A 144,179-nucleotide genomic window follows, 5' to 3' on the forward strand; every position below is an offset into this window, starting at 1 on the left:
CAGCACTACAAACAAGTCTCGCTTGCCATCGGTCAAAAGGGCCATGCTGAAAAAAGTGTAAAACCCAGAAATGCAGGACAGGCCATGGAGACATGGGAGCCTTGCTACGCTGATGGGCGGGATGTAAATTGCCAACAGCCACTCTGGAGAAGTGTACGGTGTGTCCTGAAACATGTAATAAACACAGCTTAGAGAGCATAGGGCACTTCCACTCATGGGCGTATACATTGGGAAAACTGAAAATCCACAAGACACAGGCACCCCAAAGTGTAGGGCTGCTCTGTTTACAAGAACCTCCACTTCGGTACACCTTAAATAGCTCAGGATAGAGAAAAATGGATAAAGAAGTTGTGGTACTTATGCACAATGGAATATCACTCAGCCATGAAATCAATGTCATAAGGCTAGTAGCAGCAAGCATGATGAGTGGATTTAGGTACGATGACTCTAAGTGAAATAAGTCACACAGAAAAAGACACTTATCCTAAGATATCACTTAGAGAGGGAATGTCAAAATCGCTACCCTTGAACTGAATTACAAGACAGAACAGAGTCACACGTTTAGAAAACACACTATGGCTGCTTAACGGGAAAGGTCAGGTGGGGTGATGCATAAAACAAGGGTTTGAAATTAGCTCAGATTCCGTTCTATAAGCCAAATATGTAATGGACAAGACGTACACCCTGCTCAGTGAAACGGACTCAACACCCCCTATTCAGCGCACAAGAATATATTTGACTAGTAAGAATCTTAAAACCTACGTATTGATATCTCTCTGGAAGTGAATCAAGAGGGTGTAAAGCGGCATAAACACAGCAGTGAAAAGCAGCTAAATCCCAGTATAAACATAAATTACTTAAAAAAAAAACCCGTAAAACAAAGACAGTGAAAGAGAGAGAAATTCTTACAAAATCCGTTCAGGGGCTCTGATGCCACCTGGATTGACCATATATAGACCCACAGCTGGATGAGACATAAGGCTGGACACTCTTGGGGCTGAGAGGATTGGTGAGGTTGGGTGAGCAAACGCAGAGCCTTTAAAGTCATACTGCGTGGTACCCATCCCATGGGTCCCAAATCTCCAGGTTCAAGGGCATCTTCCCACATCGAAAACATGCCTGGGAAACCCAGAAGATGCTACACCGTGTGATAGGGAAAGGTTTCTGAAACGCACCTCATTTCTCCTCTCCTTGTGCTCGGGTTCGCCATTCCAGCCGCTTTACTAACAATCTCCCTACGTGGAGAATCAGCACCGTTAACCTCCTCTTTCGTACCGGTTGCAATTTGTCCTGAGGATGAACGGGAAGAGGGGGAACCAATGAGAGACTAGCTCTAGGTGTTGGGACAGGCACAAGTCACTCTATTTTTCCATCAGGAAGAAGAAAGAACCACAGGCTCAACCTGCCCCCCCGGAACTAGAATAGGGCCTGAAGCAATCCTGCGCTTTTGCGGCCAGCTCCCAAAAAAGCGAGTTGACAAATGGAGCTCAGGGGCACTGCAATTCACAAACCTGCAGAGTTATAAATGATAACTCTCGTCCACAAATATATTGAGGGAAGGCAACGAAGAGGATTTGAAAGCAAGGCAGAATTGCAGGAAACAGATTTCAGGAGGTAGGTGCGACTCGCCTTTAAAGCACATGAAAAGCGGCAAAACGTCGACAATGATGCCCTTGGCCAAAAAGGGCGTATGCGTTTTTTCCTGAATATATTCAGGAAAAAACGCATACGCCCTTTTTGGCCAACCAAGCAAGCCGGAAAGGCAAATCAGCACTACAAACAAGTCTCGCTTGCCATCGGTCAAAAGGGCCATGCTGAAAAAAGTGTAAAACCCAGAAATGCAGGACAGGCCATGGAGACATGGGAGCCTTGCTACGCTGATGGGCGGGATGTAAATTGCCAACAGCCACTCTGGAGAAGTGTACGGTGTGTCCTGAAACATGTAATAAACACAGCTTAGAGAGCATAGGGCACTTCCACTCATGGGCGTATACATTGGGAAAACTGAAAATCCACAAGACACAGGCACCCCAAAGTGTAGGGCTGCTCTGTTTACAAGAACCTCCACTTCGGTACACCTTAAATAGCTCAGGATAGAGAAAAATGGATAAAGAAGTTGTGGTACTTATGCACAATGGAATATCACTCAGCCATGAAATCAATGTCATAAGGCTAGTAGCAGCAAGCATGATGAGTGGATTTAGGTACGATGACTCTAAGTGAAATAAGTCACACAGAAAAAGACACTTTTCCTAAGATATCACTTATAGAGGGAATGTCAAAATCGCTACCCTTGAACTGAATTACAAGACAGAACAGAGTCACACGTTTAGAAAACACACTATGGCTGCTTAACGGGAAAGGTCAGGTGGGGTGATGCATAAAACAAGGGTTTGAAATTAGCTCAGATTCCGTTCCATAAGCCAAATATGTAATGGACAAGACGTACACCCTGCTCAGTGAAATGGACTCAACACCCCCTATTCACCACACAAGAATATATCTGACTGGTAAGAATCTTAAAACCTATGTATTGATATCTCTCTGGAAGTGAATCAAGAGGGTGTAAAGCGGCATAAACACAGCAGTGAAAAGCAGCTAAATCCCATTATAAAAATAAATTACTTAAAAAAAACCCATAAAACACCGACAGTGAAAGAGAGAGAAATTCTTACAAAATCCATTCAGGGGCTCTGATGCAACCTGGATTGACCATATCTAGACCCACAGCTGGATGAGACATAAGGCTGGACACTCTTGGAGCTGAGAGGATTGGTGAGGTTGGGTGAGCAAACGCAGACCCTTTAAAGTCATACTGCGTGGTACCCATCCCATGGGTCCCAAATCTCCAGGTTCAAGGGCATCTTCCTACATCGAAAACATGCCTGGGAAACCCAGAAGATGGTACACCGTGTGGTCGGGAAAGGTTTCTAAAACGCACCTCATTTCTCCTCTCCTTGTGCTCGGGTTCGCCATTCCAGCCGCTTTACTAACAATCTCCCTACGTGGAGAATCAGCACCGTTAACCTCCTGTTTCGTACAGGTTGCAATTTCTCCTGAGGATGAACGGGAAGAGGGGGAACCAATGAGAGACTAGCTCTAGGTGTTGGGACAGGCACAAGTCACTCTATTTTTCCATCAGGAAGAAGAAAGAACCACAGGCTCAACCTGCCCCCCCGGAACTAGAATAGGGCCTGAAGCAATCCTGCGCTTTTGCGGCCTGCTCCCAAAAAAGCGAGTTGACAAATGGAGCTCAGGGGCACTGCAATTCACAGACCTGCAGAGTTATAAATGATAACTCTCATCCACAAATATATTGAGGGAAGGCAACGAAGAGGATTTGAAAGCAAGGCAGAATTGCAGGAAACAGATTTCAGGAGGTAGGTGCGACTCGCCTTTAAAGCACATGAAAAGCGGCAAAACGTCGACAATGATGCCCTTGGCCAAAAAGGGCGTATGCGTTTTTTCCTGAATATATTCAGGAAAAAACGCATACGCCCTTTTTGGCCAACCAAGCAAGCCGGAAAGGCAAATCAGCACTACAAACAAGTCTCGCTTGCCATCGGTCAAAAGGGCCATGCTGAAAAAAGTGTAAAACCCAGAAATGCAGGACAGGCCATGGAGACATGGGAGCCTTGCTACGCTGATGGGCGGGATGTAAATTGCCAACAGCCACTCTGGAGAAGTGTACGGTGTGTCCTGAAACATGTAATAAACACAGCTTAGAGAGCATAGGGCACTTCCACTCATGGGCGTATACATTGGGAAAACTGAAAATCCACAAGACACAGGCACCCCAAAGTGTAGGGCTGCTCTGTTTACAAGAACCTCCACTTCGGTACACCTTAAATAGCTCAGGATAGAGAAAAATGGATAAAGAAGTTGTGGTACTTATGCACAATGGAATATCACTCAGCCATGAAATCAATGTCATAAGGCTAGTAGCAGCAAGCATGATGAGTGGATTTAGGTACGATGACTCTAAGTGAAATAAGTCACACAGAAAAAGACACTTATCCTAAGATATCACTTAGAGAGGGAATGTCAAAATCGCTACCCTTGAACTGAATTACAAGACAGAACAGAGTCACACGTTTAGAAAACACACTATGGCTGCTTAACGGGAAAGGTCAGGTGGGGTGATGCATAAAACAAGGGTTTGAAATTAGCTCAGATTCCGTTCTATAAGCCAAATATGTAATGGACAAGACGTACACCCTGCTCAGTGAAATGGACTCAACACCCCCTATTCAGCGCACAAGAATATATTTGACTAGTAAGAATCTTAAAACCTACGTATTGATATCTCTCTGGAAGTGAATCAAGAGGGTGTAAAGCGGCATAAACACAGCAGTGAAAAGCAGCTAAATCCCAGTATAAACATAAATTACTTAAAAAAAAAACCCGTAAAACAAAGACAGTGAAAGAGAGAGAAATTCTTACAAAATCCGTTCAGGGGCTCTGATGCCACCTGGATTGACCATATATAGACCCACAGCTGGATGAGACATAAGGCTGGACACTCTTGGGGCTGAGAGGATTGGTGAGGTTGGGTGAGCAAACGCAGAGCCTTTAAAGTCATACTGCGTGGTACCCATCCCATGGGTCCCAAATCTCCAGGTTCAAGGGCATCTTCCCACATCGAAAACATGCCTGGGAAACCCAGAAGATGCTACACCGTGTGATAGGGAAAGGTTTCTGAAACGCACCTCATTTCTCCTCTCCTTGTGCTCGGGTTCGCCATTCCAGCCGCTTTACTAACAATCTCCCTACGTGGAGAATCAGCACCGTTAACCTCCTCTTTCGTACAGGTTGCAATTTGTCCTGAGGATGAACGGGAAGAGGGGGAACCAATGAGAGACTAGCTCTAGGTGTTGGGACAGGCACAGGTCACTCTATTTTTCCATCAGGAAGAAGAATGAACCACAGGCTCAGCCTGCCCCCCCGGAACCAGAATAGGGCCTGAAGCAATCCTGCGCTTTTGCGGCCAGCTCCCAAAAAAGCGAGTTGACAAATGGAGCTCAGGGGCACTGCAATTCACAAACCTGCAGAGTTATAAATGATAACTCTCGTCCACAAATATATTGAGGGAAGGCAACGAAGAGGATTTGAAAGCAAGGCAGAATTGCAGGAAACAGATTTCAGGAGGTAGGTGCGACTCGCCTTTAAAGCACATGAAAAGCGGCAAAACGTCGACAATGATGCCCTTGGCCAAAAAGGGCGTACGCGTTTTTTCCTGAATATATTCAGGAAAAAACGCGTACGCCCTTTTTGGCCAACCAAGCAAGCCGGAAAGGCAAATCAGCACTACAAACAAGTCTCGCTTGCCATCGGTCAAAAGGGCCATGCTGAAAAAAGTGTAAAACCCAGAAATGCAGGACAGGCCATGGAGACATGGGAGCCTTGCTACGCTGATGGGCGGGATGTAAATTGCCAACAGCCACTCTGGAGAAGTGTACGGTGTGTCCTGAAACATGTAATAAACACAGCTTAGAGAGCATAGGGCACTTCCACTCATGGGCGTATACATTGGGAAAACTGAAAATCCACAAGACACAGGCACCCCAAAGTGTAGGGCTGCTCTGTTTACAAGAACCTCCACTTCGGTACACCTTAAATAGCTCAGGATAGAGAAAAATGGATAAAGAAGTTGTGGTACTTATGCACAATGGAATATCACTCAGCCATGAAATCAATGTCATAAGGCTAGTAGCAGCAAGCATGATGAGTGGATTTAGGTACGATGACTCTAAGTGAAATAAGTCACACAGAAAAAGACACTTTTCCTAAGATATCACTTATAGAGGGAATGTCAAAATCGCTACCCTTGAACTGAATTACAAGACAGAACAGAGTCACACGTTTAGAAAACACACTATGGCTGCTTAACGGGAAAGGTCAGGTGGGGTGATGCATAAAACAAGGGTTTGAAATTAGCTCAGATTCCGTTCCATAAGCCAAATATGTAATGGACAAGACGTACACCCTGCTCAGTGAAATGGACTCAACACCCCCTATTCACCGCACAAGAATATATCTGACTGGTAAGAATCTTAAAACCTATGTATTGATATCTCTCTGGAAGTGAATCAAGAGGGTGTAAAGCGGCATAAACACAGCAGTGAAAAGCAGCTAAATCCCATTATAAAAATAAATTACTTAAAAAAAACCCATAAAACACCGACAGTGAAAGAGAGAGAAATTCTTACAAAATCCATTCAGGGGCTCTGATGCAACCTGGATTGACCATATCTAGACCCACAGCTGGATGAGACATAAGGGTGGACACTCTTGGAGCTGAGAGGATTGGTGAGGTTGGGTGAGCAAACGCAGACCCTTTAAAGTCATACTGCGTGGTACCCATCCCATGGGTCCCAAATCTCCAGGTTCAAGGGCATCTTCCCACATCGAAAACATGCCTGGGAAACCCAGAAGATGGTACACCGTGTGGTCGGGAAAGGTTTCTAAAACGCACCTCATTTCTCCTCTCCTTGTGCTCGGGTTCGCCATTCCAGCCGCTTTACTAACAATCTCCCTACGTGGAGAATCAGCACCGTTAACCTCCTGTTTCGTACCGGTTGCAATTTGTCCTGAGGATGAACGGGAAGAGGGGGAACCAATGAGAGACTAGCTCTAGGTGTTGGGACAGGCACAAGTCACTCTATTTTTCCATCAGGAAGAAGAAAGAACCACAGGCTCAACCTGCCCCCCCGGAACTAGAATAGGGCCTGAAGCAATCCTACGCTTTTGCGGCCAGCTCCCAAAAAAGCGAGTTGACAAATGGAGCTCAGGGGCACTGCAATTCACAAACCTGCAGAGTTATAAATGATAACTCTCGTCCACAAATATATTGAGGCAAGGCAACGAAGAGGATTTGAAAGCAAGGCAGAATTGCAGGAAACAGATTTCAGGAGGTAGGTGCGACTCGCCTTTAAAGCACATGAAAAGCGGCAAAACGTCGACAATGATGCCCTTGGCCAAAAAGGGCGTATGCGTTTTTTCCTGAATATATTCAGGAAAAAACGCATACGCCCTTTTTGGCCAACCAAGCAAGCCGGAAAGGCAAATCAGCACTACAAACAAGTCTCGCTTGCCATCGGTCAAAAGGGCCATGCTGAAAAAAGTGTAAAACCCAGAAATGCAGGACAGGCCATGGAGACATGGGAGCCTTGCTACGCTGATGGGCGGGATGTAAATTGCCAACAGCCACTCTGGAGAAGTGTACGGTGTGTCCTGAAACATGTAATAAACACAGCTTAGAGAGCATAGGGCACTTCCACTCATGGGCGTATACATTGGGAAAACTGAAAATCCACAAGACACAGGCACCCCAAAGTGTAGGGCTGCTCTGTTTACAAGAACCTCCACTTCGGTACACCTTAAATAGCTCAGGATAGAGAAAAATGGCTAAAGAAGTTGTGGTACTTATGCACAATGGAATATCACTCAGCCATGAAATCAATGTCATAAGGCTAGTAGCAGCAAGCATGATGAGTGGATTTAGGTACGATGACTCTAAGTGAAATAAGTCACACAGAAAAAGACACTTTTCCTAAGATATCACTTATAGAGGGAATGTCAAAATCGCTACCCTTGAACTGAATTACAAGACAGAACAGAGTCACACGTTTAGAAAACACACTATGGCTGCTTAACGGGAAAGGTCAGGTGGGGTGATGCATAAAACAAGGGTTTGAAATTAGCTCAGATTCCGTTCCATAAGCCAAATATGTAATGGACAAGACGTACACCCTGCTCAGTGAAATGGACTCAACACCCCCTATTCACCGCACAAGAATATATCTGACTGGTAAGAATCTTAAAACCTATGTATTGATATCTCTCTGGAAGTGAATCAAGAGGGTGTAAAGCGGCATAAACACAGCAGTGAAAAGCAGCTAAATCCCATTATAAAAATAAATTACTTAAAAAAAACCCATAAAACACCGACAGTGAAAGAGAGAGAAATTCTTACAAAATCCATTCAGGGGCTCTGATGCAACCTGGATTGACCATATCTAGACCCACAGCTGGATGAGACATAAGGGTGGACACTCTTGGAGCTGAGAGGATTGGTGAGGTTGGGTGAGCAAACGCAGACCCTTTAAAGTCATACTGCGTGGTACCCATCCCATGGGTCCCAAATCTCCAGGTTCAAGGGCATCTTCCTACATCGAAAACATGCCTGGGAAACCCAGAAGATGGTACACCGTGTGGTCGGGAAAGGTTTCTAAAACGCACCTCATTTCTCCTCTCCTTGTGCTCGGGTTCGCCATTCCAGCCGCTTTACTAACAATCTCCCTACGTGGAGAATCAGCACCGTTAACCTCCTCTTTCGTACAGGTTGCAATTTGTCCTGAGGATGAACGGGAAGAGGGGGAACCAATGAGAGACTAGCTCTAGGTGTTGGGACAGGCACAGGTCACTCTATTTTTCCATCAGGAAGAAGAATGAACCACAGGCTCAGCCTGCCCCCCCGGAACCAGAATAGGGCCTGAAGCAATCCTGCGCTTTTGCGGCCAGCTCCCAAAAAAGCGAGTTGACAAATGGAGCTCAGGGGCACTGCAATTCACAAACCTGCAGAGTTATAAATGATAACTCTCGTCCACAAATATATTGAGGGAAGGCAACGAAGAGGATTTGAAAGCAAGGCAGAATTGCAGGAAACAGATTTCAGGAGGTAGGTGCGACTCGCCTTTAAAGCACATGAAAAGCGGCAAAACGTCGACAATGATGCCCTTGGCCAAAAAGGGCGTACGCGTTTTTTCCTGAATATATTCAGGAAAAAACGCGTACGCCCTTTTTGGCCAACCAAGCAAGCCGGAAAGGCAAATCAGCACTACAAACAAGTCTCGCTTGCCATCGGTCAAAAGGGCCATGCTGAAAAAAGTGTAAAACCCAGAAATGCAGGACAGGCCATGGAGACATGGGAGCCTTGCTACGCTGATGGGCGGGATGTAAATTGCCAACAGCCACTCTGGAGAAGTGTACGGTGTGTCCTGAAACATGTAATAAACACAGCTTAGAGAGCATAGGGCACTTCCACTCATGGGCGTATACATTGGGAAAACTGAAAATCCACAAGACACAGGCACCCCAAAGTGTAGGGCTGCTCTGTTTACAAGAACCTCCACTTCGGTACACCTTAAATAGCTCAGGATAGAGAAAAATGGATAAAGAAGTTGTGGTACTTATGCACAATGGAATATCACTCAGCCATGAAATCAATGTCATAAGGCTAGTAGCAGCAAGCATGATGAGTGGATTTAGGTACGATGACTCTAAGTGAAATAAGTCACACAGAAAAAGACACTTTTCCTAAGATATCACTTATAGAGGGAATGTCAAAATCGCTACCCTTGAACTGAATTACAAGACAGAACAGAGTCACACGTTTAGAAAACACACTATGGCTGCTTAACGGGAAAGGTCAGGTGGGGTGATGCATAAAACAAGGGTTTGAAATTAGCTCAGATTCCGTTCCATAAGCCAAATATGTAATGGACAAGACGTACACCCTGCTCAGTGAAATGGACTCAACACCCCCTATTCACCGCACAAGAATATATCTGACTGGTAAGAATCTTAAAACCTATGTATTGATATCTCTCTGGAAGTGAATCAAGAGGGTGTAAAGCGGCATAAACACAGCAGTGAAAAGCAGCTAAATCCCATTATAAAAATAAATTACTTAAAAAAAACCCATAAAACACCGACAGTGAAAGAGAGAGAAATTCTTACAAAATCCATTCAGGGGCTCTGATGCAACCTGGATTGACCATATCTAGACCCACAGCTGGATGAGACATAAGGGTGGACACTCTTGGAGCTGAGAGGATTGGTGAGGTTGGGTGAGCAAACGCAGACCCTTTAAAGTCATACTGCGTGGTACCCATCCCATGGGTCCCAAATCTCCAGGTTCAAGGGCATCTTCCCACATCGAAAACATGCCTGGGAAACCCAGAAGATGGTACACCGTGTGGTCGGGAAAGGTTTCTAAAACGCACCTCATTTCTCCTCTCCTTGTGCTCGGGTTCGCCATTCCAGCCGCTTTACTAACAATCTCCCTACGTGGAGAATCAGCACCGTTAACCTCCTGTTTCGTACCGGTTGCAATTTGTCCTGAGGATGAACGGGAAGAGGGGGAACCAATGAGAGACTAGCTCTAGGTGTTGGGACAGGCACAAGTCACTCTATTTTTCCATCAGGAAGAAGAAAGAACCACAGGCTCAACCTGCCCCCCCGGAACTAGAATAGGGCCTGAAGCAATCCTGCGCTTTTGCGGCCAGCTCCCAAAAAAGCGAGTTGACAAATGGAGCTCAGGGGCACTGCAATTCACAAACCTGCAGAGTTATAAATGATAACTCTCGTCCACAAATATATTGAGGGAAGGCAACGAAGAGGATTTGAAAGCAAGGTAGAATTGCAGGAAACAGATTTCAGGAGGTAGGTGCGACTCGCCTTTAAAGCACATGAAAAGCGGCAAAACGTCGACAATGATGCCCTTGGCCAAAAAGGGCGTATGCGTTTTTTCCTGAATATATTCAGGAAAAAACGCATACGCCCTTTTTGGCCAACCAAGCAAGCCGGAAAGGCAAATCAGCACTACAAACAAGTCTCGCTTGCCATCGGTCAAAAGGGCCATGCTGAAAAAAGTGTAAAACCCAGAAATGCAGGACAGGCCATGGAGACATGGGAGCCTTGCTACGCTGATGGGCGGGATGTAAATTGCCAACAGCCACTCTGGAGAAGTGTACGGTGTGTCCTGAAACATGTAATAAACACAGCTTAGAGAGCATAGGGCACTTCCACTCATGGGCGTATACATTGGGAAAACTGAAAATCCACAAGACACAGGCACCCCAAAGTGTAGGGCTGCTCTGTTTACAAGAACCTCCACTTCGGTACACCTTAAATAGCTCAGGATAGAGAAAAATGGATAAAGAAGTTGTGGTACTTATGCACAATGGAATATCACTCAGCCATGAAATCAATGTCATAAGGCTAGTAGCAGCAAGCATGATGAGTGGATTTAGGTACGATGACTCTAAGTGAAATAAGTCACACAGAAAAAGACAATTTTCCTAAGATATCACTTATAGAGGGAATGTCAAAATCGCTACCCTTGAACTGAATTACAAGACAGAACAGAGTCACACGTTTAGAAAACACACTATGGCTGCTTAACGGGAAAGGTCAGGTGGGGTGATGCATAAAACAAGGGTTTGAAATTAGCTCAGATTCCGTTCCATAAGCCAAATATGTAATGGACAAGACGTACACCCTGCTCAGTGAAATGGACTCAACACCCCCTATTCACCGCACAAGAATATATCTGACTGGTAAGAATCTTAAAACCTATGTATTGATATCTCTCTGGAAGTGAATCAAGAGGGTGTAAAGCGGCATAAACACAGCAGTGAAAAGCAGCTAAATCCCATTATAAAAATAAATTACTTAAAAAAAACCCATAAAACACCGACAGTGAAAGAGAGAGAAATTCTTACAAAATCCATTCAGGGGCTCTGATGCAACCTGGATTGACCATATCTAGACCCACAGCTGGATGAGACATAAGGGTGGACACTCTTGGAGCTGAGAGGATTGGTGAGGTTGGGTGAGCAAACGCAGACCCTTTAAAGTCATACTGCGTGGTACCCATCCCATGGGTCCCAAATCTCCAGGTTCAAGGGCATCTTCCTACATCGAAAACATGCCTGGGAAACCCAGAAGATGGTACACCGTGTGGTCGGGAAAGGTTTCTAAAACGCACCTCATTTCTCCTCTCCTTGTGCTCGGGTTCGCCATTCCAGCCGCTTTACTAACAATCTCCCTACGTGGAGAATCAGCACCGTTAACCTCCTGTTTCGTACAGGTTGCAATTTCTCCTGAGGATGAACGGGAAGAGGGGGAACCAATGAGAGACTAGCTCTAGGTGTTGGGACAGGCACAAGTCACTCTATTTTTCCATCAGGAAGAAGAAAGAACCACAGGCTCAACCTGCCCCCCCGGAACTAGAATAGGGCCTGAAGCAATCCTGCGCTTTTGCGGCCTGCTCCCAAAAAAGCGAGTTGACAAATGGAGCTCAGGGGCACTGCAATTCACAAACCTGCAGAGTTATAAATGATAACTCTCGTCCACAAATATATTGAGGGAAGGCAACGAAGAGGATTTGAAAGCAAGGCAGAATTGCAGGAAACAGATTTCAGGAGGTAGGTGCGACTCGCCTTTAAAGCACATGAAAAGCGGCAAAACGTCGACAATGATGCCCTTGGCCAAAAAGGGCGTATGCGTTTTTTCCTGAATATATTCAGGAAAAAACGCATACGCCCTTTTTGGCCAACCAAGCAAGCCGGAAAGGCAAATCAGCACTACAAACAAGTCTCGCTTGCCATCGGTCAAAAGGGCCATGCTGAAAAAAGTGTAAAACCCAGAAATGCAGGACAGGCCATGGAGACATGGGAGCCTTGCTACGCTGATGGGCGGGATGTAAATTGCCAACAGCCACTCTGGAGAAGTGTACGGTGTGTCCTGAAACATGTAATAAACACAGCTTAGAGAGCATAGGGCACTTCCACTCATGGGCGTATACATTGGGAAAACTGAAAATCCACAAGACACAGGCACCCCAAAGTGTAGGGCTGCTCTGTTTACAAGAACCTCCACTTCGGTACACCTTAAATAGCTCAGGATAGAGAAAAATGGATAAAGAAGTTGTGGTACTTATGCACAATGGAATATCACTCAGCCATGAAATCAATGTCATAAGGCTAGTAGCAGCAAGCATGATGAGTGGATTTAGGTACGATGACTCTAAGTGAAATAAGTCACACAGAAAAAGACACTTATCCTAAGATATCACTTAGAGAGGGAATGTCAAAATCGCTACCCTTGAACTGAATTACAAGACAGAACAGAGTCACACGTTTAGAAAACACACTATGGCTGCTTAACGGGAAAGGTCAGGTGGGGTGATGCATAAAACAAGGGTTTGAAATTAGCTCAGATTCCGTTCTATAAGCCAAATATGTAATGGACAAGACGTACACCCTGCTCAGTGAAATGGACTCAACACCCCCTATTCAGCGCACAAGAATATATTTGACTAGTAAGAATCTTAAAACCTACGTATTGATATCTCTCTGGAAGTGAATCAAGAGGGTGTAAAGCGGCATAAACACAGCAGTGAAAAGCAGCTAAATCCCAGTATAAACATAAATTACTTAAAAAAAAAACCCGTAAAACAAAGACAGTGAAAGAGAGAGAAATTCTTACAAAATCCGTTCAGGGGCTCTGATGCCACCTGGATTGACCATATATAGACCCACAGCTGGATGAGACATAAGGCTGGACACTCTTGGGGCTGAGAGGATTGGTGAGGTTGGGTGAGCAAACGCAGAGCCTTTAAAGTCATACTGCGTGGTACCCATCCCATGGGTCCCAAATCTCCAGGTTCAAGGGCATCTTCCCACATCGAAAACATGCCTGGGAAACCCAGAAGATGCTACACCGTGTGATAGGGAAAGGTTTCTGAAACGCACCTCATTTCTCCTCTCCTTGTGCTCGGGTTCGCCATTCCAGTCGCTTTACTAACAATCTCCCTACGTGGAGAATCAGCACCGTTAACCTCCTCTTTCGTACAGGTTGCAATTTGTCCTGAGGATGAACGGGAAGAGGGGGAACCAATGAGAGACTAGCTCTAGGTGTTGGGACAGGCACAGGTCACTCTATTTTTCCATCAGGAAGAAGAATGAACCACAGGCTCAGCCTGCCCCCCCGGAACCAGAATAGGGCCTGAAGCAATCCTGCGCTTTTGCGGCCAGCTCCCAAAAAAGCGAGTTGACAAATGGAGCTCAGGGGCACTGCAATTCACAAACCTGCAGAGTTATAAATGATAACTCTCGTCCACAAATATATTGAGGGAAGGCAACGAAGAGGATTTGAAAGCAAGGCAGAATTGCAGGAAACAGATTTCAGGAGGTAGGTGCGACTCGCCTTTAAAGCACATGAAAAGCGGCAAAACGTCGACAATGATGCCCTTGGCCAAAAAGGGCGTACGCGTTTTTTCCTGAATATATTCAGGAAAAAACGCGTACGCCCTTTTTGGCCAACCAAGCAAGCCGGAAAGGCAAATCAGCACTACAAACAAGTCTCGCTTGCCATCGGTCAAAAGGGCCATGCTGAAAAAAGTGTAAAACCCAGAAATGCAGGACAGGCCATGGAGACATGGGAGCCTTGCTACGCTGATGGGCGGGATGTAAATTGCCAACAGCCACTCTGGAGAAGTGTACGGTGTGTCCTGAAACATGTAATAAACACAGCTTAGAGAGCATAGGGCACTTCCACTCATGGGCGTATACATTGGGAAAACTGAAAATCCACAAGACACAGGCACCCCAAAGTGTAGGGCTGCTCTGTTTACAAGAACCTCCACTTCGGTACACCTTAAATAGCTCAGGATAGAGAAAAATGGATAAAGAAGTTGTGGTACTTATGCACAATGGAATATCACTCAGCCATGAAATCAATGTCATAAGGCTAGTAGCAGCAAGCATGATGAGTGGATTTAGGTACGATGACTCTAAGTGAAATAAGTCACACAGAAAAAGACACTTTTCCTAAGATATCACTTATAGAGGGAATGTCAAAATCGCTACCCTTGAACTGAATTACAAGACAGAACAGAGTCACACGTTTAGAAAACACACTATGGCTGCTTAACGGGAAAGGTCAGGTGGGGTGATGCATAAAACAAGGGTTTGAAATTAGCTCAGATTCCGTTCCATAAGCCAAATATGTAATGGACAAGACGTACACCCTGCTCAGTGAAATGGACTCAACACCCCCTATTCACCGCACAAGAATATATCTGACTGGTAAGAATCTTAAAACCTATGTATTGATATCTCTCTGGAAGTGAATCAAGAGGGTGTAAAGCGGCATAAACACAGCAGTGAAAAGCAGCTAAATCCCATTATAAAAATAAATTACTTAAAAAAAACCCATAAAACACCGACAGTGAAAGAGAGAGAAATTCTTACAAAATCCATTCAGGGGCTCTGATGCAACCTGGATTGACCATATCTAGACCCACAGCTGGATGAGACATAAGGGTGGACACTCTTGGAGCTGAGAGGATTGGTGAGGTTGGGTGAGCAAACGCAGACCCTTTAAAGTCATACTGCGTGGTACCCATCCCATGGGTCCCAAATCTCCAGGTTCAAGGGCATCTTCCCACATCGAAAACATGCCTGGGAAACCCAGAAGATGGTACACCGTGTGGTCGGGAAAGGTTTCTAAAACGCACCTCATTTCTCCTCTCCTTGTGCTCGGGTTCGCCATTCCAGCCGCTTTACTAACAATCTCCCTACGTGGAGAATCAGCACCGTTAACCTCCTGTTTCGTACCGGTTGCAATTTGTCCTGAGGATGAACGGGAAGAGGGGGAACCAATGAGAGACTAGCTCTAGGTGTTGGGACAGGCACAAGTCACTCTATTTTTCCATCAGGAAGAAGAAAGAACCACAGGCTCAACCTGCCCCCCCGGAACTAGAATAGGGCCTGAAGCAATCCTGCGCTTTTGCGGCCAGCTCCCAAAAAAGCGAGTTGACAAATGGAGCTCAGGGGCACTGCAATTCACAAACCTGCAGAGTTATAAATGATAACTCTCGTCCACAAATATATTGAGGGAAGGCAACGAAGAGGATTTGAAAGCAAGGCAGAATTGCAGGAAACAGATTTCAGGAGGTAGGTGCGACTCGCCTTTAAAGCACATGAAAAGCGGCAAAACGTCGACAATGATGCCCTTGGCCAAAAAGGGCGTATGCGTTTTTTCCTGAATATATTCAGGAAAAAACGCATACGCCCTTTTTGGCCAACCAAGCAAGCCGGAAAGGCAAATCAGCACTACAAACAAGTCTCGCTTGCCATCGGTCAAAAGGGCCATGCTGAAAAAAGTGTAAAACCCAGAAATGCAGGACAGGCCATGGAGACATGGGAGCCTTGCTACGCTGATGGGCGGGATGTAAATTGCCAACAGCCACTCTGGAGAAGTGTACGGTGTGTCCTGAAACATGTAATAAACACAGCTTAGAGAGCATAGGGCACTTCCACTCATGGGCGTATACATTGGGAAAACTGAAAATCCACAAGACACAGGCACCCCAAAGTGTAGGGCTGCTCTGTTTACAAGAACCTCCACTTCGGTACACCTTAAATAGCTCAGGATAGAGAAAAATGGATAAAGAAGTTGTGGTACTTATGCACAATGGAATATCACTCAGCCATGAAATCAATGTCATAAGGCTAGTAGCAACAAGCATGATGAGTGGATTTAGGTACGATGACTCTAAGTGAAATAAGTCACACAGAAAAAGACACTTATCCTAAGATATCACTTATAGAGGGAATGTCAAAATCGCTACCCTTGAACTGAATTACAAGACAGAACAGAGTCACACGTTTAGAAAACACACTATGGCTGCTTAACGGGAAAGGTCAGGTGGGGTGATGCATAAAACAAGGGTTTGAAATTAGCTCAGATTCCGTTCCATAAGCCAAATATGTAATGGACAAGACGTACACCCTGCTCAGTGAAATGGACTCAACACCCCCTATTCACCGCACAAGAATATATCTGACTGGTAAGAATCTTAAAACCTATGTAGTGATATCTCTCTGGAAGTGAATCAAGAGGGTGTAAAGCGGCATAAACACAGCAGTGAAAAGCAGCTAAATCCCATTATAAAAATAAATTACTTAAAAAAAACCCATAAAACACCGACAGTGAAAGAGAGAGAAATTCTTACAAAATCCATTCAGGGGCTCTGATGCAACCTGGATTGACCATATCTAGACCCACAGCTGGATGAGACATAAGGGTGGACACTCTTGGAGCTGAGAGGATTGGTGAGGTTGGGTGAGCAAACGCAGACCCTTTAAAGTCATACTGCGTGGTACCCATCCCATGGGTCCCAAATCTCCAGGTTCAAGGGCATCTTCCTACATCGAAAACATGCCTGGGAAACCCAGAAGATGGTACACCGTGTGGTCGGGAAAGGTTTCTAAAACGCACCTCATTTCTCCTCTCCTTGTGCTCGGGTTCGCCATTCCAGCCGCTTTACTAACAATCTCCCTACGTGGAGAATCAGCACCGTTAACCTCCTGTTTCGTACAGGTTGCAATTTGTCCTGAGGATGAACGGGAAGAGGGGGAACCAATGAGAGACTAGCTCTAGGTGTTGGGACAGGCACAAGTCACTCTATTTTTCCATCAGGAAGAAGAAAGAACCACAGGCTCAACCTGCCCCCCCGGAACTAGAATAGGGCCTGAAGCAATCCTGCGCTTTTGCGGCCAGCTCCCAAAAAAGCGAGTTGACAAATGGAGCTCAGGGGCACTGCAATTCACAAACCTGCAGAGTTATAAATGATAACTCTCGTCCACAAATATATTGAGGGAAGGCAACGAAGAGGATTTGAAAGCAAGGCAGAATTGCAGGAAACAGATTTCAGGAGGTAGGTGCGACTCGCCTTTAAAGCACATGAAAAGCGGCAAAACGTCGACAATGATGCCCTTGGCCAAAAAGGGCGTATGCGTTTTTTCCTGAATATATTCAGGAAAAAACGCATACGCCCTTTTTGGCCAACCAAGCAAGCCGGAAAGGCAAATCAGCACTACAAACAAGTCTCGCTTGCCATCGGTCAAAAGGGCCATGCTGAAAAAAGTGTAAAACCCAGAAATGCAGGACAGGCCATGGAGACATGGGAGCCTTGCTACGCTGATGGGCGGGATGTAAATTGCCAACAGCCACTCTGGAGAAGTGTACGGTGTGTCCTGAAACATGTAATAAACACAGCTTAGAGAGCATAGGGCACTTCCACTCATGGGCGTATACATTGGGAAAACTGAAAATCCACAAGACACAGGCACCCCAAAGTGTAGGGCTGCTCTGTTTACAAGAACCTCCACTTCGGTACACCTTAAATAGCTCAGGATAGAGAAAAATGGATAAAGAAGTTGTGGTACTTATGCACAATGGAATATCACTCAGCCATGAAATCAATGTCATAAGGCTAGTAGCAGCAAGCATGATGAGTGGATTTAGGTACGATGACTCTAAGTGAAATAAGTCACACAGAAAAAGACACTTTTCCTAAGATATCACTTATAGAGGGAATGTCAAAATCGCTACCCTTGAACTGAATTACAAGACAGAACAGAGTCACACGTTTAGAAAACACACTATGGCTGCTTAACGGGAAAGGTCAGGTGGGGTGATGCATAAAACAAGGGTTTGAAATTAGCTCAGATTCCGTTCCATAAGCCAAATATGTAATGGACAAGACGTACACCCTGCTCAGTGAAATGGACTCAACACCCCCTATTCACCGCACAAGAATATATCTGACTGGTAAGAATCTTAAAACCTATGTATTGATATCTCTCTGGAAGTGAATCAAGAGGGTGTAAAGCGGCATAAACACAGCAGTGAAAAGCAGCTAAATCCCATTATAAAAATAAATTACTTAAAAAAAACCCATAAAACACCGACAGTGAAAGAGAGAGAAATTCTTACAAAATCCATTCAGGGGCTCTGATGCAACCTGGATTGACCATATCTAGACCCACAGCTGGATGAGACATAAGGGTGGACACTCTTGGAGCTGAGAGGATTGGTGAGGTTGGGTGAGCAAACGCAGACCCTTTAAAGTCATACTGCGTGGTACCCATCCCATGGGTCCCAAATCTCCAGGTTCAAGGGCATCTTCCTACATCGAAAACATGCCTGGGAAACCCAGAAGATGGTACACCGTGTGGTCGGGAAAGGTTTCTAAAACGCACCTCATTTCTCCTCTCCTTGTGCTCGGGTTCGCCATTCCAGCCGCTTTACTAACAATCTCCCTACGTGGAGAATCAGCACCGTTAACCTCCTGTTTCGTACAGGTTGCAATTTCTCCTGAGGATGAACGGGAAGAGGGGGAACCAATGAGAGACTAGCTCTAGGTGTTGGGACAGGCACAAGTCACTCTATTTTTCCATCAGGAAGAAGAAAGAACCACAGGCTCAACCTTCCCCCCCGGAACTAGAATAGGGCCTGAAGCAATCCTGAGCTTTTGCGGCCTGCTCCCAAAAAAGCGAGTTGACAAATGGAGCTCAGGGGCACTGCAATTCACAAACCTGCAGAGTTATAAATGATAACTCTCGTCCACAAATATATTGAGGGAAGGCAACGAAGAGGATTTGAAAGCAAGGCAGAATTGCAGGAAACAGATTTCAGGAGGTAGGTGCGACTCGCCTTTAAAGCACATGAAAAGCGGCAAAACGTCGACAATGATGCCCTTGGCCAAAAAGGGCGTATGCGTTTTTTCCTGAATATATTCAGGAAAAAACGCATACGCCCTTTTTGGCCAACCAAGCAAGCCGGAAAGGCAAATCAGCACTACAAACAAGTCTCGCTTGCCATCGGTCAAAAGGGCCATGCTGAAAAAAGTGTAAAACCCAGAAATGCAGGACAGGCCATGGAGACATGGGAGCCTTGCTACGCTGATGGGCGGGATGTAAATTGCCAACAGCCACTCTGGAGAAGTGTACGGTGTGTCCTGAAACATGTAATAAACACAGCTTAGAGAGCATAGGGCACTTCCACTCATGGGCGTATACATTGGGAAAACTGAAAATCCACAAGACACAGGCACCCCAAAGTGTAGGGCTGCTCTGTTTACAAGAACCTCCACTTCGGTACACCTTAAATAGCTCAGGATAGAGAAAAATGGATAAAGAAGTTGTGGTACTTATGCACAATGGAATATCACTCAGCCATGAAATCAATGTCATAAGGCTAGTAGCAGCAAGCATGATGAGTGGATTTAGGTACGATGACTCTAAGTGAAATAAGTCACACAGAAAAAGACACTTATCCTAAGATATCACTTAGAGAGGGAATGTCAAAATCGCTACCCTTGAACTGAATTACAAGACAGAACAGAGTCACACGTTTAGAAAACACACTATGGCTGCTTAACGGGAAAGGTCAGGTGGGGTGATGCATAAAACAAGGGTTTGAAATTAGCTCAGATTCCGTTCTATAAGCCAAATATGTAATGGACAAGACGTACACCCTGCTCAGTGAAATGGACTCAACACCCCCTATTCAGCGCACAAGAATATATTTGACTAGTAAGAATCTTAAAACCTACGTATTGATATCTCTCTGGAAGTGAATCAAGAGGGTGTAAAGCGGCATAAACACAGCAGTGAAAAGCAGCTAAATCCCAGTATAAACATAAATTACTTAAAAAAAAAACCCGTAAAACAAAGACAGTGAAAGAGAGAGAAATTCTTACAAAATCCGTTCAGGGGCTCTGATGCCACCTGGATTGACCATATCTAGACCCACAGCTGGATGAGACATAAGGCTGGACACTCTTGGGGCTGAGAGGATTGGTGAGGTTGGGTGAGCAAACGCAGAGCCTTTAAAGTCATACTGCGTGGTACCCATCCCATGGGTCCCAAATCTCCAGGTTCAAGGGCATCTTCCCACATCGAAAACATGCCGGGGAAACCCAGAAGATGCTACACCGTGTGATAGGGAAAGGTTTCTGAAACGCACCTCATTTCTCCTCTCCTTGTGCTCGGGTTCGCCATTCCAGTCGCTTTACTAACAATCTCCCTACGTGGAGAATCAGCACCGTTAACCTCCTCTTTCGTACAGGTTGCAATTTGTCCTGAGGATGAACGGGAAGAGGGGGAACCAATGAGAGACTAGCTCTAGGTGTTGGGACAGGCACAGGTCACTCTATTTTTCCATCAGGAAGAAGAATGAACCACAGGCTCAGCCTGCCCCCCCGGAACCAGAATAGGGCCTGAAGCAATCCTGCGCTTTTGCGGCCAGCTCCCAAAAAAGCGAGTTGACAAATGGAGCTCAGGGGCACTGCAATTCACAAACCTGCAGAGTTATAAATGATAACTCTCGTCCACAAATATATTGAGGGAAGGCAACGAAGAGGATTTGAAAGCAAGGCAGAATTGCAGGAAACAGATTTCAGGAGGTAGGTGCGACTCGCCTTTAAAGCACATGAAAAGCGGCAAAACGTCGACAATGATGCCCTTGGCCAAAAAGGGCGTACGCGTTTTTTCCTGAATATATTCAGGAAAAAACGCGTACGCCCTTTTTGGCCAACCAAGCAAGCCGGAAAGGCAAATCAGCACTACAAACAAGTCTCGCTTGCCATCGGTCAAAAGGGCCATGCTGAAAAAAGTGTAAAACCCAGAAATGCAGGACAGGCCATGGAGACATGGGAGCCTTGCTACGCTGATGGGCGGGATGTAAATTGCCAACAGCCACTCTGGAGAAGTGTACGGTGTGTCCTGAAACATGTAATAAACACAGCTTAGAGAGCATAGGGCACTTCCACTCATGGGCGTATACATTGGGAAAACTGAAAATCCACAAGACACAGGCACCCCAAAGTGTAGGGCTGCTCTGTTTACAAGAACCTCCACTTCGGTACACCTTAAATAGCTCAGGATAGAGAAAAATGGATAAAGAAGTTGTGGTACTTATGCACAATGGAATATCACTCAGCCATGAAATCAATGTCATAAGGCTAGTAGCAGCAAGCATGATGAGTGGATTTAGGTACGATGACTCTAAGTGAAATAAGTCACACAGAAAAAGACACTTTTCCTAAGATATCACTTATAGAGGGAATGTCAAAATCGCTACCCTTGAACTGAATTACAAGACAGAACAGAGTCACACGTTTAGAAAACACACTATGGCTGCTTAACGGGAAAGGTCAGGTGGGGTGATGCATAAAACAAGGGTTTGAAATTAGCTCAGATTCCGTTCCATAAGCCAAATATGTAATGGACAAGACGTACACCCTGCTCAGTGAAATGGACTCAACACCCCCTATTCACCGCACAAGAATATATCTGACTGGTAAGAATCTTAAAACCTATGTATTGATATCTCTCTGGAAGTGAATCAAGAGGGTGTAAAGCGGCATAAACACAGCAGTGAAAAGCAGCTAAATCCCATTATAAAAATAAATTACTTAAAAAAAACCCATAAAACACCGACAGTGAAAGAGAGAGAAATTCTTACAAAATCCATTCACGGGCTCTGATGCAACCTGGATTGACCATATCTAGACCCACAGCTGGATGAGACATAAGGGTGGACACTCTTGGAGCTGAGAGGATTGGTGAGGTTGGGTGAGCAAACGCAGACCCTTTAAAGTCATACTGCGTGGTACCCATCCCATGGGTCCCAAATCTCCAGGTTCAAGGGCATCTTCCCACATCGAAAACATGCCTGGGAAACCCAGAAGATGGTACACCGTGTGGTCGGGAAAGGTTTCTAAAACGCACCTCATTTCTCCTCTCCTTGTGCTCGGGTTCGCCATTCCAGCCGCTTTACTAACAATCTCCCTACGTGGAGAATCAGCACCGTTAACCTCCTGTTTCGTACCGGTTGCAATTTGTCCTGAGGATGAACGGGAAGAGGGGGAACCAATGAGAGACTAGCTCTAGGTGTTGGGACAGGCACAAGTCACTCTATTTTTCCATCAGGAAGAAGAAAGAACCACAGGCTCAACCTGCCCCCCCGGAACTAGACTAGGGCCTGAAGCAATCCTGCGCTTTTGCGGCCAGCTCCCAAAAAAGCGAGTTGACAAATGGAGCTCAGGGGCACTGCAATTCACAAACCTGCAGAGTTATAAATGATAACTCTCGTCCACAAATATATTGAGGGAAGGCAACGAAGAGGATTTGAAAGCAAGGCAGAATTGCAGGAAACAGATTTCAGGAGGTAGGTGCGACTCGCCTTTAAAGCACATGAAAAGCGGCAAAACGTCGACAATGATGCCCTTGGCCAAAAAGGGCGTATGCGTTTTTTCCTGAATATATTCAGGAAAAAACGCATACGCCCTTTTTGGCCAACCAAGCAAGCCGGAAAGGCAAATCAGCACTACAAACAAGTCTCGCTTGCCATCGGTCAAAAGGGCCATGCTGAAAAAAGTGTAAAACCCAGAAATGCAGGACAGGCCATGGAGACATGGGAGCCTTGCTACGCTGATGGGCGGGATGTAAATTGCCAACAGCCACTCTGGAGAAGTGTACGGTGTGTCCTGAAACATGTAATAAACACAGCTTAGAGAGCATAGGGCACTTCCACTCATGGGCGTATACATTGGGAAAACTGAAAATCCACAAGACACAGGCACCCCAAAGTGTAGGGCTGCTCTGTTTACAAGAACCTCCACTTCGGTACACCTTAAATAGCTCAGGATAGAGAAAAATGGATAAAGAAGTTGTGGTACTTATGCACAATGGAATATCACTCAGCCATGAAATCAATGTCATAAGGCTAGTAGCAGCAAGCATGATGAGTGGATTTAGGTACGATGACTCTAAGTGAAATAAGTCACACAGAAAAAGACACTTATCCTAAGATATCACTTATAGAGGGAATGTCAAAATCGCTACCCTTGAACTGAATTACAAGACAGAACAGAGTCACACGTTTAGAAAACACACTATGGCTGCTTAACGGGAAAGGTCAGGTGGGGTGATGCATAAAACAAGGGTTTGAAATTAGCTCAGATTCCGTTCCATAAGCCAAATATGTAATGGACAAGACGTACACCCTGCTCAGTGAAATGGACTCAACACCCCCTATTCACCGCACAAGAATATATCTGACTGGTAAGAATCTTAAAACCTATGTATTGATATCTCTCTGGAAGTGAATCAAGAGGGTGTAAAGCGGCATAAACACAGCAGTGAAAAGCAGCTAAATCCCATTATAAAAATAAATTACTTAAAAAAAACCCATAAAACACCGACAGTGAAAGAGAGAGAAATTCTTACAAAATCCATTCAGGGGCTCTGATGCAACCTGGATTGACCATATCTAGACCCACAGCTGGATGAGACATAAGGGTGGACACTCTTGGAGCTGAGAGGATTGGTGAGGTTGGGTGAGCAAACGCAGACCCTTTAAAGTCATACTGCGTGGTACCCATCCCATGGGTCCCAAATCTCCAGGTTCAAGGGCATCTTCCTACATCGAAAACATGCCTGGGAAACCCAGAAGATGGTACACCGTGTGGTCGGGAAAGGTTTCTAAAACGCACCTCATTTCTCCTCTCCTTGTGCTCGGGTTCGCCATTCCAGCCGCTTTACTAACAATCTCCCTACGTGGAGAATCAGCACCGTTAACCTCCTGTTTCGTACAGGTTGCAATTTGTCCTGAGGATGAACGGGAAGAGGGGGAACCAATGAGAGACTAGCTCTAGGTGTTGGGACAGGCACAGGTCACTCTATTTTTCCATCAGGAAGAAGAATGAACCACAGGCTCAGCCTGCCCCCCCGGAACCAGAATAGGGCCTGAAGCAATCCTGCGCTTTTGCGGCCAGCTCCCAAAAAAGCGAGTTGACAAATGGAGCTCAGGGGCACTGCAATTCACAAACCTGCAGAGTTATAAATGATAACTCTCGTCCACAAATATATTGAGGGAAGGCAACGAAGAGGATTTGAAAGCAAGGCAGAATTGCAGGAAACAGATTTCAGGAGGTAGGTGCGACTCGCCTTTAAAGCACATGAAAAGCGGCAAAACGTCGACAATGATGCCCTTGGCCAAAAAGGGCGTACGCGTTTTTTCCTGAATATATTCAGGAAAAAACGCGTACGCCCTTTTTGGCCAACCAAGCAAGCCGGAAAGGCAAATCAGCACTACAAACAAGTCTCGCTTGCCATCGGTCAAAAGGGCCATGCTGAAAAAAGTGTAAAACCCAGAAATGCAGGACAGGCCATGGAGACATGGGAGCCTTGCTACGCTGATGGGCGGGATGTAAATTGCCAACAGCCACTCTGGAGAAGTGTACGGTGTGTCCTGAAACATGTAATAAACACAGCTTAGAGAGCATAGGGCACTTCCACTCATGGGCGTATACATTGGGAAAACTGAAAATCCACAAGACACAGGCACCCCAAAGTGTAGGGCTGCTCTGTTTACAAGAACCTCCACTTCGGTACACCTTAAATAGCTCAGGATAGAGAAAAATGGATAAAGAAGTTGTGGTACTTATGCACAATGGAATATCACTCAGCCATGAAATCAATGTCATAAGGCTAGTAGCAGCAAGCATGATGAGTGGATTTAGGTACGATGACTCTAAGTGAAATAAGTCACACAGAAAAAGACACTTTTCCTAAGATATCACTTATAGAGGGAATGTCAAAATCGCTACCCTTGAACTGAATTACAAGACAGAACAGAGTCACACGTTTAGAAAACACACTATGGCTGCTTAACGGGAAAGGTCAGGTGGGGTGATGCATAAAACAAGGGTTTGAAATTAGCTCAGATTCCGTTCCATAAGCCAAATATGTAATGGACAAGACGTACACCCTGCTCAGTGAAATGGACTCAACACCCCCTATTCACCGCACAAGAATATATCTGACTGGTAAGAATCTTAAAACCTATGTATTGATATCTCTCTGGAAGTGAATCAAGAGGGTGTAAAGCGGCATAAACACAGCAGTGAAAAGCAGCTAAATCCCATTATAAAAATAAATTACTTAAAAAAAACCCATAAAACACCGACAGTGAAAGAGAGAGAAATTCTTACAAAATCCATTCAGGGGCTCTGATGCAACCTGGATTGACCATATCTAGACCCACAGCTGGATGAGACATAAGGGTGGACACTCTTGGAGCTGAGAGGATTGGTGAGGTTGGGTGAGCAAACGCAGACCCTTTAAATTCATACTGCGTGGTACCCATCCCATGGGTCCCAAATCTCCAGGTTCAAGGGCATCTTCCCACATCGAAAACATGCCTGGGAAACCCAGAAGATGGTACACCGTGTGGTCGGGAAAGGTTTCTAAAACGCACCTCATTTCTCCTCTCCTTGTGCTCGGGTTCGCCATTCCAGCCGCTTTACTAACAATCTCCCTACGTGGAGAATCAGCACCGTTAACCTCCTGTTTCGTACCGGTTGCAATTTGTCCTGAGGATGAACGGGAAGAGGGGGAACCAATGAGAGACTAGCTCTAGGTGTTGGGACAGGCACAAGTCACTCTATTTTTCCATCAGGAAGAAGAAAGAACCACAGGCTCAACCTGCCCCCCCGGAACTAGAATAGGGCCTGAAGCAATCCTGCGCTTTTGCGGCCAGCTCCCAAAAAAGCGAGTTGACAAATGGAGCTCAGGGGCACTGCAATTCACAAACCTGCAGAGTTATAAATGATAACTCTCGTCCACAAATATATTGAGGGAAGGCAACGAAGAGGATTTGAAAGCAAGGCAGAATTGCAGGAAACAGATTTCAGGAGGTAGGTGCGACTCGCCTTTAAAGCACATGAAAAGCGGCAAAACGTCGACAATGATGCCCTTGGCCAAAAAGGGCGTATGCGTTTTTTCCTGAATATATTCAGGAAAAAACGCATACGCCCTTTTTGGCCAACCAAGCAAGCCGGAAAGGCAAATCAGCACTACAAACAAGTCTCGCTTGCCATCGGTCAAAAGGGCCATGCTGAAAAAAGTGTACAACCCAGAAATGCAGGACAGGCCATGGAGACATGGGAGCCTTGCTACGCTGATGGGCGGGATGTAAATTGCCAACAGCCACTCTGGAGAAGTGTACGGTGTGTCCTGAAACATGTAATAAACACAGCTTAGAGAGCATAGGGCACTTCCACTCATGGGCGTATACATTGGGAAAACTGAAAATCCACAAGACACAGGCACCCCAAAGTGTAGGGCTGCTCTGTTTACAAGAACCTCCACTTCGGTACACCTTAAATAGCTCAGGATAGAGAAAAATGGATAAAGAAGTTGTGGTACTTATGCACAATGGAATATCACTCAGCCATGAAATCAATGTCATAAGGCTAGTAGCAGCAAGCATGATGAGTGGATTTAGGTACGATGACTCTAAGTGAAATAAGTCACACAGAAAAAGACACTTTTCCTAAGATATCACTTATAGAGGGAATGTCAAAATCGCTACCCTTGAACTGAATTACAAGACAGAACAGAGTCACACGTTTAGAAAACACACTATGGCTGCTTAACGGGAAAGGTCAGGTGGGGTGATGCATAAAACAAGGGTTTGAAATTAGCTCAGATTCCGTTCCATAAGCCAAATATGTAATGGACAAGACGTACACCCTGCTCAGTGAAATGGACTCAACACCCCCTATTCACCGCACAAGAATATATCTGACTGGTAAGAATCTTAAAACCTATGTATTGATATCTCTCTGGAAGTGAATCAAGAGGGTGTAAAGCGGCATAAACACAGCAGTGAAAAGCAGCTAAATCCCATTATAAAAATAAATTACTTAAAAAAAACCCATAAAACACCGACAGTGAAAGAGAGAGAAATTCTTACAAAATCCATTCAGGGGCTCTGATGCAACCTGGATTGACCATATCTAGACCCACAGCTGGATGAGACATAAGGGTGGACACTCTTGGAGCTGAGAGGATTGGTGAGGTTGGGTGAGCAAACGCAGACCCTTTAAAGTCATACTGCGTGGTACCCATCCCATGGGTCCCAAATCTCCAGGTTCAAGGGCATCTTCCTACATCGAAAACATGCCTGGGAAACCCAGAAGATGGTACACCGTGTGGTCGGGAAAGGTTTCTAAAACGCACCTCATTTCTCCTCTCCTTGTGCTCGGGTTCGCCATTCCAGCCGCTTTACTAACAATCTCCCTACGTGGAGAATCAGCACCGTTAACCTCCTGTTTCGTACAGGTTGCAATTTGTCCTGAGGATGAACGGGAAGAGGGGGAACCAATGAGAGACTAGCTCTAGGTGTTGGGACAGGCACAGGTCACTCTATTTTTCCATCAGGAAGAAGAATGAACCACAGGCTCAGCCTGCCCCCCCGGAACCAGAATAGGGCCTGAAGCAATCCTGCGCTTTTGCGGCCAGCTCCCAAAAAAGCGAGTTGACAAATGGAGCTCAGGGGCACTGCAATTCACAAACCTGCAGAGTTATAAATGATAACTCTCGTCCACAAATATATTGAGGGAAGGCAACGAAGAGGATTTGAAAGCAAGGCAGAATTGCAGGAAACAGATTTCAGGAGGTAGGTGCGACTCGCCTTTAAAGCACATGAAAAGCGGCAAAACGTCGACAATGATGCCCTTGGCCAAAAAGGGCGTACGCGTTTTTTCCTGAATATATTCAGGAAAAAACGCGTACGCCCTTTTTGGCCAACCAAGCAAGCCGGAAAGGCAAATCAGCACTACAAACAAGTCTCGCTTGCCATCGGTCAAAAGGGCCATGCTGAAAAAAGTGTAAAACCCAGAAATGCAGGACAGGCCATGGAGACATGGGAGCCTTGCTACGCTGATGGGCGGGATGTAAATTGCCAACAGCCACTCTGGAGAAGTGTACGGTGTGTCCTGAAACATGTAATAAACACAGCTTAGAGAGCATAGGGCACTTCCACTCATGGGCGTATACATTGGGAAAACTGAAAATCCACAAGACACAGGCACCCCAAAGTGTAGGGCTGCTCTGTTTACAAGAACCTCCACTTCGGTACACCTTAAATAGCTCAGGATAGAGAAAAATGGATAAAGAAGTTGTGGTACTTATGCACAATGGAATATCACTCAGCCATGAAATCAATGTCATAAGGCTAGTAGCAGCAAGCATGATGAGTGGATTTAGGTACGATGACTCTAAGTGAAATAAGTCACACAGAAAAAGACACTTTTCCTAAGATATCACTTATAGAGGGAATGTCAAAATCGCTACCCTTGAACTGAATTACAAGACAGAACAGAGTCACACGTTTAGAAAACACACTATGGCTGCTTAACGGGAAAGGTCAGGTGGGGTGATGCATAAAACAAGGGTTTGAAATTAGCTCAGATTCCGTTCCATAAGCCAAATATGTAATGGACAAGACGTACACCCTGCTCAGTGAAATGGACTCAACACCCCCTATTCACCGCACAAGAATATATCTGACTGGTAAGAATCTTAAAACCTATGTATTGATATCTCTCCGGAAGTGAATCAAGAGGGTGTAAAGCGGCATAAACACAGCAGTGAAAAGCAGCTAAATCCCATTATAAAAATAAATTACTTAAAAAAAACCCATAAAACACCGACAGTGAAAGAGAGAGAAATTCTTACAAAATCCATTCAGGGGCTCTGATGCAACCTGGATTGACCATATCTAGACCCACAGCTGGATGAGACATAAGGGTGGACACTCTTGGAGCTGAGAGGATTGGTGAGGTTGGGTGAGCAAACGCAGACCCTTTAAATTCATACTGCGTGGTACCCATCCCATGGGTCCCAAATCTCCAGGTTCAAGGGCATCTTCCCACATCGAAAACATGCCTGGGAAACCCAGAAGATGGTACACCGTGTGGTCGGGAAAGGTTTCTAAAACGCACCTCATTTCTCCTCTCCTTGTGCTCGGGTTCGCCATTCCAGCCGCTTTACTAACAATCTCCCTACGTGGAGAATCAGCACCGTTAACCTCCTGTTTCGTACCGGTTGCAATTTGTCCTGAGGATGAACGGGAAGAGGGGGAACCAATGAGAGACTAGCTCTAGGTGTTGGGACAGGCACAAGTCACTCTATTTTTCCATCAGGAAGAAGAAAGAACCACAGGCTCAACCTGCCCCCCCGGAACTAGAATAGGGCCTGAAGCAATCCTGCGCTTTTGCGGCCATCTCCCAAAAAAGCGAGTTGACAAATGGAGCTCAGGGGCACTGCAATTCACAAACCTGCAGAGTTATAAATGATAACTCTCGTCCACAAATATATTGAGGGAAGGCAACGAAGAGGATTTGAAAGCAAGGCAGAATTGCAGGAAACAGATTTCAGGAGGTAGGTGCGACTCGCCTTTAAAGCACATGAAAAGCGGCAAAACGTCGACAATGATGCCCTTGGCCAAAAAGGGCGTATGCGTTTTTTCCTGAATATATTCAGGAAAAAACGCATACGCCCTTTTTGGCCAACCAAGCAAGCCGGAAAGGCAAATCAGCACTACAAACAAGTCTCGCTTGCCATCGGTCAAAAGGGCCATGCTGAAAAAAGTGTAAAACCCAGAAATGCAGGACAGGCCATGGAGACATGGGAGCCTTGCTACGCTGATGGGCGGGATGTAAATTGCCAACAGCCACTCTGCAGAAGTGTACGGTGTGTCCTGAAACATGTAATAAACACAGCTTAGAGAGCATAGGGCACTTCCACTCATGGGCGTATACATTGGGAAAACTGAAAATCCACAAGACACAGGCACCCCAAAGTGTAGGGCTGCTCTGTTTACAAGAACCTCCACTTCGGTACACCTTAAATAGCTCAGGATAGAGAAAAATGGATAAAGAAGTTGTGGTACTTATGCACAATGGAATATCACTCAGCCATGAAATCAATGTCATAAGGCTAGTAGCAGCAAGCATGATGAGTGGATTTAGGTACGATGACTCTAAGTGAAATAAGTCACACAGAAAAAGACACTTTTCCTAAGATATCACTTATAGAGGGAATGTCAAAATCGCTACCCTTGAACTGAATTACAAGACAGAACAGAGTCACACGTTTAGAAAACACACTATGGCTGCTTAACGGGAAAGGTCAGGTGGGGTGATGCATAAAACAAGGGTTTGAAATTAGCTCAGATTCCGTTCCATAAGCCAAATATGTAATGGACAAGACGTACACCCTGCTCAGTGAAATGGACTCAACACCCCCTATTCACCGCACAAGAATATATCTGACTGGTAAGAATCTTAAAACCTATGTATTGATATCTCTCCGGAAGTGAATCAAGAGGGTGTAAAGCGGCATAAACACAGCAGTGAAAAGCAGCTAAATCCCATTATAAAAATAAATTACTTAAAAAAAACCCATAAAACACCGACAGTGAAAGAGAGAGAAATTCTTACAAAATCCATTCAGGGGCTCTGATGCAACCTGGATTGACCATATCTAGACCCACAGCTGGATGAGACATAAGGGTGGACACTCTTGGAGCTGAGAGGATTGGTGAGGTTGGGTGAGCAAACGCAGACCCTTTAAATTCATACTGCGTGGTACCCATCCCATGGGTCCCAAATCTCCAGGTTCAAGGGCATCTTCCCACATCGAAAACATGCCTGGGAAACCCAGAAGATGGTACACCGTGTGGTCGGGAAAGGTTTCTAAAACGCACCTCATTTCTCCTCTCCTTGTGCTCGGGTTCGCCATTCCAGCCGCTTTACTAACAATCTCCCTACGTGGAGAATCAGCACCGTTAACCTCCTGTTTCGTACCGGTTGCAATTTGTCCTGAGGATGAACGGGAAGAGGGGGAACCAATGAGAGACTAGCTCTAGGTGTTGGGACAGGCACAAGTCACTCTATTTTTCCATCAGGAAGAAGAAAGAACCACAGGCTCAACCTGCCCCCCCGGAACTAGAATAGGGCCTGAAGCAATCCTGCGCTTTTGCGGCCATCTCCCAAAAAAGCGAGTTGACAAATGGAGCTCAGGGGCACTGCAATTCACAAACCTGCAGAGTTATAAATGATAACTCTCGTCCACAAATATATTGAGGGAAGGCAACGAAGAGGATTTGAAAGCAAGGCAGAATTGCAGGAAACAGATTTCAGGAGGTAGGTGCGACTCGCCTTTAAAGCACATGAAAAGCGGCAAAACGTCGACAATGATGCCCTTGGCCAAAAAGGGCGTATGCGTTTTTTCCTGAATATATTCAGGAAAAAACGCATACGCCCTTTTTGGCCAACCAAGCAAGCCGGAAAGGCAAATCAGCACTACAAACAAGTCTCGCTTGCCATCGGTCAAAAGGGCCATGCTGAAAAAAGTGTACAACCCAGAAATGCAGGACAGGCCATGGAGACATGGGAGCCTTGCTACGCTGATGGGCGGGATGTAAATTGCCAACAGCCACTCTGGAGAAGTGTACGGTGTGTCCTGAAACATGTAATAAACACAGCTTAGAGAGCATAGGGCACTTCCACTCATGGGCGTATACATTGGGAAAACTGAAAATCCACAAGACACAGGCACCCCAAAGTGTAGGGCTGCTCTGTTTACAAGAACCTCCACTTCGGTACACCTTAAATAGCTCAGGATAGAGAAAAATGGATAAAGAAGTTGTGGTACTTATGCACAATGGAATATCACTCAGCCATGAAATCAATGTCATAAGGCTAGTAGCAGCAAGCATGATGAGTGGATTTAGGTACGATGACTCTAAGTGAAATAAGTCACACAGAAAAAGACACTTTTCCTAAGATATCACTTATAGAGGGAATGTCAAAATCGCTACCCTTGAACTGAATTACAAGACAGAACAGAGTCACACGTTTAGAAAACACACTATGGCTGCTTAACGGGAAAGGTCAGGTGGGGTGATGCATAAAACAAGGGTTTGAAATTAGCTCAGATTCCGTTCCATAAGCCAAATATGTAATGGACAAGACGTACACCCTGCTCAGTGAAATGGACTCAACACCCCCTATTCACCGCACAAGAATATATCTGACTGGTAAGAATCTTAAAACCTATGTATTGATATCTCTCTGGAAGTGAATCAAGAGGGTGTAAAGCGGCATAAACACAGCAGTGAAAAGCAGCTAAATCCCATTATAAAAATAAATTACTTAAAAAAAACCCATAAAACACCGACAGTGAAAGAGAGAGAAATTCTTACAAAATCCATTCAGGGGCTCTGATGCAACCTGGATTGACCATATCTAGACCCACAGCTGGATGAGACATAAGGGTGGACACTCTTGGAGCTGAGAGGATTGGTGAGGTTGGGTGAGCAAACGCAGACCCTTTAAAGTCATACTGCGTGGTACCCATCCCATGGGTCCCAAATCTCCAGGTTCAAGGGCATCTTCCTACATCGAAAACATGCCTGGGAAACCCAGAAGATGGTACACCGTGTGGTCGGGAAAGGTTTCTAAAACGCACCTCATTTCTCCTCTCCTTGTGCTCGGGTTCGCCATTCCAGCCGCTTTACTAACAATCTCCCTACGTGGAGAATCAGCACCGTTAACCTCCTGTTTCGTACAGGTTGCAATTTGTCCTGAGGATGAACGGGAAGAGGGGGAACCAATGAGAGACTAGCTCTAGGTGTTGGGACAGGCACAAGTCACTCTATTTTTCCATCAGGAAGAAGAAAGAACCACAGGCTCAACCTGCCCCCCCGGAACTAGAATAGGGCCTGAAGCAATCCTGCGCTTTTGCGGCCTGCTCCCAAAAAAGCGAGTTGACAAATGGAGCTCAGGGGCACTGCAATTCACAAACCTGCAGAGTTATAAATGATAACTCTCGTCCACAAATATATTGAGGGAAGGCAACGAAGAGGATTTGAAAGCAAGGCAGAATTGCAGGAAACAGATTTCAGGAGGTAGGTGCGACTCGCCTTTAAAGCACATGAAAAGCGGCAAAACGTCGACAATGATGCCCTTGGCCAAAAAGGGCGTATGCGTTTTTTCCTGAATATATTCAGGAAAAAACGCATACGCCCTTTTTGGCCAACCAAGCAAGCCGGAAAGGCAAATCAGCACTACAAACAAGTCTCGCTTGCCATCGGTCAAAAGGGCCATGCTGAAAAAAGTGTAAAACCCAGAAATGCAGGACAGGCCATGGAGACATGGGAGCCTTGCTACGCTGATGGGCGGGATGTAAATTGCCAACAGCCACTCTGCAGAAGTGTACGGTGTGTCCTGAAACATGTAATAAACACAGCTTAGAGAGCATAGGGCACTTCCACTCATGGGCGTATACATTGGGAAAACTGAAAATCCACAAGACACAGGCACCCCAAAGTGTAGGGCTGCTCTGTTTACAAGAACCTCCACTTCGGTACACCTTAAATAGCTCAGGATAGAGAAAAATGGATAAAGAAGTTGTGGTACTTATGCACAATGGAATATCACTCAGCCATGAAATCAATGTCATAAGGCTAGTAGCAGCAAGCATGATGAGTGGATTTAGGTACGATGACTCTAAGTGAAATAAGTCACACAGAAAAAGACACTTATCCTAAGATATCACTTAGAGAGGGAATGTCAAAATCGCTACCCTTGAACTGAATTACAAGACAGAACAGAGTCACACGTTTAGAAAACACACTGTGGCTGCTTAACGGGAAAGGTCAGGTGGGGTGATGCATAAAACAAGGGTTTGAAATTAGCTCAGATTCCGTTCTATAAGCCAAATATGTAATGGACAAGACGTACACCCTGCTCAGTGAAATGGACTCAACACCCCCTATTCAGCGCACAAGAATATATTTGACTAGTAAGAATCTTAAAACCTACGTATTGATATCTCTCTGGAAGTGAATCAAGAGGGTGTAAAGCGGCATAAACACAGCAGTGAAAAGCAGCTAAATCCCAGTATAAACATAAATTACTTAAAAAAAAAACCCGTAAAACAAAGACAGTGAAAGAGAGAGAAATTCTTACAAAATCCGTTCAGGGGCTCTGATGCCACCTGGATTGACCATATATAGACCCACAGCTGGATGAGACATAAGGCTGGACACTCTTGGGGCTGAGAGGATTGGTGAGGTTGGGTGAGCAAACGCAGAGCCTTTAAAGTCATACTGCGTGGTACCCATCCCATGGGTCCCAAATCTCCAGGTTCAAGGGCATCTTCCCACATCGAAAACATGCCTGGGAAACCCAGAAGATGCTACACCGTGTGATAGGGAAAGGTTTCTGAAACGCACCTCATTTCTCCTCTCCTTGTGCTCGGGTTCGCCATTCCAGCCGCTTTACTAACAATCTCCCTACGTGGAGAATCAGCACCGTTAACCTCCTCTTTCGTACAGGTTGCAATTTGTCCTGAGGATGAACGGGAAGAGGGGGAACCAATGAGAGACTAGCTCTAGGTGTTGGGACAGGCACAGGTCACTCTATTTTTCCATCAGGAAGAAGAATGAACCACAGGCTCAGCCTGCCCCCCCGGAACCAGAATAGGGCCTGAAGCAATCCTGCGCTTTTGCGGCCAGCTCCCAAAAAAGCGAGTTGACAAATGGAGCTCAGGGGCACTGCAATTCACAAACCTGCAGAGTTATAAATGATAACTCTCGTCCACAAATATATTGAGGGAAGGCAACGAAGAGGATTTGAAAGCAAGGCAGAATTGCAGGAAACAGATTTCAGGAGGTAGGTGCGACTCGCCTTTAAAGCACATGAAAAGCGGCAAAACGTCGACAATGATGCCCTTGGCCAAAAAGGGCGTACGCGTTTTTTCCTGAATATATTCAGGAAAAAACGCGTACGCCCTTTTTGGCCAACCAAGCAAGCCGGAAAGGCAAATCAGCACTACAAACAAGTCTCGCTTGCCATCGGTCAAAATGGCCATGCTGAAAAAAGTGTAAAACCCAGAAATGCAGGACAGGCCATGGAGACATGGGAGCCTTGCTACGCTGATGGGCGGGATGTAAATTGCCAACAGCCACTCTGGAGAAGTGTACGGTGTGTCCTGAAACATGTAATAAACACAGCTTAGAGAGCATAGGGCACTTCCACTCATGGGCGTATACATTGGGAAAACTGAAAATCCACAAGACACAGGCACCCCAAAGTGTAGGGCTGCTCTGTTTACAAGAACCTCCACTTCGGTACACCTTAAATAGCTCAGGATAGAGAAAAATGGATAAAGAAGTTGTGGTACTTATGCACAATGGAATATCACTCAGCCATGAAATCAATGTCATAAGGCTAGTAGCAGCAAGCATGATGAGTGGATTTAGGTACGATGACTCTAAGTGAAATAAGTCACACAGAAAAAGACACTTTTCCTAAGATATCACTTATAGAGGGAATGTCAAAATCGCTACCCTTGAACTGAATTACAAGACAGAACAGAGTCACACGTTTAGAAAACACACTATGGCTGCTTAACGGGAAAGGTCAGGTGGGGTGATGCATAAAACAAGGGTTTGAAATTAGCTCAGATTCCGTTCCATAAGCCAAATATGTAATGGACAAGACGTACACCCTGCTCAGTGAAATGGACTCAACACCCCCTATTCACCGCACAAGAATATATCTGACTAGTAAGAATCTTAAAACCTATGTATTGATATCTCTCTGGAAGTGAATCAAGAGGGTGTAAAGCGGCATAAACACAGCAGTGAAAAGCAGCTAAATCCCATTATAAAAATAAATTACTTAAAAAAAACCCATAAAACAACGACAGTGAAAGAGAGAGAAATTCTTACAAAATCCATTCAGGGGCTCTGATGCAACCTGGATTGACCATATCTAGACCCACAGCTGGATGAGACATAAGGCTGGACACTCTTGGAGCTGAGAGGATTGGTGAGGTTGGGTGAGCAAACGCAGACCCTTTAAAGTCACACTGCGTGGTACCCATCCCATGGGTCCCAAATCTCCAGGTTCAAGGGCATCTTCCTACATCGAAAACATGCCTGGGAAACCCAGAAGATGGTCCACCGTGTGGTCGGGAAAGGTTTCTAAAACGCACCTCATTTCTCCTCTCCTTGTGCTCGGGTTCGCCATTCCAGCCGCTTTACTAACAATCTCCCTACGTGGAGAATCAGCACCGTTAACCTCCTCTTTCGTACAGGTTGCAATTTGTCCTGAGGATGAACGGGAAGAGGGGGATCCAATGAGAGACTAGCTCTAGGTGTTGGGACAGGCACAGGTCACTCTATTTTTCCATCAGGAAGAAGAATGAACCACAGGCTCAGCCTGCCCCCCCGGAACCAGAATAGGGCCTGAAGCAATCCTGCGCTTTTGCGGCCAGCTCCCAAAAAAGCGAGTTGACAAATGGAGCTCAGGGGCACTGCAATTCACAAACCTGCAGAGTTATAAATGATAACTCTCGTCCACAAATATATTGAGGGAAGGCAACGAAGAGGATTTGAAAGCAAGGCAGAATTGCAGGAAACAGATTTCAGGAGGTAGGTGCGACTCGCCTTTAAAGCACATGAAAAGCGGCAAAACGTCGACGATGATACCCTTGGCCAAAAAGGGCGTATGCGTTTTTTCCTGAATATATTCAGGAAAAAACGCATACGCCCTTTTTGGCCAACCAAGCAAGCCGGAAAGGCAAATCAGCACTACAAACAAGTCTCGCTTGCCATCGGTCAAAAGGGCCATGCTGAAAAAAGTGTAAAACCCGGAAATGCAGGACAGGCCATGGAGACATGGGAGCCTTGCTACGCTGATGGGCGGGATGTAAATTGCCAACAGCCACTCTGCAGAAGTGTACGGTGTGTCCTGAAACATGTAATAAACACAGCTTAGAGAGCATAGGGCACTTCCACTCATGGGCGTATACATTGGGAAAACTGAAAATCCACAAGACACAGGCACCCCAAAGTGTAGGGCTGCTCTGTTTACAAGAACCTCCACTTCGGTACACCTTAAATAGCTCAGGATAGAGAAAAATGGATAAAGAAGTTGTGGTACTTATGCACAATGGAATATCACTCAGCCATGAAATCAATGTCATAAGGCTAGTAGCAGCAAGCATGATGAGTGGATTTAGGTACGATGACTCTAAGTGAAATAAGTCACACAGAAAAAGACACTTTTCCTAAGATATCACTTATAGAGGGAATGTCAAAATCGCTACCCTTGAACTGAATTACAAGACAGAACACAGTCACACGTTTAGAAAACACACTATGGCTGCTTAACGGGAAAGGTCAGGTGGGGTGATGCATAAAACAAGGGTTTGAAATTAGCTCAGATTCCGTTCCATAAGCCAAATATGTAATGGACAAGACGTACACCCTGCTCAGTGAAATGGACTCAACACCCCCTATTCACCGCACATGAATATATCTGACTGGTAAGAATCTTAAAACCTATGTATTGATATCTCTCTGGAAGTGAATCAAGAGGGTGTAAAGCAGCATAAACACAGCAGTGAAAAGCAGCTAAACCCCATTATAAAAATAAATTACTTAAAAAAAAACCCATAAAACAACGACAGTGAAAGAGAGAGAAATTCTTACAAAATCCATTCAGGGGCTCTGATGCAACCTGGATTGACCATATCTAGACCCACAGCTGGATGAGACATAAGGCTGGACACTCTTGGAGCTGAGAGGATTGGTGAGGTTGGGTGAGCAAACGCAGACCCTTTAAAGTCACACTGCGTGGTACCCATCCCATGGGTCCCAAATCTCCAGGTTCAAGGGCATCTTCCTACATCGAAAACATGCCTGGGAAACCCAGAAGATGGTACACCGTGTGGTCGGGAAAGGTTTCTAAAACGCACCTCATTTCTCCTCTCCTTGTGCTCGGGTTCGCCATTCCAGCCGCTTTACTAACAATCTCCCTACGTGGAGAATCAGCACCGTTAACCTCCTCTTTCGTACAGGTTGCAATTTGTCCTGAGGATGAACGGGAAGAGGGGGAACCAATGAGAGACTAGCTCTAGGTGTTGGGACAGGCACAGGTCACTCTATTTTTCCATCAGGAAGAAGAATGAACCACAGGCTCAGCCTGCCCCCCCGGAACCAGAATAGGGCCTGAAGCAATCCTGCGCTTTTGCGGCCAGCTCCCAAAAAAGCGAGTTGACAAATGGAGCTCAGGGGCACTGCAATTCACAAACCTGCAGAGTTATAAATGATAACTCTCGTCCACAAATATATTGAGGGAAGGCAACGAAGAGGATTTGAAAGCAAGGCAGAATTGCAGGAAACAGATTTCAGGAGGTAGGTGCGACTCGCCTTTAAAGCACATGAAAAGCGGCAAAACGTCGACGATGATGCCCTTGGCCAAAAAGGGCGTATGCGTTTTTTCCTGAATATATTCAGGAAAAAACGCATACGCCCTTTTTGGCCAACCAAGCAAGCCGGAAAGGCAAATCAGCACTACAAACAAGTCTCGCTTGCCATCGGTCAAAAGGGCCATGCTGAAAAAAGTGTAAAACCCGGAAATGCAGGACAGGCCATGGAGACATGGGAGCCTTGCTACGCTGATGGGCGGGATGTAAATTGCCAACAGCCACTCTGCAGAAGTGTACGGTGTGTCCTGAAACATGTAATAAACACAGCTTAGAGAGCATAGGGCACTTCCACTCATGGGCGTATACATTGGGAAAACTGAAAATCCACAAGACACGGGCACCCCAAAGTGTAGGGCTGCTCTGTTTACAAGAACCTCCACTTCGGTACACCTTAAATAGCTCAGGATAGAGAAAAATGGCTAAAGAAGTTGTGGTACTTATGCACAATGGAATATCACTCAGCCATGAAATCAATGTCATAAGGCTAGTAGCAGCAAGCATGATGAGTGGATTTAGGTACGATGACTCTAAGTGAAATAAGTCACACAGAAAAAGACACTTTTCCTAAGATATCACTTATAGAGGGAATGTCAAAATCGCTACCCTTGAACTGAATTACAAGACAGAACAGAGTCACACGTTTAGAAAACACACTATGGCTGCTTAACGGGAAAGGTCAGGTGGGGTGATGCATAAAACAAGGGTTTGAAATTAGCTCAGATTCCGTTCCATAAGCCAAATATGTAATGGACAAGACGTACACCCTGCTCAGTGAAATGGACTCAACACCCCCTATTCACCGCACATGAATATATCTGACTGGTAAGAATCTTAAAACCTATGTATTGATATCTCTCTGGAAGTGAATCAAGAGGGTGTAAAGCAGCATAAACACAGCAGTGAAAAGCAGCTAAACCCCATTATAAAAATAAATTACTTAAAAAAAAACCCATAAAACAACGACAGTGAAAGAGAGAGAAATTCTTACAAAATCCATTCAGGGGCTCTGATGCAACCTGGATTGACCATATCTAGACCCACAGCTGGATGAGACATAAGGCTGGACACTCTTGGAGCTGAGAGGATTGGTGAGGTTGGGTGAGCAAACGCAGACCCTTTAAAGTCACACTGCGTGGTACCCATCCCATGGGTCCCAAATCTCCAGGTTCAAGGGCATCTTCCTACATCGAAAACATGCCTGGGAAACCCAGAAGATGGTACACCGTGTGGTCGGGAAAGGTTTCTAAAACGCACCTCATTTCTCCTCTCCTTGTGCTCGGGTTCGCCATTCCAGCCGCTTTACTAACAATCTCCCTACGTGGAGAATCAGCACCGTTAACCTCCTCTTTCGTACAGGTTGCAATTTGTCCTGAGGATGAACGGGAAGAGGGGGAACCAATGAGAGACTAGCTCTAGGTGTTGGGACAGGCACAGGTCACTCTATTTTTCCATCAGGAAGAAGAATGAACCACAGGCTCAGCCTGCCCCCCCGGAACCAGAATAGGGCCTGAAGCAATCCTGCGCTTTTGCGGCCAGCTCCCAAAAAAGCGAGTTGACAAATGGAGCTCAGGGGCACTGCAATTCACAAACCTGCAGAGTTATAAATGATAACTCTCGTCCACAAATATATTGAGGGAAGGCAACGAAGAGGATTTGAAAGCAAGGCAGAATTGCAGGAAACAGATTTCAGGAGGTAGGTGCGACTCGCCTTTAAAGCACATGAAAAGCGGCAAAACGTCGACGATGATGCCCTTGGCCAAAAAGGGCGTATGCGTTTTTTCCTGAATATATTCAGGAAAAAACGCATACGCCCTTTTTGGCCAACCAAGCAAGCCGGAAAGGCAAATCAGCACTACAAACAAGTCTCGCTTGCCATCGGTCAAAAGGGCCATGCTGAAAAAAGTGTAAAACCCGGAAATGCAGGACAGGCCATGGAGACATGGGAGCCTTGCTACGCTGATGGGCGGGATGTAAATTGCCAACAGCCACTCTGCAGAAGTGTACGGTGTGTCCTGAAACATGTAATAAACACAGCTTAGAGAGCATAGGGCACTTCCACTCATGGGCGTATACATTGGGAAAACTGAAAATCCACAAGACACAGGCACCCCAAAGTGTAGGGCTGCTCTGTTTACAAGAACCTCCACTTCGGTACACCTTAAATAGCTCAGGATAGAGAAAAATGGCTAAAGAAGTTGTGGTACTTATGCACAATGGAATATCACTCAGCCATGAAATCAATGTCATAAGGCTAGTAGCAGCAAGCATGATGAGTGGATTTAGGTACGATGACTCTAAGTGAAATAAGTCACACAGAAAAAGACACTTTTCCTAAGATATCACTTATAGAGGGAATGTCAAAATCGCTACCCTTGAACTGAATTACAAGACAGAACACAGTCACACGTTTAGAAAACACACTATGGCTGCTTAACGGGAAAGGTCAGGTGGGGTGATGCATAAAACAAGGGTTTGAAATTAGCTCAGATTCCGTTCCATAAGCCAAATATGTAATGGACAAGACGTACACCCTGCTCAGTGAAATGGACTCAACACCCCCTATTCACCGCACAAGAATATATCTGACTGGTAAGAATCTTAAAACCTATGTATTGATATCTCTCTGGAAGTGAATCAAGAGGGTGTAAAGCGGCATAAACACAGCAGTGAAAAGCAGCTAAACCCCATTATAAAAATAAATTACTTAAAAAAAACCCATAAAACAACGACAGTGAAAGAGAGAGAAATTCTTACAAAATCCATTCAGGGGCTCTGATGCAACCTGGATTGACCATATCTAGACCCACAGCTGGATGAGACATAAGGCTGGACACTCTTGGAGCTGAGAGGATTGGTGAGGTTGGGTGAGCAAACGCAGACCCTTTAAACTCACACTGCGTGGTACCCATCCCATGGGTCCCAAATCTCCAGGTTCAAGGGCATCTTCCTACATCGAAAACATGCCTGGGAAACCCAGAAGATGGTACACCGTGTGGTCGGGAAAGGTTTCTAAAACGCACCTCATTTCTCCTCTCCTTGTGCTCGGGTTCGCCATTCCAGCCGCTTTACTAACAATCTCCCTACGTGGAGAATCAGCACCGTTAACCTCCTCTTTCGTACAGGTTGCAATTTGTCCTGAGGATGAACGGGAAGAGGGGGAACCAATGAGAGACTAGCTCTAGGTGTTGGGACAGGCACAGGTCACTCTATTTTTCCATCAGGAAGAAGAATGAACCACAGGCTCAGCCTGCCCCCCCGGAACCAGAATAGGGCCTGAAGCAATCCTGCGCTTTTGCGGCCAGCTCCCAAAAAAGCGAGTTGACAAATGGAGCTCAGGGGTACTGCAATTCACAAACCTGCAGAGTTATAAATGATAACTCTCGTCCACAAATATATTGAGGGAAGGCAACGAAGAGGATTTGAAAGCAAGGCAGAATTGCAGGAAACAGATTTCAGGAGGTAGGTGCGACTCGCCTTTAAAGCACATGAAAAGCGGCAAAACGTCGACAATGATGCCCTTGGCCAAAAAGGGCGTATGCGTTTTTTCCTGAATATATTCAGGAAAAAACGCATACGCCCTTTTTGGCCAACCAAGCAAGCCGGAAAGGCAAATCAGCACTACAAACAAGTCTCGCTTGCCATCGGTCAAAAGGGCCATGCTGAAAAAAGTGTAAAACCCGGAAATGCAGGACAGGCCATGGAGACATGGGAGCCTTGCTACGCTGATGGGCGGGATGTAAATTGCCAACAGCCACTCTGCAGAAGTGTACGGTGTGTCCTGAAACATGTAATAAACACAGCTTAGAGAGCATAGGGCACTTCCACTCATGGGCGTATACATTGGGAAAACTGAAAATCCACAAGACACAGGCACCCCAAAGTGTAGGGCTGCTCTGTTTACAAGAACCTCCACTTCGGTACACCTTAAATAGCTCAGGATAGAGAAAAATGGCTAAAGAAGTTGTGGTACTTATGCACAATGGAATATCACTCAGCCATGAAATCAATGTCATAAGGCTAGTAGCAGCAAGCATGATGAGTGGATTTAGGTACGATGACTCTAAGTGAAATAAGTCACACAGAAAAAGACACTTTTCCTAAGATATCACTTATAGAGGGAATGTCAAAATCGCTACCCTTGAACTGAATTACAAGACAGAACAGAGTCACACGTTTAGAAGACACACTATGGCTGCTTAACGGGAAAGGTCAGGTGGGGTGATGCATAAAACAAGGGTTTGAAATTAGCTCAGATTCCGTTCCATAAGCCAAATATGTAATGGACAAGACGTACACCCTGCTCAGTGAAATGGACTCAACACCCCCTATTCACCGCACAAGAATATATCTGACTGGTAAGAATCTTAAAACCTATGTATTGATATCTCTCTGGAAGTGAATCAAGAGGGTGTAAAGCGGCATAAACACAGCAGTGAAAAGCAGCTAAACCCCATTATAAAAATAAATTACTTAAAAAAAACCCATAAAACAACGACAGTGAAAGAGAGAGAAATTCTTACAAAATCCATTCAGGGGCTCTGATGCAACCTGGATTGACCATATCTAGACCCACAGCTGGATGAGACATAAGGCTGGACACTCTTGGAGCTGAGAGGATTGGTGAGGTTGGGTGAGCAAACGCAGACCCTTTAAACTCACACTGCGTGGTACCCATCCCATGGGTCCCAAATCTCCAGGTTCAAGGGCATCTTCCTACATCGAAAACATGCCTGGGAAACCCAGAAGATGGTACACCGTGTGGTCGGGAAAGGTTTCTAAAACGCACCTCATTTCTCCTCTCCTTGTGCTCGGGTTCGCCATTCCAGCCGCTTTACTAACAATCTCCCTACGTGGAGAATCAGCACCGTTAACCTCCTCTTTCGTACAGGTTGCAATTTGTCCTGAGGATGAACGGGAAGAGGGGGAACCAATGAGAGACTAGCTCTAGGTGTTGGGACAGGCACAGGTCACTCTATTTTTCCATCAGGAAGAAGAATGAACCACAGGCTCAGCCTGCCCCCCCGGAACCAGAATAGGGCCTGAAGCAATCCTGCGCTTTTGCGGCCAGCTCCCAAAAAAGCGAGTTGACAAATGGAGCTCAGGGGCACTGCAATTCACAAACCTGCAGAGTTATAAATGATAACTCTCGTCCACAAATATATTGAGGGAAGGCAACGAAGAGGATTTGAAAGCAAGGCAGAATTGCAGGAAACAGATTTCAGGAGGTAGGTGCGACTCGCCTTTAAAGCACATGAAAAGCGGCAAAACGTCGACGATGATGCCCTTGGCCAAAAAGGGCGTATGCGTTTTTTCCTGAATATATTCAGGAAAAAACGCATACGCCCTTTTTGGCCAACCAAGCAAGCCGGAAAGGCAAATCAGCACTACAAACAAGTCTCGCTTGCCATCGGTCAAAAGGGCCATGCTGAAAAAAGTGTAAAACCCGGAAATGCAGGACAGGCCATGGAGACATGGGAGCCTTGCTACGCTGATGGGCGGGATGTAAATTGCCAACAGCCACTCTGCAGAAGTGTACGGTGTGTCCTGAAACATGTAATAAACACAGCTTAGAGAGCATAGGGCACTTCCACTCATGGGCGTATACATTGGGAAAACTGAAAATCCACAAGACACAGGCACCCCAAAGTGTAGGGCTGCTCTGTTTACAAGAACCTCCACTTCGGTACACCTTAAATAGCTCAGGATAGAGAAAAATGGCTAAAGAAGTTGTGGTACTTATGCACAATGGAATATCACTCAGCCATGAAATCAATGTCATAAGGCTAGTAGCAGCAAGCATGATGAGTGGATTTAGGTACGATGACTCTAAGTGAAATAAGTCACACAGAAAAAGACACTTTTCCTAAGATATCACTTATAGAGGGAATGTCAAAATCGCTACCCTTGAACTGAATTACAAGACAGAACACAGTCACACGTTTAGAAAACACACTATGGCTGCTTAACGGGAAAGGTCTGGTGGGGTGATGCATAAAACAAGGGTTTGAAATTAGCTCAGATTCCGTTCCATAAGCCAAATATGTAATGGACAAGACGTACACCCTGCTCAGTGAAATGGACTCAACACCCCCTATTCACCGCACAAGAATATATCTGACTGGTAAGAATCTTAAAACCTATGTATTGATATCTCTCTGGAAGTGAATCAAGAGGGTGTAAAGCGGCATAAACACAGCAGTGAAAAGCAGCTAAACCCCATTATAAAAATAAATTACTTAAAAAAAACCCATAAAACACCGACAGTGAAAGAGAGAGAAATTCTTACAAAATCCATTCAGGGGCTCTGATGCAACCTGGATTGACCATATCTAGACCCACAGCTGGATGAGACATAAGGCTGGACACTCTTGGAGCTGAGAGGATTGGTGAGGTTGGGTGAGCAAACGCAGACCCTTTAAAGTCACACTGCGTGGTACCCATCCCATGGGTCCCAAATCTCCAGGTTCAAGGGCATCTTCCTACATCGAAAACATGCCTGGGAAACCCAGAAGATGGTACACCGTGTGGTCGGGAAAGGTTTCTAAAACGCACCTCATTTCTCCTCTCCTTGTGCTCGGGTTCGCCATTCCAGCCGCTTTACTAACAATCTCCCTACGTGGAGAATCAGCACCGTTAACCTCCTCTTTCGTACAGGTTGCAATTTGTCCTGAGGATGAACGGGAAGAGGGGGAACCAATGAGAGACTAGCTCTAGGTGTTGGGACAGGCACAGGTCACTCTATTTTTCCATCAGGAAGAAGAATGAACCACAGGCTCAGCCTGCCCCCCCGGAACCAGAATAGGGCCTGAAGCAATCCTGCGCTTTTGCGGCCAGCTCCCAAAAAAGCGAGTTGACAAATGGAGCTCAGGGGCACTGCAATTCACAAACCTGCAGAGTTATAAATGATAACTCTCGTCCACAAATATATTGAGGGAAGGCAACGAAGAGGATTTGAAAGCAAGGCAGAATTGCAGGAAACAGATTTCAGGAGGTAGGTGCGACTCGCCTTTAAAGCACATGAAAAGCGGCAAAACGTCGACAATGATGCCCTTGGCCAAAAAGGGCGTATGCGTTTTTTCCTGAATATATTCAGGAAAAAACGCATACGCCCTTTTTGGCCAACCAAGCAAGCCGGAAAGGCAAATCAGCACTACAAACAAGTCTCGCTTGCCATCGGTCAAAAGGGCCATGCTGAAAAAAGTGTAAAACCCGGAAATGCAGGACAGGCCATGGAGACATGGGAGCCTTGCTACGCTGATGGGCGGGATGTAAATTGCCAACAGCCACTCTGCAGAAGTGTACGGTGTGTCCTGAAACATGTAATAAACACAGCTTAGAGAGCATAGGGCACTTCCACTCATGGGCGTATACATTGGGAAAACTGAAAATCCACAAGACACAGGCACCCCAAAGTGTAGGGCTGCTCTGTTTACAAGAACCTCCACTTCGGTACACCTTAAATAGCTCAGGATAGAGAAAAATGGCTAAAGAAGTTGTGGTACTTATGCACAATGGAATATCACTCAGCCATGAAATCAATGTCATAAGGCTAGTAGCAGCAAGCATGATGAGTGGATTTAGGTACGATGACTCTAAGTGAAATAAGTCACACAGAAAAAGACACTTTTCCTAAGATATCACTTATAGAGGGAATGTCAAAATCGCTACCCTTGAACTGAATTACAAGACAGAACAGAGTCACACGTTTAGAAAACACACTATGGCTGCTTAACGGGAAAGGTCAGGTGGGGTGATGCATAAAACAAGGGTTTGAAATTAGCTCAGATTCCGTTCCATAAGCCAAATATGTAATGGACAAGACGTACACCCTGCTCAGTGAAATGGACTCAACACCCCCTATTCACCGCACATGAATATATCTGACTGGTAAGAATCTTAAAACCTATGTATTGATATCTCTCTGGAAGTGAATCAAGAGGGTGTAAAGCGGCATAAACACAGCAGTGAAAAGCAGCTAAACCCCATTATAAAAATAAATTACTTAAAAAAAACCCATAAAACAACGACAGTGAAAGAGAGAGAAATTCTTACAAAATCCATTCAGGGGCTCTGATGCAACCTGGATTGACCATATCTAGACCCACAGCTGGATGAGACATAAGGCTGGACACTCTTGGAGCTGAGAGGATTGGTGAGGTTGGGTGAGCAAACGCAGACCCTTTAAACTCACACTGCGTGGTACCCATCCCATGGGTCCCAAATCTCCAGGTTCAAGGGCATCTTCCTACATCGAAAACATGCCTGGGAAACCCAGAAGATGGTACACCGTGTGGTCGGGAAAGGTTTCTAAAACGCACCTCATTTCTCCTCTCCTTGTGCTCGGGTTCGCCATTCCAGCCGCTTTACTAACAATCTCCCTACGTGGAGAATCAGCACCGTTAACCTCCTCTTTCGTACAGGTTGCAATTTGTCCTGAGGATGAACGGGAAGAGGGGGAACCAATGAGAGACTAGCTCTAGGTGTTGGGACAGGCACAGGTCACTCTATTTTTCCATCAGGAAGAAGAATGAACCACAGGCTCAGCCTGCCCCCCCGGAACCAGAATAGGGCCTGAAGCAATCCTGCGCTTTTGCGGCCAGCTCCCAAAAAAGCGAGTTGACAAATGGAGCTCAGGGGCACTGCAATTCACAAACCTGCAGAGTTATAAATGATAACTCTCGTCCACAAATATATTGAGGGAAGGCAACGAAGAGGATTTGAAAGCAAGGCAGAATTGCAGGAAACAGATTTCAGGAGGTAGGTGCGACTCGCCTTTAAAGCACATGAAAAGCGGCAAAACGTCGACGATGATGCCCTTGGCCAAAAAGGGCGTATGCGTTTTTTCCTGAATATATTCAGGAAAAAACGCATACGCCCTTTTTGGCCAACCAAGCAAGCCGGAAAGGCAAATCAGCACTACAAACAAGTCTCGCTTGCCATCGGTCAAAAGGGCCATGCTGAAAAAAGTGTAAAACCCGGAAATGCAGGACAGGCCATGGAGACATGGGAGCCTTGCTACGCTGATGGGCGGGATGTAAATTGCCAACAGCCACTCTGCAGAAGTGTACGGTGTGTCCTGAAACATGTAATAAACACAGCTTAGAGAGCATAGGGCACTTCCACTCATGGGCGTATACATTGGGAAAACTGAAAATCCACAAGACACAGGCACCCCAAAGTGTAGGGCTGCTCTGTTTACAAGAACCTCCACTTCGGTACACCTTAAATAGCTCAGGATAGAGAAAAATGGCTAAAGAAGTTGTGGTACTTATGCACAATGGAATATCACTCAGCCATGAAATCAATGTCATAAGGCTAGTAGCAGCAAGCATGATGAGTGGATTTAGGTACGATGACTCTAAGTGAAATAAGTCACACAGAAAAAGACACTTTTCCTAAGATATCACTTATAGAGGGAATGTCAAAATCGCTACCCTTGAACTGAATTACAAGACAGAACAGAGTCACACGTTTAGAAGACACACTATGGCTGCTTAACGGGAAAGGTCAGGTGGGGTGATGCATAAAACAAGGGTTTGAAATTAGCTCAGATTCCGTTCCATAAGCCAAATATGTAATGGACAAGACGTACACCCTGCTCAGTGAAATGGACTCAACACCCCCTATTCACCGCACAAGAATATATCTGACTGGTAAGAATCTTAAAACCTATGTATTGATATCTCTCTGGAAGTGAATCAAGAGGGTGTAAAGCGGCATAAACACAGCAGTGAAAAGCAGCTAAACCCCATTATAAAAATAAATTACTTAAAAAAAACCCATAAAACAACGACAGTGAAAGAGAGAGAAATTCTTACAAAATCCATTCAGGGGCTCTGATGCAACCTGGATTGACCATATCTAGACCCACAGCTGGATGAGACATAAGGCTGGACACTCTTGGAGCTGAGAGGATTGGTGAGGTTGGGTGAGCAAACGCAGACCCTTTAAACTCACACTGCGTGGTACCCATCCCATGGGTCCCAAATCTCCAGGTTCAAGGGCATCTTCCTACATCGAAAACATGCCTGGGAAACCCAGAAGATGGTACACCGTGTGGTCGGGAAAGGTTTCTAAAACGCACCTCATTTCTCCTCTCCTTGTGCTCGGGTTCGCCATTCCAGCCGCTTTACTAACAATCTCCCTACGTGGAGAATCAGCACCGTTAACCTCCTCTTTCGTACAGGTTGCAATTTGTCCTGAGGATGAACGGGAAGAGGGGGAACCAATGAGAGACTAGCTCTAGGTGTTGGGACAGGCACAGGTCACTCTATTTTTCCATCAGGAAGAAGAATGAACCACAGGCTCAGCCTGCCCCCCCGGAACCAGAATAGGGCCTGAAGCAATCCTGCGCTTTTGCGGCCAGCTCCCAAAAAAGCGAGTTGACAAATGGAGCTCAGGGGCACTGCAATTCACAAACCTGCAGAGTTATAAATGATAACTCTCGTCCACAAATATATTGAGGGAAGGCAACGAAGAGGATTTGAAAGCAAGGCAGAATTGCAGGAAACAGATTTCAGGAGGTAGGTGCGACTCGCCTTTAAAGCACATGAAAAGCGGCAAAACGTCGACGATGATGCCCTTGGCCAAAAAGGGCGTATGCGTTTTTTCCTGAATATATTCAGGAAAAAACGCATACGCCCTTTTTGGCCAACCAAGCAAGCCGGAAAGGCAAATCAGCACTACAAACAAGTCTCGCTTGCCATCGGTCAAAAGGGCCATGCTGAAAAAAGTGTAAAACCCGGAAATGCAGGACAGGCCATGGAGACATGGGAGCCTTGCTACGCTGATGGGCGGGATGTAAATTGCCAACAGCCACTCTGCAGAAGTGTACGGTGTGTCCTGAAACATGTAATAAACACAGCTTAGAGAGCATAGGGCACTTCCACTCATGGGCGTATACATTGGGAAAACTGAAAATCCACAAGACACAGGCACCCCAAAGTGTAGGGCTGCTCTGTTTACAAGAACCTCCACTTCGGTACACCTTAAATAGCTCAGGATAGAGAAAAATGGCTAAAGAAGTTGTGGTACTTATGCACAATGGAATATCACTCAGCCATGAAATCAATGTCATAAGGCTAGTAGCAGCAAGCATGATGAGTGGATTTAGGTACGATGACTCTAAGTGAAATAAGTCACACAGAAAAAGACACTTTTCCTAAGATATCACTTATAGAGGGAATGTCAAAATCGCTACCCTTGAACTGAATTACAAGACAGAACACAGTCACACGTTTAGAAAACACACTATGGCTGCTTAACGGGAAAGGTCTGGTGGGGTGATGCATAAAACAAGGGTTTGAAATTAGCTCAGATTCCGTTCCATAAGCCAAATATGTAATGGACAAGACGTACACCCTGCTCAGTGAAATGGACTCAACACCCCCTATTCACCGCACAAGAATATATCTGACTGGTAAGAATCTTAAAACCTATGTATTGATATCTCTCTGGAAGTGAATCAAGAGGGTGTAAAGCGGCATAAACACAGCAGTGAAAAGCAGCTAAACCCCATTATAAAAATAAATTACTTAAAAAAAACCCATAAAACACCGACAGTGAAAGAGAGAGAAATTCTTACAAAATCCATTCAGGGGCTCTGATGCAACCTGGATTGACCATATCTAGACCCACAGCTGGATGAGACATAAGGCTGGACACTCTTGGAGCTGAGAGGATTGGTGAGGTTGGGTGAGCAAACGCAGACCCTTTAAAGTCACACTGCGTGGTACCCATCCCATGGGTCCCAAATCTCCAGGTTCAAGGGCATCTTCCTACATCGAAAACATGCCTGGGAAACCCAGAAGATGGTACACCGTGTGGTCGGGAAAGGTTTCTAAAACGCACCTCATTTCTCCTCTCCTTGTGCTCGGGTTCGCCATTCCAGCCGCTTTACTAACAATCTCCCTACGTGGAGAATCAGCACCGTTAACCTCCTCTTTCGTACAGGTTGCAATTTGTCCTGAGGATGAACGGGAAGAGGGGGAACCAATGAGAGACTAGCTCTAGGTGTTGGGACAGGCACAGGTCACTCTATTTTTCCATCAGGAAGAAGAATGAACCACAGGCTCAGCCTGCCCCCCCGGAACCAGAATAGGGCCTGAAGCAATCCTGCGCTTTTGCGGCCAGCTCCCAAAAAAGCGAGTTGACAAATGGAGCTCAGGGGCACTGCAATTCACAAACCTGCAGAGTTATAAATGATAACTCTCGTCCACAAATATATTGAGGGAAGGCAACGAAGAGGATTTGAAAGCAAGGCAGAATTGCAGGAAACAGATTTCAGGAGGTAGGTGCGACTCGCCTTTAAAGCACATGAAAAGCGGCAAAACGTCGACAATGATGCCCTTGGCCAAAAAGGGCGTATGCGTTTTTTCCTGAATATATTCAGGAAAAAACGCATACGCCCTTTTTGGCCAACCAAGCAAGCCGGAAAGGCAAATCAGCACTACAAACAAGTCTCGCTTGCCATCGGTCAAAAGGGCCATGCTGAAAAAAGTGTAAAACCCGGAAATGCAGGACAGGCCATGGAGACATGGGAGCCTTGCTACGCTGATGGGCGGGATGTAAATTGCCAACAGCCACTCTGCAGAAGTGTACGGTGTGTCCTGAAACATGTAATAAACACAGCTTAGAGAGCATAGGGCACTTCCACTCATGGGCGTATACATTGGGAAAACTGAAAATCCACAAGACACAGGCACCCCAAAGTGTAGGGCTGCTCTGTTTACAAGAACCTCCACTTCGGTACACCTTAAATAGCTCAGGATAGAGAAAAATGGCTAAAGAAGTTGTGGTACTTATGCACAATGGAATATCACTCAGCCATGAAATCAATGTCATAAGGCTAGTAGCAGCAAGCATGATGAGTGGATTTAGGTACGATGACTCTAAGTGAAATAAGTCACACAGAAAAAGACACTTTTCCTAAGATATCACTTATAGAGGGAATGTCAAAATCGCTACCCTTGAACTGAATTACAAGACAGAACAGAGTCACACGTTTAGAAAACACACTATGGCTGCTTAACGGGAAAGGTCAGGTGGGGTGATGCATAAAACAAGGGTTTGAAATTAGCTCAGATTCCGTTCCATAAGCCAAATATGTAATGGACAAGACGTACACCCTGCTCAGTGAAATGGACTCAACACCCCCTATTCACCGCACATGAATATATCTGACTGGTAAGAATCTTAAAACCTATGTATTGATATCTCTCTGGAAGTGAATCAAGAGGGTGTAAAGCGGCATAAACACAGCAGTGAAAAGCAGCTAAACCCCATTATAAAAATAAATTACTTAAAAAAAACCCATAAAACAACGACAGTGAAAGAGAGAGAAATTCTTACAAAATCCATTCAGGGGCTCTGATGCAACCTGGATTGACCATATCTAGACCCACAGCTGGATGAGACATAAGGCTGGACACTCTTGGAGCTGAGAGGATTGGTGAGGTTGGGTGAGCAAACGCAGACCCTTTAAAGTCACACTGCGTGGTACCCATCCCATGGGTCCCAAATCTCCAGGTTCAAGGGCATCTTCCTACATCGAAAACATGCCTGGGAAACCCAGAAGATGGTACACCGTGTGGTCGGGAAAGGTTTCTAAAACGCACCTCATTTCTCCTCTCCTTGTGCTCGGGTTCGCCATTCCAGCCGCTTTACTAACAATCTCCCTACGTGGAGAATCAGCACCGTTAACCTCCTCTTTCGTACAGGTTGCAATTTGTCCTGAGGATGAACGGGAAGAGGGGGAACCAATGAGAGACTAGCTCTAGGTGTTGGGACAGGCACAGGTCACTCTATTTTTCCATCAGGAAGAAGAATGAACCACAGGCTCAGCCTGCCCCCCCGGAACCAGAATAGGGCCTGAAGCAATCCTGCGCTTTTGCGGCCAGCTCCCAAAAAAGCGAGTTGACAAATGGAGCTCAGGGGCACTGCAATTCACAAACCTGCAGAGTTATAAATGATAACTCTCGTCCACAAATATATTGAGGGAAGGCAACGAAGAGGATTTGAAAGCAAGACAGAATTGCAGGAAACAGATTTCAGGAGGTAGGTGCGACTCGCCTTTAAAGCACATGAAAAGCGGCAAAACGTCGACGATGATGCCCTTGGCCAAAAAGGGCGTATGCGTTTTTTCCTGAATATATTCAGGAAAAAACGCATACGCCCTTTTTGGCCAACCAAGCAAGCCGGAAAGGCAAATCAGCACTACAAACAAGTCTCGCTTGCCATCGGTCAAAAGGGCCATGCTGAAAAAAGTGTAAAACCCGGAAATGCAGGACAGGCCATGGAGACATGGGAGCCTTGCTACGCTGATGGGCGGGATGTAAATTGCCAACAGCCACTCCGCAGAAGTGTACGGTGTGTCCTGAAACATGTAATAAACACAGCTTAGAGAGCATAGGGCACTTCCACTCATGGGCGTATACATTGGGAAAACTGAAAATCCACAAGACACAGGCACCCCAAAGTGTAGGGCTGCTCTGTTTACAAGAACCTCCACTTCGGTACACCTTAAATAGCTCAGGATAGAGAAAAATGGATAAAGAAGTTGTGGTACTTATGCACAATGGAATATCACTCAGCCATGAAATCAATGTCATAAGGCTAGTAGCAGCAAGCATGATGAGTGGATTTAGGTACGATGACTCTAAGTGAAATAAGTCACACAGAAAAAGACACTTTTCCTAAGATATCACTTATAGAGGGAATGTCAAAATCGCTACCCTTGAACTGAATTACAAGACAGAACAGAGTCACACGTTTAGAAAACACACTATGGCTGCTTAACGGGAAAGGTCAGGTGGGGTGATGCATAAAACAAGGGTTTGAAATTAGCTCAGATTCCGTTCCATAAGCCAAATATGTAATGGACAAGACGTACACCCTGCTCAGTGAAATGGACTCAACACCCCCTATTCACCGCACAAGAATATATCTGACTGGTAAGAATCTTAAAACCTATGTATTGATATCTCTCTGGAAGTGAATCAAGAGGGTGTAAAGCGGCATAAACACAGCAGTGAAAAGCAGCTAAACCCCATTATAAAAATAAATTACTTTAAAAAAACCCATAAAACACCGACAGTGAAAGAGAGAGAAATTCTTACAAAATCCATTCAGGGGCTCTGATGCAACCTGGATTGACCATATCTAGACCCACAGCTGGATGAGACATAAGGCTGGACACTCTTGGAGCTGAGAGGATTGGTGAGGTTGGGTGAGCAAACGCAGACCCTTTAAAGTCACACTGCGTGGTACCCATCCCATGGGTCCCAAATCTCCAGGTTCAAGGGCATCTTCCTACATCGAAAACATGCCTGGGAAACCCAGAAGATGGTACACCGTGTGGTCGGGAAAGGTTTCTAAAACGCACCTCATTTCTCCTCTCCTTGTGCTCGGGTTCGCCATTCCAGCCGCTTTACTAACAATCTCCCTACGTGGAGAATCAGCACCGTTAACCTCCTCTTTCGTACAGGTTGCAATTTGTCCTGAGGATGAACGGGAAGAGGGGGATCCAATGAGAGACTAGCTCTAGGTGTTGGGACAGGCACAGGTCACTCTATTTTTCCATCAGGAAGAAGAATGAACCACAGGCTCAGCCTGCCCCCCCCGGAACCAGAATAGGGCCTGAAGCAATCCTGCGCTTTTGCGGCCAGCTCCCAAAAAAGCGAGTTGACAAATGGAGCTCAGGGGCACTGCAATTCACAAACCTGCAGAGTTATAAATGATAACTCTCGTCCACAAATATATTGAGGGAAGGCAACGAAGAGGATTTGAAAGCAAGGCAGAATTGCAGGAAACAGATTTCAGGAGGTAGGTGCGACTCGCCTTTAAAGCACATGAAAAGCGGCAAAACGTCGACAATGATGCCCTTGGCCAAAAAGGGCGTATGCGTTTTTTCCTGAATATATTCAGGAAAAAACGCATACGCCCTTTTTGGCCAACCAAGCAAGCCGGAAAGGCAAATCAGCACTACAAACAAGTCTCGCTTGCCATCGGTCAAAAGGGCCATGCTGAAAAAAGTGTAAAACCCGGAAATGCAGGACAGGCCATGGAGACATGGGAGCCTTGCTACGCTGATGGGCGGGATGTAAATTGCCAACAGCCACTCTGCAGAAGTGTACGGTGTGTCCTGAAACATGTAATAAACACAGCTTAGAGAGCATAGGGCACTTCCACTCTTGGGCGTATACACTGGGAAAACTGAAAATCCACAAGACACAGGCACCCCAAAGTGTAGGGCTGCTCTGTTTACAAGAACCTCCACTTCGGTACACCTTAAATAGCTCAGGATAGAGAAAAATGGATAAAGAAGTTGTGGTACTTATGCACAATGGAATATCACTCAGCCATGAAATCAATGTCATAAGGCTAGTAGCAGCAAGCATGATGAGTGGATTTAGGTACGATGACTCTAAGTGAAATAAGTCACACAGAAAAAGACACTTTTCCTAAGATATCACTTATAGAGGGAATGTCAAAATCGCTACCCTTGAACTGAATTACAAGAGAGAACACAGTCACACGTTTAGAAAACACACTATGGCTGCTTAACGGGAAAGGTCAGGTGGGGTGATGCATAAAACAAGGGTTTGAAATTAGCTCAGATTCCGTTCCATAAGCCAAATATGTAATGGACAAGACGTACACCCTGCTCAGTGAAATGGACTCAACACCCCCTATTCACCGCACAAGAATATATCTGACTGGTAAGAATCTTAAAACCTATGTATTGATATCTCTCTGGAAGTGAATCAAGAGGGTGTAAAGCGGCATAAACACAGCAGTGAAAAGCAGCTAAACCCCATTATAAAAATAAATTACTTTAAAAAAACCCATAAAACACCGACAGTGAAAGAGAGAGAAATTCTTACAAAATCCATTCAGGGGCTCTGATGCAACCTGGATTGACCATATCTAGACCCACAGCTGGATGAGACATAAGGCTGGACACTCTTGGAGCTGAGAGGATTGGTGAGGTTGGGTGAGCAAACGCAGACCCTTTAAAGTCACACTGCGTGGTACCCATCCCATGGGTCCCAAATCTCCAGGTTCAAGGGCATCTTCCTACATCGAAAACATGCCTGGGAAACCCAGAAGATGGTACACCGTGTGGTCGGGAAAGGTTTCTAAAACGCACCTCATTTCTCCTCTCCTTGTGCTCGGGTTCGCCATTCCAGCCGCTTTACTAACAATCTCCCTACGTGGAGAATCAGCACCGTTAACCTCCTCTTTCGTACAGGTTGCAATTTGTCCTGAGGATGAACGGGAAGAGGGGGAACCAATGAGAGACTAGCTCTAGGTGTTGGGACAGGCACAGGTCACTCTATTTTTCCATCAGGAAGAAGAATGAACCACAGGCTCAGCCTGCCCCCCCGGAACCAGAATAGGGCCTGAAGCAATCCTGCGCTTTTGCGGCCAGCTCCCAAAAAAGCGAGTTGACAAATGGAGCTCAGGGGCACTGCAATTCACAAACCTGCAGAGTTATAAATGATAACTCTCGTCCACAAATATATTGAGGGAAGGCAACGAAGAGGATTTGAAAGCAAGGCAGAATTGCAGGAAACAGATTTCAGGAGGTAGGTGCGACTCGCCTTTAAAGCACATGAAAAGCGGCAAAACGTCGACGATGATGCCCTTGGCCAAAAAGGGCGTATGCGTTTTTTCCTGAATATATTCAGGAAAAAACGCATACGCCCTTTTTGGCCAACCAAGCAAGCCGGAAAGGCAAATCAGCACTACAAACAAGTCTCGCTTGCCATCGGTCAAAAGGGCCATGCTGAAAAAAGTGTAAAACCCGGAAATGCAGGACAGGCCATGGAGACATGGGAGCCTTGCTACGCTGATGGGCGGGATGTAAATTGCCAACAGCCACTCTGGAGAAGTGTACGGTGTGTCCTGAAACATGTAATAAACACAGCTTAGAGAGCATAGGGCACTTCCACTCATGGGCGTATACATTGGGAAAACTGAAAATCCACAAGACACAGGCACCCCAAAGTGTAGGGCTGCTCTGTTTACAAGAACCTCCACTTCGGTACACCTTAAATAGCTCAGGATAGAGAAAAATGGCTAAAGAAGTTGTGGTACTTATGCACAATGGAATATCACTCAGCCATGAAATCAATGTCATAAGGCTAGTAGCAGCAAGCATGATGAGTGGATTTAGGTACGATGACTCTAAGTGAAATAAGTCACACAGAAAAAGACACTTTTCCTAAGATATCACTTATAGAGGGAATGTCAAAATCGCTACCCTTGAACTGAATTACAAGACAGAACACAGTCACACGTTTAGAAAACACACTATGGCTGCTTAACGGGAAAGGTCAGGTGGGGTGATGCATAAAACAAGGGTTTGAAATTAGCTCAGATTCCGTTCCATAAGCCAAATATGTAATGGACAAGACGTACACCCTGCTCAGTGAAATGGACTCAACACCCCCTATTCACCGCACAAGAATATATCTGACTGGTAAGAATCTTAAAACCTATGTATTGATATCTCTCTGGAAGTGAATCAAGAGGGTGTAAAGCGGCATAAACACAGCAGTGAAAAGCAGCTAAACCCCATTATAAAAATAAATTACTTAAAAAAAACCCATAAAACACCGACAGTGAAAGAGAGAGAAATTCTTACAAAATCCATTCAGGGGCTCTGATGCAACCTGGATTGACCATATCTAGACCCACAGCTGGATGAGACATAAGGCTGGACACTCTTGGAGCTGAGAGGATTGGTGAGGTTGGGTGAGCAAACGCAGACCCTTTAAAGTCACACTGCGTGGTACCCATCCCATGGGTCCCAAATCTCCAGGTTCAAGGGCATCTTCCTACATCGAAAACATGCCTGGGAAACCCAGAAGATGGTACACCGTGTGGTCGGGAAAGGTTTCTAAAACGCACCTCACTTCTCCTCTCCTTGTGCTCGGGTTCGCCATTCCAGCCGCTTTACTAACAATCTCCCTACGTGGAGAATCAGCACCGTTAACCTCCTCTTTCGTACAGGTTGCAATTTGTCCTGAGGATGAACGGGAAGAGGGGGAACCAATGAGAGACTAGCTCTAGGTGTTGGGACAGGCACAGGTCACTCTATTTTTCCATCAGGAAGAAGAATGAACCACAGGCTCAGCCTGCCCCCCCGGAACCAGAATAGGGCCTGAAGCAATCCTGCGCTTTTGCGGCCAGCTCCCAAAAAAGCGAGTTGACAAATGGAGCTCAGGGGCACTGCAATTCACAAACCTGCAGAGTTATAAATGATAACTCTCGTCCACAAATATATTGAGGGAAGGCAACGAAGAGGATTTGAAAGCAAGGCAGAATTGCAGGAAACAGATTTCAGGAGGTAGGTGCGACTCGCCTTTAAAGCACATGAAAAGCGGTAAAACGTCGACAATGATGCCCTTGGCCAAAAAGGGCGTATGCGTTTTTTCCTGAATATATTCAGGAAAAAACGCATACGCCCTTTTTGGCCAACCAAGCAAGCCGGAAAGGCAAATCAGCACTACAAACAAGTCTCGCTTGCCATCGGTCAAAAGGGCCATGCTGAAAAAAGTGTAAAACCCGGAAATGCAGGACAGGCCATGGAGACATGGGAGCCTTGCTACGCTGATGGGCGGGATGTAAATTGCCAACAGCCACTCTGCAGAAGTGTACGGTGTGTCCTGAAACATGTAATAAACACAGCTTAGAGAGCATAGGGCACTTCCACTCATGGGCGTATACATTGGGAAAACTGAAAATCCACAAGACACAGGCACCCCAAAGTGTAGGGCTGCTCTGTTTACAAGAACCTCCACTTCGGTACACCTTAAATAGCTCAGGATAGAGAAAAATGGCTAAAGAAGTTGTGGTACTTATGCACAATGGAATATCACTCAGCCATGAAATCAATGTCATAAGGCTAGTAGCAGCAAGCATGATGAGTGGATTTAGGTACGATGACTCTAAGTGAAATAAGTCACACAGAAAAAGACACTTTTCCTAAGATATCACTTATAGAGGGAATGTCAAAATCGCTACCCTTGAACTGAATTACAAGACAGAACAGAGTCACACGTTTAGAAAACACACTATGGCTGCTTAACGGGAAAGGTCAGGTGGGGTGATGCATAAAACAAGGGTTTGAAATTAGCTCAGATTCCGTTCCATAAGCCAAATATGTAATGGACAAGACGTACACCCTGCTCAGTGAAATGGACTCAACACCCCCTATTCACCGCACAAGAATATATCTGACTGGTAAGAATCTTAAAACCTATGTATTGATATCTCTCTGGAAGTGAATCAAGAGGGTGTAAAGCGGCATAAACACAGCAGTGAAAAGCAGCTAAACCCCATTATAAAAATAAATTACTTAAAAAAAACCCATAAAACAACGACAGTGAAAGAGAGAGAAATTCTTACAAAATCCATTCAGGGGCTCTGATGCAACCTGGATTGACCATATCTAGACCCACAGCTGGATGAGACATAAGGCTGGACACTCTTGGAGCTGAGAGGATTGGTGAGGTTGGGTGAGCAAACGCAGACCCTTTAAAGTCACACTGCGTGGTACCCATCCCATGGGTCCCAAATCTCCAGGTTCAAGGGCATCTTCCTACATCGAAAACATGCCTGGGAAACCCAGAAGATGGTACACCGTGTGGTCGGGAAAGGTTTCTAAAACGCACCTCATTTCTCCTCTCCTTGTGCTCGGGTTCGCCATTCCAGCCGCTTTACTAACAATCTCCCTACGTGGAGAATCAGCACCGTTAACCTCCTCTTTCGTACAGGTTGCAATTTGTCCTGAGGATGAACGGGAAGAGGGGGAACCAATGAGAGACTAGCTCTAGGTGTTGGGACAGGCACAGGTCACTCTATTTTTCCATCAGGAAGAAGAATGAACCACAGGCTCAGCCTGCCCCCCCGGAACCAGAATAGGGCCTGAAGCAATCCTGCGCTTTTGTGGCCAGCTCCCAAAAAAGCGAGTTGACAAATGGAGCTCAGGGGCACTGCAATTCAAAAACCTGCAGAGTTATAAATGATAACTCTCGTCCACAAATATATTGAGGGAAGGCAACGAAGAGGATTTGAAAGCAAGGTAGAATTGCAGGAAACAGATTTCAGGAGGTAGGTGCGACTCGCCTTTAAAGCACATGAAAAGCGGCAAAACGTCGACGATGATGCCCTTGGCCAAAAAGGGCGTATGCGTTTTTTCCTGAATATATTCAGGAAAAAACGCATACGCCCTTTTTGGCCAACCAAGCAAGCCGGAAAGGCAAATCAGCACTACAAACAAGTCTCGCTTGCCATCGGTCAAAAGGGCCATGCTGAAAAAAGTGTAAAACCCGGAAATGCAGGACAGGCCATGGAGACATGGGAGCCTTGCTACGCTGATGGGCGGGATGTAAATTGCCAACAGCCACTCTGCAGAAGTGTACGGTGTGTCCTGAAACATGTAATAAACACAGCTTAGAGAGCATAGGGCACTTCCACTCATGGGCGTATACATTGGGAAAACTGAAAATCCACAAGACACAGGCACCCCAAAGTGTAGGGCTGCTCTGTTTACAAGAACCTCCACTTCGGTACACCTTAAATAGCTCAGGATAGAGAAAAATGGCTAAAGAAGTTGTGGTACTTATGCACAATGGAATATCACTCAGCCATGAAATCAATGTCATAAGGCTAGTAGCAGCAAGCATGATGAGTGGATTTAGGTACGATGACTCTAAGTGAAATAAGTCACACAGAAAAAGACACTTTTCCTAAGATATCACTTATAGAGGGAATGTCAAAATCGCTACCCTTGAACTGAATTACAAGACAGAACAGAGTCACACGTTTAGAAAACACACTATGGCTGCTTAACGGGAAAGGTCAGGTGGGGTGATGCATAAAACAAGGGTTTGAAATTAGCTCAGATTCCGTTCCATAAGCCAAATATGTAATGGACAAGACGTACACCCTGCTCAGTGAAATGGACTCAACACCCCCTATTCACCGCACAAGAATATATCTGACTGGTAAGAATCTTAAAACCTATGTATTGATATCTCTCTGGAAGTGAATCAAGAGGGTGTAAAGCGGCATAAACACAGCAGTGAAAAGCAGCTAAACCCCATTATAAAAATAAATTACTTAAAAAAAACCCATAAAACAACGACAGTGAAAGAGAGAGAAATTCTTACAAAATCCATTCAGGGGCTCTGATGCAACCTGGATTGACCATATCTAGACCCACAGCTGGATGAGACATAAGGCTGGACACTCTTGGAGCTGAGAGGATTGGTGAGGTTGGGTGAGCAAACGCAGACCCTTTAAAGTCACACTGCGTGGTACCCATCCCATGGGTCCCAAATCTCCAGGTTCAAGGGCATCTTCCTACATCGAAAACATGCCTGGGAAACCCAGAAGATGGTACACCGTGTGGTCGGGAAAGGTTTCTAAAACGCACCTCATTTCTCCTCTCCTTGTGCTCGGGTTCGCCATTCCAGCCGCTTTACTAACAATCTCCCTACGTGGAGAATCAGCACCGTTAACCTCCTCTTTCGTACAGGTTGCAATTTGTCCTGAGGATGAACGGGAAGAGGGGGAACCAATGAGAGACTAGCTCTAGGTGTTGGGACAGGCACAGGTCACTCTATTTTTCCATCAGGAAGAAGAATGAACCACAGGCTCAGCCTGCCCCCCCGGAACCAGAATAGGGCCTGAAGCAATCCTGCGCTTTTGCGGCCAGCTCCCAAAAAAGCGAGTTGACAAATGGAGCTCAGGGGCACTGCAATTCACAAACCTGCAGAGTTATAAATGATAACTCTCGTCCACAAATATATTGAGGGAAGGCAACGAAGAGGATTTGAAAGCAAGGCAGAATTGCAGGAAACAGATTTCAGGAGGTAGGTGCGACTCGCCTTTAAAGCACATGAAAAGCGGCAAAACGTCGACGATGATGCCCTTGGCCAAAAAGGGCGTATGCGTTTTTTCCTGAATATATTCAGGAAAAAACGCATACGCCCTTTTTGGCCAACCAAGCAAGCCGGAAAGGCAAATCAGCACTACAAACAAGTCTCGCTTGCCATCGGTCAAAAGGGCCATGCTGAAAAAAGTGTAAAACCCGGAAATGCAGGACAGGCCATGGAGACATGGGAGCCTTGCTACGCTGATGGGCGGGATGTAAATTGCCAACAGCCACTCTGCAGAAGTGTACGGTGTGTCCTGAAACATGTAATAAACACAGCTTAGAGAGCATAGGGCACTTCCACTCATGGGCGTATACACTGGGAAAACTGAAAATCCACAAGACACAGGCACCCCAAAGTGTAGGGCTGCTCTGTTTACAAGAACCTCCACTTCGGTACACCTTAAATAGCTCAGGATAGAGAAAAATGGCTAAAGAAGTTGTGGTACTTATGCACAATGGAATATCACTCAGCCATGAAATCAATGTCATAAGGCTAGTAGCAGCAAGCATGATGAGTGGATTTAGGTACGATGACTCTAAGTGAAATAAGTCACACAGAAAAAGACACTTTTCCTAAGATATCACTTATAGAGGGAATGTCAAAATCGCTACCCTTGAACTGAATTACAAGACAGAACAGAGTCACACGTTTAGAAAACACACTATGGCTGCTTAACGGGAAAGGTCAGGTGGGGTGATGCATAAAACAAGGGTTTGAAATTAGCTCAGATTCCGTTCCATAAGCCAAATATGTAATGGACAAGACGTACACCCTGCTCAGTGAAATGGACTCAACACCCCCTATTCACCGCACAAGAATATATCTGACTGGTAAGAATCTTAAAACCTATGTATTGATATCTCTCTGGAAGTGAATCAAGAGGGTGTAAAGCGGCATAAACACAGCAGTGAAAAGCAGCTAAACCCCATTATAAAAATAAATTACTTTAAAAAAACCCATAAAACACCGACAGTGAAAGAGAGAGAAATTCTTACAAAATCCATTCAGGGGCTCTGATGCAACCTGGATTGACCATATCTAGACCCACAGCTGGATGAGACATAAGGCTGGACACTCTTGGAGCTGAGAGGATTGGTGAGGTTGGGTGAGCAAACGCAGACCCTTTAAAGTCACACTGCGTGGTACCCATCCCATGGGTCCCAAATCTCCAGGTTCAAGGGCATCTTCCTACATCGAAAACATGCCTGGGAAACCCAGAAGATGGTACACCGTGTGGTCGGGAAAGGTTTCTAAAACGCACCTCATTTCTCCTCTCCTTGTGCTCGGGTTCGCCATTCCAGCCGCTTTACTAACAATCTCCCTACGTGGAGAATCAGCACCGTTAACCTCCTCTTTCGTACAGGTTGCAATTTGTCCTGAGGATGAACGGGAAGAGGGGGATCCAATGAGAGACTAGCTCTAGGTGTTGGGACAGGCACAGGTCACTCTATTTTTCCATCAGGAAGAAGAATGAACCACAGGCTCAGCCTGCCCCCCCCCGGAACCAGAATAGGGCCTGAAGCAATCCTGCGCTTTTGCGGCCAGCTCCCAAAAAAGCGAGTTGACAAATGGAGCTCAGGGGCACTGCAATTCACAAACCTGCAGAGTTATAAATGATAACTCTCGTCCACAAATATATTGAGGGAAGGCAACGAAGAGGATTTGAAAGCAAGGCAGAATTGCAGGAAACAGATTTCAGGAGGTAGGTGCGACTCGCCTTTAAAGCACATGAAAAGCGGCAAAACGTCGACAATGATGCCCTTGGCCAAAAAGGGCGTATGCGTTTTTTCCTGAATATATTCAGGAAAAAACGCATACGCCCTTTTTGGCCAACCAAGCAAGCCGGAAAGGCAAATCAGCACTACAAACAAGTCTCGCTTGCCATCGGTCAAAAGGGCCATGCTGAAAAAAGTGTAAAACCCGGAAATGCAGGACAGGCCATGGAGACATGGGAGCCTTGCTACGCTGATGGGCGGGATGTAAATTGCCAACAGCCACTCTGCAGAAGTGTACGGTGTGTCCTGAAACATGTAATAAACACAGCTTAGAGAGCATAGGGCACTTCCACTCATGGGCGTATACATTGGGAAAACTGAAAATCCACAAGACACAGGCACCCCAAAGTGTAGGGCTGCTCTGTTTACAAGAACCTCCACTTCGGTACACCTTAAATAGCTCAGGATAGAGAAAAATGGCTAAAGAAGTTGTGGTACTTATGCACAATGGAATATCACTCAGCCATGAAATCAATGTCATAAGGCTAGTAGCAGCAAGCATGATGAGTGGATTTAGGTACGATGACTCTAAGTGAAATAAGTCACACAGAAAAAGACACTTTTCCTAAGATATCACTTATAGAGGGAATGTCAAAATCGCTACCCTTGAACTGAATTACAAGAGAGAACACAGTCACACGTTTAGAAAACACACTATGGCTGCTTAACGGGAAAGGTCAGGTGGGGTGATGCATAAAACAAGGGTTTGAAATTAGCTCAGATTCCGTTCCATAAGCCAAATATGTAATGGACAAGACGTACACCCTGCTCAGTGAAATGGACTCAACACCCCCTATTCACCGCACAAGAATATATCTGACTGGTAAGAATCTTAAAACCTATGTATTGATATCTCTCTGGAAGTGAATCAAGAGGGTGTAAAGCGGCATAAACACAGCAGTGAAAAGCAGCTAAACACCATTATAAAAATAAATTACTTTAAAAAAAACCCATAAAACAACGACAGTGAAAGAGAGAGAAATTCTTACAAAATCCATTCAGGGGCTCTGATGCAACCTGGATTGACCATATCTAGACCCACAGCTGGATGAGACATAAGGCTGGACACTCTTGGAGCTGAGAGGATTGGTGAGGTTGGGTGAGCAAACGCAGACCCTTTAAAGTCACACTGCGTGGTACCCATCCCATGGGTCCCAAATCTCCAGGTTCAAGGGCATCTTCCTACATCGAAAACATGCCTGGGAAACCCAGAAGATGGTACACCGTGTGGTCGGGAAAGGTTTCTAAAACGCACCTCATTTCTCCTCTCCTTGTGCTCGGGTTCGCCATTCCAGCCGCTTTACTAACAATCTCCCTACGTGGAGAATCAGCACCGTTAACCTCCTCTTTCGTACAGGTTGCAATTTGTCCTGAGGATGAACGGGAAGAGGGGGAACCAATGAGAGACTAGCTCTAGGTGTTGGGACAGGCACAGGTCACTCTATTTTTCCATCAGGAAGAAGAATGAACCACAGGCTCAGCCTGCCCCCCCGGAACCAGAATAGGGCCTGAAGCAATCCTGCGCTTTTGCGGCCAGCTCCCAAAAAAGCGAGTTGACAAATGGAGCTCAGGGGCACTGCAATTCACAAACCTGCAGAGTTATAAATGATAACTCTCGTCCACAAATATATTGAGGGAAGGCAACGAAGAGGATTTGAAAGCAAGGCAGAATTGCAGGAAACAGATTTCAGGAGGTAGGTGCGACTCGCCTTTAAAGCACATGAAAAGCGGTAAAACGTCGACAATGATGCCCTTGGCCAAAAAGGGCGTATGCGTTTTTTCCTGAATATATTCAGGAAAAAACGCATACGCCCTTTTTGGCCAACCAAGCAAGCCGGAAAGGCAAATCAGCACTACAAACAAGTCTCGCTTGCCATCGGTCAAAAGGGCCATGCTGAAAAAAGTGTAAAACCCGGAAATGCAGGACAGGCCATGGAGACATGGGAGCCTTGCTACGCTGATGGGCGGGATGTAAATTGCCAACAGCCACTCTGCAGAAGTGTACGGTGTGTCCTGAAACATGTAATAAACACAGCTTAGAGAGCATAGGGCACTTCCACTCATGGGCGTATACATTGGGAAAACTGAAAATCCACAAGACACAGGCACCCCAAAGTGTAGGGCTGCTCTGTTTACAAGAACCTCCACTTCGGTACACCTTAAATAGCTCAGGATAGAGAAAAATGGCTAAAGAAGTTGTGGTACTTATGCACAATGGAATATCACTCAGCCATGAAATCAATGTCATAAGGCTAGTAGCAGCAAGCATGATGAGTGGATTTAGGTACGATGACTCTAAGTGAAATAAGTCACACAGAAAAAGACACTTTTCCTAAGATATCACTTATAGAGGGAATGTCAAAATCGCTACCCTTGAACTGAATTACAAGACAGAACAGAGTCACACGTTTAGAAAACACACTATGGCTGCTTAACGGGAAAGGTCAGGTGGGGTGATGCATAAAACAAGGGTTTGAAATTAGCTCAGATTCCGTTCCATAAGCCAAATATGTAATGGACAAGACGTACACCCTGCTCAGTGAAATGGACTCAACACCCCCTATTCACCGCACAAGAATATATCTGACTGGTAAGAATCTTAAAACCTATGTATTGATATCTCTCTGGAAGTGAATCAAGAGGGTGTAAAGCGGCATAAACACAGCAGTGAAAAGCAGCTAAACCCCATTATAAAAATAAATTACTTAAAAAAAACCCATAAAACAACGACAGTGAAAGAGAGAGAAATTCTTACAAAATCCATTCAGGGGCTCTGATGCAACCTGGATTGACCATATCTAGACCCACAGCTGGATGAGACATAAGGCTGGACACTCTTGGAGCTGAGAGGATTGGTGAGGTTGGGTGAGCAAACGCAGACCCTTTAAAGTCACACTGCGTGGTACCCATCCCATGGGTCCCAAATCTCCAGGTTCAAGGGCATCTTCCTACATCGAAAACATGCCTGGGAAACCCAGAAGATGGTACACCGTGTGGTCGGGAAAGGTTTCTAAAACGCACCTCATTTCTCCTCTCCTTGTGCTCGGGTTCGCCATTCCAGCCGCTTTACTAACAATCTCCCTACGTGGAGAATCAGCACCGTTAACCTCCTCTTTCGTACAGGTTGCAATTTGTCCTGAGGATGAACGGGAAGAGGGGGAACCAATGAGAGACTAGCTCTAGGTGTTGGGACAGGCACAGGTCACTCTATTTTTCCATCAGGAAGAAGAATGAACCACAGGCTCAGCCTGCCCCCCCGGAACCAGAATAGGGCCTGAAGCAATCCTGCGCTTTTGTGGCCAGCTCCCAAAAAAGCGAGTTGACAAATGGAGCTCAGGGGCACTGCAATTCAAAAACCTGCAGAGTTATAAATGATAACTCTCGTCCACAAATATATTGAGGGAAGGCAACGAAGAGGATTTGAAAGCAAGGCAGAATTGCAGGAAACAGATTTCAGGAGGTAGGTGCGACTCGCCTTTAAAGCACATGAAAAGCGGCAAAACGTCGACGATGATGCCCTTGGCCAAAAAGGGCGTATGCGTTTTTTCCTGAATATATTCAGGAAAAAACGCATACGCCCTTTTTGGCCAACCAAGCAAGCCGGAAAGGCAAATCAGCACTACAAACAAGTCTCGCTTGCCATCGGTCAAAAGGGCCATGCTGAAAAAAGTGTAAAACCCGGAAATGCAGGACAGGCCATGGAGACATGGGAGCCTTGCTACGCTGATGGGCGGGATGTAAATTGCCAACAGCCACTCTGCAGAAGTGTACGGTGTGTCCTGAAACATGTAATAAACACAGCTTAGAGAGCATAGGGCACTTCCACTCATGGGCGTATACATTGGGAAAACTGAAAATCCACAAGACACAGGCACCCCAAAGTGTAGGGCTGCTCTGTTTACAAGAACCTCCACTTCGGTACACCTTAAATAGCTCAGGATAGAGAAAAATGGCTAAAGAAGTTGTGGTACTTATGCACAATGGAATATCACTCAGCCATGAAATCAATGTCATAAGGCTAGTAGCAGCAAGCATGATGAGTGGATTTAGGTACGATGACTCTAAGTGAAATAAGTCACACAGAAAAAGACACTTTTCCTAAGATATCACTTATAGAGGGAATGTCAAAATCGCTACCCTTGAACTGAATTACAAGACAGAACAGAGTCACACGTTTAGAAAACACACTATGGCTGCTTAACGGGAAAGGTCAGGTGGGGTGATGCATAAAACAAGGGTTTGAAATTAGCTCAGATTCCGTTCCATAAGCCAAATATGTAATGGACAAGACGTACACCCTGCTCAGTGAAATGGACTCAACACCCCCTATTCACCGCACAAGAATATATCTGACTGGTAAGAATCTTAAAACCTATGTATTGATATCTCTCTGGAAGTGAATCAAGAGGGTGTAAAGCGGCATAAACACAGCAGTGAAAAGCAGCTAAACCCCATTATAAAAATAAATTACTTAAAAAAAACCCATAAAACAACGACAGTGAAAGAGAGAGAAATTCTTACAAAATCCATTCAGGGGCTCTGATGCAACCTGGATTGACCATATCTAGACCCACAGCTGGATGAGACATAAGGCTGGACACTCTTGGAGCTGAGAGGATTGGTGAGGTTGGGTGAGCAAACGCAGACCCTTTAAAGTCACACTGCGTGGTACCCATCCCATGGGTCCCAAATCTCCAGGTTCAAGGGCATCTTCCTACATCGAAAACATGCCTGGGAAACCCAGAAGATGGTACACCGTGTGGTCGGGAAAGGTTTCTAAAACGCACCTCATTTCTCCTCTCCTTGTGCTCGGGTTCGCCATTCCAGCCGCTTTACTAACAATCTCCCTACGTGGAGAATCAGCACCGTTAACCTCCTCTTTCGTACAGGTTGCAATTTGTCCTGAGGATGAACGGGAAGAGGGGGAACCAATGAGAGACTAGCTCTAGGTGTTGGGACAGGCACAGGTCACTCTATTTTTCCATCAGGAAGAAGAATGAACCACAGGCTCAGCCTGCCCCCCCGGAACCAGAATAGGGCCTGAAGCAATCCTGCGCTTTTGCGGCCAGCTCCCAAAAAAGCGAGTTGACAAATGGAGCTCAGGGGCACTGCAATTCACAAACCTGCAGAGTTATAAATGATAACTCTCGTCCACAAATATATTGAGGGAAGGCAACGAAGAGGATTTGAAAGCAAGGCAGAATTGCAGGAAACAGATTTCAGGAGGTAGGTGCGACTCGCCTTTAAAGCACATGAAAAGCGGCAAAACGTCGACGATGATGCCCTTGGCCAAAAAGGGCGTATGCGTTTTTTCCTGAATATATTCAGGAAAAAACGCATACGCCCTTTTTGGCCAACCAAGCAAGCCGGAAAGGCAAATCAGCACTACAAACAAGTCTCGCTTGCCATCGGTCAAAAGGGCCATGCTGAAAAAAGTGTAAAACCCGGAAATGCAGGACAGGCCATGGAGACATGGGAGCCTTGCTACGCTGATGGGCGGGATGTAAATTGCCAACAGCCACTCTGCAGAAGTGTACGGTGTGTCCTGAAACATGTAATAAACACAGCTTAGAGAGCATAGGGCACTTCCACTCATGGGCGTATACACTGGGAAAACTGAAAATCCACAAGACACAGGCACCCCAAAGTGTAGGGCTGCTCTGTTTACAAGAACCTCCACTTCGGTACACCTTAAATAGCTCAGGATAGAGAAAAATGGCTAAAGAAGTTGTGGTACTTATGCACAATGGAATATCACTCAGCCATGAAATCAATGTCATAAGGCTAGTAGCAGCAAGCATGATGAGTGGATTTAGGTACGATGACTCTAAGTGAAATAAGTCACACAGAAAAAGACACTTTTCCTAAGATATCACTTATAGAGGGAATGTCAAAATCGCTACCCTTGAACTGAATTACAAGACAGAACAGAGTCACACGTTTAGAAAACACACTATGGCTGCTTAACGGGAAAGGTCAGGTGGGGTGATGCATAAAACAAGGGTTTGAAATTAGCTCAGATTCCGTTCCATAAGCCAAATATGTAATGGACAAGACGTACACCCTGCTCAGTGAAATGGACTCAACACCCCCTATTCACCGCACAAGAATATATCTGACTGGTAAGAATCTTAAAACCTATGTATTGATATCTCTCTGGAAGTGAATCAAGAGGGTGTAAAGCGGCATAAACACAGCAGTGAAAAGCAGCTAAACCCCATTATAAAAATAAATTACTTTAAAAAAACCCATAAAACACCGACAGTGAAAGAGAGAGAAATTCTTACAAAATCCATTCAGGGGCTCTGATGCAACCTGGATTGACCATATCTAGACCCACAGCTGGATGAGACATAAGGCTGGACACTCTTGGAGCTGAGAGGATTGGTGAGGTTGGGTGAGCAAACGCAGACCCTTTAAAGTCACACTGCGTGGTACCCATCCCATGGGTCCCAAATCTCCAGGTTCAAGGGCATCTTCCTACATCGAAAACATGCCTGGGAAACCCAGAAGATGGTACACCGTGTGGTCGGGAAAGGTTTCTAAAACGCACCTCATTTCTCCTCTCCTTGTGCTCGGGTTCGCCATTCCAGCCGCTTTACTAACAATCTCCCTACGTGGAGAATCAGCACCGTTAACCTCCTCTTTCGTACAGGTTGCAATTTGTCCTGAGGATGAACGGGAAGAGGGGGATCCAATGAGAGACTAGCTCTAGGTGTTGGGACAGGCACAGGTCACTCTATTTTTCCATCAGGAAGAAGAATGAACCACAGGCTCAGCCTGCCCCCCCCCGGAACCAGAATAGGGCCTGAAGCAATCCTGCGCTTTTGCGGCCAGCTCCCAAAAAAGCGAGTTGACAAATGGAGCTCAGGGGCACTGCAATTCACAAACCTGCAGAGTTATAAATGATAACTCTCGTCCACAAATATATTGAGGGAAGGCAACGAAGAGGATTTGAAAGCAAGGCAGAATTGCAGGAAACAGATTTCAGGAGGTAGGTGCGACTCGCCTTTAAAGCACATGAAAAGCGGCAAAACGTCGACAATGATGCCCTTGGCCAAAAAGGGCGTATGCGTTTTTTCCTGAATATATTCAGGAAAAAACGCATACGCCCTTTTTGGCCAACCAAGCAAGCCGGAAAGGCAAATCAGCACTACAAACAAGTCTCGCTTGCCATCGGTCAAAAGGGCCATGCTGAAAAAAGTGTAAAACCCGGAAATGCAGGACAGGCCATGGAGACATGGGAGCCTTGCTACGCTGATGGGCGGGATGTAAATTGCCAACAGCCACTCTGCAGAAGTGTACGGTGTGTCCTGAAACATGTAATAAACACAGCTTAGAGAGCATAGGGCACTTCCACTCATGGGCGTATACATTGGGAAAACTGAAAATCCACAAGACACAGGCACCCCAAAGTGTAGGGCTGCTCTGTTTACAAGAACCTCCACTTCGGTACACCTTAAATAGCTCAGGATAGAGAAAAATGGCTAAAGAAGTTGTGGTACTTATGCACAATGGAATATCACTCAGCCATGAAATCAATGTCATAAGGCTAGTAGCAGCAAGCATGATGAGTGGATTTAGGTACGATGACTCTAAGTGAAATAAGTCACACAGAAAAAGACACTTTTCCTAAGATATCACTTATAGAGGGAATGTCAAAATCGCTACCCTTGAACTGAATTACAAGAGAGAACACAGTCACACGTTTAGAAAACACACTATGGCTGCTTAACGGGAAAGGTCAGGTGGGGTGATGCATAAAACAAGGGTTTGAAATTAGCTCAGATTCCGTTCCATAAGCCAAATATGTAATGGACAAGACGTACACCCTGCTCAGTGAAATGGACTCAACACCCCCTATTCACCGCACAAGAATATATCTGACTGGTAAGAATCTTAAAACCTATGTATTGATATCTCTCTGGAAGTGAATCAAGAGGGTGTAAAGCGGCATAAACACAGCAGTGAAAAGCAGCTAAACACCATTATAAAAATAAATTACTTTAAAAAAAACCCATAAAACACCGACAGTGAAAGAGAGAGAAATTCTTACAAAATCCATTCAGGGGCTCTGATGCAACCTGGATTGACCATATCTAGACCCACAGCTGGATGAGACATAAGGCTGGACACTCTTGGAGCTGAGAGGATTGGTGAGGTTGGGTGAGCAAACGCAGACCCTTTAAAGTCACACTGCGTGGTACCCATCCCATGGGTCCCAAATCTCCAGGTTCAAGGGCATCTTCCTACATCGAAAACATGCCTGGGAAACCCAGAAGATGGTACACCGTGTGGTCGGGAAAGGTTTCTAAAACGCACCTCATTTCTCCTCTCCTTGTGCTCGGGTTCGCCATTCCAGCCGCTTTACTAACAATCTCCCTACGTGGAGAATCAGCACCGTTAACCTCCTCTTTCGTACAGGTTGCAATTTGTCCTGAGGATGAACGGGAAGAGGGGGAACCAATGAGAGACTAGCTCTAGGTGTTGGGACAGGCACAGGTCACTCTATTTTTCCATCAGGAAGAAGAATGAACCACAGGCTCAGCCTGCCCCCCCGGAACCAGAATAGGGCCTGAAGCAATCCTGCGCTTTTGCGGCCAGCTCCCAAAAAAGCGAGTTGACAAATGGAGCTCAGGGGCACTGCAATTCACAAACCTGCAGAGTTATAAATGATAACTCTCGTCCACAAATATATTGAGGGAAGGCAACGAAGAGGATTTGAAAGCAAGGCAGAATTGCAGGAAACAGATTTCAGGAGGTAGGTGCGACTCGCCTTTAAAGCACATGAAAAGCGGCAAAACGTCGACGATGATGCCCTTGGCCAAAAAGGGCGTATGCGTTTTTTCCTGAATATATTCAGGAAAAAACGCATACGCCCTTTTTGGCCAACCAAGCAAGCCGGAAAGGCAAATCAGCACTACAAACAAGTCTCGCTTGCCATCGGTCAAAAGGGCCATGCTGAAAAAAGTGTAAAACCCGGAAATGCAGGACAGGCCATGGAGACATGGGAGCCTTGCTACGCTGATGGGCGGGATGTAAATTGCCAACAGCCACTCTGGAGAAGTGTACGGTGTGTCCTGAAACATGTAATAAACACAGCTTAGAGAGCATAGGGCACTTCCACTCATGGGCGTATACATTGGGAAAACTGAAAATCCACAAGACACAGGCACCCCAAAGTGTAGGGCTGCTCTGTTTACAAGAACCTCCACTTCGGTACACCTTAAATAGCTCAGGATAGAGAAAAATGGCTAAAGAAGTTGTGGTACTTATGCACAATGGAATATCACTCAGCCATGAAATCAATGTCATAAGGCTAGTAGCAGCAAGCATGATGAGTGGATTTAGGTACGATGACTCTAAGTGAAATAAGTCACACAGAAAAAGACACTTTTCCTAAGATATCACTTATAGAGGGAATGTCAAAATCGCTACCCTTGAACTGAATTACAAGACAGAACAGAGTCACACGTTTAGAAAACACACTATGGCTGCTTAACGGGAAAGGTCAGGTGGGGTGATGCATAAAACAAGGGTTTGAAATTAGCTCAGATTCCGTTCCATAAGCCAAATATGTAATGGACAAGACGTACACCCTGCTCAGTGAAATGGACTCAACACCCCCTATTCACCGCACAAGAATATATCTGACTGGTAAGAATCTTAAAACCTATGTATTGATATCTCTCTGGAAGTGAATCAAGAGGGTGTAAAGCGGCATAAACACAGCAGTGAAAAGCAGCTAAACCCCATTATAAAAATAAATTACTTAAAAAAAACCCATAAAACAACGACAGTGAAAGAGAGAGAAATTCTTACAAAATCCATTCAGGGGCTCTGATGCAACCTGGATTGACCATATCTAGACCCACAGCTGGATGAGACATAAGGCTGGACACTCTTGGAGCTGAGAGGATTGGTGAGGTTGGGTGAGCAAACGCAGACCCTTTAAAGTCACACTGCGTGGTACCCATCCCATGGGTCCCAAATCTCCAGGTTCAAGGGCATCTTCCTACATCGAAAACATGCCTGGGAAACCCAGAAGATGGTACACCGTGTGGTCGGGAAAGGTTTCTAAAACGCACCTCATTTCTCCTCTCCTTGTGCTCGGGTTCGCCATTCCAGCCGCTTTACTAACAATCTCCCTACGTGGAGAATCAGCACCGTTAACCTCCTCTTTCGTACAGGTTGCAATTTGTCCTGAGGATGAACGGGAAGAGGGGGAACCAATGAGAGACTAGCTCTAGGTGTTGGGACAGGCACAGGTCACTCTATTTTTCCATCAGGAAGAAGAATGAACCACAGGCTCAGCCTGCCCCCCCGGAACCAGAATAGGGCCTGAAGCAATCCTGCGCTTTTGCGGCCAGCTCCCAAAAAAGCGAGTTGACAAATGGAGCTCAGGGGCACTGCAATTCACAAACCTGCAGAGTTATAAATGATAACTCTCGTCCACAAATATATTGAGGGAAGGCAACGAAGAGGATTTGAAAGCAAGGCAGAATTGCAGGAAACAGATTTCAGGAGGTAGGTGCGACTCGCCTTTAAAGCACATGAAAAGCGGCAAAACGTCGACAATGATGCCCTTGGCCAAAAAGGGCGTATGCGTTTTTTCCTGAATATATTCAGGAAAAAACGCATACGCCCTTTTTGGCCAACCAAGCAAGCCGGAAAGGCAAATCAGCACTACAAACAAGTCTCGCTTGCCATCGGTCAAAAGGGCCATGCTGAAAAAAGTGTAAAACCCGGAAATGCAGGACAGGCCATGGAGACATGGGAGCCTTGCTACGCTGATGGGCGGGATGTAAATTGCCAACAGCCACTCTGCAGAAGTGTACGGTGTGTCCTGAAACATGTAATAAACACAGCTTAGAGAGCATAGGGCACTTCCACTCATGGGCGTATACATTGGGAAAACTGAAAATCCACAAGACACAGGCACCCCAAAGTGTAGGGCTGCTCTGTTTACAAGAACCTCCACTTCGGTACACCTTAAATAGCTCAGGATAGAGAAAAATGGCTAAAGAAGTTGTGGTACTTATGCACAATGGAATATCACTCAGCCATGAAATCAATGTCATAAGGCTAGTAGCAGCAAGCATGATGAGTGGATTTAGGTACGATGACTCTAAGTGAAATAAGTCACACAGAAAAAGACACTTTTCCTAAGATATCACTTATAGAGGGAATGTCAAAATCGCTACCCTTGAACTGAATTACAAGAGAGAACACAGTCACACGTTTAGAAAACACACTATGGCTGCTTAACGGGAAAGGTCAGGTGGGGTGATGCATAAAACAAGGGTTTGAAATTAGCTCAGATTCCGTTCCATAAGCCAAATATGTAATGGACAAGACGTACACCCTGCTCAGTGAAATGGACTCAACACCCCCTATTCACCGCACAAGAATATATCTGACTGGTAAGAATCTTAAAACCTATGTATTGATATCTCTCTGGAAGTGAATCAAGAGGGTGTAAAGCGGCATAAACACAGCAGTGAAAAGCAGCTAAACCCCATTATAAAAATAAATTACTTTAAAAAAACCCATAAAACAACGACAGTGAAAGAGAGAGAAATTCTTACAAAATCCATTCAGGGGCTCTGATGCAACCTGGATTGACCATATCTAGACCCACAGCTGGATGAGACATAAGGCTGGACACTCTTGGAGCTGAGAGGATTGGTGAGGTTGGGTGAGCAAACGCAGACCCTTTAAAGTCACACTGCGTGGTACCCATCCCATGGGTCCCAAATCTCCAGGTTCAAGGGCATCTTCCTACATCGAAAACATGCCTGGGAAACCCAGAAGATGGTACACCGTGTGGTCGGGAAAGGTTTCTAAAACGCACCTCATTTCTCCTCTCCTTGTGCTCGGGTTCGCCATTCCAGCCGCTTTACTAACAATCTCCCTACGTGGAGAATCAGCACCGTTAACCTCCTCTTTCGTACAGGTTGCAATTTGTCCTGAGGATGAACGGGAAGAGGGGGATCCAATGAGAGACTAGCTCTAGGTGTTGGGACAGGCACAGGTCACTCTATTTTTCCATCAGGAAGAAGAATGAACCACAGGCTCAGCCTGCCCCCCCCCGGAACCAGAATAGGGCCTGAAGCAATCCTGCGCTTTTGCGGCCAGCTCCCAAAAAAGCGAGTTGACAAATGGAGCTCAGGGGCACTGCAATTCACAAACCTGCAGAGTTATAAATGATAACTCTCGTCCACAAATATATTGAGGGAAGGCAACGAAGAGGATTTGAAAGCAAGGCAGAATTGCAGGAAACAGATTTCAGGAGGTAGGTGCGACTCGCCTTTAAAGCACATGAAAAGCGGCAAAACGTCGACGATGATGCCCTTGGCCAAAAAGGGCGTATGCGTTTTTTCCTGAATATATTCAGGAAAAAACGCATACGCCCTTTTTGGCCAACCAAGCAAGCCGGAAAGGCAAATCAGCACTACAAACAAGTCTCGCTTGCCATCGGTCAAAAGGGCCATGCTGAAAAAAGTGTAAAACCCGGAAATGCAGGACAGGCCATGGAGACATGGGAGCCTTGCTACGCTGATGGGCGGGATGTAAATTGCCAACAGCCACTCTGGAGAAGTGTACGGTGTGTCCTGAAACATGTAATAAACACAGCTTAGAGAGCATAGGGCACTTCCACTCATGGGCGTATACACTGGGAAAACTGAAAATCCACAAGACACAGGCACCCCAAAGTGTAGGGCTGCTCTGTTTACAAGAACCTCCACTTCGGTACACCTTAAATAGCTCAGGATAGAGAAAAATGGCTAAAGAAGTTGTGGTACTTATGCACAATGGAATATCACTCAGCCATGAAATCAATGTCATAAGGCTAGTAGCAGCAAGCATGATGAGTGGATTTAGGTACGATGACTCTAAGTGAAATAAGTCACACAGAAAAAGACACTTTTCCTAAGATATCACTTATAGAGGGAATGTCAAAATCGCTACCCTTGAACTGAATTACAAGACAGAACAGAGTCACACGTTTAGAAAACACACTATGGCTGCTTAACGGGAAAGGTCAGGTGGGGTGATGCATAAAACAAGGGTTTGAAATTAGCTCAGATTCCGTTCCATAAGCCAAATATGTAATGGACAAGACGTACACCCTGCTCAGTGAAATGGACTCAACACCCCCTATTCACCGCACAAGAATATATCTGACTGGTAAGAATCTTAAAACCTATGTATTGATATCTCTCTGGAAGTGAATCAAGAGGGTGTAAAGCGGCATAAACACAGCAGTGAAAAGCAGCTAAACCCCATTATAAAAATAAATTACTTAAAAAAAACCCATAAAACAACGACAGTGAAAGAGAGAGAAATTCTTACAAAATCCATTCAGGGGCTCTGATGCAACCTGGATTGACCATATCTAGACCCACAGCTGGATGAGACATAAGGCTGGACACTCTTGGAGCTGAGAGGATTGGTGAGGTTGGGTGAGCAAACGCAGACCCTTTAAAGTCACACTGCGTGGTACCCATCCCATGGGTCCCAAATCTCCAGGTTCAAGGGCATCTTCCTACATCGAAAACATGCCTGGGAAACCCAGAAGATGGTACACCGTGTGGTCGGGAAAGGTTTCTAAAACGCACCTCATTTCTCCTCTCCTTGTGCTCGGGTTCGCCATTCCAGCCGCTTTACTAACAATCTCCCTACGTGGAGAATCAGCACCGTTAACCTCCTCTTTCGTACAGGTTGCAATTTGTCCTGAGGATGAACGGGAAGAGGGGGAACCAATGAGAGACTAGCTCTAGGTGTTGGGACAGGCACAGGTCACTCTATTTTTCCATCAGGAAGAAGAATGAACCCCAGGCTCAGCCTGCCCCCCCGGAACCAGAATAGGGCCTGAAGCAATCCTGCGCTTTTGCGGCCAGCTCCCAAAAAAGCGAGTTGACAAATGGAGCTCAGGGGCACTGCAATTCACAAACCTGCAGAGTTATAAATGATAACTCTCGTCCACAAATATATTGAGGGAAGGCAACGAAGAGGATTTGAAAGCAAGGCAGAATTGCAGGAAACAGATTTCAGGAGGTAGGTGCGACTCGCCTTTAAAGCACATGAAAAGCGGCAAAACGTCGACGATGATGCCCTTGGCCAAAAAGGGCGTATGCGTTTTTTCCTGAATATATTCAGGAAAAAACGCATACGCCCTTTTTGGCCAACCAAGCAAGCCGGAAAGGCAAATCAGCACTACAAACAAGTCTCGCTTGCCATCGGTCAAAAGGGCCATGCTGAAAAAAGTGTAAAACCCGGAAATGCAGGACAGGCCATGGAGACATGGGAGCCTTGCTACGCTGATGGGCGGGATGTAAATTGCCAACAGCCACTCTGGAGAAGTGTACGGTGTGTCCTGAAACATGTAATAAACACAGCTTAGAGAGCATAGGGCACTTCCACTCATGGGCGTATACATTGGGAAAACTGAAAATCCACAAGACACAGGCACCCCAAAGTGTAGGGCTGCTCTGTTTACAAGAACCTCCACTTCGGTACACCTTAAATAGCTCAGGATAGAGAAAAATGGCTAAAGAAGTTGTGGTACTTATGCACAATGGAATATCACTCAGCCATGAAATCAATGTCATAAGGCTAGTAGCAGCAAGCATGATGAGTGGATTTAGGTACGATGACTCTAAGTGAAATAAGTCACACAGAAAAAGACACTTTTCCTAAGATATCACTTATAGAGGGAATGTCAAAATCGCTACCCTTGAACTGAATTACAAGACAGAACAGAGTCACACGTTTAGAAAACACACTATGGCTGCTTAACGGGAAAGGTCAGGTGGGGTGATGCATAAAACAAGGGTTTGAAATTAGCTCAGATTCCGTTCCATAAGCCAAATATGTAATGGACAAGACGTACACCCTGCTCAGTGAAATGGACTCAACACCCCCTATTCACCGCACAAGAATATATCTGACTGGTAAGAATCTTAAAACCTATGTATTGATATCTCTCTGGAAGTGAATCAAGAGGGTGTAAAGCGGCATAAACACAGCAGTGAAAAGCAGCTAAACCCCATTATAAAAATAAATTACTTAAAAAAAACCCATAAAACAACGACAGTGAAAGAGAGAGAAATTCTTACAAAATCCATTCAGGGGCTCTGATGCAACCTGGATTGACCATATCTAGACCCACAGCTGGATGAGACATAAGGCTGGACACTCTTGGAGCTGAGAGGATTGGTGAGGTTGGGTGAGCAAACGCAGACCCTTTAAAGTCACACTGCGTGGTACCCATCCCATGGGTCCCAAATCTCCAGGTTCAAGGGCATCTTCCTACATCGAAAACATGCCTGGGAAACCCAGAAGATGGTACACCGTGTGGTCGGGAAAGGTTTCTAAAACGCACCTCATTTCTCCTCTCCTTGTGCTCGGGTTCGCCATTCCAGCCGCTTTACTAACAATCTCCCTACGTGGAGAATCAGCACCGTTAACCTCCTCTTTCGTACAGGTTGCAATTTGTCCTGAGGATGAACGGGAAGAGGGGGAACCAATGAGAGACTAGCTCTAGGTGTTGGGACAGGCACAGGTCACTCTATTTTTCCATCAGGAAGAAGAATGAACCACAGGCTCAGCCTGCCCCCCCGGAACCAGAATAGGGCCTGAAGCAATCCTGCGCTTTTGCGGCCAGCTCCCAAAAAAGCGAGTTGACAAATGGAGCTCAGGGGCACTGCAATTCACAAACCTGCAGAGTTATAAATGATAACTCTCGTCCACAAATATATTGAGGGAAGGCAACGAAGAGGATTTGAAAGCAAGGCAGAATTGCAGGAAACAGATTTCAGGAGGTAGGTGCGACTCGCCTTTAAAGCACATGAAAAGCGGCAAAACGTCGACAATGATGCCCTTGGCCAAAAAGGGCGTATGCGTTTTTTCCTGAATATATTCAGGAAAAAACGCATACGCCCTTTTTGGCCAACCAAGCAAGCCGGAAAGGCAAATCAGCACTACAAACAAGTCTCGCTTGCCATCGGTCAAAAGGGCCATGCTGAAAAAAGTGTAAAACCCGGAAATGCAGGACAGGCCATGGAGACATGGGAGCCTTGCTACGCTGATGGGCGGGATGTAAATTGCCAACAGCCACTCTGGAGAAGTGTACGGTGTGTCCTGAAACATGTAATAAACACAGCTTAGAGAGCATAGGGCACTTCCACTCATGGGCGTATACATTGGGAAAACTGAAAATCCACAAGACACAGGCACCCCAAAGTGTAGGGCTGCTCTGTTTACAAGAACCTCCACTTCGGTACACCTTAAATAGCTCAGGATAGAGAAAAATGGCTAAAGAAGTTGTGGTACTTATGCACAATGGAATATCACTCAGCCATGAAATCAATGTCATAAGGCTAGTAGCAGCAAGCATGATGAGTGGATTTAGGTACGATGACTCTAAGTGAAATAAGTCACACAGAAAAAGACACTTTTCCTAAGATATCACTTATAGAGGGAATGTCAAAATCGCTACCCTTGAACTGAATTACAAGACAGAACAGAGTCACACGTTTAGAAAACACACTATGGCTGCTTAACGGGAAAGGTCAGGTGGGGTGATGCATAAAACAAGGGTTTGAAATTAGCTCAGATTCCGTTCCATAAGCCAAATATGTAATGGACAAGACGTACACGCTGCTCAGTGAAATGGACTCAACACCCCCTATTCACCGCACAAGAATATATCTGACTGGTAAGAATCTTAAAACCTATGTATTGATATCTCTCTGGAAGTGAATCAAGAGGGTGTAAAGCGGCATAAACACAGCAGTGAAAAGCAGCTAAACCCCATTATAAAAATAAATTACTTTAAAAAAACCCATAAAACAACGACAGTGAAAGAGAGAGAAATTCTTACAAAATCCATTCAGGGGCTCTGATGCAACCTGGATTGACCATATCTAGACCCACAGCTGGATGAGACATAAGGCTGGACACTCTTGGAGCTGAGAGGATTGGTGAGGTTGGGTGAGCAAACGCAGACCCTTTAAAGTGACACTGCGTGGTACCCATCCCATGGGTCCCAAATCTCCAGGTTCAAGGGCATCTTCCTACATCGAAAACATGCCTGGGAAACCCAGAAGATGGTACACCGTGTGGTCGGGAAAGGTTTCTAAAACGCACCTCATTTCTCCTCTCCTTGTGCTCGGGTTCGCCATTCCAGCCGCTTTACTAACAATCTCCCTACGTGGAGAATCAGCACCGTTAACCTCCTCTTTCGTACAGGTTGCAATTTGTCCTGAGGATGAACGGGAAGAGGGGGATCCAATGAGAGACTAGCTCTAGGTGTTGGGACAGGCACAGGTCACTCTATTTTTCCATCAGGAAGAAGAATGAACCACAGGCTCAGCCTGCCCCCCCGGAACCAGAATAGGGCCTGAAGCAATCCTGCGCTTTTGCGGCCAGCTCCCAAAAAAGCGAGTTGACAAATGGAGCTCAGGGGCACTGCAATTCACAAACCTGCAGAGTTATAAATGATAACTCTCGTCCACAAATATATTGAGGGAAGGCAACGAAGAGGATTTGAAAGCAAGGCAGAATTGCAGGAAACAGATTTCAGGAGGTAGGTGCGACTCGCCTTTAAAGCACATGAAAAGCGGCAAAACGTCGACAATGATGCCCTTGGCCAAAAAGGGCGTATGCGTTTTTTCCTGAATATATTCAGGAAAAAACGCATACGCCCTTTTTGGCCAACCAAGCAAGCCGGAAAGGCAAATCAGCACTACAAACAAGTCTCGCTTGCCATCGGTCAAAAGGGCCATGCTGAAAAAAGTGTAAAACCCGGAAATGCAGGACAGGCCATGGAGACATGGGAGCCTTGCTACGCTGATGGGCGGGATGTAAATTGCCAACAGCCACTCTGCAGAAGTGTACGGTGTGTCCTGAAACATGTAATAAACACAGCTTAGAGAGCATAGGGCACTTCCACTCATGGGCGTATACATTGGGAAAACTGAAAATCCACAAGACACAGGCACCCCAAAGTGTAGGGCTGCTCTGTTTACAAGAACCTCCACTTCGGTACACCTTAAATAGCTCAGGATAGAGAAAAATGGCTAAAGAAGTTGTGGTACTTATGCACAATGGAATATCACTCAGCCATGAAATCAATGTCATAAGGCTAGTAGCAGCAAGCATGATGAGTGGATTTAGGTACGATGACTCTAAGTGAAATAAGTCACACAGAAAAAGACACTTTTCCTAAGATATCACTTATAGAGGGAATGTCAAAATCGCTACCCTTGAACTGAATTACAAGACAGAACAGAGTCACACGTTTAGAAAACACACTATGGCTGCTTAACGGGAAAGGTCAGGTGGGGTGATGCATAAAACAAGGGTTTGAAATTAGCTCAGATTCCGTTCCATAAGCCAAATATGTAATGGACAAGACGTACACCCTGCTCAGTGAAATGGACTCAACACCCCCTATTCACCGCACAAGAATATATCTGACTGGTAAGAATCTTAAAACCTATGTATTGATATCTCTCTGGAAGTGAATCAAGAGGGTGTAAAGCGGCATAAACACAGCAGTGAAAAGCAGCTAAACCCCATTATAAAAATAAATTACTTAAAAAAAACCCATAAAACAACGACAGTGAAAGAGAGAGAAATTCTTACAAAATCCATTCAGGGGCTCTGATGCAACCTGGATTGACCATATCTAGACCCACAGCTGGATGAGACATAAGGCTGGACACTCTTGGAGCTGAGAGGATTGGTGAGGTTGGGTGAGCAAACGCAGACCCTTTAAAGTCACACTGCGTGGTACCCATCCCATGGGTCCCAAATCTCCAGGTTCAAGGGCATCTTCCTACATCGAAAACATGCCTGGGAAACCCAGAAGATGGTACACCGTGTGGTCGGGAAAGGTTTCTAAAACGCACCTCATTTCTCCTCTCCTTGTGCTCGGGTTCGCCATTCCAGCCGCTTTACTAACAATCTCCCTACGTGGAGAATCAGCACCGTTAACCTCCTCTTTCGTACAGGTTGCAATTTGTCCTGAGGATGAACGGGAAGAGGGGGAACCAATGAGAGACTAGCTCTAGGTGTTGGGACAGGCACAGGTCACTCTATTTTTCCATCAGGAAGAAGAATGAACCACAGGCTCAGCCTGCCCCCCCGGAACCAGAATAGGGCCTGAAGCAATCCTGCGCTTTTGCGGCCAGCTCCCAAAAAAGCGAGTTGACAAATGGAGCTCAGGGGCACTGCAATTCACAAACCTGCAGAGTTATAAATGATAACTCTCGTCCACAAATATATTGAGGGAAGGCAACGAAGAGGATTTGAAAGCAAGGCAGAATTGCAGGAAACAGATTTCAGGAGGTAGGTGCGAATCGCCTTTAAAGCACATGAAAAGCGGCAAAACGTCGACAATGATGCCCTTGGCCAAAAAGGGCGTATGCGTTTTTTCCTGAATATATTCAGGAAAAAACGCATACGCCCTTTTTGGCCAACCAAGCAAGCCGAAAAGGCAAATCAGCACTACAAACAAGTCTCGCTTGCCATCGGTCAAAAGGGCCATGCTGAAAAAAGTGTAAAACCCGGAAATGCAGGACAGGCCATGGAGACATGGGAGCCTTGCTACGCTGATGGGCGGGATGTAAATTGCCAACAGCCACTCTGCAGAAGTGTACGGTGTGTCCTGAAACATGTAATAAACACAGCTTAGAGAGCATAGGGCACTTCCACTCATGGGCGTATACATTGGGAAAACTGAAAATCCACAAGACACAGGCACCCCAAAGTGTAGGGCTGCTCTGTTTACAAGAACCTCCACTTCGGTACACCTTAAATAGCTCAGGATAGAGAAAAATGGCTAAAGAAGTTGTGGTACTTATGCACAATGGAATATCACTCAGCCATGAAATCAATGTCATAAGGCTAGTAGCAGCAAGCATGATGAGTGGATTTAGGTACGATGACTCTAAGTGAAATAAGTCACACAGAAAAAGACACTTTTCCTAAGATATCACTTATAGAGGGAATGTCAAAATCGCTACCCTTGAACTGAATTACAAGACAGAACAGAGTCACACGTTTAGAAAACACACTATGGCTGCTTAACGGGAAAGGTCAGGTGGGGTGATGCATAAAACAAGGGTTTGAAATTAGCTCAGATTCCGTTCCATAAGCCAAATATGTAATGGACAAGACGTACACCCTGCTCAGTGAAATGGACTCAACACCCCCTATTCACCGCACAAGAATATATCTGACTGGTAAGAATCTTAAAACCTATGTATTGATATCTCTCTGGAAGTGAATCAAGAGGGTGTAAAGCAGCATAAACACAGCAGTGAAAAGCAGCTAAACCCCATTATAAAAATAAATTACTTAAAAAAAACCCATAAAACAACGACAGTGAAAGAGAGAGAAATTCTTACAAAATCCATTCAGGGGCTCTGATGCAACCTGGATTGACCATATCTAGACCCACAGCTGGATGAGACATAAGGCTGGACACTCTTGGAGCTGAGAGGATTGGTGAGGTTGGGTGAGCAAACGCAGACCCTTTAAAGTCACACTGCGTGGTACCCATCCCATGGGTCCCAAATCTCCAGGTTCAAGGGCATCTTCCTACATCGAAAACATGCCTGGGAAACCCAGAAGATGGTACACCGTGTGGTCGGGAAAGGTTTCTAAAACGCACCTCATTTCTCCTCTCCTTGTGCTCGGGTTCGCCATTCCAGCCGCTTTACTAACAATCTCCCTACGTGGAGAATCAGCACCGTTAACCTCCTCTTTCGTACAGGTTGCAATTTGTCCTGAGGATGAACGGGAAGAGGGGGAACCAATGAGAGACTAGCTCTAGGTGTTGGGACAGGCACAGGTCACTCTATTTTTCCATCAGGAAGAAGAATGAACCACAGGCTCAGCCTGCCCCCCCGGAACCAGAATAGGGCCTGAAGCAATCCTGCGCTTTTGCGGCCAGCTCCCAAAAAAGCGAGTTGACAAATGGAGCTCAGGGGCACTGCAATTCACAAACCTGCAGAGTTATAAATGATAACTCTCGTCCACAAATATATTGAGGGAAGGCAACGAAGAGGATTTGAAAGCAAGGCAGAATTGCAGGAAACAGATTTCAGGAGGTAGGTGCGACTCGCCTTTAAAGCACATGAAAAGCGGCAAAACGTCGACAATGATGCCCTTGGCCAAAAAGGGCGTATGCGTTTTTTCCTGAATATATTCAGGAAAAAACGCATACGCCCTTTTTGGCCAACCAAGCAAGCCGGAAAGGCAAATCAGCACTACAAACAAGTCTCGCTTGCCATCGGTCAAAAGGGCCATGCTGAAAAAAGTGTAAAACCCGGAAATGCAGGACAGGCCATGGAGACATGGGAGCCTTGCTACGCTGATGGGCGGGATGTAAATTGCCAACAGCCACTCTGCAGAAGTGTACGGTGTGTCCTGAAACATGTAATAAACACAGCTTAGAGAGCATAGGGCACTTCCACTCATGGGCGTATACATTGGGAAAACTGAAAATCCACAAGACACAGGCACCCCAAAGTGTAGGGCTGCTCTGTTTACAAGAACCTCCACTTCGGTACACCTTAAATAGCTCAGGATAGAGAAAAATGGCTAAAGAAGTTGTGGTACTTATGCACAATGGAATATCACTCAGCCATGAAATCAATGTCATAAGGCTAGTAGCAGCAAGCATGATGAGTGGATTTAGGTACGATGACTCTAAGTGAAATAAGTCACACAGAAAAAGACACTTTTCCTAAGATATCACTTATAGAGGGAATGTCAAAATCGCTACCCTTGAACTGAATTACAAGACAGAACAGAGTCACACGTTTAGAAAACACACTATGGCTGCTTAACGGGAAAGGTCAGGTGGGGTGATGCATAAAACAAGGGTTTGAAATTAGCTCAGATTCCGTTCCATAAGCCAAATATGTAATGGACAAGACGTACACCCTGCTCAGTGAAATGGACTCAACACCCCCTATTCACCGCACAAGAATATATCTGACTGGTAAGAATCTTAAAACCTATGTATTGATATCTCTCTGGAAGTGAATCAAGAGGGTGTAAAGCGGCATAAACACAGCAGTGAAAAGCAGCTAAACCCCATTATAAAAATAAATTACTTAAAAAAAACCCATAAAACACCGACAGTGAAAGAGAGAGAAATTCTTACAAAATCCATTCAGGGGCTCTGATGCAACCTGGATTGACCATATCTAGACCCACAGCTGGATGAGACATAAGGCTGGACACTCTTGGAGCTGAGAGGATTGGTGAGGTTGGGTGAGCAAACGCAGACCCTTTAAACTCACACTGCGTGGTACCCATCCCATGGGTCCCAAATCTCCAGGTTCAAGGGCATCTTCCTACATCGAAAACATGCCTGGGAAACCCAGAAGATGGTACACCGTGTGGTCGGGAAAGGTTTCTAAAACGCACCTCACTTCTCCTCTCCTTGTGCTCGGGTTCGCCATTCCAGCCGCTTTACTAACAATCTCCCTACGTGGAGAATCAGCACCGTTAACCTCCTCTTTCGTACAGGTTGCAATTTGTCCTGAGGATGAACGGGAAGAGGGGGAACCAATGAGAGACTAGCTCTAGGTGTTGGGACAGGCACAGGTCACTCTATTTTTCCATCAGGAAGAAGAATGAACCACAGGCTCAGCCTGCCCCCCCGGAACCAGAATAGGGCCTGAAGCAATCCTGCGCTTTTGCGGCCAGCTCCCAAAAAAGCGAGTTGACAAATGGAGCTCAGGGGCACTGCAATTCACAAACCTGCAGAGTTATAAATGATAACTCTCGTCCACAAATATATTGAGGGAAGGCAACGAAGAGGATTTGAAAGCAAGGCAGAATTGCAGGAAACAGATTTCAGGAGGTAGGTGCGACTCGCCTTTAAAGCACATGAAAAGCGGCAAAACGTCGACAATGATGCCCTTGGCCAAAAAGGGCGTATGCGTTTTTTCCTGAATATATTCAGGAAAAAACGCATACGCCCTTTTTGGCCAACCAAGCAAGCCGGAAAGGCAAATCAGCACTACAAACAAGTCTCGCTTGCCATCGGTCAAAAGGGCCATGCTGAAAAAAGTGTAAAACCCGGAAATGCAGGACAGGCCATGGAGACATGGGAGCCTTGCTACGCTGATGGGCGGGATGTAAATTGCCAACAGCCACTCTGCAGAAGTGTACGGTGTGTCCTGAAACATGTAATAAACACAGCTTAGAGAGCATAGGGCACTTCCACTCATGGGCGTATACATTGGGAAAACTGAAAATCCACAAGACACAGGCACCCCAAAGTGTAGGGCTGCTCTGTTTACAAGAACCTCCACTTCGGTACACCTTAAATAGCTCAGGATAGAGAAAAATGGCTAAAGAAGTTGTGGTACTTATGCACAATGGAATATCACTCAGCCATGAAATCAATGTCATAAGGCTAGTAGCAGCAAGCATGATGAGTGGATTTAGGTACGATGACTCTAAGTGAAATAAGTCACACAGAAAATGACACTTTTCCTAAGATATCACTTATAGAGGGAATGTCAAAATCGCTACCCTTGAACTGAATTACAAGACAGAACACAGTCACACGTTTAGAAAACACACTATGGCTGCTTAACGGGAAAGGTCAGGTGGGGTGATGCATAAAACAAGGGTTTGAAATTAGCTCAGATTCCGTTCCATAAGCCAAATATGTAATGGACAAGACGTACACCCTGCTCAGTGAAATGGACTCAACACCCCCTATTCACCGCACATGAATATATCTGACTGGTAAGAATCTTAAAACCTATGTATTGATATCTCTCTGGAAGTGAATCAAGAGGGTGTAAAGCGGCATAAACACAGCAGTGAAAAGCAGCTAAACCCCATTATAAAAATAAATTACTTAAAAAAACCCATAAAACAACGACAGTGAAAGAGAGAGAAATTCTTACAAAATCCATTCAGGGGCTCTGATGCAACCTGGATTGACCATATCTAGACCCACAGCTGGATGAGACATAAGGCTGGACACTCTTGGAGCTGAGAGGATTGGTGAGGTTGGGTGAGCAAACGCAGACCCTTTAAAGTCACACTGCGTGGTACCCATCCCATGGGTCCCAAATCTCCAGGTTCAAGGGCATCTTCCTACATCGAAAACATGCCTGGGAAACCCAGAAGATGGTACACCGTGTGGTCGGGAAAGGTTTCTAAAACGCACCTCATTTCTCCTCTCCTTGTGCTCGGGTTCGCCATTCCAGCCGCTTTACTAACAATCTCCCTACGTGGAGAATCAGCACCGTTAACCTCCTCTTTCGTACAGGTTGCAATTTGTCCTGAGGATGAACGGGAAGAGGGGGAACCAATGAGAGACTAGCTCTAGGTGTTGGGACAGGCACAGGTCACTCTATTTTTCCATCAGGAAGAAGAATGAACCACAGGCTCAGCCTGCCCCCCCGGAACCAGAATAGGGCCTGAAGCAATCCTGCGCTTTTGCGGCCAGCTCCCAAAAAAGCGAGTTGACAAATGGAGCTCAGGGGCACTGCAATTCACAAACCTGCAGAGTTATAAATGATAACTCTCGTCCACAAATATATTGAGGGAAGGCAACGAAGAGGATTTGAAAGCAAGGCAGAATTGCAGGAAACAGATTTCAGGAGGTAGGTGCGACTCGCCTTTAAAGCACATGAAAAGCGGCAAAACGTCGACGATGATGCCCTTGGCCAAAAAGGGCGTATGCGTTTTTTCCTGAATATATTCAGGAAAAAACGCATACGCCCTTTTTGGCCAACCAAGCAAGCCGGAAAGGCAAATCAGCACTACAAACAAGTCTCGCTTGCCATCGGTCAAAAGGGCCATGCTGAAAAAAGTGTAAAACCCGGAAATGCAGGACAGGCCATGGAGACATGGGAGCCTTGCTACGCTGATGGGCGGGATGTAAATTGCCAACAGCCACTCTGCAGAAGTGTACGGTGTGTCCTGAAACATGTAATAAACACAGCTTAGAGAGCATAGGGCACTTCCACTCATGGGCGTATACATTGGGAAAACTGAAAATCCACAAGACACAGGCACCCCAAAGTGTAGGGCTGCTCTGTTTACAAGAACCTCCACTTCGGTACACCTTAAATAGCTCAGGATAGAGAAAAATGGCTAAAGAAGTTGTGGTACTTATGCACAATGGAATATCACTCAGCCATGAAATCAATGTCATAAGGCTAGTAGCAGCAAGCATGATGAGTGGATTTAGGTACGATGACTCTAAGTGAAATAAGTCACACAGAAAAAGACACTTTTCCTAAGATATCACTTATAGAGGGAATGTCAAAATCGCTACCCTTGAACTGAATTACAAGACAGAACAGAGTCACACGTTTAGAAAACACACTATGGCTGCTTAACGGGAAAGGTCAGGTGGGGTGATGCATAAAACAAGGGTTTGAAATTAGCTCAGATTCCGTTCCATAAGCCAAATATGTAATGGACAAGACGTACACCCTGCTCAGTGAAATGGACTCAACACCCCCTATTCACCGCACAAGAATATATCTGACTGGTAAGAATCTTAAAACCTATGTATTGATATCTCTCTGGAAGTGAATCAAGAGGGTGTAAAGCGGCATAAACACAGCAGTGAAAAGCAGCTAAACCCCATTATAAAAATAAATTACTTTAAAAAAACCCATAAAACAACGACAGTGAAAGAGAGAGAAATTCTTACAAAATCCATTCAGGGGCTCTGATGCAACCTGGATTGACCATATCTAGACCCACAGCTGGATGAGACATAAGGCTGGACACTCTTGGAGCTGAGAGGATTGGTGAGGTTGGGTGAGCAAACGCAGACACTTTAAAGTCACACTGCGTGGTACCCATCCCATGGGTCCCAAATCTCCAGGTTCAAGGGCATCTTCCTACATCGAAAACATGCCTGGGAAACCCAGAAGATGGTACACCGTGTGGTCGGGAAAGGTTTCTAAAACGCACCTCATTTCTCCTCTCCTTGTGCTCGGGTTCGCCATTCCAGCCGCTTTACTAACAATCTCCCTACGTGGAGAATCAGCACCGTTAACCTCCTCTTTCGTACAGGTTGCAATTTGTCCTGAGGATGAACGGGAAGAGGGGGATCCAATGAGAGACTAGCTCTAGGTGTTGGGACAGGCACAGGTCACTCTATTTTTCCATCAGGAAGAAGAATGAACCACAGGCTCAGCCTGCCCCCCCCCGGAACCAGAATAGGGCCTGAAGCAATCCTGCGCTTTTGCGGCCAGCTCCCAAAAAAGCGAGTTGACAAATGGAGCTCAGGGGCACTGCAATTCACAAACCTGCAGAGTTATAAATGATAACTCTCGTCCACAAATATATTGAGGGAAGGCAACGAAGAGGATTTGAAAGCAAGGCAGAATTGCAGGAAACAGATTTCAGGAGGTAGGTGCGACTCGCCTTTAAAGCACATGAAAAGCGGCAAAACGTCGACAATGATGCCCTTGGCCAAAAAGGGCGTATGCGTTTTTTCCTGAATATATTCAGGAAAAAACGCATACGCCCTTTTTGGCCAACCAAGCAAGCCGGAAAGGCAAATCAGCACTACAAACAAGTCTCGCTTGCCATCGGTCAAAAGGGCCATGCTGAAAAAAGTGTAAAACCCGGAAATGCAGGACAGGCCATGGAGACATGGGAGCCTTGCTACGCTGATGGGCGGGATGTAAATTGCCAACAGCCACTCTGCAGAAGTGTACGGTGTGTCCTGAAACATGTAATAAACACAGCTTAGAGAGCATAGGGCACTTCCACTCATGGGCGTATACATTGGGAAAACTGAAAATCCACAAGACACAGGCACCCCAAAGTGTAGGGCTGCTCTGTTTACAAGAACCTCCACTTCGGTACACCTTAAATAGCTCAGGATAGAGAAAAATGGCTAAAGAAGTTGTGGTACTTATGCACAATGGAATATCACTCAGCCATGAAATCAATGTCATAAGGCTAGTAGCAGCAAGCATGATGAGTGGATTTAGGTACGATGACTCTAAGTGAAATAAGTCACACAGAAAAAGACACTTTTCCTAAGATATCACTTATAGAGGGAATGTCAAAATCGCTACCCTTGAACTGAATTACAAGACAGAACAGAGTCACACGTTTAGAAAACACACTATGGCTGCTTAACGGGAAAGGTCAGGTGGGGTGATGCATAAAACAAGGGTTTGAAATTAGCTCAGATTCCGTTCCATAAGCCAAATATGTAATGGACAAGACGTACACCCTGCTCAGTGAAATGGACTCAACACCCCCTATTCACCGCACAAGAATATATCTGACTGGTAAGAATCTTAAAACCTATGTATTGATATCTCTCTGGAAGTGAATCAAGAGGGTGTAAAGCGGCATAAACACAGCAGTGAAAAGCAGCTAAACCCCATTATAAAACTAAATTACTTTAAAAAAACCCATAAAACACCGACAGTGAAAGAGAGAGAAATTCTTACAAAATCCATTCAGGGGCTCTGATGCAACCTGGATTGACCATATCTAGACCCACAGCTGGATGAGACATAAGGCTGGACACTCTTGGAGCTGAGAGGATTGGTGAGGTTGGGTGAGCAAACGCAGACCCTTTAAACTCACACTGCGTGGTACCCATCCCATGGGTCCCAAATCTCCAGGTTCAAGGGCATCTTCCTACATCGAAAACATGCCTGGGAAACCCAGAAGATGGTACACCGTGTGGTCGGGAAAGGTTTCTAAAACGCACCTCACTTCTCCTCTCCTTGTGCTCGGGTTCGCCATTCCAGCCGCTTTACTAACAATCTCCCTACGTGGAGAATCAGCACCGTTAACCTCCTCTTTCGTACAGGTTGCAATTTGTCCTGAGGATGAACGGGAAGAGGGGGAACCAATGAGAGACTAGCTCTAGGTGTTGGGACAGGCACAGGTCACTCTATTTTTCCATCAGGAAGAAGAATGAACCACAGGCTCAGCCTGCCCCCCCGGAACCAGAATAGGGCCTGAAGCAATCCTGCGCTTTTGCGGCCAGCTCCCAAAAAAGCGAGTTGACAAATGGAGCTCAGGGGCACTGCAATTCACAAACCTGCAGAGTTATAAATGATAACTCTCGTCCACAAATATATTGAGGGAAGGCAACGAAGAGGATTTGAAAGCAAGGCAGAATTGCAGGAAACAGATTTCAGGAGGTAGGTGCGACTCGCCTTTAAAGCACATGAAAAGCGGCAAAACGTCGACAATGATGCCCTTGGCCAAAAAGGGCGTATGCGTTTTTTCCTGAATATATTCAGGAAAAAATGCATACGCCCTTTTTGGCCAACCAAGCAAGCCGGAAAGGCAAATCAGCACTACAAACAAGTCTCGCTTGCCATCGGTCAAAAGGGCCATGCTGAAAAAAGTGTAAAACCCGGAAATGCAGGACAGGCCATGGAGACATGGGAGCCTTGCTACGCTGATGGGCGGGATGTAAATTGCCAACAGCCACTCTGCAGAAGTGTACGGTGTGTCCTGAAACATGTAATAAACACAGCTTAGAGAGCATAGGGCACTTCCACTCATGGGCGTATACATTGGGAAAACTGAAAATCCACAAGACACAGGCACCCCAAAGTGTAGGGCTGCTCTGTTTACAAGAACCTCCACTTCGGTACACCTTAAATAGCTCAGGATAGAGAAAAATGGCTAAAGAAGTTGTGGTACTTATGCACAATGGAATATCACTCAGCCATGAAATCAATGTCATAAGGCTAGTAGCAGCAAGCATGATGAGTGGATTTAGGTACGATGACTCTAAGTGAAATAAGTCACACAGAAAAAGACACTTTTCCTAAGATATCACTTATAGAGGGAATGTCAAAATCGCTACCCTTGAACTGAATTACAAGACAGAACAGAGTCACACGTTTAGAAAACACACTATGGCTGCTTAACGGGAAAGGTCAGGTGGGGTGATGCATAAAACAAGGGTTTGAAATTAGCTCAGATTCCGTTCCATAAGCCAAATATGTAATGGACAAGACGTACACCCTGCTCAGTGAAATGGACTCAACACCCCCTATTCACCGCACATGAATATATCTGACTGGTAAGAATCTTAAAACCTATGTATTGATATCTCTCTGGAAGTGAATCAAGAGGGTGTAAAGCGGCATAAACACAGCAGTGAAAAGCAGCTAAACCCCATTATAAAAATAAATTACTTAAAAAAACCCATAAAACAACGACAGTGAAAGAGAGAGAAATTCTTACAAAATCCATTCAGGGGCTCTGATGCAACCTGGATTGACCATATCTAGACCCACAGCTGGATGAGACATAAGGCTGGACACTCTTGGAGCTGAGAGGATTGGTGAGGTTGGGTGAGCAAACGCAGACCCTTTAAAGTCACACTGCGTGGTACCCATCCCATGGGTCCCAAATCTCCAGGTTCAAGGGCATCTTCCTACATCGAAAACATGCCTGGGAAACCCAGAAGATGGTACACCGTGTGGTCGGGAAAGGTTTCTAAAACGCACCTCATTTCTCCTCTCCTTGTGCTCGGGTTCGCCATTCCAGCCGCTTTACTAACAATCTCCCTACGTGGAGAATCAGCACCGTTAACCTCCTCTTTCGTACAGGTTGCAATTTGTCCTGAGGATGAACGGGAAGAGGGGGAACCAATGAGAGACTAGCTCTAGGTGTTGGGACAGGCACAGGTCACTCTATTTTTCCATCAGGAAGAAGAATGAACCACAGGCTCAGCCTGCCCCCCCGGAACCAGAATAGGGCCTGAAGCAATCCTGCGCTTTTGCGGCCAGCTCCCAAAAAAGCGAGTTGACAAATGGAGCTCAGGGGCACTGCAATTCACAAACCTGCAGAGTTATAAATGATAACTCTCGTCCACAAATATATTGAGGGAAGGCAACGAAGAGGATTTGAAAGCAAGGCAGAATTGCAGGAAACAGATTTCAGGAGGTAGGTGCGACTCGCCTTTAAAGCACATGAAAAGCGGCAAAACGTCGACGATGATGCCCTTGGCCAAAAAGGGCGTATGCGTTTTTTCCTGAATATATTCAGGAAAAAACGCATACGCCCTTTTTGGCCAACCAAGCAAGCCGGAAAGGCAAATCAGCACTACAAACAAGTCTCGCTTGCCATCGGTCAAAAGGGCCATGCTGAAAAAAGTGTAAAACCCGGAAATGCAGGACAGGCCATGGAGACATGGGAGCCTTGCTACGCTGATGGGCGGGATGTAAATTGCCAACAGCCACTCTGCAGAAGTGTACGGTGTGTCCTGAAACATGTAATAAACACAGCTTAGAGAGCATAGGGCACTTCCACTCATGGGCGTATACATTGGGAAAACTGAAAATCCACAAGACACAGGCACCCCAAAGTGTAGGGCTGCTCTGTTTACAAGAACCTCCACTTCGGTACACCTTAAATAGCTCAGGATAGAGAAAAATGGCTAAAGAAGTTGTGGTACTTATGCACAATGGAATATCACTCAGCCATGAAATCAATGTCATAAGGCTAGTAGCAGCAAGCATGATGAGTGGATTTAGGTACGATGACTCTAAGTGAAATAAGTCACACAGAAAAAGACACTTTTCCTAAGATATCACTTATAGAGGGAATGTCAAAATCGCTACCCTTGAACTGAATTACAAGACAGAACAGAGTCACACGTTTAGAAAACACACTATGGCTGCTTAACGGGAAAGGTCAGGTGGGGTGATGCATAAAACAAGGGTTTGAAATTAGCTCAGATTCCGTTCCATAAGCCAAATATGTAATGGACAAGACGTACACCCTGCTCAGTGAAATGGACTCAACACCCCCTATTCACCGCACAAGAATATATCTGACTGGTAAGAATCTTAAAACCTATGTATTGATATCTCTCTGGAAGTGAATCAAGAGGGTGTAAAGCGGCATAAACACAGCAGTGAAAAGCAGCTAAACCCCATTATAAAAATAAATTACTTAAAAAAAACCCATAAAACAACGACAGTGAAAGAGAGAGAAATTCTTACAAAATCCATTCAGGGGCTCTGATGCAACCTGGATTGACCATATCTAGACCCACAGCTGGATGAGACATAAGGCTGGACACTCTTGGAGCTGAGAGGATTGGTGAGGTTGGGTGAGCAAACGCAGACCCTTTAAAGTCACACTGCGTGGTACCCATCCCATGGGTCCCAAATCTCCAGGTTCAAGGGCATCTTCCTACATCGAAAACATGCCTGGGAAACCCAGAAGATGGTACACCGTGTGGTCGGGAAAGGTTTCTAAAACGCACCTCACTTCTCCTCTCCTTGTGCTCGGGTTCGCCATTCCAGCCGCTTTACTAACAATCTCCCTACGTGGAGAATCAGCACCGTTAACCTCCTCTTTCGTACAGGTTGCAATTTGTCCTGAGGATGAACGGGAAGAGGGGGAACCAATGAGAGACTAGCTCTAGGTGTTGGGACAGGCACAGGTCACTCTATTTTTCCATCAGGAAGAAGAATGAACCACAGGCTCAGCCTGCCCCCCCGGAACCAGAATAGGGCCTGAAGCAATCCTGCGCTTTTGCGGCCAGCTCCCAAAAAAGCGAGTTGACAAATGGAGCTCAGGGGCACTGCAATTCACAAACCTGCAGAGTTATAAATGATAACTCTCGTCCACAAATATATTGAGGGAAGGCAACGAAGAGGATTTGAAAGCAAGGCAGAATTGCAGGAAACAGATTTCAGGAGGTAGGTGCGACTCGCCTTTAAAGCACATGAAAAGCGGCAAAACGTCGACAATGATGCCCTTGGCCAAAAAGGGCGTATGCGTTTTTTCCTGAATATATTCAGGAAAAAACGCATACGCCCTTTTTGGCCAACCAAGCAAGCCGGAAAGGCAAATCAGCACTACAAACAAGTCTCGCTTGCCATCGGTCAAAAGGGCCATGCTGAAAAAAGTGTAAAACCCGGAAATGCAGGACAGGCCATGGAGACATGGGAGCCTTGCTACGCTGATGGGCGGGATGTAAATTGCCAACAGCCACTCTGCAGAAGTGTACGGTGTGTCCTGAAACATGTAATAAACACAGCTTAGAGAGCATAGGGCACTTCCACTCATGGGCGTATACATTGGGAAAACTGAAAATCCACAAGACACAGGCACCCCAAAGTGTAGGGCTGCTCTGTTTACAAGAACCTCCACTTCGGTACACCTTAAATAGCTCAGGATAGAGAAAAATGGATAAAGAAGTTGTGGTACTTATGCACAATGGAATATCACTCAGCCATGAAATCAATGTCATAAGGCTAGTAGCAGCAAGCATGATGAGTGGATTTAGGTACGATGACTCTAAGTGAAATAAGTCACACAGAAAAAGACACTTTTCCTAAGATATCACTTATAGAGGGAATGTCAAAATCGCTACCCTTGAACTGAATTACAAGACAGAACAGAGTCACACGTTTAGAAAACACACTATGGCTGCTTAACGGGAAAGGTCAGGTGGGGTGATGCATAAAACAAGGGTTTGAAATTAGCTCAGATTCCGTTCCATAAGCCAAATATGTAATGGACAAGACGTACACCCTGCTCAGTGAAATGGACTCAACACCCCCTATTCACCGCACATGAATATATCTGACTGGTAAGAATCTTAAAACCTATGTATTGATATCTCTCTGGAAGTGAATCAAGAGGGTGTAAAGCGGCATAAACACAGCAGTGAAAAGCAGCTAAACCCCATTATAAAAATAAATTACTTAAAAAAACCCCATAAAACAACGACAGTGAAAGAGAGAGAAATTCTTACAAAATCCATTCAGGGGCTCTGATGCAACCTGGATTGACCATATCTAGACCCACAGCTGGATGAGACATAAGGCTGGACACTCTTGGAGCTGAGAGGATTGGTGAGGTTGGGTGACCAAACGCAGACCCTTTAAACTCACACTGCGTGGTACCCATCCCATGGGTCCCAAATCTCCAGGTTCAAGGGCATCTTCCTACATCGAAAACATGCCTGGGAAACCCAGAAGATGGTACACCGTGTGGTCGGGAAAGGTTTCTAAAACGCACCTCATTTCTCCTCTCCTTGTGCTCGGGTTCGCCATTCCAGCCGCTTTACTAACAATCTCCCTACGTGGAGAATCAGCACCGTTAACCTCCTCTTTCGTACAGGTTGCAATTTGTCCTGAGGATGAACGGGAAGAGGGGGAACCAATGAGAGACTAGCTCTAGGTGTTGGGACAGGCACAGGTCACTCTATTTTTCCATCAGGAAGAAGAATGAACCACAGGCTCAGCCTGCCCCCCCGGAACCAGAATAGGGCCTGAAGCAATCCTGCGCTTTTGCGGCCAGCTCCCAAAAAAGCGAGTTGACAAATGGAGCTCAGGGGCACTGCAATTCACAAACCTGCAGAGTTATAAATGATAACTCTCGTCCACAAATATATTGAGGGAAGGCAACGAAGAGGATTTGAAAGCAAGGCAGAATTGCAGGAAACAGATTTCAGGAGGTAGGTGCGACTCGCCTTTAAAGCACATGAAAAGCGGCAAAACGTCGACGATGATGCCCTTGGCCAAAAAGGGCGTATGCGTTTTTTCCTGAATATATTCAGGAAAAAACGCATACGCCCTTTTTGGCCAACCAAGCAAGCCGGAAAGGCAAATCAGCACTACAAACAAGTCTCGCTTGCCATCGGTCAAAAGGGCCATGCTGAAAAAAGTGTAAAACCCGGAAATGCAGGACAGGCCATGGAGACATGGGAGCCTTGCTACGCTGATGGGCGGGATGTAAATTGCCAACAGCCACTCTGCAGAAGTGTACGGTGTGTCCTGAAACATGTAATAAACACAGCTTAGAGAGCATAGGGCACTTCCACTCATGGGCGTATACATTGGGAAAACTGAAAATCCACAAGACACAGGCACCCCAAAGTGTAGGGCTGCTCTGTTTACAAGAACCTCCACTTCGGTACACCTTAAATAGCTCAGGATAGAGAAAAATGGCTAAAGAAGTTGTGGTACTTATGCACAATGGAATATCACTCAGCCATGAAATCAATGTCATAAGGCTAGTAGCAGCAAGCATGATGAGTGGATTTAGGTACGATGACTCTAAGTGAAATAAGTCACACAGAAAAAGACACTTTTCCTAAGATATCACTTATAGAGGGAATGTCAAAATCGCTACCCTTGAACTGAATTACAAGACAGAACAGAGTCACACGTTTAGAAAACACACTATGGCTGCTTAACGGGAAAGGTCAGGTGGGGTGATGCATAAAACAAGGGTTTGAAATTAGCTCAGATTCCGTTCCATAAGCCAAATATGTAATGGACAAGACGTACACCCTGCTCAGTGAAATGGACTCAACACCCCCTATTCACCGCACAAGAATATATCTGACTGGTAAGAATCTTAAAACCTATGTATTGATATCTCTCTGGAAGTGAATCAAGAGGGTGTAAAGCGGCATAAACACAGCAGTGAAAAGCAGCTAAACCCCATTATAAAAATAAATTACTTAAAAAAAACCCATAAAACAACGACAGTGAAAGAGAGAGAAATTCTTACAAAATCCATTCAGGGGCTCTGATGCAACCTGGATTGACCATATCTAGACCCACAGCTGGATGAGACATAAGGCTGGACACTCTTGGAGCTGAGAGGATTGGTGAGGTTGGGTGAGCAAACGCAGACCCTTTAAAGTCACACTGCGTGGTACCCATCCCATGGGTCCCAAATCTCCAGGTTCAAGGGCATCTTCCTACATCGAAAACATGCCTGGGAAACCCAGAAGATGGTACACCGTGTGGTCGGGAAAGGTTTCTAAAACGCACCTCATTTCTCCTCTCCTTGTGCTCGGGTTCGCCATTCCAGCCGCTTTACTAACAATCTCCCTACGTGGAGAATCAGCACCGTTAACCTCCTCTTTCGTACAGGTTGCAATTTGTCCTGAGGATGAACGGGAAGAGGGGGATCCAATGAGAGACTAGCTCTAGGTGTTGGGACAGGCACAGGTCACTCTATTTTTCCATCAGGAAGAAGAATGAACCACAGGCTCAGCCTGGCCCCCCCGGAACCAGAATAGGGCCTGAAGCAATCCTGCGCTTTTGCGGCCAGCTCCCAAAAAAGCGAGTTGACAAATGGAGCTCAGGGGCACTGCAATTCACAAACCTGCAGAGTTATAAATGATAACTCTCGTCCACAAATATATTGAGGGAAGGCAACGAAGAGGATTTGAAAGCAAGGCAGAATTGCAGGAAACAGATTTCAGGAGGTAGGTGCGACTCGCCTTTAAAGCACATGAAAAGCGGCAAAACGTCGACAATGATGCCCTTGGCCAAAAAGGGCGTATGCGTTTTTTCCTGAATATATTCAGGAAAAAACGCATACGCCCTTTTTGGCCAACCAAGCAAGCCGGAAAGGCAAATCAGCACTACAAACAAGTCTCGCTTGCCATCGGTCAAAAGGGCCATGCTGAAAAAAGTGTAAAACCCGGAAATGCAGGACAGGCCATGGAGACATGGGAGCCTTGCTACGCTGATGGGCGGGATGTAAATTGCCAACAGCCACTCTGCAGAAGTGTACGGTGTGTCCTGAAACATGTAATAAACACAGCTTAGAGAGCATAGGGCACTTCCACTCATGGGCGTATACATTGGGAAAACTGAAAATCCACAAGACACAGGCACCCCAAAGTGTAGGGCTGCTCTGTTTACAAGAACCTCCACTTCGGTACACCTTAAATAGCTCAGGATAGAGAAAAATGGCTAAAGAAGTTGTGGTACTTATGCACAATGGAATATCACTCAGCCATGAAATCAATGTCATAAGGCTAGTAGCAGCAAGCATGATGAGTGGATTTAGGTACGATGACTCTAAGTGAAATAAGTCACACAGAAAAAGACACTTTTCCTAAGATATCACTTATAGAGGGAATGTCAAAATCGCTACCCTTGAACTGAATTACAAGACAGAACACAGTCACACGTTTAGAAAACACACTATGGCTGCTTAACGGGAAAGGTCAGGTGGGGTGATGCATAAAACAAGGGTTTGAAATTAGCTCAGATTCCGTTCCATAAGCCAAATATGTAATGGACAAGACGTACACCCTGCTCAGTGAAATGGACTCAACACCCCCTATTCACCGCACAAGAATATATCTGACTGGTAAGAATCTTAAAACCTATGTATTGATATCTCTCTGGAAGTGAATCAAGAGGGTGTAAAGCGGCATAAACACAGCAGTGAAAAGCAGCTAAACCCCATTATAAAAATAAATTACTTAAAAAAAACCCATAAAACAACGACAGTGAAAGAGAGAGAAATTCTTACAAAATCCATTCAGGGGCTCTGATGCAACCTGGATTGACCATATCTAGACCCACAGCTGGATGAGACATAAGGCTGGACACTCTTGGAGCTGAGAGGATTGGTGAGGTTGGGTGAGCAAACGCAGACCCTTTAAAGTCACACTGCGTGGTACCCATCCCATGGGTCCCAAATCTCCAGGTTCAAGGGCATCTTCCTACATCGAAAACATGCCTGGGAAACCCAGAAGATGGTACACCGTGTGGTCGGGAAAGGTTTCTAAAACGCACCTCATTTCTCCTCTCCTTGTGCTCGGGTTCGCCATTCCAGCCGCTTTACTAACAATCTCCCTACGTGGAGAATCAGCACCGTTAACCTCCTCTTTCGTACAGGTTGCAATTTGTCCTGAGGATGAACGGGAAGAGGGGGAACCAATGAGAGACTAGCTCTAGGTGTTGGGACAGGCACAGGTCACTCTATTTTTCCATCAGGAAGAAGAATGAACCACAGGCTCAGCCTGCCCCCCCGGAACCAGAATAGGGCCTGAAGCAATCCTGCGCTTTTGCGGCCAGCTCCCAAAAAAGCGAGTTGACAAATGGAGCTCAGGGGCACTGCAATTCACAAACCTGCAGAGTTATAAATGATAACTCTCGTCCACAAATATATTGAGGGAAGGCAACGAAGAGGATTTGAAAGCAAGGCAGAATTGCAGGAAACAGATTTCAGGAGGTAGGTGCGACTCGCCTTTAAAGCACATGAAAAGCGGCAAAACGTCGACAATGATGCCCTTGGCCAAAAAGGGCGTATGCGTTTTTTCCTGAATATATTCAGGAAAAAACGCATACGCCCTTTTTGGCCAACCAAGCAAGCCGGAAAGGCAAATCAGCACTACAAACAAGTCTCGCTTGCCATCGGTCAAAAGGGCCATGCTGAAAAAAGTGTAAAACCCGGAAATGCAGGACAGGCCATGGAGACATGGGAGCCTTGCTACGCTGATGGGCGGGATGTAAATTGCCAACAGCCACTCTGCAGAAGTGTACGGTGTGTCCTGAAACATGTAATAAACACAGCTTAGAGAGCATAGGGCACTTCCACTCATGGGCGTATACACTGGGAAAACTGAAAATCCACAAGACACAGGCACCCCAAAGTGTAGGGCTGCTCTGTTTACAGGAACCTCCACTTCGGTACACCTTAAATAGCTCAGGATAGAGAAAAATGGCTAAAGAAGTTGTGGTACTTATGCACAATGGAATATCACTCAGCCATGAAATCAATGTCATAAGGCTAGTAGCAGCAAGCATGATGAGTGGATTTAGGTACGATGACTCTAAGTGAAATAAGTCACACAGAAAAAGACACTTTTCCTAAGATATCACTTATAGAGGGAATGTCAAAATCGCTACCCTTGAACTGAATTACAAGACAGAACACAGTCACACGTTTAGAAAACACACTATGGCTGCTTAACGGGAAAGGTCAGGTGGGGTGATGCATAAAACAAGGGTTTGAAATTAGCTCAGATTCCGTTCCATAAGCCAAATATGTAATGGACAAGACGTACACCCTGCTCAGTGAAATGGACTCAACACCCCCTATTCACCGCACAAGAATATATCTGACTGGTAAGAATCTTAAAACCTATGTATTGATATCTCTCTGGAAGTGAATCAAGAGGGTGTAAAGCGGCATAAACACAGCAGTGAAAAGCAGCTAAACCCCATTATAAAAATAAATTACTTAAAAAAAACCCATAAAACAACGACAGTGAAAGAGAGAGAAATTCTTACAAAATCCATTCAGGGGCTCTGATGCAACCTGGATTGACCATATCTAGACCCACAGCTGGATGAGACATAAGGCTGGACACTCTTGGAGCTGAGAGGATTGGTGAGGTTGGGTGAGCAAACGCAGACCCTTTAAAGTCACACTGCGTGGTACCCATCCCATGGGTCCCAAATCTCCAGGTTCAAGGGCATCTTCCTACATCGAAAACATGCCTGGGAAACCCAGAAGATGGTACACCGTGTGGTCGGGAAAGGTTTCTAAAACGCACCTCATTTCTCCTCTCCTTGTGCTCGGGTTCGCCATTCCAGCCGCTTTACTAACAATCTCCCTACGTGGAGAATCAGCACCGTTAACCTCCTCTTTCGTACAGGTTGCAATTTGTCCTGAGGATGAACGGGAAGAGGGGGAACCAATGAGAGACTAGCTCTAGGTGTTGGGACAGGCACAGGTCACTCTATTTTTCCATCAGGAAGAAGAATGAACCACAGGCTCAGCCTGCCCCCCCGGAACCAGAATAGGGCCTGAAGCAATCCTGCGCTTTTGCGGCCAGCTCCCAAAAAAGCGAGTTGACAAATGGAGCTCAGGGGCACTGCAATTCACAAACCTGCAGAGTTATAAATGATAACTCTCGTCCACAAATATATTGAGGGAAGGCAACGAAGAGGATTTGAAAGCAAGGCAGAATTGCAGGAAACAGATTTCAGGAGGTAGGTGCGACTCGCCTTTAAAGCACATGAAAAGCGGCAAAACGTCGACGATGATGCCCTTGGCCAAAAAGGGCGTATGCGTTTTTTCCTGAATATATTCAGGAAAAAACGCATACGCCCTTTTTGGCCAACCAAGCAAGCCGGAAAGGCAAATCAGCACTACAAACAAGTCTCGCTTGCCATCGGTCAAAAGGGCCATGCTGAAAAAAGTGTAAAACCCGGAAATGCAGGACAGGCCATGGAGACATGGGAGCCTTGCTACGCTGATGGGCGGGATGTAAATTGCCAACAGCCACTCTGGAGAAGTGTACGGTGTGTCCTGAAACATGTAATAAACACAGCTTAGAGAGCATAGGGCACTTCCACTCATGGGCGTATACATTGGGAAAACTGAAAATCCACAAGACACAGGCACCCCAAAGTGTAGGGCTGCTCTGTTTACAAGAACCTCCACTTCGGTACACCTTAAATAGCTCAGGATAGAGAAAAATGGCTAAAGAAGTTGTGGTACTTATGCACAATGGAATATCACTCAGCCATGAAATCAATGTCATAAGGCTAGTAGCAGCAAGCATGATGAGTGGATTTAGGTACGATGACTCTAAGTGAAATAAGTCACACAGAAAAAGACACTTTTCCTAAGATATCACTTATAGAGGGAATGTCAAAATCGCTACCCTTGAACTGAATTACAAGACAGAACACAGTCACACGTTTAGAAAACACACTATGGCTGCTTAACGGGAAAGGTCTGGTGGGGTGATGCATAAAACAAGGGTTTGAAATTAGCTCAGATTCCGTTCCATAAGCCAAATATGTAATGGACAAGACGTACACCCTGCTCAGTGAAATGGACTCAACACCCCCTATTCACCGCACAAGAATATATCTGACTGGTAAGAATCTTAAAACCTATGTATTGATATCTCTCTGGAAGTGAATCAAGAGGGTGTAAAGCGGCATAAACACAGCAGTGAAAAGCAGCTAAACCCCATTATAAAAATAAATTACTTTAAAAAAACCCATAAAACAACGACAGTGAAAGAGAGAGAAATTCTTACAAAATCCATTCAGGGGCTCTGATGCAACCTGGATTGACCATATCTAGACCCACAGCTGGATGAGACATAAGGCTGGACACTCTTGGAGCTGAGAGGATTGGTGAGGTTGGGTGAGCAAACGCAGACCCTTTAAAGTCACACTGCGTGGTACCCATCCCATGGGTCCCAAATCTCCAGGTTCAAGGGCATCTTCCTACATCGAAAACATGCCTGGGAAACCCAGAAGATGGTACACCGTGTGGTCGGGAAAGGTTTCTAAAACGCACCTCATTTCTCCTCTCCTTGTGCTCGGGTTCGCCATTCCAGCCGCTTTACTAACAATCTCCCTACGTGGAGAATCAGCACCGTTAACCTCCTCTTTCGTACAGGTTGCAATTTGTCCTGAGGATGAACGGGAAGAGGGGGATCCAATGAGAGACTAGCTCTAGGTGTTGGGACAGGCACAGGTCACTCTATTTTTCCATCAGGAAGAAGAATGAACCACAGGCTCAGCCTGCCCCCCCCGGAACCAGAATAGGGCCTGAAGCAATCCTGCGCTTTTGCGGCCAGCTCCCAAAAAAGCGAGTTGACAAATGGAGCTCAGGGGCACTGCAATTCACAAACCTGCAGAGTTATAAATGATAACTCTCGTCCACAAATATATTGAGGGAAGGCAACGAAGAGGATTTGAAAGCAAGGCAGAATTGCAGGAAACAGATTTCAGGAGGTAGGTGCGACTCGCCTTTAAAGCACATGAAAAGCGGCAAAACGTCGACAATGATGCCCTTGGCCAAAAAGGGCGTATGCGTTTTTTCCTGAATATATTCAGGAAAAAACGCATACGCCCTTTTTGGCCAACCAAGCAAGCCGGAAAGGCAAATCAGCACTACAAACAAGTCTCGCTTGCCATCGGTCAAAAGGGCCATGCTGAAAAAAGTGTAAAACCCGGAAATGCAGGACAGGCCATGGAGACATGGGAGCCTTGCTACGCTGATGGGCGGGATGTAAATTGCCAACAGCCACTCTGGAGAAGTGTACGGTGTGTCCTGAAACATGTAATAAACACAGCTTAGAGAGCATAGGGCACTTCCACTCATGGGCGTATACATTGGGAAAACTGAAAATCCACAAGACACAGGCACCCCAAAGTGTAGGGCTGCTCTGTTTACAAGAACCTCCACTTCGGTACACCTTAAATAGCTCAGGATAGAGAAAAATGGATAAAGAAGTTGTGGTACTTATGCACAATGGAATATCACTCAGCCATGAAATCAATGTCATAAGGCTAGTAGCAGCAAGCATGATGAGTGGATTTAGGTACGATGACTCTAAGTGAAATAAGTCACACAGAAAAAGACACTTTTCCTAAGATATCACTTATAGAGGGAATGTCAAAATCGCTACCCTTGAACTGAATTACAAGAGAGAACACAGTCACACGTTTAGAAAACACACTATGGCTGCTTAACGGGAAAGGTCAGGTGGGGTGATGCATAAAACAAGGGTTTGAAATTAGCTCAGATTCCGTTCCATAAGCCAAATATGTAATGGACAAGACGTACACCCTGCTCAGTGAAATGGACTCAACACCCCCTATTCACCGCACAAGAATATATCTGACTGGTAAGAATCTTAAAACCTATGTATTGATATCTCTCTGGAAGTGAATCAAGAGGGTGTAAAGCGGCATAAACACAGCAGTGAAAAGCAGCTAAACCCCATTATAAAAATAAATTACTTTAAAAAAACCCATAAAACACCGACAGTGAAAGAGAGAGAAATTCTTACAAAATCCATTCAGGGGCTCTGATGCAACCTGGATTGACCATATCTAGACCCACAGCTGGATGAGACATAAGGCTGGACACTCTTGGAGCTGAGAGGATTGGTGAGGTTGGGTGAGCAAACGCAGACCCTTTAAAGTCACACTGCGTGGTACCCATCCCATGGGTCCCAAATCTCCAGGTTCAAGGGCATCTTCCTACATCGAAAACATGCCTGGGAAACCCAGAAGATGGTACACCGTGTGGTCGGGAAAGGTTTCTAAAACGCACCTCATTTCTCCTCTCCTTGTGCTCGGGTTCGCCATTCCAGCCGCTTTACTAACAATCTCCCTACGTGGAGAATCAGCACCGTTAACCTCCTCTTTCGTACAGGTTGCAATTTGTCCTGAGGATGAACGGGAAGAGGGGGATCCAATGAGAGACTAGCTCTAGGTGTTGGGACAGGCACAGGTCACTCTATTTTTCCATCAGGAAGAAGAATGAACCACAGGCTCAGCCTGCCCCCCCCGGAACCAGAATAGGGCCTGAAGCAATCCTGCGCTTTTGCGGCCAGCTCCCAAAAAAGCGAGTTGACAAATGGAGCTCAGGGGCACTGCAATTCACAAACCTGCAGAGTTATAAATGATAACTCTCGTCCACAAATATATTGAGGGAAGGCAACGAAGAGGATTTGAAAGCAAGGCAGAATTGCAGGAAACAGATTTCAGGAGGTAGGTGCGACTCGCCTTTAAAGCACATGAAAAGCGGCAAAACGTCGACAATGATGCCCTTGGCCAAAAAGGGCGTATGCGTTTTTTCCTGAATATATTCAGGAAAAAACGCATACGCCCTTTTTGGCCAACCAAGCAAGCCGGAAAGGCAAATCAGCACTACAAACAAGTCTCGCTTGCCATCGGTCAAAAGGGCCATGCTGAAAAAAGTGTAAAACCCGGAAATGCAGGACAGGCCATGGAGACATGGGAGCCTTGCTACGCTGATGGGCGGGATGTAAATTGCCAACAGCCACTCTGGAGAAGTGTACGGTGTGTCCTGAAACATGTAATAAACACAGCTTAGAGAGCATAGGGCACTTCCACTCATGGGCGTATACACTGGGAAAACTGAAAATCCACAAGACACAGGCACCCCAAAGTGTAGGGCTGCTCTGTTTACAAGAACCTCCACTTCGGTACACCTTAAATAGCTCAGGATAGAGAAAAATGGATAAAGAAGTTGTGGTACTTATGCACAATGGAATATCACTCAGCCATGAAATCAATGTCATAAGGCTAGTAGCAGCAAGCATGATGAGTGGATTTAGGTACGATGACTCTAAGTGAAATAAGTCACACAGAAAAAGACACTTTTCCTAAGATATCACTTATAGAGGGAATGTCAAAATCGCTACCCTTGAACTGAATTACAAGACAGAACAGAGTCACACGTTTAGAAAACACACTATGGCTGCTTAACGGGAAAGGTCAGGTGGGGTGATGCATAAAACAAGGGTTTGAAATTAGCTCAGATTCCGTTCCATAAGCCAAATATGTAATGGACAAGACGTACACCCTGCTCAGTGAAATGGACTCAACACCCCCTATTCACCGCACAAGAATATATCTGACTGGTAAGAATCTTAAAACCTATGTATTGATATCTCTCTGGAAGTGAATCAAGAGGGTGTAAAGCGGCATAAACACAGCAGTGAAAAGCAGCTAAACCCCATTATAAAAATAAATTACTTAAAAAAAACCCATAAAACAACGACAGTGAAAGAGAGAGAAATTCTTACAAAATCCATTCAGGGGCTCTGATGCAACCTGGATTGACCATATCTAGACCCACAGCTGGATGAGACATAAGGCTGGACACTCTTGGAGCTGAGAGGATTGGTGAGGTTGGGTGAGCAAACGCAGACCCTTTAAAGTCACACTGCGTGGTACCCATCCCATGGGTCCCAAATCTCCAGGTTCAAGGGCATCTTCCTACATCGAAAACATGCCTGGGAAACCCAGAAGATGGTACACCGTGTGGTCGGGAAAGGTTTCTAAAACGCACCTCATTTCTCCTCTCCTTGTGCTCGGGTTCGCCATTCCAGCCGCTTTACTAACAATCTCCCTACGTGGAGAATCAGCACCGTTAACCTCCTCTTTCGTACAGGTTGCAATTTGTCCTGAGGATGAACGGGAAGAGGGGGAACCAATGAGAGACTAGCTCTAGGTGTTGGGACAGGCACAGGTCACTCTATTTTTCCATCAGGAAGAAGAATGAACCCCAGGCTCAGCCTGCCCCCCCGGAACCAGAATAGGGCCTGAAGCAATCCTGCGCTTTTGCGGCCAGCTCCCAAAAAAGCGAGTTGACAAATGGAGCTCAGGGGCACTGCAATTCACAAACCTGCAGAGTTATAAATGATAACTCTCGTCCACAAATATATTGAGGGAAGGCAACGAAGAGGATTTGAAAGCAAGGCAGAATTGCAGGAAACAGATTTCAGGAGGTAGGTGCGACTCGCCTTTAAAGCACATGAAAAGCGGCAAAACGTCGACAATGATGCCCTTGGCCAAAAAGGGCGTATGCGTTTTTTCCTGAATATATTCAGGAAAAAACGCATACGCCCTTTTTGGCCAACCAAGCAAGCCGGAAAGGCAAATCAGCACTACAAACAAGTCTCGCTTGCCATCGGTCAAAAGGGCCATGCTGAAAAAAGTGTAAAACCCGGAAATGCAGGACAGGCCATGGAGACATGGGAGCCTTGCTACGCTGATGGGCGGGATGTAAATTGCCAACAGCCACTCTGCAGAAGTGTACGGTGTGTCCTGAAACATGTAATAAACACAGCTTAGAGAGCATAGGGCACTTCCACTCATGGGCGTATACATTGGGAAAACTGAAAATCCACAAGACACAGGCACCCCAAAGTGTAGGGCTGCTCTGTTTACAAGAACCTCCACTTCGGTACACCTTAAATAGCTCAGGATAGAGAAAAATGGCTAAAGAAGTTGTGGTACTTATGCACAATGGAATATCACTCAGCCATGAAATCAATGTCATAAGGCTAGTAGCAGCAAGCATGATGAGTGGATTTAGGTACGATGACTCTAAGTGAAATAAGTCACACAGAAAAAGACACTTTTCCTAAGATATCACTTATAGAGGGAATGTCAAAATCGCTACCCTTGAACTGAATTACAAGACAGAACACAGTCACACGTTTAGAAAACACACTATGGCTGCTTAACGAGAAAGGTCTGGTGGGGTGATGCATAAAACAAGGGTTTGAAATTAGCTCAGATTCCGTTCCATAAGCCAAATATGTAATGGACAAGACGTACACCCTGCTCAGTGAAATGGACTCAACACCCCCTATTCACCGCACAAGAATATATCTGACTGGTAAGAATCTTAAAACCTATGTATTGATATCTCTCTGGAAGTGAATCAAGAGGGTGTAAAGCGGCATAAACACAGCAGTGAAAAGCAGCTAAACCCCATTATAAAAATAAATTACTTTAAAAAAACCCATAAAACAACGACAGTGAAAGAGAGAGAAATTCTTACAAAATCCATTCAGGGGCTCTGATGCAACCTGGATTGACCATATCTAGACCCACAGCTGGATGAGACATAAGGCTGGACACTCTTGGAGCTGAAAGGATTGGTGAGGTTGGGTGAGCAAACGCAGACCCTTTAAAGTCACACTGCGTGGTACCCATCCCATGGGTCCCAAATCTCCAGGTTCAAGGGCATCTTCCTACATCGAAAACATGCCTGGGAAACCCAGAAGATGGTACACCGTGTGGTCGGGAAAGGTTTCTAAAACGCACCTCATTTCTCCTCTCCTTGTGCTCGGGTTCGCCATTCCAGCCGCTTTACTAACAATCTCCCTACGTGGAGAATCAGCACCGTTAACCTCCTCTTTCGTACAGGTTGCAATTTGTCCTGAGGATGAACGGGAAGAGGGGGATCCAATGAGAGACTAGCTCTAGGTGTTGGGACAGGCACAGGTCACTCTATTTTTCCATCAGGAAGAAGAATGAACCACAGGCTCAGCCTGCCCCCCCCGGAACCAGAATAGGGCCTGAAGCAATCCTGCGCTTTTGCGGCCAGCTCCCAAAAAAGCGAGTTGACAAATGGAGCTCAGGGGCACTGCAATTCACAAACCTGCAGAGTTATAAATGATAACTCTCGTCCACAAATATATTGAGGGAAGGCAACGAAGAGGATTTGAAAGCAAGGCAGAATTGCAGGAAACAGATTTCAGGAGGTAGGTGCGACTCGCCTTTAAAGCACATGAAAAGCGGCAAAACGTCGACAATGATGCCCTTGGCCAAAAAGGGCGTATGCGTTTTTTCCTGAATATATTCAGGAAAAAACGCATACGCCCTTTTTGGCCAACCAAGCAAGCCTGAAAGGCAAATCAGCACTACAAACAAGTCTCGCTTGCCATCGGTCAAAAGGGCCATGCTGAAAAAAGTGTAAAACCCGGAAATGCAGGACAGGCCATGGAGACATGGGAGCCTTGCTACGCTGATGGGCGGGATGTAAATTGCCAACAGCCACTCTGGAGAAGTGTACGGTGTGTCCTGAAACATGTAATAAACACAGCTTAGAGAGCATAGGGCACTTCCACTCATGGGCGTATACACTGGGAAAACTGAAAATCCACAAGACACAGGCACCCCAAAGTGTAGGGCTGCTCTGTTTACAAGAACCTCCACTTCGGTACACCTTAAATAGCTCAGGATAGAGAAAAATGGCTAAAGAAGTTGTGGTACTTATGCACAATGGAATATCACTCAGCCATGAAATCAATGTCATAAGGCTAGTAGCAGCAAGCATGATGAGTGGATTTAGGTACGATGACTCTAAGTGAAATAAGTCACACAGAAAAAGACACTTTTCCTAAGATATCACTTATAGAGGGAATGTCAAAATCGCTACCCTTGAACTGAATTACAAGACAGAACAGAGTCACACGTTTAGAAAACACACTATGGCTGCTTAACGGGAAAGGTCAGGTGGGGTGATGCATAAAACAAGGGTTTGAAATTAGCTCAGATTCCGTTCCATAAGCCAAATATGTAATGGACAAGACGTACACCCTGCTCAGTGAAATGGACTCAACACCCCCTATTCACCGCACAAGAATATATCTGACTGGTAAGAATCTTAAAACCTATGTATTGATATCTCTCTGGAAGTGAATCAAGAGGGTGTAAAGCGGCATAAACACAGCAGTGAAAAGCAGCTAAACCCCATTATAAAAATAAATTACTTAAAAAAAACCCATAAAACAACGACAGTGAAAGAGAGAGAAATTCTTACAAAATCCATTCAGGGGCTCTGATGCAACCTGGATTGACCATATCTAGACCCACAGCTGGATGAGACATAAGGCTGGACACTCTTGGAGCTGAGAGGATTGGTGAGGTTGGGTGAGCAAACGCAGACCCTTTAAAGTCACACTGCGTGGTACCCATCCCATGGGTCCCAAATCTCCAGGTTCAAGGGCATCTTCCTACATCGAAAACATGCCTGGGAAACCCAGAAGATGGTACACCGTGTGGTCGGGAAAGGTTTCTAAAACGCACCTCATTTCTCCTCTCCTTGTGCTCGGGTTCGCCATTCCAGCCGCTTTACTAACAATCTCCCTACGTGGAGAATCAGCACCGTTAACCTCCTCTTTCGTACAGGTTGCAATTTGTCCTGAGGATGAACGGGAAGAGGGGGAACCAATGAGAGACTAGCTCTAGGTGTTGGGACAGGCACAGGTCACTCTATTTTTCCATCAGGAAGAAGAATGAACCACAGGCTCAGCCTGCCCCCCCGGAACCAGAATAGGGCCTGAAGCAATCCTGCGCTTTTGCGGCCAGCTCCCAAAAAAGCGAGTTGACAAATGGAGCTCAGGGGCACTGCAATTCACAAACCTGCAGAGTTATAAATGATAACTCTCGTCCACAAATATATTGAGGGAAGGCAACGAAGAGGATTTGAAAGCAAGGCAGAATTGCAGGAAACAGATTTCAGGAGGTAGGTGCGACTCGCCTTTAAAGCACATGAAAAGCGGCAAAACGTCGACAATGATGCCCTTGGCCAAAAAGGGCGTATGCGTTTTTTCCTGAATATATTCAGGAAAAAACGCATACGCCCTTTTTGGCCAACCAAGCAAGCCGGAAAGGCAAATCAGCACTACAAACAAGTCTCGCTTGCCATCGGTCAAAAGGGCCATGCTGAAAAAAGTGTAAAACCCGGAAATGCAGGACAGGCCATGGAGACATGGGAGCCTTGCTACGCTGATGGGCGGGATGTAAATTGCCAACAGCCACTCTGCAGAAGTGTACGGTGTGTCCTGAAACATGTAATAAACACAGCTTAGAGAGCATAGGGCACTTCCACTCATGGGCGTATACATTGGGAAAACTGAAAATCCACAAGACACAGGCACCCCAAAGTGTAGGGCTGCTCTGTTTACAAGAACCTCCACTTCGGTACACCTTAAATAGCTCAGGATAGAGAAAAATGGCTAAAGAAGTTGTGGTACTTATGCACAATGGAATATCACTCAGCCATGAAATCAATGTCATAAGGCTAGTAGCAGCAAGCATGATGAGTGGATTTAGGTACGATGACTCTAAGTGAAATAAGTCACACAGAAAAAGACACTTTTCCTAAGATATCACTTATAGAGGGAATGTCAAAATCGCTACCCTTGAACTGAATTACAAGACAGAACACAGTCACACGTTTAGAAAACACACTATGGCTGCTTAACGGGAAAGGTCAGGTGGGGTGATGCATAAAACAAGGGTTTGAAATTAGCTCAGATTCCGTTCCATAAGCCAAATATGTAATGGACAAGACGTACACCCTGCTCAGTGAAATGGACTCAACACCCCCTATTCACCGCACAAGAATATATCTGACTGGTAAGAATCTTAAAACCTATGTATTGATATCTCTCTGGAAGTGAATCAAGAGGGTGTAAAGCGGCATAAACACAGCAGTGAAAAGCAGCTAAACCCCATTATAAAAATAAATTACTTAAAAAAAACCCATAAAACAACGACAGTGAAAGAGAGAGAAATTCTTACAAAATCCATTCAGGGGCTCTGATGCAACCTGGATTGACCATATCTAGACCCACAGCTGGATGAGACATAAGGCTGGACACTCTTGGAGCTGAGAGGATTGGTGAGGTTGGGTGAGCAAACGCAGACCCTTTAAAGTCACACTGCGTGGTACCCATCCCATGGGTCCCAAATCTCCAGGTTCAAGGGCATCTTCCTACATCGAAAACATGCCTGGGAAACCCAGAAGATGGTACACCGTGTGGTCGGGAAAGGTTTCTAAAACGCACCTCATTTCTCCTCTCCTTGTGCTCGGGTTCGCCATTCCAGCCGCTTTACTAACAATCTCCCTACGTGGAGAATCAGCACCGTTAACCTCCTCTTTCGTACAGGTTGCAATTTGTCCTGAGGATGAACGGGAAGAGGGGGAACCAATGAGAGACTAGCTCTAGGTGTTGGGACAGGCACAGGTCACTCTATTTTTCCATCAGGAAGAAGAATGAACCACAGGCTCAGCCTGCCCCCCCGGAACCAGAATAGGGCCTGAAGCAATCCTGCGCTTTTGCGGCCAGCTCCCAAAAAAGCGAGTTGACAAATGGAGCTCAGGGGCACTGCAATTCACAAACCTGCAGAGTTATAAATGATAACTCTCGTCCACAAATATATTGAGGGAAGGCAACGAAGAGGATTTGAAAGCAAGGCAGAATTGCAGGAAACAGATTTCAGGAGGTAGGTGCGACTCGCCTTTAAAGCACATGAAAAGCGGCAAAACGTCGACAATGATGCCCTTGGCCAAAAAGGGCGTATGCGTTTTTTCCTGAATATATTCAGGAAAAAACGCATACGCCCTTTTTGGCCAACCAAGCAAGCCGGAAAGGCAAATCAGCACTACAAACAAGTCTCGCTTGCCATCGGTCAAAAGGGCCATGCTGAAAAAAGTGTAAAACCCGGAAATGCAGGACAGGCCATGGAGACATGGGAGCCTTGCTACGCTGATGGGCGGGATGTAAATTGCCAACAGCCACTCTGCAGAAGTGTACGGTGTGTCCTGAAACATGTAATAAACACAGCTTAGAGAGCATAGGGCACTTCCATTCATGGGCGTATACACTGGGAAAACTGAAAATCCACAAGACACAGGCACCCCAAAGTGTAGGGCTGCTCTGTTTACAAGAACCTCCACTTCGGTACACCTTAAATAGCTCAGGATAGAGAAAAATGGCTAAAGAAGTTGTGGTACTTATGCACAATGGAATATCACTCAGCCATGAAATCAATGTCATAAGGCTAGTAGCAGCAAGCATGATGAGTGGATTTAGGTACGATGACTCTAAGTGAAATAAGTCACACAGAAAAAGACACTTTTCCTAAGATATCACTTATAGAGGGAATGTCAAAATCGCTACCCTTGAACTGAATTACAAGACAGAACACAGTCACACGTTTAGAAAACACACTATGGCTGCTTAACGGGAAAGGTCAGGTGGGGTGATGCATAAAACAAGGGTTTGAAATTAGCTCAGATTCCGTTCCATAAGCCAAATATGTAATGGACAAGACGTACACCCTGCTCAGTGAAATGGACTCAACACCCCCTATTCACCGCACAAGAATATATCTGACTGGTAAGAATCTTAAAACCTATGTATTGATATCTCTCTGGAAGTGAATCAAGAGGGTGTAAAGCGGCATAAACACAGCAGTGAAAAGCAGCTAAACCCCATTATAAAAATAAATTACTTAAAAAAAACCCATAAAACAACGACAGTGAAAGAGAGAGAAATTCTTACAAAATCCATTCAGGGGCTCTGATGCAACCTGGATTGACCATATCTAGACCCACAGCTGGATGAGACATAAGGCTGGACACTCTTGGAGCTGAGAGGATTGGTGAGGTTGGGTGAGCAAACGCAGACCCTTTAAAGTCACACTGCGTGGTACCCATCCCATGGGTCCCAAATCTCCAGGTTCAAGGGCATCTTCCTACATCGAAAACATGCCTGGGAAACCCAGAAGATGGTACACCGTGTGGTCGGGAAAGGTTTCTAAAACGCACCTCATTTCTCCTCTCCTTGTGCTCGGGTTCGCCATTCCAGCCGCTTTACTAACAATCTCCCTACGTGGAGAATCAGCACCGTTAACCTCCTCTTTCGTACAGGTTGCAATTTGTCCTGAGGATGAACGGGAAGAGGGGGAACCAATGAGAGACTAGCTCTAGGTGTTGGGACAGGCACAGGTCACTCTATTTTTCCATCAGGAAGAAGAATGAACCACAGGCTCAGCCTGCCCCCCCGGAACCAGAATAGGGCCTGAAGCAATCCTGCGCTTTTGCGGCCAGCTCCCAAAAAAGCGAGTTGACAAATGGAGCTCAGGGGCACTGCAATTCACAAACCTGCAGAGTTATAAATGATAACTCTCGTCCACAAATATATTGAGGGAAGGCAACGAAGAGGATTTGAAAGCAAGGCAGAATTGCAGGAAACAGATTTCAGGAGGTAGGTGCGACTCGCCTTTAAAGCACATGAAAAGCGGCAAAACGTCGACGATGATGCCCTTGGCCAAAAAGGGCGTATGCGTTTTTTCCTGAATATATTCAGGAAAAAACGCATACGCCCTTTTTGGCCAACCAAGCAAGCCGGAAAGGCAAATCAGCACTACAAACAAGTCTCGCTTGCCATCGGTCAAAAGGGCCATGCTGAAAAAAGTGTAAAACCCGGAAATGCAGGACAGGCCATGGAGACATGGGAGCCTTGCTACGCTGATGGGCGGGATGTAAATTGCCAACAGCCACTCTGGAGAAGTGTACGGTGTGTCCTGAAACATGTAATAAACACAGCTTAGAGAGCATAGGGCACTTCCACTCATGGGCGTATACATTGGGAAAACTGAAAATCCACAAGACACAGGCACCCCAAAGTGTAGGGCTGCTCTGTTTACAAGAACCTCCACTTCGGTACACCTTAAATAGCTCAGGATAGAGAAAAATGGCTAAAGAAGTTGTGGTACTTATGCACAATGGAATATCACTCAGCCATGAAATCAATGTCATAAGGCTAGTAGCAGCAAGCATGATGAGTGGATTTAGGTACGATGACTCTAAGTGAAATAAGTCACACAGAAAAAGACACTTTTCCTAAGATATCACTTATAGAGGGAATGTCAAAATCGCTACCCTTGAACTGAATTACAAGACAGAACACAGTCACACGTTTAGAAAACACACTATGGCTGCTTAACGGGAAAGGTCTGGTGGGGTGATGCATAAAACAAGGGTTTGAAATTAGCTCAGATTCCGTTCCATAAGCCAAATATGTAATGGACAAGACGTACACCCTGCTCAGTGAAATGGACTCAACACCCCCTATTCACCGCACAAGAATATATCTGACTGGTAAGAATCTTAAAACCTATGTATTGATATCTCTCTGGAAGTGAATCAAGAGGGTGTAAAGCGGCATAAACACAGCAGTGAAAAGCAGCTAAACCCCATTATAAAAATAAATTACTTTAAAAAAACCCATAAAACAACGACAGTGAAAGAGAGAGAAATTCTTACAAAATCCATTCAGGGGCTCTGATGCAACCTGGATTGACCATATCTAGACCCACAGCTGGATGAGACATAAGGCTGGACACTCTTGGAGCTGAGAGGATTGGTGAGGTTGGGTGAGCAAACGCAGACCCTTTAAAGTCACACTGCGTGGTACCCATCCCATGGGTCCCAAATCTCCAGGTTCAAGGGCATCTTCCTACATCGAAAACATGCCTGGGAAACCCAGAAGATGGTACACCGTGTGGTCGGGAAAGGTTTCTAAAACGCACCTCATTTCTCCTCTCCTTGTGCTCGGGTTCGCCATTCCAGCCGCTTTACTAACAATCTCCCTACGTGGAGAATCAGCACCGTTAACCTCCTCTTTCGTACAGGTTGCAATTTGTCCTGAGGATGAACGGGAAGAGGGGGATCCAATGAGAGACTAGCTCTAGGTGTTGGGACAGGCACAGGTCACTCTATTTTTCCATCAGGAAGAAGAATGAACCACAGGCTCAGCCTGCCCCCCCCGGAACCAGAATAGGGCCTGAAGCAATCCTGCGCTTTTGCGGCCAGCTCCCAAAAAAGCGAGTTGACAAATGGAGCTCAGGGGCACTGCAATTCACAAACCTGCAGAGTTATAAATGATAACTCTCGTCCACAAATATATTGAGGGAAGGCAACGAAGAGGATTTGAAAGCAAGGCAGAATTGCAGGAAACAGATTTCAGGAGGTAGGTGCGACTCGCCTTTAAAGCACATGAAAAGCGGCAAAACGTCGACAATGATGCCCTTGGCCAAAAAGGGCGTATGCGTTTTTTCCTGAATATATTCAGGAAAAAACGCATACGCCCTTTTTGGCCAACCAAGCAAGCCGGAAAGGCAAATCAGCACTACAAACAAGTCTCGCTTGCCATCGGTCAAAAGGGCCATGCTGAAAAAAGTGTAAAACCCGGAAATGCAGGACAGGCCATGGAGACATGGGAGCCTTGCTACGCTGATGGGCGGGATGTAAATTGCCAACAGCCACTCTGGAGAAGTGTACGGTGTGTCCTGAAACATGTAATAAACACAGCTTAGAGAGCATAGGGCACTTCCACTCATGGGCGTATACATTGGGAAAACTGAAAATCCACAAGACACAGGCACCCCAAAGTGTAGGGCTGCTCTGTTTACAAGAACCTCCACTTCGGTACACCTTAAATAGCTCAGGATAGAGAAAAATGGATAAAGAAGTTGTGGTACTTATGCACAATGGAATATCACTCAGCCATGAAATCAATGTCATAAGGCTAGTAGCAGCAAGCATGATGAGTGGATTTAGGTACGATGACTCTAAGTGAAATAAGTCACACAGAAAAAGACACTTTTCCTAAGATATCACTTATAGAGGGAATGTCAAAATCGCTACCCTTGAACTGAATTACAAGAGAGAACACAGTCACACGTTTAGAAAACACACTATGGCTGCTTAACGGGAAAGGTCAGGTGGGGTGATGCATAAAACAAGGGTTTGAAATTAGCTCAGATTCCGTTCCATAAGCCAAATATGTAATGGACAAGACGTACACCCTGCTCAGTGAAATGGACTCAACACCCCCTATTCACCGCACAAGAATATATCTGACTGGTAAGAATCTTAAAACCTATGTATTGATATCTCTCTGGAAGTGAATCAAGAGGGTGTAAAGCGGCATAAACACAGCAGTGAAAAGCAGCTAAACCCCATTATAAAAATAAATTACTTTAAAAAAACCCATAAAACACCGACAGTGAAAGAGAGAGAAATTCTTACAAAATCCATTCAGGGGCTCTGATGCAACCTGGATTGACCATATCTAGACCCACAGCTGGATGAGACATAAGGCTGGACACTCTTGGAGCTGAGAGGATTGGTGAGGTTGGGTGAGCAAACGCAGACCCTTTAAAGTCACACTGCGTGGTACCCATCCCATGGGTCCCAAATCTCCAGGTTCAAGGGCATCTTCCTACATCGAAAACATGCCTGGGAAACCCAGAAGATGGTACACCGTGTGGTCGGGAAAGGTTTCTAAAACGCACCTCATTTCTCCTCTCCTTGTGCTCGGGTTCGCCATTCCAGCCGCTTTACTAACAATCTCCCTACGTGGAGAATCAGCACCGTTAACCTCCTCTTTCGTACAGGTTGCAATTTGTCCTGAGGATGAACGGGAAGAGGGGGATCCAATGAGAGACTAGCTCTAGGTGTTGGGACAGGCACAGGTCACTCTATTTTTCCATCAGGAAGAAGAATGAACCACAGGCTCAGCCTGCCCCCCCCGGAACCAGAATAGGGCCTGAAGCAATCCTGCGCTTTTGCGGCCAGCTCCCAAAAAAGCGAGTTGACAAATGGAGCTCAGGGGCACTGCAATTCACAAACCTGCAGAGTTATAAATGATAACTCTCGTCCACAAATATATTGAGGGAAGGCAACGAAGAGGATTTGAAAGCAAGGCAGAATTGCAGGAAACAGATTTCAGGAGGTAGGTGCGACTCGCCTTTAAAGCACATGAAAAGCGGCAAAACGTCGACAATGATGCCCTTGGCCAAAAAGGGCGTATGCGTTTTTTCCTGAATATATTCAGGAAAAAACGCATACGCCCTTTTTGGCCAACCAAGCAAGCCGGAAAGGCAAATCAGCACTACAAACAAGTCTCGCTTGCCATCGGTCAAAAGGGCCATGCTGAAAAAAGTGTAAAACCCGGAAATGCAGGACAGGCCATGGAGACATGGGAGCCTTGCTACGCTGATGGGCGGGATGTAAATTGCCAACAGCCACTCTGGAGAAGTGTACGGTGTGTCCTGAAACATGTAATAAACACAGCTTAGAGAGCATAGGGCACTTCCACTCATGGGCGTATACACTGGGAAAACTGAAAATCCACAAGACACAGGCACCCCAAAGTGTAGGGCTGCTCTGTTTACAAGAACCTCCACTTCGGTACACCTTAAATAGCTCAGGATAGAGAAAAATGGCTAAAGAAGTTGTGGTACTTATGCACAATGGAATATCACTCAGCCATGAAATCAATGTCATAAGGCTAGTAGCAGCAAGCATGATGAGTGGATTTAGGTACGATGACTCTAAGTGAAATAAGTCACACAGAAAAAGACACTTTTCCTAAGATATCACTTATAGAGGGAATGTCAAAATCGCTACCCTTGAACTGAATTACAAGACAGAACAGAGTCACACGTTTAGAAAACACACTATGGCTGCTTAACGGGAAAGGTCAGGTGGGGTGATGCATAAAACAAGGGTTTGAAATTAGCTCAGATTCCGTTCCATAAGCCAAATATGTAATGGACAAGACGTACACCCTGCTCAGTGAAATGGACTCAACACCCCCTATTCACCGCACAAGAATATATCTGACTGGTAAGAATCTTAAAACCTATGTATTGATATCTCTCTGGAAGTGAATCAAGAGGGTGTAAAGCGGCATAAACACAGCAGTGAAAAGCAGCTAAACCCCATTATAAAAATAAATTACTTAAAAAAAACCCATAAAACAACGACAGTGAAAGAGAGAGAAATTCTTACAAAATCCATTCAGGGGCTCTGATGCAACCTGGATTGACCATATCTAGACCCACAGCTGGATGAGACATAAGGCTGGACACTCTTGGAGCTGAGAGGATTGGTGAGGTTGGGTGAGCAAACGCAGACCCTTTAAAGTCACACTGCGTGGTACCCATCCCATGGGTCCCAAATCTCCAGGTTCAAGGGCATCTTCCTACATCGAAAACATGCCTGGGAAACCCAGAAGATGGTACACCGTGTGGTCGGGAAAGGTTTCTAAAACGCACCTCATTTCTCCTCTCCTTGTGCTCGGGTTCGCCATTCCAGCCGCTTTACTAACAATCTCCCTACGTGGAGAATCAGCACCGTTAACCTCCTCTTTCGTACAGGTTGCAATTTGTCCTGAGGATGAACGGGAAGAGGGGGAACCAATGAGAGACTAGCTCTAGGTGTTGGGACAGGCACAGGTCACTCTATTTTTCCATCAGGAAGAAGAATGAACCCCAGGCTCAGCCTGCCCCCCCGGAACCAGAATAGGGCCTGAAGCAATCCTGCGCTTTTGCGGCCAGCTCCCAAAAAAGCGAGTTGACAAATGGAGCTCAGGGGCACTGCAATTCACAAACCTGCAGAGTTATAAATGATAACTCTCGTCCACAAATATATTGAGGGAAGGCAACGAAGAGGATTTGAAAGCAAGGCAGAATTGCAGGAAACAGATTTCAGGAGGTAGGTGCGACTCGCCTTTAAAGCACATGAAAAGCGGCAAAACGTCGACAATGATGCCCTTGGCCAAAAAGGGCGTATGCGTTTTTTCCTGAATATATTCAGGAAAAAACGCATACGCCCTTTTTGGCCAACCAAGCAAGCCGGAAAGGCAAATCAGCACTACAAACAAGTCTCGCTTGCCATCGGTCAAAAGGGCCATGCTGAAAAAAGTGTAAAACCCGGAAATGCAGGACAGGCCATGGAGACATGGGAGCCTTGCTACGCTGATGGGCGGGATGTAAATTGCCAACAGCCACTCTGCAGAAGTGTACGGTGTGTCCTGAAACATGTAATAAACACAGCTTAGAGAGCATAGGGCACTTCCACTCATGGGCGTATACATTGGGAAAACTGAAAATCCACAAGACACAGGCACCCCAAAGTGTAGGGCTGCTCTGTTTACAAGAACCTCCACTTCGGTACACCTTAAATAGCTCAGGATAGAGAAAAATGGCTAAAGAAGTTGTGGTACTTATGCACAATGGAATATCACTCAGCCATGAAATCAATGTCATAAGGCTAGTAGCAGCAAGCATGATGAGTGGATTTAGGTACGATGACTCTAAGTGAAATAAGTCACACAGAAAAAGACACTTTTCCTAAGATATCACTTATAGAGGGAATGTCAAAATCGCTACCCTTGAACTGAATTACAAGACAGAACACAGTCACACGTTTAGAAAACACACTATGGCTGCTTAACGAGAAAGGTCTGGTGGGGTGATGCATAAAACAAGGGTTTGAAATTAGCTCAGATTCCGTTCCATAAGCCAAATATGTAATGGACAAGACGTACACCCTGCTCAGTGAAATGGACTCAACACCCCCTATTCACCGCACAAGAATATATCTGACTGGTAAGAATCTTAAAACCTATGTATTGATATCTCTCTGGAAGTGAATCAAGAGGGTGTAAAGCGGCATAAACACAGCAGTGAAAAGCAGCTAAACCCCATTATAAAAATAAATTACTTTAAAAAAACCCATAAAACAACGACAGTGAAAGAGAGAGAAATTCTTACAAAATCCATTCAGGGGCTCTGATGCAACCTGGATTGACCATATCTAGACCCACAGCTGGATGAGACATAAGGCTGGACACTCTTGGAGCTGAGAGGATTGGTGAGGTTGGGTGAGCAAACGCAGACCCTTTAAAGTCACACTGCGTGGTACCCATCCCATGGGTCCCAAATCTCCAGGTTCAAGGGCATCTTCCTACATCGAAAACATGCCTGGGAAACCCAGAAGATGGTACACCGTGTGGTCGGGAAAGGTTTCTAAAACGCACCTCATTTCTCCTCTCCTTGTGCTCGGGTTCGCCATTCCAGCCGCTTTACTAACAATCTCCCTACGTGGAGAATCAGCACCGTTAACCTCCTCTTTCGTACAGGTTGCAATTTGTCCTGAGGATGAACGGGAAGAGGGGGATCCAATGAGAGACTAGCTCTAGGTGTTGGGACAGGCACAGGTCACTCTATTTTTCCATCAGGAAGAAGAATGAACCACAGGCTCAGCCTGCCCCCCCCGGAACCAGAATAGGGCCTGAAGCAATCCTGCGCTTTTGCGGCCAGCTCCCAAAAAAGCGAGTTGACAAATGGAGCTCAGGGGCACTGCAATTCACAAACCTGCAGAGTTATAAATGATAACTCTCGTCCACAAATATATTGAGGGAAGGCAACGAAGAGGATTTGAAAGCAAGGCAGAATTGCAGGAAACAGATTTCAGGAGGTAGGTGCGACTCGCCTTTAAAGCACATGAAAAGCGGCAAAACGTCGACAATGATGCCCTTGGCCAAAAAGGGCGTATGCGTTTTTTCCTGAATATATTCAGGAAAAAACGCATACGCCCTTTTTGGCCAACCAAGCAAGCCTGAAAGGCAAATCAGCACTACAAACAAGTCTCGCTTGCCATCGGTGAAAAGGGCCATGCTGAAAAAAGTGTAAAACCCGGAAATGCAGGACAGGCCATGGAGACATGGGAGCCTTGCTACGCTGATGGGCGGGATGTAAATTGCCAACAGCCACTCTGGAGAAGTGTACGGTGTGTCCTGAAACATGTAATAAACACAGCTTAGAGAGCATAGGGCACTTCCACTCATGGGCGTATACACTGGGAAAACTGAAAATCCACAAGACACAGGCACCCCAAAGTGTAGGGCTGCTCTGTTTACAAGAACCTCCACTTCGGTACACCTTAAATAGCTCAGGATAGAGAAAAATGGCTAAAGAAGTTGTGGTACTTATGCACAATGGAATATCACTCAGCCATGAAATCAATGTCATAAGGCTAGTAGCAGCAAGCATGATGAGTGGATTTAGGTACGATGACTCTAAGTGAAATAAGTCACACAGAAAAAGACACTTTTCCTAAGATATCACTTATAGAGGGAATGTCAAAATCGCTACCCTTGAACTGAATTACAAGACAGAACAGAGTCACACGTTTAGAAAACACACTATGGCTGCTTAACGGGAAAGGTCAGGTGGGGTGATGCATAAAACAAGGGTTTGAAATTAGCTCAGATTCCGTTCCATAAGCCAAATATGTAATGGACAAGACGTACACCCTGCTCAGTGAAATGGACTCAACACCCCCTATTCACCGCACAAGAATATATCTGACTGGTAAGAATCTTAAAACCTATGTATTGATATCTCTCTGGAAGTGAATCAAGAGGGTGTAAAGCGGCATAAACACAGCAGTGAAAAGCAGCTAAACCCCATTATAAAAATAAATTACTTAAAAAAAACCCATAAAACAACGACAGTGAAAGAGAGAGAAATTCTTACAAAATCCATTCAGGGGCTCTGATGCAACCTGGATTGACCATATCTAGACCCACAGCTGGATGAGACATAAGGCTGGACACTCTTGGAGCTGAGAGGATTGGTGAGGTTGGGTGAGCAAACGCAGACCCTTTAAAGTCACACTGCGTGGTACCCATCCCATGGGTCCCAAATCTCCAGGTTCAAGGGCATCTTCCTACATCGAAAACATGCCTGGGAAACCCAGAAGATGGTACACCGTGTGGTCGGGAAAGGTTTCTAAAACGCACCTCATTTCTCCTCTCCTTGTGCTCGGGTTCGCCATTCCAGCCGCTTTACTAACAATCTCCCTACGTGGAGAATCAGCACCGTTAACCTCCTCTTTCGTACAGGTTGCAATTTGTCCTGAGGACGAACGGGAAGAGGGGGAACCAATGAGAGACTAGCTCTAGGTGTTGGGACAGGCACAGGTCACTCTATTTTTCCATCAGGAAGAAGAATGAACCACAGGCTCAGCCTGCCCCCCCGGAACCAGAATAGGGCCTGAAGCAATCCTGCGCTTTTGCGGCCAGCTCCCAAAAAAGCGAGTTGACAAATGGAGCTCAGGGGCACTGCAATTCACAAACCTGCAGAGTTATAAATGATAACTCTCGTCCACAAATATATTGAGGGAAGGCAACGAAGAGGATTTGAAAGCAAGGCAGAATTGCAGGAAACAGATTTCAGGAGGTAGGTGCGACTCGCCTTTAAAGCACATGAAAAGCGGCAAAACGTCGACAATGATGCCCTTGGCCAAAAAGGGCGTATGCGTTTTTTCCTGAATATATTCAGGAAAAAACGCATACGCCCTTTTTGGCCAACCAAGCAAGCCGGAAAGGCAAATCAGCACTACAAACAAGTCTCGCTTGCCATCGGTCAAAAGGGCCATGCTGAAAAAAGTGTAAAACCCGGAAATGCAGGACAGGCCATGGAGACATGGGAGCCTTGCTACGCTGATGGGCGGGATGTAAATTGCCAACAGCCACTCTGGAGAAGTGTACGGTGTGTCCTGAAACATGTAATAAACACAGCTTAGAGAGCATAGGGCACTTCCACTCATGGGCGTATACACTGGGAAAACTGAAAATCCACAAGACACAGGCACCCCAAAGTGTAGGGCTGCTCTGTTTACAAGAACCTCCACTTCGGTACACCTTAAATAGCTCAGGATAGAGAAAAATGGATAAAGAAGTTGTGGTACTTATGCACAATGGAATATCACTCAGCCATGAAATCAATGTCATAAGGCTAGTAGCAGCAAGCATGATGAGTGGATTTAGGTACGATGACTCTAAGTGAAATAAGTCACACAGAAAAAGACACTTTTCCTAAGATATCACTTATAGAGGGAATGTCAAAATCGCTACCCTTGAACTGAATTACAAGAGAGAACACAGTCACACGTTTAGAAAACACACTATGGCTGCTTAACGGGAAAGGTCAGGTGGGGTGATGCATAAAACAAGGGTTTGAAATTAGCTCAGATTCCGTTCCATAAGCCAAATATGTAATGGACAAGACGTACACCCTGCTCAGTGAAATGGACTCAACACCCCCTATTCACCGCACAAGAATATATCTGACTGGTAAGAATCTTAAAACCTATGTATTGATATCTCTCTGGAAGTGAATCAAGAGGGTGTAAAGCGGCATAAACACAGCAGTGAAAAGCAGCTAAACCCCATTATAAAAATAAATTACTTTAAAAAATCCCATAAAACAACGACAGTGAAAGAGAGAGAAATTCTTACAAAATCCATTCAGGGGCTCTGATGCAACCTGGATTGACCATATCTAGACCCACAGCTGGATGAGACATAAGGCTGGACACTCTTGGAGCTGAGAGGATTGGTGAGGTTGGGTGAGCAAACGCAGACCCTTTAAAGTCACACTGCGTGGTACCCATCCCATGGGTCCCAAATCTCCAGGTTCAAGGGCATCTTCCTACATCGAAAACATGCCTGGGAAACCCAGAAGATGGTACACCGTGTGGTCGGGAAAGGTTTCTAAAACGCACCTCATTTCTCCTCTCCTTGTGCTCGGGTTCGCCATTCCAGCCGCTTTACTAACAATCTCCCTACGTGGAGAATCAGCACCGTTAACCTCCTCTTTCGTACAGGTTGCAATTTGTCCTGAGGATGAACGGGAAGAGGGGGATCCAATGAGAGACTAGCTCTAGGTGTTGGGACAGGCACAGGTCACTCTATTTTTCCATCAGGAAGAAGAATGAACCACAGGCTCAGCCTGCCCCCCCCGGAACCAGAATAGGGCCTGAAGCAATCCTGCGCTTTTGCGGCCAGCTCCCAAAAAAGCGAGTTGACAAATGGAGCTCAGGGGCACTGCAATTCACAAACCTGCAGAGTTATAAATGATAACTCTCGTCCACAAATATATTGAGGGAAGGCAACGAAGAGGATTTGAAAGCAAGGCAGAATTGCAGGAAACAGATTTCAGGAGGTAGGTGCGACTCGCCTTTAAAGCACATGAAAAGCGGCAAAACGTCGACAATGATGCCCTTGGCCAAAAAGGGCGTATGCGTTTTTTCCTGAATATATTCAGGAAAAAACGCATACGCCCTTTTTGGCCAACCAAGCAAGCCGGAAAGGCAAATCAGCACTACAAACAAGTCTCGCTTGCCATCGGTCAAAAGGGCCATGCTGAAAAAAGTGTAAAACCCGGAAATGCAGGACAGGCCATGGAGACATGGGAGCCTTGCTACGCTGATGGGCGGGATGTAAATTGCCAACAGCCACTCTGGAGAAGTGTACGGTGTGTCCTGAAACATGTAATAAACACAGCTTAGAGAGCATAGGGCACTTCCACTCATGGGCGTATACACTGGGAAAACTGAAAATCCACAAGACACAGGCACCCCAAAGTGTAGGGCTGCTCTGTTTACAAGAACCTCCACTTCGGTACACCTTAAATAGCTCAGGATAGAGAAAAATGGCTAAAGAAGTTGTGGTACTTATGCACAATGGAATATCACTCAGCCATGAAATCAATGTCATAAGGCTAGTAGCAGCAAGCATGATGAGTGGATTTAGGTACGATGACTCTAAGTGAAATAAGTCACACAGAAAAAGACACTTTTCCTAAGATATCACTTATAGAGGGAATGTCAAAATCGCTACCCTTGAACTGAATTACAAGACAGAACAGAGTCACACGTTTAGAAAACACACTATGGCTGCTTAACGGGAAAGGTCAGGTGGGGTGATGCATAAAACAAGGGTTTGAAATTAGCTCAGATTCCGTTCCATAAGCCAAATATGTAATGGACAAGACGTACACCCTGCTCAGTGAAATGGACTCAACACCCCCTATTCACCGCACAAGAATATATCTGACTGGTAAGAATCTTAAAACCTATGTATTGATATCTCTCTGGAAGTGAATCAAGAGGGTGTAAAGCGGCATAAACACAGCAGTGAAAAGCAGCTAAACCCCATTATAAAAATAAATTACTTAAAAAAAACCCATAAAACAACGACAGTGAAAGAGAGAGAAATTCTTACAAAATCCATTCAGGGGCTCTGATGCAACCTGGATTGACCATATCTAGACCCACAGCTGGATGAGACATAAGGCTGGACACTCTTGGAGCTGAGAGGATTGGTGAGGTTGGGTGAGCAAACGCAGACCCTTTAAAGTCACACTGCGTGGTACCCATCCCATGGGTCCCAAATCTCCAGGTTCAAGGGCATCTTCCTACATCGAAAACATGCCTGGGAAACCCAGAAGATGGTACACCGTGTGGTCGGGAAAGGTTTCTAAAACGCACCTCATTTCTCCTCTCCTTGTGCTCGGGTTCGCCATTCCAGCCGCTTTACTAACAATCTCCCTACGTGGAGAATCAGCACCGTTAACCTCCTCTTTCGTACAGGTTGCAATTTGTCCTGAGGATGAACGGGAAGAGGGGGAACCAATGAGAGACTAGCTCTAGGTGTTGGGACAGGCACAGGTCACTCTATTTTTCCATCAGGAAGAAGAATGAACCACAGGCTCAGCCTGCCCCCCCGGAACCAGAATAGGGCCTGAAGCAATCCTGCGCTTTTGCGGCCAGCTCCCAAAAAAGCGAGTTGACAAATGGAGCTCAGGGGCACTGCAATTCACAAACCTGCAGAGTTATAAATGATAACTCTCGTCCACAAATATATTGAGGGAAGGCAACGAAGAGGATTTGAAAGCAAGGCAGAATTGCAGGAAACAGATTTCAGGAGGTAGGTGCGACTCGCCTTTAAAGCACATGAAAAGCGGCAAAACGTCGACGATGATGCCCTTGGCCAAAAAGGGCGTATGCGTTTTTTCCTGAATATATTCAGGAAAAAACGCATACGCCCTTTTTGGCCAACCAAGCAAGCCGGAAAGGCAAATCAGCACTACAAACAAGTCTCGCTTGCCATCGGTCAAAAGGGCCATGCTGAAAAAAGTGTAAAACCCGGAAATGCAGGACAGGCCATGGAGACATGGGAGCCTTGCTACGCTGATGGGCGGGATGTAAATTGCCAACAGCCACTCTGGAGAAGTGTACGGTGTGTCCTGAAACATGTAATAAACACAGCTTAGAGAGCATAGGGCACTTCCACTCATGGGCGTATACATTGGGAAAACTGAAAATCCACAAGACACAGGCACCCCAAAGTGTAGGGCTGCTCTGTTTACAAGAACCTCCACTTCGGTACACCTTAAATAGCTCAGGATAGAGAAAAATGGCTAAAGAAGTTGTGGTACTTATGCACAATGGAATATCACTCAGCCATGAAATCAATGTCATAAGGCTAGTAGCAGCAAGCATGATGAGTGGATTTAGGTACGATGACTCTAAGTGAAATAAGTCACACAGAAAAAGACACTTTTCCTAAGATATCACTTATAGAGGGAATGTCAAAATCGCTACCCTTGAACTGAATTACAAGACAGAACAGAGTCACACGTTTAGAAAACACACTATGGCTGCTTAACGGGAAAGGTCAGGTGGGGTGATGCATAAAACAAGGGTTTGAAATTAGCTCAGATTCCGTTCCATAAGCCAAATATGTAATGGACAAGACGTACACCCTGCTCAGTGAAATGGACTCAACACCCCCTATTCACCGCACAAGAATATATCTGACTGGTAAGAATCTTAAAACCTATGTATTGATATCTCTCTGGAAGTGAATCAAGAGGGTGTAAAGCGGCATAAACACAGCAGTGAAAAGCAGCTAAACCCCATTATAAAAATAAATTACTTAAAAAAAACCCATAAAACAACGACAGTGAAAGAGAGAGAAATTCTTACAAAATCCATTCAGGGGCTCTGATGCAACCTGGATTGACCATATCTAGACCCACAGCTGGATGAGACATAAGGCTGGACACTCTTGGAGCTGAGAGGATTGGTGAGGTTGGGTGAGCAAACGCAGACCCTTTAAAGTCACACTGCGTGGTACCCATCCCATGGGTCCCAAATCTCCAGGTTCAAGGGCATCTTCCTACATCGAAAACATGCCTGGGAAACCCAGAAGATGGTACACCGTGTGGTCGGGAAAGGTTTCTAAAACGCACCTCATTTCTCCTCTCCTTGTGCTCGGGTTCGCCATTCCAGCCGCTTTACTAACAATCTCCCTACGTGGAGAATCAGCACCGTTAACCTCCTCTTTCGTACAGGTTGCAATTTGTCCTGAGGACGAACGGGAAGAGGGGGAACCAATGAGAGACTAGCTCTAGGTGTTGGGACAGGCACAGGTCACTCTATTTTTCCATCAGGAAGAAGAATGAACCACAGGCTCAGCCTGCCCCCCCGGAACCAGAATAGGGCCTGAAGCAATCCTGCGCTTTTGCGGCCAGCTCCCAAAAAAGCGAGTTGACAAATGGAGCTCAGGGGCACTGCAATTCACAAACCTGCAGAGTTATAAATGATAACTCTCGTCCACAAATATATTGAGGGAAGGCAACGAAGAGGATTTGAAAGCAAGGCAGAATTGCAGGAAACAGATTTCAGGAGGTAGGTGCGACTCGCCTTTAAAGCACATGAAAAGCGGCAAAACGTCGACAATGATGCCCTTGGCCAAAAAGGGCGTATGCGTTTTTTCCTGAATATATTCAGGAAAAAACGCATACGCCCTTTTTGGCCAACCAAGCAAGCCGGAAAGGCAAATCAGCACTACAAACAAGTCTCGCTTGCCATCGGTCAAAAGGGCCATGCTGAAAAAAGTGTAAAACCCGGAAATGCAGGACAGGCCATGGAGACATGGGAGCCTTGCTACGCTGATGGGCGGGATGTAAATTGCCAACAGCCACTCTGGAGAAGTGTACGGTGTGTCCTGAAACATGTAATAAACACAGCTTAGAGAGCATAGGGCACTTCCACTCATGGGCGTATACACTGGGAAAACTGAAAATCCACAAGACACAGGCACCCCAAAGTGTAGGGCTGCTCTGTTTACAAGAACCTCCACTTCGGTACACCTTAAATAGCTCAGGATAGAGAAAAATGGCTAAAGAAGTTGTGGTACTTATGCACAATGGAATATCACTCAGCCATGAAATCAATGTCATAAGGCTAGTAGCAGCAAGCATGATGAGTGGATTTAGGTACGATGACTCTAAGTGAAATAAGTCACACAGAAAAAGACACTTTTCCTAAGATATCACTTATAGAGGGAATGTCAAAATCGCTACCCTTGAACTGAATTACAAGAGAGAACACAGTCACACGTTTAGAAAACACACTATGGCTGCTTAACGGGAAAGGTCAGGTGGGGTGATGCATAAAACAAGGGTTTGAAATTAGCTCAGATTCCGTTCCATAAGCCAAATATGTAATGGACAAGACGTACACCCTGCTCAGTGAAATGGACTCAACACCCCCTATTCACCGCACAAGAATATATCTGACTGGTAAGAATCTTAAAACCTATGTATTGATATCTCTCTGGAAGTGAATCAAGAGGGTGTAAAGCGGCATAAACACAGCAGTGAAAAGCAGCTAAACCCCATTATAAAAATAAATTACTTTAAAAAATCCCATAAAACAACGACAGTGAAAGAGAGAGAAATTCTTACAAAATCCATTCAGGGGCTCTGATGCAACCTGGATTGACCATATCTAGACCCACAGCTGGATGAGACATAAGGCTGGACACTCTTGGAGCTGAGAGGATTGGTGAGGTTGGGTGAGCAAACGCAGACCCTTTAAAGTCACACTGCGTGGTACCCATCCCATGGGTCCCAAATCTCCAGGTTCAAGGGCATCTTCCTACATCGAAAACATGCCTGGGAAACCCAGAAGATGGTACACCGTGTGGTCGGGAAAGGTTTCTAAAACGCACCTCATTTCTCCTCTCCTTGTGCTCGGGTTCGCCATTCCAGCCGCTTTACTAACAATCTCCCTACGTGGAGAATCAGCACCGTTAACCTCCTCTTTCGTACAGGTTGCAATTTGTCCTGAGGATGAACGGGAAGAGGGGGATCCAATGAGAGACTAGCTCTAGGTGTTGGGACAGGCACAGGTCACTCTATTTTTCCATCAGGAAGAAGAATGAACCACAGGCTCAGCCTGCCCCCCCGGAACCAGAATAGGGCCTGAAGCAATCCTGCGCTTTTGCGGCCAGCTCCCAAAAAAGCGAGTTGACAAATGGAGCTCAGGGGCACTGCAATTCACAAACCTGCAGAGTTATAAATGATAACTCTCGTCCACAAATATATTGAGGGAAGGCAACGAAGAGGATTTGAAAGCAAGGCAGAATTGCAGGAAACAGATTTCAGGAGGTAGGTGCGACTCGCCTTTAAAGCACATGAAAAGCGGCAAAACGTCGACAATGATGCCCTTGGCCAAAAAGGGCGTATGCGTTTTTTCCTGAATATATTCAGGAAAAAACGCATACGCCCTTTTTGGCCAACCAAGCAAGCCGGAAAGGCAAATCAGCACTACAAACAAGTCTCGCTTGCCATCGGTCAAAAGGGCCATGCTGAAAAAAGTGTAAAACCCGGAAATGCAGGACAGGCCATGGAGACATGGGAGCCTTGCTACGCTGATGGGCGGGATGTAAATTGCCAACAGCCACTCTGGAGAAGTGTACGGTGTGTCCTGAAACATGTAATAAACACAGCTTAGAGAGCATAGGGCACTTCCACTCATGGGCGTATACACTGGGAAAACTGAAAATCCACAAGACACAGGCACCCCAAAGTGTAGGGCTGCTCTGTTTACAAGAACCTCCACTTCGGTACACCTTAAATAGCTCAGGATAGAGAAAAATGGCTAAAGAAGTTGTGGTACTTATGCACAATGGAATATCACTCAGCCATGAAATCAATGTCATAAGGCTAGTAGCAGCAAGCATGATGAGTGGATTTAGGTACGATGACTCTAAGTGAAATAAGTCACACAGAAAAAGACACTTTTCCTAAGATATCACTTATAGAGGGAATGTCAAAATCGCTACCCTTGAACTGAATTACAAGACAGAACAGAGTCACACGTTTAGAAAACACACTATGGCTGCTTAACGGGAAAGGTCAGGTGGGGTGATGCATAAAACAAGGGTTTGAAATTAGCTCAGATTCCGTTCCATAAGCCAAATATGTAATGGACAAGACGTACACCCTGCTCAGTGAAATGGACTCAACACCCCCTATTCACCGCACAAGAATATATCTGACTGGTAAGAATCTTAAAACCTATGTATTGATATCTCTCTGGAAGTGAATCAAGAGGGTGTAAAGCGGCATAAACACAGCAGTGAAAAGCAGCTAAACCCCATTATAAAAATAAATTACTTAAAAAAAACCCATAAAACAACGACAGTGAAAGAGAGAGAAATTCTTACAAAATCCATTCAGGGGCTCTGATGCAACCTGGATTGACCATATCTAGACCCACAGCTGGATGAGACATAAGGCTGGACACTCTTGGAGCTGAGAGGATTGGTGAGGTTGGGTGAGCAAACGCAGACCCTTTAAAGTCACACTGCGTGGTACCCATCCCATGGGTCCCAAATCTCCAGGTTCAAGGGCATCTTCCTACATCGAAAACATGCCTGGGAAACCCAGAAGATGGTACACCGTGTGGTCGGGAAAGGTTTCTAAAACGCACCTCATTTCTCCTCTCCTTGTGCTCGGGTTCGCCATTCCAGCCGCTTTACTAACAATCTCCCTACGTGGAGAATCAGCACCGTTAACCTCCTCTTTCGTACAGGTTGCAATTTGTCCTGAGGATGAACGGGAAGAGGGGGAACCAATGAGAGACTAGCTCTAGGTGTTGGGACAGGCACAGGTCACTCTATTTTTCCATCAGGAAGAAGAATGAACCACAGGCTCAGCCTGCCCCCCCGGAACCAGAATAGGGCCTGAAGCAATCCTGCGCTTTTGCGGCCAGCTCCCAAAAAAGCGAGTTGACAAATGGAGCTCAGGGGCACTGCAATTCACAAACCTGCAGAGTTATAAATGATAACTCTCGTCCACAAATATATTGAGGGAAGGCAACGAAGAGGATTTGAAAGCAAGGCAGAATTGCAGGAAACAGATTTCAGGAGGTAGGTGCGACTCGCCTTTAAAGCACATGAAAAGCGGCAAAACGTCGACGATGATGCCCTTGGCCAAAAAGGGCGTATGCGTTTTTTCCTGAATATATTCAGGAAAAAACGCATACGCCCTTTTTGGCCAACCAAGCAAGCCGGAAAGGCAAATCAGCACTACAAACAAGTCTCGCTTGCCATCGGTCAAAAGGGCCATGCTGAAAAAAGTGTAAAACCCGGAAATGCAGGACAGGCCATGGAGACATGGGAGCCTTGCTACGCTGATGGGCGGGATGTAAATTGCCAACAGCCACTCTGGAGAAGTGTACGGTGTGTCCTGAAACATGTAATAAACACAGCTTAGAGAGCATAGGGCACTTCCACTCATGGGCGTATACATTGGGAAAACTGAAAATCCACAAGACACAGGCACCCCAAAGTGTAGGGCTGCTCTGTTTACAAGAACCTCCACTTCGGTACACCTTAAATAGCTCAGGATAGAGAAAAATGGCTAAAGAAGTTGTGGTACTTATGCACAATGGAATATCACTCAGCCATGAAATCAATGTCATAAGGCTAGTAGCAGCAAGCATGATGAGTGGATTTAGGTACGATGACTCTAAGTGAAATAAGTCACACAGAAAAAGACACTTTTCCTAAGATATCACTTATAGAGGGAATGTCAAAATCGCTACCCTTGAACTGAATTACAAGACAGAACAGAGTCACACGTTTAGAAAACACACTATGGCTGCTTAACGGGAAAGGTCAGGTGGGGTGATGCATAAAACAAGGGTTTGAAATTAGCTCAGATTCCGTTCCATAAGCCAAATATGTAATGGACAAGACGTACACCCTGCTCAGTGAAATGGACTCAACACCCCCTATTCACCGCACAAGAATATATCTGACTGGTAAGAATCTTAAAACCTATGTATTGATATCTCTCTGGAAGTGAATCAAGAGGGTGTAAAGCGGCATAAACACAGCAGTGAAAAGCAGCTAAACCCCATTATAAAAATAAATTACTTAAAAAAAACCCATAAAACAACGACAGTGAAAGAGAGAGAAATTCTTACAAAATCCATTCAGGGGCTCTGATGCAACCTGGATTGACCATATCTAGACCCACAGCTGGATGAGACATAAGGCTGGACACTCTTGGAGCTGAGAGGATTGGTGAGGTTGGGTGAGCAAACGCAGACCCTTTAAAGTCACACTGCGTGGTACCCATCCCATGGGTCCCAAATCTCCAGGTTCAAGGGCATCTTCCTACATCGAAAACATGCCTGGGAAACCCAGAAGATGGTACACCGTGTGGTCGGGAAAGGTTTCTAAAACGCACCTCATTTCTCCTCTCCTTGTGCTCGGGTTCGCCATTCCAGCCGCTTTACTAACAATCTCCCTACGTGGAGAATCAGCACCGTTAACCTCCTCTTTCGTACAGGTTGCAATTTGTCCTGAGGACGAACGGGAAGAGGGGGAACCAATGAGAGACTAGCTCTAGGTGTTGGGACAGGCACAGGTCACTCTATTTTTCCATCAGGAAGAAGAATGAACCACAGGCTCAGCCTGCCCCCCCGGAACCAGAATAGGGCCTGAAGCAATCCTGCGCTTTTGCGGCCAGCTCCCAAAAAAGCGAGTTGACAAATGGAGCTCAGGGGCACTGCAATTCACAAACCTGCAGAGTTATAAATGATAACTCTCGTCCACAAATATATTGAGGGAAGGCAACGAAGAGGATTTGAAAGCAAGGCAGAATTGCAGGAAACAGATTTCAGGAGGTAGGTGCGACTCGCCTTTAAAGCACATGAAAAGCGGCAAAACGTCGACAATGATGCCCTTGGCCAAAAAGGGCGTATGCGTTTTTTCCTGAATATATTCAGGAAAAAACGCATACGCCCTTTTTGGCCAACCAAGCAAGCCGGAAAGGCAAATCAGCACTACAAACAAGTCTCGCTTGCCATCGGTCAAAAGGGCCATGCTGAAAAAAGTGTAAAACCCGGAAATGCAGGACAGGCCATGGAGACATGGGAGCCTTGCTACGCTGATGGGCGGGATGTAAATTGCCAACAGCCACTCTGGAGAAGTGTACGGTGTGTCCTGAAACATGTAATAAACACAGCTTAGAGAGCATAGGGCACTTCCACTCATGGGCGTATACACTGGGAAAACTGAAAATCCACAAGACACAGGCACCCCAAAGTGTAGGGCTGCTCTGTTTACAAGAACCTCCACTTCGGTACACCTTAAATAGCTCAGGATAGAGAAAAATGGATAAAGAAGTTGTGGTACTTATGCACAATGGAATATCACTCAGCCATGAAATCAATGTCATAAGGCTAGTAGCAGCAAGCATGATGAGTGGATTTAGGTACGATGACTCTAAGTGAAATAAGTCACACAGAAAAAGACACTTTTCCTAAGATATCACTTATAGAGGGAATGTCAAAATCGCTACCCTTGAACTGAATTACAAGAGAGAACACAGTCACACGTTTAGAAAACACACTATGGCTGCTTAACGGGAAAGGTCAGGTGGGGTGATGCATAAAACAAGGGTTTGAAATTAGCTCAGATTCCGTTCCATAAGCCAAATATGTAATGGACAAGACGTACACCCTGCTCAGTGAAATGGACTCAACACCCCCTATTCACCGCACAAGAATATATCTGACTGGTAAGAATCTTAAAACCTATGTATTGATATCTCTCTGGAAGTGAATCAAGAGGGTGTAAAGCGGCATAAACACAGCAGTGAAAAGCAGCTAAACCCCATTATAAAAATAAATTACTTTAAAAAATCCCATAAAACAACGACAGTGAAAGAGAGAGAAATTCTTACAAAATCCATTCAGGGGCTCTGATGCAACCTGGATTGACCATATCTAGACCCACAGCTGGATGAGACATAAGGCTGGACACTCTTGGAGCTGAGAGGATTGGTGAGGTTGGGTGAGCAAACGCAGACCCTTTAAAGTCACACTGCGTGGTACCCATCCCATGGGTCCCAAATCTCCAGGTTCAAGGGCATCTTCCTACATCGAAAACATGCCTGGGAAACCCAGAAGATGGTACACCGTGTGGTCGGGAAAGGTTTCTAAAACGCACCTCATTTCTCCTCTCCTTGTGCTCGGGTTCGCCATTCCAGCCGCTTTACTAACAATCTCCCTACGTGGAGAATCAGCACCGTTAACCTCCTCTTTCGTACAGGTTGCAATTTGTCCTGAGGATGAACGGGAAGAGGGGGAACCAATGAGAGACTAGCTCTAGGTGTTGGGACAGGCACAGGTCACTCTATTTTTCCATCAGGAAGAAGAATGAACCCCAGGCTCAGCCTGCCCCCCCGGAACCAGAATAGGGCCTGAAGCAATCCTGCGCTTTTGCGGCCAGCTCCCAAAAAAGCGAGTTGACAAATGGAGCTCAGGGGCACTGCAATTCACAAACCTGCAGAGTTATAAATGATAACTCTCGTCCACAAATATATTGAGGGAAGGCAACGAAGAGGATTTGAAAGCAAGGCAGAATTGCAGGAAACAGATTTCAGGAGGTAGGTGCGACTCGCCTTTAAAGCACATGAAAAGCGGCAAAACGTCGACAATGATGCCCTTGGCCAAAAAGGGCGTATGCGTTTTTTCCTGAATATATTCAGGAAAAAACGCATACGCCCTTTTTGGCCAACCAAGCAAGCCGGAAAGGCAAATCAGCACTACAAACAAGTCTCGCTTGCCATCGGTCAAAAGGGCCATGCTGAAAAAAGTGTAAAACCCGGAAATGCAGGACAGGCCATGGAGACATGGGAGCCTTGCTACGCTGATGGGCGGGATGTAAATTGCCAACAGCCACTCTGCAGAAGTGTACGGTGTGTCCTGAAACATGTAATAAACACAGCTTAGAGAGCATAGGGCACTTCCACTCATGGGCGTATACATTGGGAAAACTGAAAATCCACAAGACACAGGCACCCCAAAGTGTAGGGCTGCTCTGTTTACAAGAACCTCCACTTCGGTACACCTTAAATAGCTCAGGATAGAGAAAAATGGCTAAAGAAGTTGTGGTACTTATGCACAATGGAATATCACTCAGCCATGAAATCAATGTCATAAGGCTAGTAGCAGCAAGCATGATGAGTGGATTTAGGTACGATGACTCTAAGTGAAATAAGTCACACAGAAAAAGACACTTTTCCTAAGATATCACTTATAGAGGGAATGTCAAAATCGCTACCCTTGAACTGAATTACAAGACAGAACACAGTCACACGTTTAGAAAACACACTATGGCTGCTTAACGAGAAAGGTCTGGTGGGGTGATGCATAAAACAAGGGTTTGAAATTAGCTCAGATTCCGTTCCATAAGCCAAATATGTAATGGACAAGACGTACACCCTGCTCAGTGAAATGGACTCAACACCCCCTATTCACCGCACAAGAATATATCTGACTGGTAAGAATCTTAAAACCTATGTATTGATATCTCTCTGGAAGTGAATCAAGAGGGTGTAAAGCGGCATAAACACAGCAGTGAAAAGCAGCTAAACCCCATTATAAAAATAAATTACTTTAAAAAAACCCATAAAACAACGACAGTGAAAGAGAGAGAAATTCTTACAAAATCCATTCAGGGGCTCTGATGCAACCTGGATTGACCATATCTAGACCCACAGCTGGATGAGACATAAGGCTGGACACTCTTGGAGCTGAGAGGATTGGTGAGGTTGGGTGAGCAAACGCAGACCCTTTAAAGTCACACTGCGTGGTACCCATCCCATGGGTCCCAAATCTCCAGGTTCAAGGGCATCTTCCTACATCGAAAACATGCCTGGGAAACCCAGAAGATGGTACACCGTGTGGTCGGGAAAGGTTTCTAAAACGCACCTCATTTCTCCTCTCCTTGTGCTCGGGTTCGCCATTCCAGCCGCTTTACTAACAATCTCCCTACGTGGAGAATCAGCACCGTTAACCTCCTCTTTCGTACAGGTTGCAATTTGTCCTGAGGATGAACGGGAAGAGGGGGATCCAATGAGAGACTAGCTCTAGGTGTTGGGACAGGCACAGGTCACTCTATTTTTCCATCAGGAAGAAGAATGAACCACAGGCTCAGCCTGCCCCCCCCGGAACCAGAATAGGGCCTGAAGCAATCCTGCGCTTTTGCGGCCAGCTCCCAAAAAAGCGAGTTGACAAATGGAGCTCAGGGGCACTGCAATTCACAAACCTGCAGAGTTATAAATGATAACTCTCGTCCACAAATATATTGAGGGAAGGCAACGAAGAGGATTTGAAAGCAAGGCAGAATTGCAGGAAACAGATTTCAGGAGGTAGGTGCGACTCGCCTTTAAAGCACATGAAAAGCGGCAAAACGTCGACAATGATGCCCTTGGCCAAAAAGGGCGTATGCGTTTTTTCCTGAATATATTCAGGAAAAAACGCATACGCCCTTTTTGGCCAACCAAGCAAGCCTGAAAGGCAAATCAGCACTACAAACAAGTCTCGCTTGCCATCGGTCAAAAGGGCCATGCTGAAAAAAGTGTAAAACCCGGAAATGCAGGACAGGCCATGGAGACATGGGAGCCTTGCTACGCTGATGGGCGGGATGTAAATTGCCAACAGCCACTCTGGAGAAGTGTACGGTGTGTCCTGAAACATGTAATAAACACAGCTTAGAGAGCATAGGGCACTTCCACTCATGGGCGTATACACTGGGAAAACTGAAAATCCACAAGACACAGGCACCCCAAAGTGTAGGGCTGCTCTGTTTACAAGAACCTCCACTTCGGTACACCTTAAATAGCTCAGGATAGAGAAAAATGGCTAAAGAAGTTGTGGTACTTATGCACAATGGAATATCACTCAGCCATGAAATCAATGTCATAAGGCTAGTAGCAGCAAGCATGATGAGTGGATTTAGGTACGATGACTCTAAGTGAAATAAGTCACACAGAAAAAGACACTTTTCCTAAGATATCACTTATAGAGGGAATGTCAAAATCGCTACCCTTGAACTGAATTACAAGACAGAACAGAGTCACACGTTTAGAAAACACACTATGGCTGCTTAACGGGAAAGGTCAGGTGGGGTGATGCATAAAACAAGGGTTTGAAATTAGCTCAGATTCCGTTCCATAAGCCAAATATGTAATGGACAAGACGTACACCCTGCTCAGTGAAATGGACTCAACACCCCCTATTCACCGCACAAGAATATATCTGACTGGTAAGAATCTTAAAACCTATGTATTGATATCTCTCTGGAAGTGAATCAAGAGGGTGTAAAGCGGCATAAACACAGCAGTGAAAAGCAGCTAAACCCCATTATAAAAATAAATTACTTAAAAAAAACCCATAAAACAACGACAGTGAAAGAGAGAGAAATTCTTACAAAATCCATTCAGGGGCTCTGATGCAACCTGGATTGACCATATCTAGACCCACAGCTGGATGAGACATAAGGCTGGACACTCTTGGAGCTGAGAGGATTGGTGAGGTTGGGTGAGCAAACGCAGACCCTTTAAAGTCACACTGCGTGGTACCCATCCCATGGGTCCCAAATCTCCAGGTTCAAGGGCATCTTCCTACATCGAAAACATGCCTGGGAAACCCAGAAGATGGTACACCGTGTGGTCGGGAAAGGTTTCTAAAACGCACCTCATTTCTCCTCTCCTTGTGCTCGGGTTCGCCATTCCAGCCGCTTTACTAACAATCTCCCTACGTGGAGAATCAGCACCGTTAACCTCCTCTTTCGTACAGGTTGCAATTTGTCCTGAGGACGAACGGGAAGAGGGGGAACCAATGAGAGACTAGCTCTAGGTGTTGGGACAGGCACAGGTCACTCTATTTTTCCATCAGGAAGAAGAATGAACCACAGGCTCAGCCTGCCCCCCCGGAACCAGAATAGGGCCTGAAGCAATCCTGCGCTTTTGCGGCCAGCTCCCAAAAAAGCGAGTTGACAAATGGAGCTCAGGGGCACTGCAATTCACAAACCTGCAGAGTTATAAATGATAACTCTCGTCCACAAATATATTGAGGGAAGGCAACGAAGAGGATTTGAAAGCAAGGCAGAATTGCAGGAAACAGATTTCAGGAGGTAGGTGCGACTCGCCTTTAAAGCACATGAAAAGCGGCAAAACGTCGACAATGATGCCCTTGGCCAAAAAGGGCGTATGCGTTTTTTCCTGAATATATTCAGGAAAAAACGCATACGCCCTTTTTGGCCAACCAAGCAAGCCGGAAAGGCAAATCAGCACTACAAACAAGTCTCGCTTGCCATCGGTCAAAAGGGCCATGCTGAAAAAAGTGTAAAACCCGGAAATGCAGGACAGGCCATGGAGACATGGGAGCCTTGCTACGCTGATGGGCGGGATGTAAATTGCCAACAGCCACTCTGGAGAAGTGTACGGTGTGTCCTGAAACATGTAATAAACACAGCTTAGAGAGCATAGGGCACTTCCACTCATGGGCGTATACACTGGGAAAACTGAAAATCCACAAGACACAGGCACCCCAAAGTGTAGGGCTGCTCTGTTTACAAGAACCTCCACTTCGGTACACCTTAAATAGCTCAGGATAGAGAAAAATGGATAAAGAAGTTGTGGTACTTATGCACAATGGAATATCACTCAGCCATGAAATCAATGTCATAAGGCTAGTAGCAGCAAGCATGATGAGTGGATTTAGGTACGATGACTCTAAGTGAAATAAGTCACACAGAAAAAGACACTTTTCCTAAGATATCACTTATAGAGGGAATGTCAAAATCGCTACCCTTGAACTGAATTACAAGAGAGAACACAGTCACACGTTTAGAAAACACACTATGGCTGCTTAACGGGAAAGGTCAGGTGGGGTGATGCATAAAACAAGGGTTTGAAATTAGCTCAGATTCCGTTCCATAAGCCAAATATGTAATGGACAAGACGTACACCCTGCTCAGTGAAATGGACTCAACACCCCCTATTCACCGCACAAGAATATATCTGACTGGTAAGAATCTTAAAACCTATGTATTGATATCTCTCTGGAAGTGAATCAAGAGGGTGTAAAGCGGCATAAACACAGCAGTGAAAAGCAGCTAAACCCCATTATAAAAATAAATTACTTTAAAAAATCCCATAAAACAACGACAGTGAAAGAGAGAGAAATTCTTACAAAATCCATTCAGGGGCTCTGATGCAACCTGGATTGACCATATCTAGACCCACAGCTGGATGAGACATAAGGCTGGACACTCTTGGAGCTGAGAGGATTGGTGAGGTTGGGTGAGCAAACGCAGACCCTTTAAAGTCACACTGCGTGGTACCCATCCCATGGGTCCCAAATCTCCAGGTTCAAGGGCATCTTCCTACATCGAAAACATGCCTGGGAAACCCAGAAGATGGTACACCGTGTGGTCGGGAAAGGTTTCTAAAACGCACCTCATTTCTCCTCTCCTTGTGCTCGGGTTCGCCATTCCAGCCGCTTTACTAACAATCTCCCTACGTGGAGAATCAGCACCGTTAACCTCCTCTTTCGTACAGGTTGCAATTTGTCCTGAGGATGAACGGGAAGAGGGGGATCCAATGAGAGACTAGCTCTAGGTGTTGGGACAGGCACAGGTCACTCTATTTTTCCATCAGGAAGAAGAATGAACCACAGGCTCAGCCTGCCCCCCCCGGAACCAGAATAGGGCCTGAAGCAATCCTGCGCTTTTGCGGCCAGCTCCCAAAAAAGCGAGTTGACAAATGGAGCTCAGGGGCACTGCAATTCACAAACCTGCAGAGTTATAAATGATAACTCTCGTCCACAAATATATTGAGGGAAGGCAACGAAGAGGATTTGAAAGCAAGGCAGAATTGCAGGAAACAGATTTCAGGAGGTAGGTGCGACTCGCCTTTAAAGCACATGAAAAGCGGCAAAACGTCGACAATGATGCCCTTGGCCAAAAAGGGCGTATGCGTTTTTTCCTGAATATATTCAGGAAAAAACGCATACGCCCTTTTTGGCCAACCAAGCAAGCCGGAAAGGCAAATCAGCACTACAAACAAGTCTCGCTTGCCATCGGTCAAAAGGGCCATGCTGAAAAAAGTGTAAAACCCGGAAATGCAGGACAGGCCATGGAGACATGGGAGCCTTGCTACGCTGATGGGCGGGATGTAAATTGCCAACAGCCACTCTGGAGAAGTGTACGGTGTGTCCTGAAACATGTAATAAACACAGCTTAGAGAGCATAGGGCACTTCCACTCATGGGCGTATACACTGGGAAAACTGAAAATCCACAAGACACAGGCACCCCAAAGTGTAGGGCTGCTCTGTTTACAAGAACCTCCACTTCGGTACACCTTAAATAGCTCAGGATAGAGAAAAATGGCTAAAGAAGTTGTGGTACTTATGCACAATGGAATATCACTCAGCCATGAAATCAATGTCATAAGGCTAGTAGCAGCAAGCATGATGAGTGGATTTAGGTACGATGACTCTAAGTGAAATAAGTCACACAGAAAAAGACACTTTTCCTAAGATATCACTTATAGAGGGAATGTCAAAATCGCTACCCTTGAACTGAATTACAAGACAGAACAGAGTCACACGTTTAGAAAACACACTATGGCTGCTTAACGGGAAAGGTCAGGTGGGGTGATGCATAAAACAAGGGTTTGAAATTAGCTCAGATTCCGTTCCATAAGCCAAATATGTAATGGACAAGACGTACACCCTGCTCAGTGAAATGGACTCAACACCCCCTATTCACCGCACAAGAATATATCTGACTGGTAAGAATCTTAAAACCTATGTATTGATATCTCTCTGGAAGTGAATCAAGAGGGTGTAAAGCGGCATAAACACAGCAGTGAAAAGCAGCTAAACCCCATTATAAAAATAAATTACTTAAAAAAAACCCATAAAACAACGACAGTGAAAGAGAGAGAAATTCTTACAAAATCCATTCAGGGGCTCTGATGCAACCTGGATTGACCATATCTAGACCCACAGCTGGATGAGACATAAGGCTGGACACTCTTGGAGCTGAGAGGATTGGTGAGGTTGGGTGAGCAAACGCAGACCCTTTAAAGTCACACTGCGTGGTACCCATCCCATGGGTCCCAAATCTCCAGGTTCAAGGGCATCTTCCTACATCGAAAACATGCCTGGGAAACCCAGAAGATGGTACACCGTGTGGTCGGGAAAGGTTTCTAAAACGCACCTCATTTCTCCTCTCCTTGTGCTCGGGTTCGCCATTCCAGCCGCTTTACTAACAATCTCCCTACGTGGAGAATCAGCACCGTTAACCTCCTCTTTCGTACAGGTTGCAATTTGTCCTGAGGATGAACGGGAAGAGGGGGAACCAATGAGAGACTAGCTCTAGGTGTTGGGACAGGCACAGGTCACTCTATTTTTCCATCAGGAAGAAGAATGAACCACAGGCTCAGCCTGCCCCCCCGGAACCAGAATAGGGCCTGAAGCAATCCTGCGCTTTTGCGGCCAGCTCCCAAAAAAGCGAGTTGACAAATGGAGCTCAGGGGCACTGCAATTCACAAACCTGCAGAGTTATAAATGATAACTCTCGTCCACAAATATATTGAGGGAAGGCAACGAAGAGGATTTGAAAGCAAGGCAGAATTGCAGGAAACAGATTTCAGGAGGTAGGTGCGACTCGCCTTTAAAGCACATGAAAAGCGGCAAAACGTCGACGATGATGCCCTTGGCCAAAAAGGGCGTATGCGTTTTTTCCTGAATATATTCAGGAAAAAACGCATACGCCCTTTTTGGCCAACCAAGCAAGCCGGAAAGGCAAATCAGCACTACAAACAAGTCTCGCTTGCCATCGGTCAAAAGGGCCATGCTGAAAAAAGTGTAAAACCCGGAAATGCAGGACAGGCCATGGAGACATGGGAGCCTTGCTACGCTGATGGGCGGGATGTAAATTGCCAACAGCCACTCTGGAGAAGTGTACGGTGTGTCCTGAAACATGTAATAAACACAGCTTAGAGAGCATAGGGCACTTCCACTCATGGGCGTATACATTGGGAAAACTGAAAATCCACAAGACACAGGCACCCCAAAGTGTAGGGCTGCTCTGTTTACAAGAACCTCCACTTCGGTACACCTTAAATAGCTCAGGATAGAGAAAAATGGCTAAAGAAGTTGTGGTACTTATGCACAATGGAATATCACTCAGCCATGAAATCAATGTCATAAGGCTAGTAGCAGCAAGCATGATGAGTGGATTTAGGTACGATGACTCTAAGTGAAATAAGTCACACAGAAAAAGACACTTTTCCTAAGATATCACTTATAGAGGGAATGTCAAAATCGCTACCCTTGAACTGAATTACAAGACAGAACAGAGTCACACGTTTAGAAAACACACTATGGCTGCTTAACGGGAAAGGTCAGGTGGGGTGATGCATAAAACAAGGGTTTGAAATTAGCTCAGATTCCGTTCCATAAGCCAAATATGTAATGGACAAGACGTACACCCTGCTCAGTGAAATGGACTCAACACCCCCTATTCACCGCACAAGAATATATCTGACTGGTAAGAATCTTAAAACCTATGTATTGATATCTCTCTGGAAGTGAATCAAGAGGGTGTAAAGCGGCATAAACACAGCAGTGAAAAGCAGCTAAACCCCATTATAAAAATAAATTACTTAAAAAAAACCCATAAAACAACGACAGTGAAAGAGAGAGAAATTCTTACAAAATCCATTCAGGGGCTCTGATGCAACCTGGATTGACCATATCTAGACCCACAGCTGGATGAGACATAAGGCTGGACACTCTTGGAGCTGAGAGGATTGGTGAGGTTGGGTGAGCAAACGCAGACCCTTTAAAGTCACACTGCGTGGTACCCATCCCATGGGTCCCAAATCTCCAGGTTCAAGGGCATCTTCCT

The sequence above is a fragment of the Eubalaena glacialis genome, chromosome 4 (genome assembly GCF_028564815.1).
Source record: "Eubalaena glacialis isolate mEubGla1 chromosome 4, mEubGla1.1.hap2.+ XY, whole genome shotgun sequence".
NCBI classification, from domain to species: Eukaryota; Metazoa; Chordata; class Mammalia; order Artiodactyla; family Balaenidae; genus Eubalaena; species Eubalaena glacialis.